Source organism: Lithobates pipiens, unplaced genomic scaffold (assembly GCF_037356315.1).
Source record: "Lithobates pipiens isolate NorthernLeopardFrog02 unplaced genomic scaffold, aLitPip1_a1.2 Scaffold_8, whole genome shotgun sequence".
NCBI classification, from domain to species: Eukaryota; Metazoa; Chordata; class Amphibia; order Anura; family Ranidae; genus Lithobates; species Lithobates pipiens.
Genome location: NW_027507903.1, coordinates 603,738,741 through 603,882,919, shown reverse-complemented (window position 1 = coordinate 603,882,919; position 144,179 = coordinate 603,738,741). Strand labels below are relative to the sequence as shown.

The 144,179-nt window shown below is 44.0% G+C and overlaps 1 protein-coding gene across 2 annotated transcripts; it reads left to right on the top strand.

The window, feature by feature from the left end:
- Positions 1–60,545: 60,545 nt before the first annotated feature.
- Positions 60,546–136,642, top strand: LOC143961317 (galactose-3-O-sulfotransferase 4-like). Of its 2 annotated transcripts, none has more exons than XM_077470574.1 (4): positions 60,546–61,175; positions 107,736–107,846; positions 123,010–123,304; positions 131,828–136,642. In XM_077470574.1, the coding sequence occupies exons 2-4, from the start codon at positions 107,740–107,742 to the stop codon at positions 132,653–132,655; spliced, it is 1,230 nt and encodes a 409-aa protein (XP_077326700.1). In that variant the 5' UTR covers positions 60,546–61,175; positions 107,736–107,739; the 3' UTR covers positions 132,656–136,642. The 2 variants fall into 2 exon arrangements, with proteins under 2 accessions (XP_077326700.1, XP_077326701.1); XM_077470575.1 differs by lacking the exon at positions 60,546–61,175 and adding an exon at positions 98,203–98,544.
- Positions 136,643–144,179: the final 7,537 nt, after the last annotated feature.

Sequence of the window (144,179 nt, the reverse complement as noted above, 5' to 3'; positions counted from 1 at the left end):
GTTACTATTAGGTCCACAAAGGTTCTTTTCAGGACTGGTATGGTAATAGGCTTGTACACGTATAATATTCTTTCTTCCAAATATAGAAATAATATTATACTTGACTGCTGCCCTTCTGCTGCAGTAGTCCTTTATCAGTATAGGGACTGAGGTACAGTCTGCTAATCATTCACAACCTACTTATTCCACAAAGGTCCTTATAAGGACTGGTAAGGTATAGGGTACTACAGTACATAGGGTTGAGTGAGGTACAGTCTGCTATTCCTTAAGGACTGGTATAGGTCCACAATACATAGGGTTGAGGTGCACTACTGCTGACTGCTGCCCTATACTGCAGCAGTCCTCTATCAGCAGAGGGACTGAGGTACAGTCTGCTAATCATTCACAACCTACTTGTTCCACAAAGGTCCTTATAAGGACTGGTAAGGTATAGAGTACTACAGTACATAGGGTTGAGTGAGGTACAGTCTGCTATTCCTTAAGGACTGGTATAGGTCCACAATACATAGGGTTGAGGTGCACTACTGCTGACTGCTGCCCTATACTGCAGCAGTCCTTTATCAGTATAGGGACTGAGAGTTTTGTCACAGGGTCATTTAAAAAATGACAGGCAGAGGAAGAGGCAGGCCCTTCCGCAGGGGTGGTAGGGGTAGGGCAGGAGCAACAGGCTTGAGCTAAAGTGGGAAGTTGCAGAAGGTGCGTTCAATTACTTTAAAGGACACACCAGACTTGGGTGAGTGGCTCACTCAGCCTTACTCTTCTGCACCCTCCTCATCCTCTCGATCTGCACCCTCTTCTTCACTCTCTGCTATGTGCACCCCCAAAGACACTACCACCAACAACACCACCACCACCACATACCTTCCGCTTGAGTCACAGGAATTATTTTCCGATCCATATCAAGACATTTCTGATGCGCAGCCACTCTTGGCATTGGATCAGGAAGAGGAGGTAGCAACAACCGCCACTCAGCAGTCTGACGACAGTACCCAGATCAGCCCAAGGAGGAGGTTGGTCCCCGGTGTTGCTGCCTACTCCGAGATCTCTACTTATAGCGGTGGGGAAGGTGATGTCGATGATGACGTGTCTAGTGATGTCACGTGGGTGCCCACAAGAGAGGAAGAGGAGGGGAGTTCAGAGGGAGATATGGACCAGCAGATAGGGAGGAGAAGCAGGAATAACTTACATTGCACAGGAGGGACAAAGTAGACTGCAAGTGTATCAGGAGCGAGTCATCGACCATGTACGGTCACATCTGGCGCTCCCAGGACACCGACACATGGCTCCGCAGTGTGGGCTTTTTTTAACGTGTCCGCTGCTGACAATAGCGTTGCCATCTGCAATCTTTGCAGTCAACGCATTAGTCGCGGTAAGCCCAACACTCACCTAGGGACGACCGCCTTAAGAAGGCACATGAGCAGCCATCACGGAGCCCAGTGGGAGCAACGGAACACACAAAGCCACACTCCAGGCTCTCACCGTCCAGCCTAGTCTTCTACTTCTCCTTATCCTCTCTCCTCTCAATTGTCCTCCACTCCACCTTCCATCACACCAAGCTCACATTTTTCTGCAAAAAGGCAGGCTTCCGTGGGCCTAATGTTCGAGCGTAAAAAAATGATGACGCCGGATAACCCTCTTGCCCAACGGTTGACGGCTGGCTTGTCAGAACTGATAGCCCGCCAACTACTGCCATATAAACTGGTGGACTCGCAGGCCTTTCGAAAATTTGTGGCCATTGGAACACCACAATGGAAGGTCCCAGGAAGGAAGTATTTCTCAGAGAAGGGCATCCCAGAGCTATATGGCCATGTTCAACGGCAAGTGAATGTATCTCTGGCACACAGTGTCGGTGCCAAGATACATCTGACCACAGACACGTGGTCTAGCAAACACGGGCAGGGAAGGTATATCACTTTTACTGCCCACTGGGTGAACCTTCTGACGACCGTCAAGCATGTAACCCGTGGCACCCGTGTAGATTTGGTTTTACCGCCACGGATTGCATGCAGGCCTGGCTCTTCTTCTCCTCCTCCTCCTCCTACTCCATCCTCCTCCCTCTCCTCCTCGGCTGACTCCTCCTTTTCCGCTGCTAGCGTCTCTTCCGCTGCGCCGCCCAAGCTCCCCAGAACCTATTCGACATGCCAGGTGAGACGTTGCCATGCCGTGCTGCGTCTGTTGTGCCTGGAAGCCAAGAACCACACTGGCCCGGCACTCCTTTCAGCTTTGCGTTCACAGGCAGATCAGTGGCTAACACCGCTCAATTTGACAGTGTGTAAAGTGGTGTGTGACAACGGTGCCAATCTGCTTAGCGCATTGAAACAGGGCAAAATTACGCATGTGCCATGCATGGCACACGTCTTAAACTTGGTTGTGCAGCGAATCATTGTCAAATACCCTGGGGTCCAGGACATCTTGCGGCAGGCAAGGAAAACCTCGGCCCATTTCAGAAGATCTTACACGGCCATGGCTCGCCTTGCTGACATGCAGCGGCGACACAATCTGCCGGTCAGACGTCTTATTTGCGATTGCCCGACGTGATGGAACTCAACATTCTATATGCTTGATAGGCTGCTCCAGCAGAAACGTGCAGTTAACGTCTACCTGTATGAACTCTGCGGCAGAACAGGTTCTGGGGAGCTGGGTTTTTTTTCACCGCGCCAGTGGCTGCTCATGCGCGACGCATGCAGACTTCTGCGAACATTTGAGGAGATGACCAAAGTGGTCAGTCGCAGCCATGGCGCCATTAGTGACATGGTACCTTATGCCTTCTTTATGGAGCATGCATTTCATCGTGTCATTGATCAAGCTGTGGAGGAGCAGGAGTGGGAAGATGAGAAAGTCGAAATGCTGGATGAATTCCCAGGGGGGGCTACTCTATCTGAGACAAGTGAACAACAGGAGTCTGAAGAGGAGTCAGAGGAGGATGGTGCCGGGGCGGATGAGGAGGAGCAAGAAGAGCATGCTTTAAACCTTTCTGGGATCCCTGTTGTGCATGGATGGGGAGAGGAGAATGAAGAGGACGACATTATCCTGGATGATGAGCAGGAGCCAGGCCACCACACCGCTTCCAGTTTAGTGCAAATGGGGGCCTTCATGCTCCAGTGTTTTAATAGGGACCCCCATATAAAAAGCATAAGGGTCAAGGACCAGTACTGGGTGGCAACGTACTTAGACCTCCGGTACAAACACAAAATGGCGGAAATGTTACCGCCGTCACAGAGGGCTGTCAGAATGGAGAACTCCCAGGCCTTGCTTCGAGAAATGCGGCATTCTGCTTTTGCGTGCGCTGGCAGAGGAGCAATTCCCACTCCCAAGAAGCACCTGCAAGAAGATGTGTTGGTGACTTTGGATATGAGGTCATTCTTTCAGCCGACCCATCGACAAGTGTCATCCGGACCCAGCATCAGGGAATGCCTAGACCGTCAGGTGTCCGACTACATCGGGTTAACGGCCGATGTGGACGCTCTGAGGAGTGATGAACCCCTGGACTACTGGGTGGGCAGGCTTGACCTCTGGCCAGAGCTTGCCCAATTTGCAATCGAACTGTTGGCTTGCTCCTCGTCCAGTGTCCTGTCCGAAAGGACGTTCAGCGCAGCAGGGGGGATCGCGACCGATAAGCGTACTCGCCTAGCTCAAGACAGTGTTAACTACCTCACATTTCTAAAAATGAATGAGGCATGGATCTCGGAGGAATTCAACACATGTGACCAGTAGACCATGTATATGTCTATAAACTATTTTTTTAATCGAGCACACAGACCTTCTTTCTTCATTTAGCTCACTTCCTTGTCCAAAAAAAGAACACCGTACTATATGCCCGTACCCTCCTGTTTGAAGAGGTTGAGCGGTGTCATATTTCTACTGGGGCTGCTTATTATGAGGGGCTCCCACCATCCCTGTGCTGTGCTGACTTCCTCCTGGGGCTGCTTATTATGAGGGGCTCCCACCATCCCTTTGCTGTGCTGACTTCCTCCTGAGGCTGTACCTCTGCTGTGCATATTATGAGGGGCTCCCCCCATCCCTGTGCTATGCTCATTATGAGGGGCTCCCACCATCCCTGTGCTGTGCTGACTTCCTCCTGGGGCTGCTTACGGTGCAGGTGTCAGTGCTGTATATCACGATGCTGGTGTCAGTGCTGTATATCACGCTGCTGGTGTGAGTGCTTTATGTCACGGTGCTGGTGTCAGTGCTGTATATCACGGTGCTGGTGTCAGGGCTTTATGTCACGCTGCTGATGTCAGTGCTCTCTATCACGGTGCTGGTGTCAGATCACTCTATCACGGTGCAGGTGTCATTGCTGTATGTCAGGCTGCTGATGTCAGTGCTCTCTATCACGGTGCTGGTGTTAGTGCTTTATGTCACGCTGCTGATGTCACTGCTCTCTATCACGGTGCTGGTGTCAGATCACTCTATCATGGTGCAGGTGTCATTGCTGTATGTCAGGCTGCTGATGTCAGTGCTCTCTATCACGGTGCTGGTGTCAGATCACTCTATCACGGTGCAGGTGTCATTGCTGTATGTCACGCTGCTGGTGATCATCTCCTGCACCCTCTTCTTTGCCTACCCTGACCTTCCCTCTCCTCCTTTGCCTTCATGCGCTCCACAGTCCTGAATTGTCACAACAATTTCACATATAAAAAAAGAATGCTTGTAGTTGTCGATCCCAGATTCACCTCATACATGTGTTATGTCATTGGCCATGTGGTGGGACTATGTTTGCACAGCTAGTAATTATTTTGTGGCTGCAAATTTGACCTGTAGGTTTGCAAAGTTCGCCTCCCATTGAAGTCAATGGGGCCCGCCGCGAACGTTACGGTTCGCAAACTTTTGGCCGTGTTCGCAAAACGTCCCGTAGGAAGTTCGTCCATCACTAGTCTCCATTGCTCATCCATCCAGCGTAGAGACACCCTCAGAAAGAAAGTGTGTTACTTGGCAGATTACCAGGTGAAAAGAAAAGAAAACAAGACCAAAAAAAAAGAAAACAAATGCAGCCACCATAAGTATTAGTAAGCTGCAATATATTAAACTTGTTGGCTTTAATACTGCTTTAAGTGGATACATTTGAGAAGAAAGAGATTTGTCATTCCCTGGCAGAGTGTATTGTGTGTAACCCTATAGCTTGACCACAGCGCGCTCGCATGGAAAATAAATCTGCCTAACCAGAGACGGCTGGCGAGACTGTCTGCGGCTTCAAGTTTTCAGCCACAGTGCTGACTGCGCCGGCTGCCTGCACACTCCTGTTGGTTTAGGTTCTGTATACCAGCAGTCTCTGCGTCCCGCTTTTTATATCATGTTACTGTTCTGGAGGACTTGGCTACAATTTATATGCAGCCTTTTGTTATAAAACATTCAACTGTTAAAATCACTAAATACAACCTTGCATAGATAGAGAACCAACACAATGGATTATTGCGGTACTAGAGAAGGATTTTATACACAAATGAATTAACCACTTCAATACAGGGCACTTATACACCTTCCTGCCCAGACCAATTTTGAGCTTTCAGCGCTGTCGCACTTTGAATGACAATTGCGCAGTCATGCTACACTGTACCCAAACTAAATTTTTATCATTTTGTTCCCACAAATAGAGCTTTCTTTTGGTGGTATTTGATCGCCTCTGGAATTTTTATTTTCTGCTAAACAAATAAAAAAAGACCGAAAATCTTGAAAAAAAAACATGTTTTTTTTTTGTTTCAGTTACAAAACTTTGTAAATAAGTACGTTTTCTCCTTCACTGATGGGCACTGACAGGGCTGCAGTGACGGCACTGATAAGGCGGCACTGATAGGCACCGATGAGGTGGCACCAATGAAGTGGCACTGATAGGCGGCACTGATATGCGACACAGATAGACACTGATAGGTGGCATGGATTGTCATGGATAGGTGGCACAGATTGGCATGGATGGGCGGCATGGATAGGTGGCCCAAATGGGCATGGATAGGCGGCACGCATGGGGATCGATAGGCGGCACGGATGGGCATGGATAGGTGGCACGGATGGGCACTGATAGGCGGCTAGGATGGGCACTGATAGGCAGCATGGATGGGCACTGATAGGCGGCATTGTAATTTAAAGTTTTTTAGGGATGGATGCCAATCAGTGCCAAACAATAATACATGCCAATCAGTGGCTGGCATCCCTGGTGGTCTAGGAGGCATACCTGGTGCTGGGCATCTCCTGGTGGTCTGATGGCATCCCTGGTGGTCCAGTGTGGGCATCCTTGGGGAGGCTGTGCTGATAATCAATCAGCACAGACCCCCCCATCAGAGGAGCAGCCGTTCGGCTCTCCTCTACTCATGTCTTACAGACGCGAGTGAGGAAAAGCCGATCACCGGCTCTTCCTATTTACACTGTGATGAGCCGTGATTGGACACGGCTGATCACATGGTAAAGAGTCTCCGTCGGAGACTCTTTACCGAGATCGTAGTTGCAGGGCGTCAGACTGACATCCTGCAACAACGATCGCCGCGATGCGTGCCACCGGGGGCACGCAGCGGCTTAATATCCTGATCACGTCATATGACGTCCGGTCAGGATATTACAACCACTTTGCCACCGTCATTTTCCTATATGGCGGGCGGCAAGTAGCTAAGAATAAAATTATTGTAATAAAATTTACACATAGAAAACACACATGATAAAAACATCCAATTCATTGTAAGGTTCATTATAATAGTTACAAAAGATATCACAGAGATGGTTGACTCGTTTCACTAAATACAACTTTTATAGTACATCTAGAGCCAAAACTTATTTCCAGTTTTGGGTAGAGTAGGGAATGATGAAACCCCCCGGTCCAATATATTTATGATTTCTAGGCCATAAATGAAGTATTGTTCAGTAAATAATGTCTGGCACCCCCATACAGAGTACAATCTATCAGTTTAAAGCCTACGTTTAGTTCAATTAAGTGTCACTAAACCCACATCATAAAAAAAACTATTAATAAATGGTGTATTACAAGCTGTTCATAGTCACTCAGTCACTTTGAGATTTGTTTTTATGTATTCTGCAAAAAAACTGGTTGATCCTGCTGCTCTCTATCTCCCCCTTCTGTCCATGTCCCCAATTCAGCTAGGGATTTTGCAGAGCAGTGGTGGCAACTCTGCACATGCTCAGTTTAGAGCGAGTTTCTATGCTGAGCATTTCCTCCCTATCACATCTGAGCAGCCCATGTGACTATAGAGTCACACATGGAGGCGTATACACAGTGGTAAATGACAGCCCACTCCCTCCCTCCCTCCTCCTCCATGCCAATTAACCAGCTAAACACAATGGGGTGCAGGATATTACATGTAGATTGATGGGGGCTTCACCTCCCTGTTATTCTGAGATACAGGCTGGAGGAACGTGACACAGCCTGTGACTGGCAGAAATCCGCCCACACCATGTTATTGCCAAGAAATATTAAAGATTTGATTTGAAATACATATTTGTATGACATACTAAAACTTTTTTTTTTTTTAATGTGACCAGCAGCCATGGGCGTCCGCAAGTAGGGGCAAGGGGGGTCAAGTGCCTCCCCCTGGAATCAGGGATCAGCTCTTAAATTCAGCATAGTTTCGTCACTATTGGGGTGCGGGCACCCCACACCTGGGTGCCACCCGCTAGTGGGGTGACACCATCAAGGTGCTGTCAAGCACCTCATCAGTGTAATGTGACATTGGGCTCTTTTCCCTGCTCAGTCCAGCAGAGAACTCGGTGGTGCTGTGACAGGAGAAAGGCGAGCTGCGGGCTATCAGAGGTTTCCCCTGCTCGCCCCGCCTCCTTTCTCCTGTCAGGGAGAAGAGACGGTGGCTTTCACCCGGTTCCCTGCCCGCTCTGTTCCTTCCCTATTGGGCATAACTTAGGGCCAATCAAAGGAGACTAGGCGAGGAGAGCATCATGGGACATGTAGTCCCAAAGATTGGCAGCCACATTTTCCACAGGGAGGAGGCTACAGCTCGATCAAGAGAGAGACTGAGAGACTGCAGCCTGGAAAAAAGCTGAGGGAGAGAGAGCGCTACAGGACAAAAAATGGTGAGTGTGCTGGGCAGAAGCCAGAGAGAGAGCCACCCTGCCCAGCGCCACCAGAGAGAGCCACACTGCCCAGTACCATCAGAGAGAGAAAGACTGAGCCACTACCAGGGTGAGACATGCTACACTACTGACCAGAGTCACCCCCAGGGAACCCAGACTGAGCGATCATCCAGCCAGAGGGATCACTGCTGTTGTTTCGCTGGGTCTGGTAAGAGGGCCTGTTGGCCATTATTCATTACCTATCCTAGGGACTGTACTACGTCTGCAGTCTCTGACCATGATAATGTGATAATGACATTGTCGAAAAGGGGATGGTCAATGATGCCCCCCCGACAAAAGTTCTGCGGATGCCCATGCCAGTAGCAAATAACTAGAACCTCCTATTGCTTATGTTTACCTGCAGACAGGCTGGGACAGAGCTGAGTCATGTGCAAGATATTGATTAAGAAAAAAGTTTATAAAATCTCATTCTTGGACGAAATTCCAATCTGATATTAATAAATTCATTTGGTCAGACTCTCGCCCGCGCCTATCAAAATTAATTCTATATAGATCCCAAAAACAGGGAGGACTGGGTCTCCCTGATTTCTGGTTATATTACCTGTCAGCCAGATTAACCTAAATTGCACAATGGCACATTCCGAATCCAAAAGTTCCATGGGTTGTATTCGAAAAGAATTCCATTTTACCATTCGCCATTTCAAGTTTACTTTGGGGAAATAAAATTCCCAACCTAGATATTGACTCTTTGAATCAAATTGTTTCTCAGTCGTACCAATTGTGGAAATTATATAACCAAAAATGTAATCTTATCTCCAAAACTCCTCCACACGCCTCCTTTATAGGAGATCCAAAACTCCACCACTACATTCAAGAACCTGCAGATATTACATGGTGGATCAGTAATAACCTTGCGTCTCTTTTTTGTTTCATTAAAGGCTCAAATTTCATTTCTTTCTCTTCCCTCAAGGCAAAACACCAAGTCCCAGAAACAGAATACAACAAATATCTCAAGATTAACCACTTGCTTACTGGGCACTTAAAACACCCTTCCTGCCCAGACCAATTTTCAGCTTTCGGTGCTCTCACACTTTGAATGACAATTACTCAGTCATGCAACACTGTACCCAAATGATTTTTTTTGTTCTTTTTTTCCCCACAAATAGAGCTTTCTTTTGGTGGTATTTGATCACCTCTGGGGTTTTTATTTTTTGCGCTATAAATGAAAAAAGACCGAAAATTTTGGAAAAAAAACGCATATTTCTTTGTTTCTGTGACAAAATTATGCAAATTATTAATTTTTCTTCATAAATTTTGGCCACAATTTATACTGCTACATATCTTTGGTAAAAATAACCCAAATTAGTGGATATTATTTGGTCTTTGTGAAAGTTAGAGAGTCTACAAACTGTGGTGCAAATCGCACAAAATTGATCACATCTGATGTACTGGTGGCCTATCTCGCTTCTTGTGACTCGAACAAGTCAGGAAAGTACAAAAAAAAACCAAATGACCCCTTTTTGGAAAGGAGACATTCCAAGGTATTTAGTAAGAGGCATAGTGAGCTTTTTTATGTTGTCATTTTTTCCCACAATTCTTTGGAAAATTAAGATTTTTCATTTTTTTTTTCCCACAAAGTTGTCATTGTAATAGGTTATTTCTCTCACGTGGCATGTGTATACCACAAATGACACCCCCAAAAAAATTCTGCTACTCCTCCTGAGTATTACAATACCACATGTGTGGGACTTTTTAACAGCCTGGCCACATAGAGAGGCCCAACATGCAGGGAGCGCCATCAGGTGTTCTAGGAGCATAAATTACACATCTAACTTGTTGACTACCTATTACACTTTTGAAGGCCCTGGAGCACCAGGACAATGACACGTGACACTGATGACAGATGGCACTGATACGTGGCAATGATGACACATGGCACTGATGACAGATGGCACTAATATGTGGCACTGATGACAGATGGCACTTATACGTGGCACTGATCACACGTGGCACTTATACGTGGCACTGATGACACGTGGCACTAATACATGGCACTGATGACAGATGGCACTAATACGTGGCACTGATGACAGATGGCACTAATACATGGCACTAATACGTGGCACTAATACGTGGCACCGATGACAGCTGGCACTAATACCTGGCACCGATGACGTGTGACACTGATAAGTGCCATTGATGACACGTGACACTGACAGGTGGCACTGATGGCAAATGGCACTGATACGTGGCACTGATGACAGATGGCACTAATATGTGGCACTGATGACAGATGGCACTATGTGGCACTGATGACACGTGGCACTGATGACAGATGGCACTTATACGTGGCACTGATGACAGATGGCACTGGGGACAAATGGCACTGACTACAGGTGGCACTGGGGACAGATAGCACTAACAGGTGGCACTGGGGACAGATAGCACTAACAGGTGGCACTGGGAGCAGGTAGCACTGGGGTGGATGGCACTGGGGCAGGATGGCACTAATGTGGATGGCACTGGGGCAGGAAGGCACTGGGGGAGCATGGCACTGGGGTGGGTGGCACTTTTTTTTTTCCTACTTACGACCGCTGCAACCATTCATCTCTCCCCTTTCACACGCTGTCTGTGTGAGGAGGGAGAGCGGCGCTGAGAGATGATCTCATATGTTTACATATGAGATCATCTCACATTGGACACGCCGATCGCGCTGTAAACGGACGCTGTGATTGGCCGTTTACAGCGATCTGTGTTTGCCTGTCTCCGGGGGACACGGCAAACACAGAACTTCCCCGATGCGCGCCTGCGGCGGCGCGTATTGCGGAAGTATACACCAGGACGTCCAGGGACGGCCTCCCGGATGTAGGCTATAGGGCGGGCGGGAAGAGGTTAAATAATTTTTTATTAAACATTATCAAACCACGAATACTCAAGCTCCATCCTTCTATGAAAACCTTTGCCTTAAATCACCTAGGAAACGTGGCTTTGTCTCGGAAGTATACTTTAACCTATCCAACACTACAGGCATAAACAAGATCCCATACATGATTAAGTGGGAACAAGAGACAGATTTCTCGTACACTACAGTTAATTGGGATGTCTGTATAAACAATTTACATAAATGTACTAAATCTATTGCCATTAAAGAAACGGCCTTAAAATTATTTACTACTACTATGTACTACACCCCAATTAAACTCCACACCATCTTCCCTACCTCCTCCCCTATATGCTTTAGAGAATGCCACTCCGTAGGATCTTTTTCACATATCTTCTGGACCTGTGATAAGATCACACATATATGGAAGCAATTAGAAAAGTTTGCTTCCAAAATCTCAAATAAAAACATAAGTTTTATCATTACACAACTGCCTCCTCTTCTCTGCCATTACAGATCTCCCCACTCATAATATGAGATTAATCCATACTATATGCGTAGCAGTCCACTGGTTAATTGCATATCACTGGAAATTATCTACAGTTCCACTAAGCCCTTGTACACACGGTCGGAGAATCCGTCGGAATGTGTCCTATCGGACTGTGTTATCGGATAATCCGACTGTGTGTGGTATGCATAGGACTATTTCGGTCGGAATATCCGTCGGACCCAATTTTCCAACTTGTTGGAAATATTTTCCGACAAACTGGTCCGATCGGACATACTCCGATCATGTGTAGAGAATTTTGATGCCACGCATGCTCAGATCAAATTCCTACATCAAAGCTATTGGCTACTAGCCTGAACGTAGTCCCATCGTAACAAAATTACCTCATCATGTTCTGAACGATCGAATTTTTCGACAACTTTGTCCGACCGTGTGTATACAACAGTTTCGGACAAGATCCGACGGACAAAATCCGACGGATTTGGTTGTCGAAATGTCCGACTGTGTGTACAAGGGCTAAGACACCTCAAGACGAGGATTCTGAACATTAACTTAAAGAGGAAGTAAACCCCTTCAAACCACTTTGACCTACAGGTAAGCCTAGATTAAGGCTTACCTGTAGGTCCAAGCAATATCTCCTAAACCTATATGGTTTAGGAGATATTTGCCCGAAAATGGGCACCGCTGTCTACGGCGCATGCGTCGTAGACAGCGGTGCGCAGGCGCACTAAATGCGGCAAGTCCAAGAATGGATTTGCCTAATTTGTCGACTCCCGTGCGCATGCGCGGGAGTGACGTCATCGCGGCTTCACCGAATGGCAGCGGCGGAGCTGCGAGACGCGACTCCCGTGCGCATGCGCGGGAGTGACGTCATCGCGGCTTCGCCGCTGTCATTGGTCGGAGCTGCGAGACGCCACCAGCAAGATGGATGCGGCGGACTACAGGGATCAGCGGCGACTTCGCTGGCTCCTGTGTCAGGTAAGTGACACATAATGAGCTACTATGCGATGCATAGTAGTCCATTACAGTGGTGTGAAAAAGTGTTTGCCCCCTTCCGCATTTCCTGTTCCTTTGCATGTTTGTAACACTTAAGTGTTTCGGAACATCAAACCAATTTAAACAATAGTCAAGGACAACACAAGTAAACACAAAATGCAATTTGTAAATGAAGGTGTTTATTATTAAAGGTGAAAAAAAATCCAAACCATCATGGCCCTGTGTGAAAAAGTGATTGCCCCCTAAACCTAATAACTGGTTGGGCCACCCTTAGCAGCAACAACTGTAACCAAGCATTTGCGATAACGTGCAATGAGGCTTTTACAGCGTCCTGGAGGAATTTTGGCCCACTCATCTTTGCAGAATTGTCCTAATTCAGTTACATTAGAGGGTTTTGGAGCATGAACGGCCTTTTTAAGGTCATACCACAACATCTCAATAGGATTCAGGTCAGGACTTTGGCTAGGCCACTCCAAAGTCTTCATTTTGTTTTTCTTCAGCCATTCGGTGGTGGACTTGCTGGTGTGTTTAGGATCATTGTCCTGCTGCAGAACCCAAGTTCGTTTCAGCTTGAGTACACGAACAGATGGTCGGATATTCTCCTTCAGGATCTCTTGGTAGACAGCAGAATTCATAGTTCCTTTTATCACGGAAAGTCTTCCAGGTCCTGAAGCAGCAAAACAGCCCCAGACAATCACACTACCACCACCATATTTTACTGTTGGTATAATGTTCTTTTTCTGAAATGCAGTGTTCCTTCTACGCCAGATATACTTGGACACACACCTTCCAAAGAGTTCCACTTTTGTCTCATCGGTCCACAGAATGTTGTCCCAAAAGTCTTGGGGATCATCAAGATGTGTTGTGGAGAAATTGAGACGAGCTTTGATGTTCTTTTTGCTCAGCAGTGGTTTTCTCCTTGGAACTCTGCCATGCAGGCCATTTTTGCCCAGTCTTTTCCTGATGGTGGAGGCATGAACGCTGACCTTAACTGAGGCAAGTGAGGCCTGCAGTTCCTTGGACGTTGTTGTGGGGTCTTTTGTGACCTCTTGGATGAGTCGTTGCTGCGCTCTTGGGGTAATTTTGGGCGGCCGGCCACTCCTGGGAAGGTTCACCACTGTTCCATGTCTTCGCCATTTGTGGATAATGGCTCTCACTGTGGTTCGCTGGATTCCCAAAGCTTTGGAAATGGCTTTATAACCCTTTCCAGACTGATAGATCTCAATTACTTTCTTTCTCAATTGTTCCTGAATTTCTTTGGGTCTCGGCATGATGTGTAGCTTTTAAGGATCTTCTGGTGGACCTTACTGTGTCAAGCAGCTCCTATTTAAGTGATGCCTTGATTGTGAACAGGTGTGGCAATAATCAGGCCTGGGTGTGGCTAGAGAAATTGAACTCAGGTGTGGACAACCACAGTTATAGTATGTTTTAACAAGGGGGGCAATCACTTTTTCACACAGGGCCATGATGGTTTTGATTTTTTTTCACCTTTAATAATAAACACCTTCATTTACAAATTGCATTTTGTGTTTACTTGTGTTTTCCTTGACTATTGTTTAAATTGGTTTGATGTTCCGAAACACTTAAGTGTGACAAACATGCAAAGGAACAGGAAATGAGGAAGGGGGCAAACACTTTTTCACACCACTGTATGCTTTACCTTTGCAGGGAAAAAAAGAGGAAGTAAACCCATCAGGGTTTACTTCCTCTTTAATGGAGAAAATATTTCATTCTGTTCAAAACACTACTCATATATACAATAAAAAATAGGATCCCTGGTTTGAATATAGCAACGAGTTTTTCAACCCTGAATAATGCTCACATATACAACTAGTCTTTCAAATTTTAGCAGCTTACCTCTATAAAGTAAGTGTTACCCCCAAAATAATTAAAAACATAAATAAATACATAAAAGAATAAAAGAACTCACCCTTTTTTTATTGTCAATGAAAGTTATTTATACCACATATGTATGTTATATGCTCAAGTGTATAATGGACTTTCTGTGATTTGATTTATACTACTGTACTATATATTTTGTACCACCTTTTGTACCAAATAAAAAAGTTTGTAAACGAAAAAAAAAAAAAATAAGGTTTTTATTAACCACTTTCAGACCGGACCATTTTGCTGGTCAATGACCAGAGTTTTTTTTTACAATTTGGCACTGCGCTGCTTTAACTGGTAATTGCGCGGTCATGCAATGTTGTACCCAAACAAAATTTGCGTCCTTTTCTTCCCACAAATAGAGCTTTCTTTTGATGGTATTTGATTGCCTCTGCGATTTTTATTTTTTGCGATATAAACGTAAAAAGACCGCAAATTTTGAAAAAAAATGATATTTTCTACTTTTTGTTATTAGAAAAATCCAATAAACTCAATTTTAGTCATACATTTAGGCCAAAATGTATTCAGCCACATGTCTTTGGTAAAAAAAAAGTCAATAACTGTATATTTATTGGTTTGCGCAAAAGTTGTCACATCTACAAACTAAGGTACGTTTTCTGGAATTTACGCAGCTTTTAGTTTACGACTGCCTATCTCATTTCTTGAGGTGCTAAAATGGCAGGGCAGTACAAAACCCCCCCAAATGACCCCATTTTGGAAAGTAGACCCCCTAAGGAAATTGATAAGTGGCATGTTGAGCCCATTGAATATTTTATTTTTTTGCCTCAAGCGATTGAATAATGACAAAAAATTTTTTTTTTTTTTTTTTTTACACAAAGTTGTCACTAAATGATATATTGCTCACACATGCTATGGGCATATGTGAAATGACACCCCAAAATAAATTCTGCTGCTTCTCCTGAGTACGGAGATACCACATATGTGGGACTTTTTGGGAGCCTAGCCGCGTACGGGGCCCCGAAAACCAAGCACCGCCTTCAGGCTTTCTAAGGGCGTAAATTTTTGATTTCACTTCTCACTACCTATTACAGTTTTGAAGGCCATAAAATGCCAAGATGGCACAAAACCCCCACAAATGACCCCATTTTAGAAAGTAGACACCCCAAGCTATTTGCTGAGAGGCATGTTGAGTCCATGGAATATTTTATATTTTGCCACAAGTTGCGGGAAAATTACAAACTTTTTTATTTTATTTTTTGTTTTACACAAAGTTGTCACTAAATGATATATTGCTCACACATGCTATGGGCATATGTGAAATGACACCCCAAAATAAATTCTGCTGCTTCTCCTGAGTACGGGGATACCACATATGTGGGACTTTTTGGGAGCCTAGCCGCGTACGGGGCCCCCAAATCCAAGCACCGCCATCAGGCTTTCTAAGGGCGTAAATTTTTTATTTCACTTCTCACTACCTATTACAGTTTTGAAGGCCATAAAATGCCAAGATGGCACAAAACCCCCACAAATGACCCCATTTTAGAAAGTAGACACCCCAAGCTATTTGCTGAGAGGCATGTTGAGTCCATGGAATATTTTATATTTTGCCACAAGTTGCGGGAAAATTACAAACTTTTATTTTTTATTTTTTCACAAAGTTGTCACTAAATGATATATTGCTCACGCATGCCATGGGCATATGTGAAATGACACCCCAAAATAAATTCTGCTGCTTCTCCTGAGTACGGGGATACCACATATGTGGGACTTTTTGGGAGCCTAGCCGCGTACGGGGCCCCGAAAACCAAGCACCGCCTTCAGGCTTTCTAAGGGCGTTACAGTTTTGAAGGCCATAAAATGCCAAGATGTCACAAACCCCCCCCCCAAATGTCCCCATTTTGGAAAGTAGACACCCCTAAATTGAGACTAGGTAATAAATGGCGGGTGCCCTGAAACTATAAAAAAATAACTAACCAACCAGTGTCACCTGTAACAGTTATATGGTGATCACTGGTGAAAGGGTTAACTAGGGGGCAATCCGGGGGCTTTATGCGGTAGTATATGGGGGTCCCTGGTGCTATAAAAAGCTGCGGCGAACCTAAATACCTACCTGCCTAACTAGCGTCACCTGTGACACTAATACAGCGATCAGAAAAACGATCGCTTATTAGGCTGGGTTCACACTGGAGCGATGCGGGAACGCCACGAATCCGCGGCGGGTTCCCGCATCGCATGCCTCCCGGCGGCAGTTCACACTGCCCTATGCAAACTGCTGGGAGTGTCAGTGAAATGTTAATGACACCCCCAGATCAGTTCGCATATCGCAGTGCGATCTGCAAACTCGGATCGCATGGTGTGAACACCCATGCGATCCGATTCTGCTGCGGACCAAAAAAAGGGTCCCGTGCGAATTTGCGGCGGGTGCGACGCAAATTCAGCCATACTATCTGTATGGCTGAACTCGAATCGCACAGAGATCGGATGTGATTTGCACTGCAGTGCGGTGCGAATCACATCCGTTCTCATAAACCGCTGCAATGTGAACCCAGCCTTAGTGACACTGGCGACGGGGGGTGATCACGGGGTTAAACCTTTATTGGGGGGGTTAGGGGGGTACCTTAGAACTAAAGGGGGCTAACCCTAACTGCCCTAACAGTTATTACAGTCACAAATGACACCCGCCGGGTGATCAGGGGGTTAAACCTTTATTAGGTAATAAATGGCGGGTGCCCTGAAACTATAAAAAAATAACTAACCAACCAGCGTCACCTGTAACAGTTATATGGTGATCACTGGTGAAAGGGTTAACTAGGGGGCAATCAGGGGGCTTTATGCGGTAGTATATGGGGGTCCCTGGCGCTATAAAAAGCTGCGGCGAACCTAAATACCTACCTGCCTAACTAGCGTCACCTGTGACACTAATACAGCGATCAGAAAAATGATCGCTTATTAGGCTGGGTTCACACTGGAGCGATGCAGGAACGCCACAAATCCGCGGCGGGTTCCCGCATCGCATGCCTCCCGGCGGCAGTTCACACTGCCCTATGCGAACTGCTGGGAGTGTCAGTGAAATGTTAATGACACCCCCAGATCAGTTCACATATCCCAGTGCGATCTGCAAACTCGGATCGCATGGTGTGAACACCCATGCGATCCGATTCTGCTGCGGACCAAAAAAAGGGTCCTGTGCGAATTTGCGGCGGGTGCGGCGAATGGCTGAACTCGAATCGCACAGAGATCGGATGTGATTACAGTTATTACAGTCACAAATGACACCAATGCAAAAAAAAAAAAAATGCAATTGGTGTCACTGTGACTGGGGGGGCAGGGGTAATTGGGGGGTGATCGGGGGGTAAAGGGGGGGTGTGAGTGCCTGGCATGTTCTACTGTGAAGTGTCGTGTTGGTGCAACTCACCGATCCTCTCTCCTCGGTGCCAGAACGAAAAATACCGTCACGGAGGAGAGATTACATCACTTCCTCTCCTGTGTTTACATTACAGGAGAGGAAGTGATGCAATGCTTCACTCCCATTCGTCAGGAGCGATCGCGAGGGGGTGGCCATGAATGAATGGCCGCCTCCTCATCCCGGATCGCTCCTGCACGGATACCGACCGCCGCTGGCACCGGGGGGGGGCCCGATCGGGCCCCCCACCCGCGGGAAGGCAGGGACGTACAGGTACGCCCATATGCCTGCCCGTGCCATTCTGTCGACGTACATCGTCGTGCGGCGGTCGGCAAGTGGTTAAATAATTACAGTGCCATTATCCGTATACAGAAATAGAAGGGCCATTGTAAATGAAACAGTGTGTTTAGTATCACTTTAAGAAAAAAATGAGCAATAAGGAGCATAGTCACATTCAATAAGAAGTGTCTGTTGGGCTGGTGGTTGCTTTCCTAATTGAAACCTGAAGTCCTCTGCACCCCACAGCAGTAATCCTCCAGTGCTGCGGGGGCTAATACAGCCATTAAACCTTTCATAGTCTTAAAGAGTGTCACACATGCCCACCCTTTATGCCCCCTCCTCTATTCATAGATGCTGTACTATCGCTTCCAGCTATGAAAAGCGTTCTATGAATGGAGAACAGGTGGATGCATGAAAGGCCCACCGCCTCCACTTATAGAGCCCTTTTCATTCATGGAAGATATAGTACATGTAGCACCCTCCGACATAGCGCTATGTGCCCTATGTGCTAGGATTAGGTACATTTAGATCTGGCTCACTGTATTCAGTGGTGCTGCTGTTTTGTTGTTAGGTAAATTTGGTTGCTCTAACTGTAACCAGTGCAGCTCAATTTAATTAGTTAGATCTGCTTAGTGTTTCAGATGCTGCAGGTTTGATTGCTTCTTCTGTTTTCTGGAGAACCGTGGATCTCTCTATAACAGGAGTCTCTAAACTTTCTAAAACAAAGGGCCATTTACTGTCTTTTAGACTCTAGGGGGGCCAGTGTGAGTAGAAAATGCCCTGGCATCCAGTAGGAGTAAACTATGCCCTGTCTTTGGTGTCAGTGGAAGGACTAGTGCCCCTATAGTTGGCGTCAGTGGAAGCAATAGTACCCCAGTGTTGGTATCAGTTGGAGGAATAGTGCTCCATCGTTGGTGTCAATTTAAGGAATGCTGCCTCATCACTAGTGTCAGTGGGAGGAATTCTGCCCTTTCATTGGTATCGGTGTAATGTATAGTGCCCCAAGGGCCAGATAAAGGCAAGACAAGGGCCACATCTGGCTTCCGGGCCACAGTTTGGAGACTGCTGCTCTAGAACATAGGTGGGGAGCAAGGCAAATAAGCAGCATGAATATTTATACAGTCCTGGCCAATCCCAGGGAGGGTGGCACTGAAGGCTGCTGGGAGTCTGTATAAATACTCAGACACAGAGCAGTTTTTTCTTGTCCTGGAGAGGAGAAGTCCAGCCTGGAGGGCTTGCTGCCCTCATGGTAGCCCTGCCAAGGGCTTGCTGTTCGTAAGGCCTCAGCTGGGCTAGCTGAGGGGTCTGGATGCTGAAGTTACAGGGAGCTGACTGAGGATCTGTCGTCTGAAGATCTAGTCTGGTACAGGCATGTACTGGCCAACGGGACTACCGGGAGTTTCCCGGTGGGCCGATGGCTCAGTGGGCCTGTTTCAGTGACAGCCTGCCAAATTAATGGCTGCGCTACTCACACAGCCATTAATTTGAGCACCGCTGTAATGCCCATGGCTAGGTATTGAGCTTCCGAGCACAACACGGTGCACTTTGGCTCTTTCCGCCCCCACTTGGTGCTTGCCTGCCCCCCGCCATGTGATGTCCTGAGAGCAGTCGACAGGTAGAGAGGGAGGCCGGAGCATAACGGTGCTGCAGGAACCCGTCCAGGTAACCAGCCAGCCCGGCACAGCCACTGAATACTGCATATAGCAAAGGATGTGGCGCTTAATAAAATAACATCAAAAATCTGGTGAAAATAATGATTCAAATAATATGCAAAATCAAACATAGCTAATGCCCTGTACACACGGTCAGATTCTCAGATGGAAAAGGTCAGAACGGATTATGTTGTAGGAAAATCCGATTGTGTGTGGGCTCTATCGGAAATCCCGGCTGAAAAAGTTCTAAAATATTCCGACAACAAAATCCGATTGGCCTTTTTCCGATCGTTTGTAGAGAATTCCGATGGGCAAAGTGCCACGCATGCTCAGATTAAATTACGAGACCAAAGCTATTGCCTACTAGCCTCTATGTAGCCACATCGTTCGCAATGAACGTCACCTCATTCTGAACAATCGGATTTTCCGACAACTTTGTCCAACCGTGTGTATGCAAGACAAGTTTGGCACAAAATCCGTCTGAAAAAATCCAATGGATTTTGTTGTTAGAATGTCCGACCGTGTGTACAGGGCATAAAAGTTCATCAAAAGTGTCAATATTGAAATGTACATAAAAATATTTTCAGCACAAAATTAATCTATAAAGCATGCTTATAATTAAAACCCTTTCTTTTTTGCACTCTTTTTGCACTTTAAGACCCCTTTTCACACTGGGGCGCTTCTTTGGATGAACTTTTAGCTATGTTGGATTTTGCATATTATTTGAATCATTATTTGCACCGAATGGATTTTTGATGTTATTTTAGTTAGTGCCGCATCCTTTGCTATATATTCAATTTATCTGTGGGTTTGTGGTAACCTGGTTAATGTTGGCAGCTGCTCACTACTGCGGTTGATCGAAAATAGGTGTGCTCATTAGTTGTTTATTTTAATATATATATATATATATATATATATATATATATATATATATTGGGTGGCACAGTGGTGTAGTGGTTAGCACTCTCACCTAGCAGCAAGAAGGGTCACTGGCTCGAATCCCAACCACAACACTACCTGCCTGGAGTTTGCATGTTCTCCCTGTGCCTGCGTGGGGTTTCCTCCGGGTGCTCTGGTTTCCTCCCACAATCCAAAGACATGCAGGTAGGTTAATTGGCTTCTGTCCAAAATTGGCCCTAGTATATGAATGGGGACCTTGGATTGTGGGCTTCTTGAGGGTAGGGATCAGAAGGATCCTATAGAATGAAGGGGGTTGTATGGCATGTAGGGGGCCTAGAAGAAGGACCCTATAGAACGAAAGGGGCCCCCGATGGGAAGAAATGGTGTTATGGATTCTGCATTAGTCTTGATGACATCAGAAGACCTTGGAGCATGGGGGAGAAGACTCTGAGGACCAGTCTAGTAGGATGGAGGATCAAGTAAGCAAATCTTCCTTTTTCATGCTGCCTGGACCTAAACAAGCTCTTGCAGTGTGGGGACGATTTTATTGTTACATGACAAACTTACCTTTGAAGCTAAGGCGTGCTGTCACTGCTGCTGGGGGCTTCCTGTTCTTGCTTCTGGGTTTGCATGCCCCTGCTATGTGGATAGCCAGGCCACAATGACGTCACTCTCGTGAAAGTGCGCAGCATACTGTTTTTGTGCGTGTTTGCAAAATTAGAGTGGGCCGGTCTGGATGAAGTCCTGGGCCAAATTTTTGCCCCAGTCCAGCATCACAGGAGAAAGGTGTTGCATGGATTTTGGAGATCTTCAAGACTTTGGGGCTGCTGACACCCCTCTGGTGCTAGAGAGTCAGCTGTGCGTGTCTGTAAAGGGGGCATCGGCTGGTATCCTCTCTGTTCTGATTCCTCTAAAGAAAGAGCTTTTGTGCTTTTACCTACTTTTTCTACAAAGCCAAGTCCAAAGTTTACTTTTGCAAGGACTTCTGCTTCAGTCCTACAGAAGGAAGTTTACTGTTCTCACCTTGCACTTAGTTCTTTTTGGAGTATCCAACTCAATTGCCCCCACCCTATCCAAGTTATCCCAAAAATAAAAATACAAAAAGAACAATTCTGGACTTGTCATTGATCCAAACAATAGTGACTGTGAATGTGTGCCTGGCTGCACAGCAATTACTCTGAAAAATAATCTGGGCAATTTCCAATGCTCCTATGGAGGTAGCACTACATATAGTTTCTGTGAATGGAGGATGGGCACATGACCAAAAGATCCACCTCCTCTAGTCATAGAACGTGTTTCATTGCTGGAAGTGATAGTACAGCCCCATTCATGGAGCTCTTTTCATTCATTCATGAAAGCTATAGTACAGTTTTTATGAATGTAAGTCGGGCAGATGAATAAAAAGTCCACCTCTTGCATTCAAAAAGCATGTTTCAATGCAGGAATTGATAGTACAGCTTTTATGAATGGAGAAGGGGCAGATGGGAGCTATAGTGCAGCTTCTATGAATGGAGGAGGGATATCCAGCTGTATCGACCATAGGCTAAGGCTGGCCATAGACTGTGGGCTGAAAGAAAATAATGTAACAGCTATACAGCATGGATGGCCAGATCTCCCATCATGCCTTTTACCTTCAGGCAGCTGACTGTGCTGAGTGTCACAATTCCTGGACAGCGGCTGCATCTGACTGAATGAGGTTGCTGTTTCCATCCAGCTTCTTTGATTTTTCAAGTGAAGGATGTCAGGTGGGAGAAGTCAACAGGGCCACCCATGTAGCAAATTTCACCCGGTTCATCGTGAAACTGGCCAAAATTCACGAAGTGTATGACCAGTTTAAGTCAGAGTCATAACATGGGAAGATCGTATGTTAGGAAACAGTGGGGATAAAAAGTTGGCTCTCCATAGGGGAAAAATACCATCTCCCAGTTATTGTAAACAGATCTGCCTGCACTACTCACTTTAATCTCTGCCACAGTACCTGTTCTTGGACACAAGATGTCCCCAGTCTTCTGGGATGAATAACCCCCAGTGTCAATAAACCTGGAAGACTGAGAACTCTATTGTAAATGCAAAGCATCTTGGTCCCACCCCCTAAATGTGGCATCACTTCGAAATGAATATATTTTGGATTGGATATTGGAAATTTAAGTTTCAGCTGAGACTGTATTTTTGCTTTAAAGAGGTTGTAATTCTCAGAGAAAAAACCCCCCAAAAAACAAACCCTGCAAGGGCATAATGAGCCAGTATGCATCGCATACTAGCTCATTACGAAACACTTACTTTGGAACGATGCCCTGGATCGGCGTTGGCCCTCCAAGTACAGCACAGACATCTTCCATCAGAGTTACTTCCGAGTTCACTCTTGCGCATGCGCACGGAAGCTGACGGGTTATGGCACAGCTACTGAAGAAACAGCACCAGCGGCCTGTTTCTTCAGTGCACATGCACCAATGATGTTGGCTGCAGAGCATATACTGAATATCTCCTAAACTGTGCAAGTTTAGGAGATATTCAAAGTACCCACAGGTAAGCCTTGTTATAGGTTCACCTGTAGGTAAGAGTGGTGTAACAGGGTTTACAACCACTTTAAAGGGTTAGTTCACATTTGATATTTTGAAAGAATATCCACAGAGATTAAACCTTCAATGAACACAAATCAAAACATTACCTATTCCTCTGTTCTGGCATACTGCATTTGAACCCCTACTCCAAATGATGCCCGGAGCTGTTTATTCAGGTGTAGACATATGATCAGGCACTATCATTAACACCCGAGTGAAACTACAAAGAGCAGGATGTAAATTACCCCCCGTGACCTCAGCGCTGCTATGACGAGGATGGATGTCATGTGACTTGTTTATGTAATTTTTTTAGTTCCTCAACATTCTAGCCATCCTTTTAGGTAAGGGCAGGCTGCAGTACTTCCCCCAACCTGAATGTGGCACTGGGAAATTTGTTCAGGATGGCAGGATTCCAATGGAGAGGAAATGTCTCTGATCTTGAGCACCAGGTGGCCATCTTGGGGAGGACGGGGATCCTATTGGATACCAAAGTCCCACAAAATCTAAGTGGTCATCTTGACAAAGGAAATTTAAATATAGGGGCCAGTATCATTTAGCAACAGTGAGGCAGTAAGGTATGGAGAAAGCTCTACTAGGTAGGAAAAGCATAGGTGCAGGAGTAGGGAGACGTTCCGGTAAATGGATTTTGTACCACTTCTAAGTGAATCTACTTTACTACCATTATTCTGCAGATAATGAAACGATGTACTTTACAGCGCATGTGGTGCCAATGTTATATTGAATTGTTGTGCCTTGCTGATTGTCTATTGAGTTATGTGGATCACTACAACATAAAAAAATAGTGCGAAGCCACTCTGCCTCGTGGTTCTTCCAGAAATTCAAGTACATCTCCTTGGTCCTACCTTCACTGTGGACTATATCAGGACAGTTTCATTTGGACTGACTAGAAGTTTTATGGCCAAGCATTGCCTCAACCACAGGTAGCCTAAAGGAAGAATTTCTTCTCACTGCTGTCACACCTTGGGAACTTGAGATGAGGAAGGCATGAGCACCGGTGGATAAAGATATCACTGATGACCCTTGAACTGGTGAGCGCTGTTGTTGTGTGCCTGAAGGTGATATAGGTCACCAGTGAAAAGGGTCTAAGAGCAAGCCAAGGTCAGCAACAATCAGTCAAGACAGTACCAATACAGCATGATGGAGTCAAGGACAGGCTGGCTCAGCAACATAGGGACACAAAGTGTCAGTAAAAAAGGCCATAACCTGAGTTTTTTTATGACTTTAGGAGGATGATAACTCACGGTTTTGATCTACCTTTTTGCATGATTAAAATCAAGATTCTTGTATGTTATTTTTTCTTTCATTTTGGATTCTGTCGTTGATAATTTGTGACTACCTTTTTTTTTGTACTGTTCTTCGAGTATATTATTAAGAACATGAAAACCTGACGTTTCTTGCATTTCCGAGTCTGGATGACCATCTGATATGAGTTCTTAAATATGAACCCACATTTTTTTACATCTTGAGGTGAGGGGGGCGATATGGGACCAGTGTTTTTGACATTTTGACATGAGATCTGATATGGGACCAACATTTTTGATATTTTGAGATGAGGTCTGATATGGGACCAATGTTTTTGACATTTTGACATGAGATCTGATATGAGACCAACATTTTTGTCATTTTGTGGTGATATCCAATATGATTGTTTTTGACGCAATATCTGATATGGGACCATCATTTTTGACATTTTGAGATGGGATCTGATATGGGACCAATGTTGTTGACATTTTAACATGAGCTCTGATATGGAACTAACATTTTTGACATTTTGAGATGAGGTCTGATATGGCACCAATGTTTTTGACATTTTGACATGAGATCTGATATGAGACCAACATTTTTGAAATTTTGAGATGAGGTCTGATATGGCACCAATGTTTTTGACATGAGATCAGATAAGAAACCAACATTTTTGACATTTTGAGATGAGATCCGATATGATTGTTTTTGACACAAGATCTGATATGGGACCAACATTTTTGACATTTTGAGATGGTATCTGATATGGGACCAATTTTTTTTTGACATTTTAACATGAGCTCTGATATGAAACTAAAATTTTTGACATTTTGAGATGGCATCTGATATGGGACCAATGTTTTTGACACTTTGACATGAGATCTGATGTGGAGCGAATATTTTTTACATTTTGATACAAGATCCCATATTAAACCAACATTTTTGAACAATTTCCATGACACTCGAAATCTAGTACCAACATTTCTTATTCAAGAACTAATGATCTGTATTCACCCCTAGCAATTACACCCTGGTTTACAGATATTCAAAGGTAAAAAGTACAGTTGTGTAATATGGGCACAAAGGCGGTATTGAATTTTCAATGGGTACAGGTTACAATGACCACTATGAAGGAGTCCCAGTATATAAGGCCTGGCATCTGTGTAAGTGCATCTCTCCAATTACAGCCTATTCAGTCTCCTAGTCATTGGGTAGCTGGTGGTGTGGGGAGCAGAGGGTTCTCTTTGTATCGGGTGGCTGCTAATGTTGGGACAGCGGGTCACAATGACATAATGAGCATGGCATTTGGAAGAATAGAGATTGGGGATTCAAAAGAAAGATACACCGTTGGCAAAAGATAGAAGGCAGTTAAGAAAAGCAGAAGGAAAAGTGAGATCGGTAAAGGATAAATGAGATGGAATTATAGAGCAAGAAAGCACAGAGACAATCATGCTTAGGGCTCATGTAGACGGCCTTCTATTGGGCCATCCAAGCTACACTGGCATCCAACTATTGTCTTTTGCTGAGTGTAGTATTATTAATCTGAAGTGGACAAGTTCAAGTGATGTAGATTAATGTGAACAGATGTGGATGGGTGAAGCAATAGAAAGGCAAACACACAGTCATGTAGACAGAATGTAAAATAAACTCTTTAAAAGGGAAATGTGATGCTTCAACTAGTAAATGTTTCACCACACTGGTAATAATGGCACTCGTTATTCCCTGGTCCATTACTGTGTCTCTATGTCCAAGCTTGAGAAATGTGTATTGAGTAAAGGAAAATAATGAACTTACATTACAATTGATATTTAAAAAGAATTAATAACCCATGAAAGACAAACTGCTACATGATAAATAATCTTTCTAATAGAGTATTGCATAGATAATAGAAGATTTACAGTATATTAGATTATTTATAGATCAAGAAAGAGATTGATAAATGGTTAGATCTATACGTAGAATTATATGATAGAAAATACATAGCTAGGATTGTCCATAGAATAATAGATAGATAGATAGATAGATAGATTGCCTTAGGTTGGGTTCAAGCATTGCTTTGCAAACTTCAAAAGGACTTTAAGTATTAAAATGAATCTTTAAAATGAAAAATGCCTATTTTCTGGGCTAATAGGTAAAGGGTTGTCCAAAAAAGGCTAAGAAGTGGGCACTGCCCTGGGGAATATGGTTGGTGCGGAAAACATTTTTTTAAATTCCATTTGGCTGGAGCAGTGATTTTTTTAATAATTTTTCTCATTTTTTGTAAATGTCACATTTGTTAAAACACATCCTACAGCAAGAATGAAAAAAAATAACCAGTCACTCCCAAATTGCATACCAGATCCTTTGAGTCTTGTATGAATTTTAATGGAGTACATCATGCAAAAAAATAAATAAATAAAATGTGTGAGGTCACCCCCCCCCCCCCCAGGAAATCCTTTGGGTTTGAATATTTATGTCTTCCTGGCCATCCATTAGGCGGTTTATTGCCAATGGTGAATGCTGGGGAAGGAAAGAAATATTTGTGGTGACCTTCTGGAAGTTCTTTTTCGAACTAGGCAAGGTTGTGTGTTTGAGGCCTGCTGTCTGTGCCTTTGCCAGAGGAGAGGCCTGGGTTGCAGGCCCAGGAATTGGACTACCAGAATTTGAAGCATTAGGGGTGAAAACGTCACTGCTAAAGAGTGTCCTAGAGAGCTGGGTAGAAGCTATTGCTGGTGGACATTAAAGGAAATTTTGGTGCCTCATCCAGAGGAGACATGAGCTTTCTAAAAGCTGCTCTATGGTCTAAAGAGTGCAGGGTGCAGGTTTTGGTTTAAAGGTCCTTTCTACTAAAATGACGGTAAGTAGATTTAGGAGTGTGTATTATTGGACACTTTTTGGGTGTCCAGTGCCCTAACCCCTCTCTGTCTGAGTTTATCATGCTTAATAAATTCTGTTAAACTTCCTAAGGTCACTGGCGTCCAATTTCTTCCCCCCTACAAAGATTTAAGAATGAGGTGAAATACTATCCCACCAAGCCACCTAGGTGTCCTTCACCATTATCCGGGGGCAAGGGTGTGCCATACAGTGTTATCGAAAACCGTTTAACCTTGATCAGTTATACATTGTGGACTACAGAACACCTCTCCCCTGTGTTAAGGAGATGAGGAAAGGGGAATATTCTCAACACATTTGCCATAATTCTCCATGGACACAGTACAGTGTGAGCGTTTCACCCCAAAATAGGAAGTTTGTTAGTTGTATGATCACCAGGTAAAAAAGGAAAAATGGACACAAATGTAGTTATCACGCCTAAGGATTTACACAGTGCAATATATTACAACTTTGTTCTTTGATTTAGATACCCTTTAACTTAACCCCTAAATCAGTATGAAACAATACAGATATCTCACTGTGTTACTTCACCTACTGTATTTGTAATTTTTGTATGTTGTATTGAACTACATCAGGTTAACTACTTTCAGACCGGACCATTTTGCTGGCTTAAAGGGATTGTAAAGTAACATTTTTTATTTTTTTTAAATAACAAACATGTTATACTTACCTCCACTGTGCAGCTCGTTTTGCACGAGCTATGACCATCGTTATGACCATTGTCATTTATACAGCAATCAGTGCTATACAAATGCACTAATTCCTGTTTAAAAGACACTGGCAGTGAAGGGGTTAACCAGGGGGTGACAGTGTAGGGGTTAAGTGTGTCCTAGGGGCATGTTACTAGTTGTGGGGGGCGTGGCTTTGTGGTAGTGAACACTGATCTCTGCTCCAATCACAGGGAGCAGAGATCATTGTCACTTGTTGCTAGGCAGAATGGGGAGATGCTGTTTACTTCCGCATCTCCCCGTTCAGCCTCTACGTGAGACAATTGCGGGCATTACTGTGGCAATTGAGTCTACGGGACCCGCAACCGCACTCATTTTTTAGGAAACTGTCTGTAAACCCCATACTTGAAAAGGTACAGGAGCCCTGATTAGAATACACACAAGTTAAAGCAAGACTTCACCCAAAAGGGTAAGTTCCACTTGTTTACATCTTTCCCCGCCCCGTGCCACACCTGGCACTTTTTAATTGGGAGGGGGGAGTGGGTACCTGGTTTTGACATGTACCCCTTCTACACCAGGTCAGATTGCAGCAGAGGTTTCTCCCCTTCCTTCCCCAGCACACTTCAGGGCCATTGACAAAGTGCAGTGTGGCTCACGCATGTGCAGTGGGAAATCGGCTGTGAAGCCACAAGGCTTCACTGGTGGTTTACCATAGTCAAGATGCTGGCGCCTGCACCCAAAGCTGATTAAAAGATCAGCTCTGGTGAGGACAATGCTGGATCTTTGGACAGGTAAGTGACCTTATATAAAAATTAAGCAGCTACAGTATTTTTATCTGCTGACTTTCAATTCTTTTTGGGGAGACTGGCGCTCCTCTTTATGAAAGAGATTTTGCTATATGCTTGGATACCACAGTCATCAGTCGGCATCAGTTTAGCCAAATTGTTTTCTCATGTCTCTGTCTTCCTGACTATCAGACAAACAGGGAGTCACATGGAAGTTTCTCTACTGTGCCAGAAATATGAACACAGCCTGAAGCAAACAGCTGTGTATAATACAAGGCTTCGTAAAGTTAAGGAAGCAAGTAAATACATTGAAAGCCTTAAAAGAAAAAGCCATACTGCGTCATTCTTGACAGTGGCCAGCCAGAAACCGAACAGCTGAAAAATTCAGTTTGGCCCCAATAGCTGGGCCTAATTATAACCCTAGGTGGACCAAGGTCCAAGTGAAAATGTCTCTTCCACCAAAACTGAAAGGTCCACTCAATCGTAATACTTTGTTATAAGTGAACTTGCACTTTGTCTATGAAAGGAAAATGAACAGGTTCAATTCAGTGCCGTCTCCAGCAGAACATACTTCCTACAGCCAAACATTCGGGCATACCAGACCATCTCACCTATCTAACATCCTATTTCAAATCCATAGGCATTCCTTTGGAGCTTTCCCTCCCACACACATACTTTTGCAGCTAACAGCCTCCACTGTTCTGGGAAGGATTCCAACAATTTTTTCGAGTGTGTCTGTGGGAATTTGTGCCCATTCAGCTAAAAGAGCATTTGCAAGGTCAGGGACTGATGTTGCTTAAGAAGACCTTGTAGGCAGGTGCAGTCTACTTTCTCTGCAGGTGGCATTGCGGCGGGAGAGGTATTGGAGAGGAACATGCTTCCTCTATGGTTTCCTGGGTCATTGGAGAAGCTAGCCGATTGCATGCTGCTGCCCCAGGTGACTCTAGCAGCCATTTTATGTGAGGCAGATAATTAATAATCAACCACGCTTGTCATATCTAGCATGTGATCAACAAATACTCATGACAATATAAACAAATTCATATCAATAACATATCAAAATTCCACAAACAGATTCTCCGGTGTGCAGGTGCTCTTTAAAATGTAAAATTGGTGCTTGAGTCCACTTGTGCATATAGTGCCCTACATGGATTTGCACTCACTGAATGTAGATGACCAACTATCACTAGTTTGGTCAAATATGCTTGTGGGGTATGTCCCTTTTAAATCCAGTAGCTCTTGTGTTAGCTCAGCTTGATATTGGAAGCTAGGTTGAAGTAACGATGATGGGGGTATAGCTTCAACGTGTTTCCACCTAATTGGTCGTCATCAGGAAGCTTCCAATATCAAGCTCAGTATTTGATCACACTGGGGTTCATTTACTATAGAGCTAAAAAAATGATCCTGCAGTCCCGTAAAATAGCACCCAATTAAGACCAATTAAGACCAATTAAGACTTCAACTCTCAGAAACTGGGCGCTGATGCAAATGGAATGCAACATTATTGCCGGATAACATGCCTGTCAGATCACATATTGCTTATATGCAAGCCATAAAAAGTGTATGGGGACCTGGGTCTTGTCCCAGGGGACATGTATCAATTGGAAAAAATGTTTTTAAAACGGCCGTTTTTTCAGGAGCAGTGATTTTAATAATGCTTAAAGTTATTCCTCCAGCTGCTTCTTCCTCCAGTCTTCTCCATCTTCCTCCTGCTTCTTCTTCCCCCGCTTCATCCTCCTGTCTTTCTCCACCGCCGCCCCCGCTGAACATTCAAAAAATGAACCTCCTCTGATGCTGCAATGGGGCAGATGAGGTCACTCCGAGCCCCCGCATCTTGTGACTTCACCGCCAGGGGCATGATGGGTCAGTGGTGTCACAAGGGGGCGGAGTCTTCTGCTGATGTCATTCGGTGGCCATGCCCCATACTTATATATGATATGTGCACTATGGAAGTGGACAGATTGGCTGGTCGCAGCGTGGGAGGAGGTTTGTTGGTTTCATGTTCAACAGGTCACTGGAGCGGCGGAGGAGAAAAGTGGCGGAGGAGGAAGACCAGAGGACGAAGCAGGGGGAAGAAGAAGGCAGAGGAAGACGGAGAAGACCGGAGTAAGAAGCAGAAGATGGAGGAAGAAGCGGGGAAAGAATAAGCTGGAAGAAAAAGGAGAAAACCAAAGGAAGACTAAAAGGAAGATGGAGGAAGAAGCAGGGGAAAGAAGAAGACATTTTTAATAAAGGAATTGTCAAAAACGGGCTATTGTCTTTTGTCAAATTTCACATTTTTTTTTGGTGAATGGGTAGGGGTACAATGTACCCTTTTTGGGCCCCGGGCATCTGAATTACAGTGGCAGGTTTTTTTTTTAAGCACCTGATTAGAGCCATATTAGGCTCTAATAGGCATCAAAAAAGGTAAACAGCGAGCGCCATGCTTGGCGCTCGTAGTTCACCCAGCTGTGTTAGGAAAGCGAATATTCATTCATTTTTCGAACACTGAACCGCCTTTCTGGCAATCAGTTGCTTGGGTCTGTTACCTGTCACCTGATTGACTGAAACGACAGGTGCTGGATTGGACATCTATCCGGTGTCCAATCATAGGAGAGGATGGGAGGAGAGGATGTTAAAAGAAGACATCAAGGACATGGAGGAGCGGAGGAGCATGGAGGACACCGCCCGTCACCGTCACCCCCTGCCCCACTGAGACAGAGTAAGAGCCAGGCAGATGGTGGGTGGGGGGCACAGAGGCAGCATTCGATGGGCACAGTGGGAGAATTTGATGGCACAGTAAGAGCATTTAATGGGGCACAGTGGGAGCATTTGATGGGCACAGTCGCAGGGTTTGATGGACACAGTGGCAGCATTTGATGGGCACATTGGCTGCATTTTATGGGCACAGTGGTGGAATTTGATGGGCACAGTGGCAGAGTTTTATGGGCACAGTGGCAGCATTTGATGGGCACAGTGGCTGCATTTGATGGACACACTAGCAGGGTTTGATGGATCAACTGTTGCGTTTGATGGGTGCAGTGGCAGGGGTTTGATGGGCACAGTGGCAGCATTTGATGGGCACAGTGGCTGCGTTCAATGGGCACAGTGGATGCGTTCGATGGGCACAGTGGATGCGTTCGATGGGCACAGTGAGGCTACAATTGATGAGGGGGGTTTTCAGAATTTTTCAGTTTGTTTGCGCCCTCACAAAAACTTTGAGCACCAACTGCCACTGAATGTTACCCTCATTTTTTTGGGAATGACATTTTGATTTATGATGTTGGTACACATATCACATTTTTTGGGCTCAAATTATGATTATTTGAAAATAATAAAAAGCACAAAAAATTTGGACTCCTTTTAAATTTGCATCAGCAATGATATTGTTTGTGGTTTGTAAAGAAACCTGTGCGAGTTTGGGTAAAGTTTGTTGTGAGATGGAGAGTAAATGAAAGTGACAGAAAAAAATATATTTTACCAAAACATTCCACATTCTAGTTCTAGTTCTTAAAAACAAAATAGTTGAAGTCGAAGCAACAATGTTGCCAGCAAAATGGTCCGTGGCTTAAGTGGTTAACACAGCGCTCATTCTGGTATTTACTATAGCGCCTTGTAAAAAAGACATTGGAGCTAAAATGGGAGCTATTTGCAGGTCTGAGCATGCTCAGTTGTGTTGGCACCTAGTTGTACAAAAACAGGGAATTTATCTCTTCTCAGACTTTTAAAGATATTTCAGTGTAGAAATCAATTTTTTACACAGTTTAAAAGCAGGTTATTTTTAAATAATATACCGCATATTTCAGTACCATTTAGGCAATTATATCATGCTCTAAACATTATTTCCATGTGCAAGTCTCCAGGTTTTAGCAGAGTAATGCCCTCTACACACGGTCAGAAATTCCGACAGAAACATCGGATTATGATCGGATCGGATTATGTTGTCAGAAAATCCGATCGTGTGTAGGGGCTCTATCAGACTTTTTCTGTCGCAAATTCAGACGGAAAAAGTTTGAGAGCTGGATTTAAAATTTTCTGACAACAAAATCCAATCGGACAAAGTGCCACGCATGCTCAGAATAAATTAAAAGATGAAAGCTATTGGCTACTGGCCTCTACGTAATCCCGTCATATGCAACGAACGTCACCACGTTCAGAATGATTGGATTTTCCAACAACTTTGTCCGACTGTGTGTATGCAACACAAGTTTCGGCCGAAAACCGTCAGAAAAAATCCGACAGATTTTGTGGTCGGAATGTCCGACCACGTGTACAAGGCATAAGGGTTTAGGCGATATTTGGTTTAAGGAAACTATAGTAAGTTAGATTTTGGGAGTTTTCTTTACCAGCGCTATAGTGTCCATCGTTTTAGGGCTAATTAGCAAATGACCCCCACTGTTTATGAGACTTTGATATATTATTGATATGATTTTTTTATATTTTTATATTGTCATGAGTAATTGTTGATCACATTGTGTGCTATATGAGACGCGGTTGATTATTATTGGCCAAGGTGCTTTGATGAAGGCTTCATAGCCAAACCTTGTCAGCATATAGCCTGTACCTGTGTACCCATGTAACAAATAAAGTACTTTTATTTAAGAGCATCCGAGTTGCCAGCCTTCCTGCTTGAAGAATTTTACCTATGGGAACTGAATGCCCTGGCTAGAGCACCAGATCACAGTCCATTGTCTTTCACATCAGCAGTGGAGCCGAGGTAACAATTTGTTTTTTCATTAACTAAGTTGTGTTAGGAATTTTGCACATTGTAATACCAGCTGTTACCTTTAAGATTAATACTTTTGTATGAGCACTATTCATTTATATCCTAGGGGCTGAACCAATTTTGTCTTTTTTTGGGTCAGACAGAGCCTATTTAAGGTGCTGGCTCAAAGGCTTGAGACACTGTCGGCACATGATCTGAGACCTGCTCTGCTACACATTGCTGTTTGCCGTGAGTGTTCCCAGGCGTGTCCCTTACTGTTGAGTTTGTGAATTACTGGATTCTGGATTAATAATTAGTTCTCTACAACCAGAGACTGGTTAATTACTGCTGCCACACCAAGCTGCACCTCCCCATAACTTGGCCAGCCTTTGGCGTTCCAATTCATCCAAAGGTGTTTAATAGGGTTGAGGTCAGAGCTCCGAGAAGGCCACTCAAGTTCCTTCCCATCAAACTGGTCAAACAATGTCTTTATGGAGCTGGCTTTGTACACAAAGGCACAGTCATGGTGGAACAGAAAAGGGTCTTCCCTAAACGGTTACCGTAAGGTTGGAAGAATACAATTGTCTATGAATATCTTTGTATTCTGTAGCATTTATAGTACCTATTACTGGGAATTAACCTAAACTCAATAATGGGGATGAGTGGCCACATCATTTGGCCATAATGTGTACTTACCTTCTTTCATTTTTGCTCCAGCTCTATCCAACCTCCAGCAACAAGGAGAGGAAGCCTTGTTTAAATTCCAAGTTGTGCCTAAACATGGTCCTTTAACACCCAAGGAGAAAAATCTCCAGGAGCAGACTAGGTTGCAGATCCTGCCCTTTTTGTGCCTCTCTCCTGCTTAAGCGCCCTAGGCAGCCACCTATTCTGCCTACCCCCCAGCCTGGCCCTAGCACCAATCACGACAAGGACAGAGTAATGGGAAATCTTTCCAACAAAGACACAGATAAAAACACATTTTTACAGAGTGAGGAAGGGTTAGAATATCTGACAATTTATTTTTTATTTTTTTGCCTGTCTGTGATCTCCTGTATTGGTGACAACTACACCTCCAACTTCTTGTATGCAAGTCAAAAGAGACAGGAAATTCTTGTTCTGATGAGACCCCTGGTGTCAGGAAAATTCCTACATGCTGTGCTTTTATGCAGTAGGACACTCAGCAGTTTTCTGCATCAAGGTTAGCTGCCAGGGGCATGGGTGGCCACCATGAGGCCAACTGTGAGAAGGGTAGCTGATCATTGCCATTTCCTCTAGTGTGCACCTTGTTTTTATCACTGCTCCTCAGCCTCTCCTGGTGGGTCCAGCACTCCAGACTATCCTTGTGTGTACACATATGGGCTTCTACCTTAAAGGTCTTGGGTGACCACACTTGTGTGCAAGCAGGAGTCGCAATTGGTTTGGTCCCATTTTTATCAGCTTTGTGCCCCTGGTAGATTTAGATTGATTGTAGGTGCAACCTTTCTGCTTTTTTTTGGAATTAGGTTTGTTGCTCACTTGGTTTCACCTTGATGAAACTCCATCTGGTTTTTACACTTATCTCTAACTAGCTCTTGTAATGACTTTTGGCTGTACTTCCTGGCTACCATTCTTAGCATTCCAGTCTAAACAGGGCAAAGCAACAGGTTAAATTTAATGTTACTCCCAGAGCAGATCATAGCTATATTCCCTTTGCACCCTTGCCATGTTGCTTGGCGCTTGAGTGCAAAGAAAAATCCAGTAAATTCAGCTATGTAGGACAAGACTTGCTCCGCTTTTGAATGGTAATTGACCACTGAAGCACATATCCCTCTGACATGGGGATGGTGAGAGCCTCAGGCCTGTGAAAGCTCTAGGGCAGTGATGGCGAACCTTGGCACTCCAGATGTTTTGAAACTACATTTCCCATGATGCTCCTCTACACTGCAGAGTGCATGAGCATCATGGGAAATGTAGTTCCAAAACATCAGGGGTGCCAAGGTTCGCCATCACTGCTCTAGGGTTACTTACAGTGAAGTAAAGCAGCAAGCTTCACAAGATAAATGCTAAAATGAATATTATAGCTACCTAGGCTCTTGGTTAATTTAAATAAATAAAAATCTTTTTTCACTGGCGTGTTCTTTTAATTGTGGGCGCTGGGTCTTTCAAACCCGTATCTCCTCCAGCAATCCTAATGATCCTAAAGATGAAGTTGTTTTGCTATAAATGAGTCACCATGAGCCAGAAAATGTGGGAAGGAAAATTAGAATGTACACAGTACAATGCGGAACCTTGGCAGCCAAGCTATCCATAGTTTTGTTAGTTTGATTGTGTGCCAAGAAGACATTTGGCTGTCGTGTCTGCACCATTTTATTATTATTTTACACGTGTGCTAAGGATTCACACACAAGATGTGATCAGACCTTACTAAAAATTAGTAGTCAGCGGAAAAAGCATTTATTTTTGCTTTTATCAAGTTTTTTTTAATCAAATTTCAGATCATTCAGTGAAATTTTTCCTATAAACAATATGCATTTAGATCAATTATGTGGGTTGAAAGAGGTTGTAGATGTATTTTAAGAGCTCTAAATGATGAAAAACGTAATAATTACTTATGTTGGTTCTGACCTTTCAGGTCATGTATAACTATGCAAGATTGTACATTATGTGATGCTATTTGTCCTGACCTTAAATATTAATAAAAGAGTTTGGATTTTTTTTTTTAAAGAGCTTTAAATGATTTGAGTATATATATGCTTTTTCTTTTCTAAGTACTGCTTCACTTTTTAGGTGCACTTTGATATATTTTAAGTTTTTTAGACAAAAAAGAGAAACAGAACCCAAATAGCAACTTAAAAAAACATCAAAACATGATTATTATATAATGTGATAAAAATCTAACAAAAATAAATACCCCAAAAAATTGATAAAAATGTTAACAATTTTTGTCCATTTCCTTCTTATGTTTTTGCATATCTTTTTACATAATTTTGGATCTTATTGGTGATTTAGAAAAAAAAAAAAAAAAAAAGCAACAACAATCAAGTTTGCTGAAATTTCAAGTGAATTTCTAAAAAAAATGTAAAAAAAATTCTCCACTATGAAGCCCAACCCTTGCAATGGGAGGCAAGACATTGCTGATATATCAAGGAGATGCTCTATTGCCCAATTTTCCCATAGTAATTGTGGTCCATTACAAACACTGGTGGACTATACTGTTCTTGACAAACAATATTGACTCTGATTGTACTACTATTGTATGAGATCCTCACCTCCAGGCTTCTATTGGCCAAAAGGAACCCTGTGCTAAAATAAATGTAGCACTAACAGGGGCGGACTGACAACTCATGGGCCCCCCGGGCCATAGGAGATTATGGGGCCCCCAGGCAATCAGAGATTATGGGGCCACACAGTATACACAAACATACACACACAGTATACAATCACACGGTATACACAGACATGTTTCTATTGCCTGAGAAGGTACTGGAGAGGTGGGGCAGCTATAATCTCGAGATTTGTAGACCAAAAAGATGTCGGTAAGGGACATTTCAAAGAAAGATGTAAAAAAAAATTACATACTGTTCCTGGTTTTACTGAGGCTGGCAACCCTGATGGGGCCCCCTAGTGGCCCGGGGCCCTCAGGCAGTGCCCGAGTGGCCGAATGGTCAGTCCGCCCCTGAGCACTAACCCCCGAAGGAGCTGCTGGTTTTATTCGGGCTTACCGTTACCTCTTCTGGTCGCCTCTTCATCCTAGGGGGGTCCCGTGGAAAGTAGCCCAAATGGAGATATATCAGACACGTGGTCCTTTTTGAAGATTTATTTAGGGGTAACACCAAAGAAAGACACAGTCCTTCAATAGAGGGTTAGAGGATAAGGGGAGTTCAGTCACCTGGTAATTGTGGGTTAGAGGTATCAGTCAGATCCAGAGGACAAACAGCTCCACATACTGGATCCAGCAGTCACCGGATAGGCCCCTCTTACTTGACCTAGCAGCCGATGATATGCTAACAAAGTCTCTGCCACAGACTTGTTAATGAAACTTAGTGGTTCTTGAGAGTAGATGCACAACAAAGTCTCTGCCACAGACTTGCTAATGAAACTTAGAGATTCTTGAGAGTTTTTACCTACCATACAGTACCAAACTCTTTCAGCGACCCGGCGATACTGTAAGGATATTGACCTAGGATGCGTCCTCAAACTGAGTTTTCAGGCTTCTCCAGAGACACCAGCCTTGCGCTCTGTCCTCCACTGGAAAAGTCCTCCCCTGTATCTTTCAGCTATCCTTGGCTTCTCCCTGCAGGCAAGACAGCACAGGACCACCCCTGGATCAGTAGGCCCCAAGACATTCCTGGACCTACACTCTCAGTTGCAGAGCCTCGGCCAGCAGGCCCCAAGGTGCAAGACCATGCGACACAGACCCCAGGCCAGGAGGGTCCTGGGGTCGGGATCACGGACCCTGGAAAACAAACAAACCCAGAAAAATGGCGTCACCATTATTTAAGTACCTTAAATACCCTCTCCCAGAATGCACAGCAGGGAAATCACACCCACCTGAACCATTTCTGAGCAAGAAGCAGTATTCAATATATCCAGCCTGCTGCTGTTCCACACCCACTGACGGTGACAACGACACCTGCGGTCAGGTGGGAATCAGTGCAACCCAACTGGACTGGTACAGAAACCAGAACTTTAGAGAAATTAGTCTGAGCTAAACTACAGCTTCAGATAATTAAATAAAAAAAAAAACATAGCGTCTGCTCATCAGGAGCAGGGCGCTACATAAATATATAGTCCATCATCTCCTATTGTAAATGCTGGTTTATTGGGTATTTTCTGTGCCAATGGATGCAATATTCACTGACCTGGATCAAAGTTACTAAAGTCAGAAGGAAGTCAGAATTATAGACTAGACTCAGCCCCTCTATCCCACCAGATTGAGTGTACAAACATACAATATCACAGGAAATCACTGAAGGTAAAAGGTAGTACTCAGTAGTAGCACTATATCAAAGAAAACAGGCACCATACCAGGTAGTAAATGCAAACATAATATTTTGTCACCTAATATGGTTGGTAACTAGGCAAACGTAAAATGGATTAACAATGCTAATAACACAATTTAGTGTATAAAATGGTTAACAGTAAGGCTCCATTCACACCTAGGTGATTTAAATTGCGGGGGAATCCTCACGATTCTACCCATGATTCCAAATCGCGGCAAAACTTGGGAATGCGATTTTGGAATTGTGGGCAGAATCGCAGCGATTCAAATTGCATAAGTGTGAATGGAGCCTAAGTGCTAGGCATACAATGACATTTGCTATCCAGATCAGTAAAAACAGTAGGAAAGTCACCTCAGGTGCATCAGTGAGCAGTAGTAAAGTTTAATCTACTGAATGCTGGAAATATACTGCCAGTGCCAGAGAACATTTATGGTGATGATGCTATTCTAGACCAACTGGATATGTACTGTTCAAAAGAAAAGGAGGATGGTAGCAGAGGGGCTGGGAAGCAAAGGAGGCTTCCTTTGAAATGTTTTTTTCAGCTGGCTATCATTGGGGCCCTTTAAGAGCATCAGTGCACCAAATAGCAGTCTCAGTTACCCTGTAGGCAGTATAGGTACAGTATAGTCTCAACACAAATGCAAAGTATATGAGGTTCAGATGTGCTAAAGGTTCAGTATAATGTGATATAGAGTTGTTCTAGATGCAGTCCTGCTGTCAGTGGGTCAGTCCCTGCTAGTAGTATCAGCAATGGGCGTATAGCCTTTTCACCAGTCCTTGAGATGCTGCAGTGACCTCTCTTTGTAGAAGTGGGATTCCCTCAGTCTCTCCCCGAGGTTCTGGTGAACAGGGATGAGAAGCAGAGGGTGTTTGAATGCTCCAGTTTCCCTGCAGCAGCAGTGTAGGGCTGTGATGCGGGCAACGTTCCGCTGCTCCAGGTGTCCTCACTCACAGTCTCAGGGTTGAATGTCTCTGATATGGACTCCAGCTGGCAGCTATGTGCTCGCACTAACTCCCTCGGTGCCAAGAGGAAGAACATTCAGGGGCAATGTAATAAAAATCATCTGTCCACTCCTCCTATTGCACAGTGCTTGTTGGTATCTGTAGTGAAACCATTATAGTGTAGTCATTATATGGCTGCCGTCTCAAACTACAACTCTCAGGATTCTCAGTGATCTGCATATAATAATATGGGCTTGCTTGGCTTTAGCTCTCCCCCTGCTGGCTGGAGGATAATGATGCAGCATAACATCAGTATCTCAATAAAAGGAGAGAAGAATAGAGGGAAGGGTCTCAATCTCCATATTGCTATAGCCCCACCTGGCTACACTAGCATACTGGTTTTGAGTAATTGGTTCAAGGGTGTTAAAGGGCCTTGTCTTTCCCGTCTCTGGCAGTGGTGGTCAGTTCTTATTGCAGAACAGAACTTCGCTCATATAACAGGGGATGTCCTATTCTTTAGTACTGTTAGCCTTGACCAGCATGATGATGAATCCCAAGAGGGAAGGGTCCATGACAACCTGGGCTCACAGGAAATGAAGAGGATTTACAGCAGGGGACAGTGCTGAATTGAATGCAAGTTATACAGTCAAAGCTGTTTTTTTTTTTGTACTGGGCTTTTTTTATTTTTTACTTGAGGTCTGCTTTGATCTTATGTCACTGGCTGACATACCTGAGGCTCCGTATTCTCTTTTTAAGATGTTGCATAAAGGAACTCCTAGGCTACTCCTTGACCCTGCATATTGCACAACCGAGGGGAGCATGGGAGGGCTTCCCTGGGAACTATGCCATGGTGTATCTAAGGCCTGTACCCGCAGTCTGCTGGTGAGAAGGAAGGCAGGTGTGCTTGGGAGGGGAGACAATTGTGGGAGGGGGGCGGGGAATGTTTGTGCTGGGGGGGGGGATATTTATTGGTTAGGACTTGGGTGGAATCTTTCAATTTCTGAGGGAATGGTTGGAAAGGAGGATGTTAATTGCAGGGTGAGGGGATGTTTGTATCAGGAGGAATTTTAAGGGGGGGGGGGGGGTATGTTATGCTGGGGGAACATCTTGCTTGGGAGTGGGGATTTTTGACTGGGGGGGGGATTTCTTCTTGTGGGGGGGTGCTTAGTGGTGGGGGATTTTTATTTGGAAGGGGGAATTTTTTGTTTGAGAGGGAGTGAGATTAGTAGTGAGATTAGTAATCAGAGGCATCAGTGCACATATACAGCTTTAAAGTGGTTGTAAAGCCAGCAATCCCATTTCCTGCCAGCCCCTCTGTAATAATAAGATATAACACACAGTGTTTGTGTTTTTGAAAATTTGGCAGGTAGCTACCTTTTGTCACATCGCCGATGTGCGGTCACATGACCGCCCACTGCTCTCCTTCCCCAATGTAAGGATTACAGTTTAATTTTCAAAAACACACACACTGTGTAGTATATAGTATATCCTATTATTACAGATGGGCTGACGGCAGGCATGTACTGGCCAGTGGGACTACAGGGAGTTTCCCGGTGGGCCGATGGCTCAGTGGGCCAGTCAGGTGCAGTCCAGGAGCCGCTCCTCTCTGACAGTGAGTGATTGCGATTTCACTCCTGTTAGGAGGAGCAGCTGCCGTCACTTGCTGGAGAGAGCATTAGGCTTTCTGCTCCATCCAGCCTGCAGAGGGAGATAGACAGCTGGCAGACGTTCCATCCTCTCTCCCCTTATCACTTGTCACTTATCACATGACTGGAGAGAGGAAGGAGAAGCTGCCTTCAAAACTGTGAGTACAAGTGGGAGGGGGAGGAGAGGGAGGACACTCTGATGTAAGGGGAAGTGCTGATGGAGACACTCAAAATTAAAGTGGGCCGGCCATGATGAAGTCCAGGGCCAAATTTTTGTCCCAGTCCATCCATGGGCTGGCGGTAATTGAGAATGTCTAGGAACAGGAATCTTTTTTCTTAAGCAATACCAAGCAAAAAGTCAATTTTTTCAGGATACTGCTTAGGCATCCCTAGATGTCTCTGGACAATAGATCTTCATGTTTTGTCCCCTTTGAATTGGAGGACAACCCTCCCACTCTGCAGTCCGTAAGAGACTCAAGAATTGGCATGTCACGTGACTGTGCATTCAGGTAAGTATTTGTTTGTTTTTCTCTTTGCTCTACTAGGGTTCTAAAAAACTAGCTTCTAAAAGCTTCTAAAAAACGAAATGTCCTTTGGTTAGGGTTTATACCTTCTTTAATTTAGAAGGGTGATTATCATATTTGGGCTTTGGTATTACTATAAAAGCATAGCCACATTTTCAGGTCGCTATAAAAGGGAGATTTTGGTTTGAAGGAAACTCTTCAACCAAAGAAGCTTTCACTGAACCCAGAAATTCCTAGAATAACCTCTCCATAGCGTTCTACCCCTTAGTGTTTCTTAGTAGCATTCCTAATGAGAAATTCCTACATATATTTTACAGGCTGCCTGGAAGGAATACTTGGGCACAGGGAATGACTGCGAGCTTGCATCTGGAGCCCATCACAGAGGGACAGTTTCCAGATCGTATTAGAAACTTTATAGCACATAATATGATGCCTATGCATCAAACCTTAAAGTGTATCTAAACCAGAGAGCAAATATTTAATATATTTTAGGTTTTCAACCCTAAGGCTCAGTTAACTCTGCCGCGCCCTGAAAGTTGCGAAACTTACAGTGCAATTTTGCCAGGCGACTCCCTGGTGACTTGAGTACTGCTTGATGCAACTTTAAAAAGACTTTGAAGTGACGTTAGGGAAATGCCTGGGTAATCTATTTATAATGGCACATCCAAATCAATATAGATGAGAAACTGACTTGGAGGTGACTTCCATTAAAGTCTATTGGGCACAAGTCAGATAGAAGTCACATTGAAGTAGAACAGCAACCTTTTCTAAAGTCAGAGTGCCTTTCCGTAGTGCTAATTAGGGTCTCATTGACTAACTTTGGATTTCACATGTCACGTGACTTGGGTTCTCACAAGTCGGATCCCAAGTCATGGCAGTGTGAACCGGGTCTAAGGGGCGGTGGCAGCATTGTTTTCTTTTTTTCCAGAGTAAGAATCTTTTTCTGTAGGTACAGAAAAATGGCTCTTGGTTCTTTATGAAATTGTGTGTCCTTGCAGCTTCCTGTGAAATTACCATAACTCAAATCTCAAGCAAGGTTATCAGTCACTCAGCCAGTGGTGGCGGGTCGGGTCAGTAATTTGGTTGGTGCCCTTGCCTCAACCACGGGCATCACGAATGGGTACCTCCTTCCCCTGCTCGGCGGCTTCTGTCTCCTCCCTCCCCTTCGGCAGCCAATCAGAGCATAATTCATGCACCCGGCATCCTGAAAGTGAGGTGGAAAGGGGAGGAGACTGCGCCCTTAATGGACGGGCCACCCCTGCAGCTAACCTCTGGGAACTACAAAGCAAACTGATCTATGTAATGGAGATGAAGTCCAAATCAGGAGAGCAACCTAGGGCGACAATGCTGCTCCTCCGTTGATACAGTCCAATGGATGAGTGTTGTCACGCAATGCAGGAAGTGTGTTACTGACAGTATCACCATGTAAGAGGGTGTTATATCTTAAGGTTAGGCCCTGCCCATTTGGTACCAGGCAACAGACCTGGTTGTCATTTACGCGGAGTTACTTGAGTATTTACATTTAAGTGGGAGGAGATAGAAGGAGAGAAGGGGGTTGTGAGGAGTTTTTCCCAGAGTGGACCTTCCCTGTAAGTTGGGCATTATGACCTACTGCACCACTGTATGTTGGAGCCTATTATGGGTAAAAGACCTAATAGAAAAGTAGGAGACAGCTAGAGCAGTGACCAGGAATCTTTTGAACAGGAACTTGTCAGAAAACCAATGCAATGGGGAGCACCACAAAGACATTTTGCTGGTAAGAGGGAATTAATATGTCTGATAAAAGGGTTCACAAAAGAGGAACTGCAGTATGCTCACATAATTTGTAATAAAAACATTTTTGCCATTCTGAAGCTTCCCTCCAACCACTTTGCATATTATTTTATATATACTGTAATTCTGTACTTGCCAAATATGCTGCAGAAATCTCCCTCCACTGAGTCTGACTGTAACCATTTTAACTGTGGGCAGCTGAAGCTGCTGCCTGTTCACTTCCTGGATTTACACAGACAAACAAAGGCACACCTCCTGCCCTGCAGCTCTCATTGGCCCTATTATGACCCCCCCCCCCCCCTCCCTGGCAAACTCTCATGAGAATGAGAGAGAGAGAGAGAGAGAGAGAGAGAGAGAGTGCTGTGTATGATGTCATAAGGAATCCAGAAAATCAACAAGGAAAACAGAGATCCACCGCTCTAGGTCAGTCCACCGACAAACTGCTTACTCTCCAGGCAAGTAGGGGTTCCAGGTGTGGACTGATTGCATAAACCAAATTAATGGAAAATGAACAAACTCTGGCCAGCCGCACTCAGGTTTGAATGAAAAGTAAAACGTGCCTTTTTCTTCAAAATGAAAAACCTTAGAGCTATGAGTAAGCGCTGGTTTTAGCGTGAAACGCGTCAGTATTTGGTTCTATATTTTTCCCTTTGCTGTGGTGATTCGTGTGATGTGAGGTTTTTCATTTTGAAGAAATAAAGGCACGTTTTACTATTCATTCGATCGGGAGTGCGGGTGTCCAGAGTTTGTTCATTTTCCATTCGTTATGATGTCATAAGCCTAGGCTTTTTACCAGACAAGAAACATGAAGTGGGCTGTATAAGGTATTTACTGGCAGGAAAAAAATAATGTTTAACTATTTAAAGTTAAAACAACAAGAGCTGAAGATTTAATAGATGGTAAGCTGAAAAAATTACTGAAGTTCCGCTTTAAGTAAAGTTGACGGAATACAACTGACTGTACACTTTAGGTAGGTGATGATACAGGTCAAGTCACATCCACATGAATGGCTGGACTGAAGGTTTCCCAGCAGAACATTTCCAAATGCATCACACTTTCCTTTCTATACTGCATTCTGGTGCCATCTGTTTCCCAGGTAAGCAATGCACACACACCCGGTCATCCACACGATGTACAACAGAACGTCGTTCATGTGACCAGGCCACCTTCTTCCATTGCACTATGGTCCAGTTCTGATGCTCACATGCCCTTTGTAGGCACATTTGACTGTGGACATGCATGGGCATGGGCACCCTAACCAGTCTGCAGCTATACAGCCCCATACACAACAAACTGTGATTGCCATTTTTTGTGCTTTCAACACATCAGCTTCAGGATTTACATATTTACTTGCTGCCTAAAATATCCCATCCACTTTAAGATACCATTATAATGAGATAATCAAGGTTATTCACTTAACCTGTAAGCCCTTGTACACACGGTCGGAGAATCTGTCGGAATGAGTCTTATCGGACAGTGTCAGATAATCGGACTGTGTGTGGTATGCATCGGACTGATTCCGTCCGAATCTCCGTCCGACCCAATTTTCCAACATGTTGGAAATATTTCCCGACCAACTGGGCCGGACGGACCTAATCCGATGATGTGTAGAGCATTTTCAACCGACCAAGTGCCACGCATGCTCAGATCAAATTCCTACATCAAAGCTATTGGCTACTAGCCTGAATGTAGTCCCATCGTAACGAAATTACGTCATCACGTTCTGAAAGATCGGATTTTTCGTCAACTTGGCCCGACCGCGTGTATGCAACAGTTTTGGACAAGATCCGACGGACAAAATCCGACGGGCAAAATCCGACGGATTTGGTTGGCAAAATCTCCGACCGTGTGTACGTGGGCTAAGTGGTCATAAAGTTATGGCGGATGAAGATAGAGTGATTGACTGAAGGAGTCCATCTGTGCTGTGAGGGTTGTAATAATCAGTGCCTGTCCCATGACCCAGAAATCTTGAGTGTCGATTGTTCTACTCCTGGCCTGGCCTCTTGGCAGTGTAAGGGACTTTACTTCGGAAACCCCCCATTGGAAGAGCCACTAAGTCTCAGTATTTGTGTATGGAAGAACTGAAAGAAAACCAAATGGACTGTAATGGTTGTCTCAGGAGCAAGCTCAATCCCAAGGCTGGTACCTGTATTGCATGTAAGAAAAAACTATGGACTGAGCTGTAGGTCATCTACATCTGAGCAGATCTTTGTGACCACATCAGTGGCACGATCATCCCAGCCACTTGGGGCCACTTTCCTTCCATCTGGTTTATAACCAGGTAAAGAGAAAGAAAAAAAAGTATTGAAAAAAGGAAACAAACGCAGCCAAAACAATGGGTAAGCTGCTTTTTTTTTATTTTTGAGATTCAGATATACAGTCAAGTGTATATTTTAAAATCTCATCTAAAGCTTCAGCATGTTAAAGCTGAACTCTGGGCACACAAACTTTTATCGAAATATATCTCTCAATAGCCACAAGGACCTGTGAGCACCAAATGTCTTTGCAAACCCAGTTATTACCTTGTACAAGTAGCAGTGACATCATGACTGTTGTATACATTGCCTGTGCATAGAGCAGAGCTGTGGGAGGAACCCGGCAGGCCCCACCCACTACATGATGCCTGCAGAAAACGATAGGAGGGGACGAAGACAAGACCAGTCACCCTGCACAAGAAGAGAGAGCAGCAGTGTGCGGTCTTTATTATAAGAAGCTCCTGCACAGAGGTAAATTTTCACACTGGATCATTGCACAGATCTGGAAGAAATACACAGAGCACACTTATGCCGCGTACACACAATCGGACTTTGACAGCAAAGGTCCAACGGAACAAATCCATCGGACAATTTGATCGTGTGTGGGCTCCATCTGACCTTTGCTGCCCAAAAATATGATGGACTTTAGAAATAGAACATGTTTCAAATTTTTCGGCCGGAACTCCTCCGGATCCAGTTCCTATCGAGAAATCCATTAGTGTATGCTAGTCCAACCGACAAAAAAACAACGCTAGGGCAGCTATTGGCTACTGGCTATGAACTTCCTTATTTTAGTCCAGTCGTACGTCATCACGTTCAAATCCATTGGACTTTGGTGTGATTGTGTGTGGCCAAGTCCGTTCATTCGGAAAGCCAGTCGGAACTCCGCCGAAAGTCTGTCGGGAAGACCGTCAGACCCAGTCTGTCGAAAAAAGTCCAGTCGTGTGTACGTGGCATAAGGTTCAACTCTTGGCTCTCGTTTTTAGACAATATTTTCTTGTCCTGGAATTCAGCATTAAAGTGACTCACAAAAATAAAACCTCAAAAAAAAGCTTTCCTTGCAAATACTTAACTCTCCTGCCGTCCAAGCTGCTGATCTGTGGTGCACTGAAAAGAAACGACCATCTGAAGATGCTTCTGAATTCAGCACATTCTGGAAGGGATTGGTGAAGAAGCAATATGCAAAGTATTGATTTCCAATGGGAGATCATGAAAACAATGGAAGATCAACTTTTACAAGTTACAGAAAAAACATGGATCTATCAGATTGAACTTCAGAACCCAACAGACTACAAGGCCCTGATGGCAGAATGATGGGCTAGAATTTTAGTCAACCAATCACACAGCCGTACGGAGTCTGGGACCACCTGCCACCTGACATGTTGTTACCAACCCTCATATTAGCTACTTAATTCCCTTAACACTTCCTACTACAATCATCTTTATTTTCGTTTTCCTTTTTTCTTCCCCAGGTACCACCTACAGCCATGGCCAATAATATTGGCACCCCTGCATTTCTGTCAGATATTGCAACAATTTTCTGGGCAAAGTGGTGTATTAACAAATGTTTAGGCATTCTCATGTTTTTTTTTCTTTTGTTTAAATTGGTATGACACAAAAACGTGGAGAAACAAAAAGGCCAAATTATTATTATTCAGGATTTATATTATTATTCAGGATTTATATAGCGCCAACAGTTTGCGCAGCGCTTTACAATATGAGGGCAGACAGTACACTTACAATACAAATCAATACAGGAGGGATGAGAGGGCCCTGCTCGTTAGAGCTTACAAATTGATAAATTCCACGCAAAACTCTAAAAATGGACTGGACAAAATTATTGGCACCTTTTCAAAATTGGAATAGAATTCTTTCTTACAAGTTTGTGATGTTTGTATTTGGACTCGTTCCAGAGTGAGGGGAGGAGTCAGCCTGCAGTGGAGTCGGACGGATTGTATTCAGCCTAGCAGAGGAGGATTTGAGCTGCACACTTCTGTGAACATCCTCCCTGCTACTACAGTATAAGTGTATATGCATTATATGGCCCCCTTGTGGCCTGTTGTGGAGAATATCGCTGCATAGTCTGCTACAGTGGAGGACCCCCCTGGTGGCTTGAGATGAGGAGTGGAGTTGGCCAGTTCTTTCTGATGTGCCCGTTTTTTTCTTTTAGGAGGTGAGAGTTCTGAGAGCCTTTAGTCCGTGGATTTATATTACTGCTTTCATCTGCAATTTTTCACCACTGGTGCCTGTGAATCACAGTTTATAGACTTTTTATGTGTTGCATAATTTTTTTCTATACGTTTCATATATTTATATGTTTTTTTTATACTTCATCAGCACTTAGCACTTTAAAAGGACTTTTTTTGATTGATTTGCGCAGGACTTTTTGTTCACTTTCATTTTTGCTGGGTAGTTTGTGTATACTATCAGGTTCAGCTGCATTTCTTGCAGCTTATATTTGCACGTGCACCTTTGTTGTTAAATATTTTTATATATATATTTTTTCAAATTTTCCATTTTATACACTGTTTTTTTGAAAAGGTATTTTTACCCTGTTTATTGTTTGTATTTTTGAGTAGTAGCGCAAAGGCCTGTTTTCCCTATTTTAATCTCAAGGATACAAGTCCATCTCCAAAGATCTTAACGTTCCTGTGTCCACTGTGCACAACATTGTCAAGAAGTTTATAGCCCATGGCACTGTAGCTAATCTCCCTGGATGTTGGCAAAAGAGGAAAATTGATCAAAGATTGCAACGTCTGGTATAGAACTGGGGGGCCTCAAGCCATTTTTTTGTTCCCTCAAAAGATATACCAGACCTAAAAGGGTCTGGTAAGTATAATGTGGGAGACCCCACAACTTTTCTTTTTTTTGCACTACCCCCTGCCATTTGTTTACATAAATAGGCCGGGTGGAGATGAGTAATGGTTGGTAGGATACCGGAGGTTGCTGGTGTCCCAACAACCAGGATCTGTCAGCAGAAAGCCATCACATTTAGAAGCAGTAGCAATACTGTCACTTCCAGCTGCCAAACGAGGTTTGACTCGGTCGAACACTGATTAGTTTTGCCCTTCGAAAAATAAATGCTGTCCACAATGTAGGTTCAGACCAAACCGTGAGCTCATCCCTAGTATTATGCTAACAACTCTGCCTGACTGTCATGCTTACCCCTAACACAGGTGATCAGACACTATAGCGGGCTTCTGTGTTTTTCACCTATAGTAGCCCCCTTTCCCATATGGCAAGCAGGCCTAACGATACTCGGTTGCCCCCCAGTCTTATACATAATGCTATAGTGCCTGGCCACCATGCTGGGGCAGTCGTGAACTGAGCAAAGCAACAGGTACTTGCGGTGGTTCAGTGACAGTCCAGGTACAGGGCAGGCAAGGTTCAGAATATTTGGGGATAATCTGTAGTCAAAAAGACAGGCAGAGTTCAGGGAACAGTCGGTATCCAAGATGAGGTCATAAATAGGGGAATCCAAACAGTAAAGCAGGACAGACAAATAGGCAGCTTGAGCGCATGTAACCAGTGCTACGCAAGCATGAGACTGCAGCCTTGGCTGGCTTAAATCAGGTTTGGTCTCCACCCAGAGACTGACCACATCAATCACCTTGTAGATGGACAGACAGACAGGGATGCATCACAGCCAAAACCCGGATGCTGGAATGAGACCAGCAGCTGTTGAAGAACAGGGGTGTTTACGCAATCCTGACACTGATGTCATGCCTGCCCTCTTTATGTTTAGGAGATGAAAATAGAGAGAAGTGTTCTGTAGTTTGACAGAGAAGAAATGGGCAAGGCTTACAACACTGCTTGGAATTTCCATGCAGCAGAGGCAGTATTGTCTGCCCAAACATGAGGTTAGGAGCTTACTAGATTTCTGCAAATTAACTGGTATTTTTTGTACTTGCAGCATTTTAGAAATACAAAACATTAGGAAATGTACAAGTATTGTAGAGATGTGATTTTTTTTTGGGGGGGGGGGGGATTTTTTTTTGGGGAGTTTGAGCAGACACACATTCTAATACAGTTGTATTATTTGCTAAATAGCATAAGATGCTGAATTGAAACTGATTTCCTGGAATCTATTATAAAGGCATGGTTACTTGTTGCCGCAAGCAGCATTGTTTGGGAGATACTGACAGACTTTCCAAGGTGTTCCTGCATTCTTTAGATAGATTAAATGGCACAAAATTTACTTTGTGGTGTCATGTCAATTTGTCACAAGACCGTTACGTCCGCATCCCTATTACCTGATCACATAAATCGCCTCCTAAGCCCATCAGCGCTTGGTTGCTCTGGCCTGTTAGGCACAGATGGTCTGGTCAAGCAAAATCAGATAATCTACTTTTAAAGCAAAAGCTCTTAAACCAGACATGAAGCAAGACATTGAGGAGTTAAAGGTATGAGAGTTTATTTAGCAAAATGTTGTTATAGCACAACTAAACATCTTATCTTAAAGCATATTTATTAAGTTTTTTTTCCAAAGCTCAGATAAATAAAATACACTGTATGGCCAAAAGTCGGTGGCCACCTGACCATTATATCTACTACTATATGGCTATAGATATGTGGGCAGCCCTCCAAATGAATGAGTTTAGGTGTTAACAATGAAAGATCCCATTAATACGAGGGTCTTTCAGGTCAAACCGGGACTTTTGGGTCTATATAATAAAAGAACAAATTTCAAGGAGTGGAAACTGCATTAAATTTTTTTTTCGACATACTCCTCTGCTACATTTATACGCTTATCCCAGCATTTAACTAATGCCTGGAAAGCTTCTGCATAGAAAGATTTGTCCGTATGCTTGAACCATCCTAGGAGAGCCTCCTTCGCTTTGCCATCAGTGCTAATAAGCTGACCATTATTTCCACAGTATCACTCAGAACACAACATTAATATTTACTGTTGACAGTGGCACTACAGGGTAGAAAATCCACGTGAATAATGCCACGTTTGTGCCAGAAAACACTTGCAATTACTTTACCTGCAGACGCAATAGCTCAAAATGTTCTGGCAGTGGTGAATCCGCATGCTTCCACTGCTTTGATGCTCGTTTTGATTCCGGAGTGAAACGCGCCCAGGTTTCGGAACAGAAAATGCTGACTTTCCCTGTCAAAACGCTCCTTCAACACAGTGCAGATTTCAGCTCGTCCCATCACCGTACTGTGCTTGAAGTCTTCTGTAGATATATGCGACTTTTACATCCTTCATTCACAAGAAACTTCATCACCACAGACTATTCCACGAACGCACGAACACTGTTGGCTGCCATCCTGATTAATTGTCCCTGGACTTGCCCGTGACATCAACAAGAGGACACATGTGCAACTTACTACTGCACGTAGTACAGCCACGCTGACTTGAATGCCCCTCGTACTATGGCCTACCAAGAAAATGTAGACAATTGTGCATGTCCAACCAGTTTGGGGAAGGCCATTTTCTGTTCCAGAATGACCAGTGGCGTAACAAAAGCCATGGCTGCCCATACAGCTGCTGTAAGGCCTGGGGTAAGGAAAGGGGTCTCATTAGGGATGCCATTAATGTAAAATTAAAAAGTGAAGTTTCCAGTATAGAAGGGCTGAAGACCAAACTCAGGTTCTTCCCTAATCACAGATCCCACTCTGTGAAGTAAGAAGCATTTTCTTAACTGCCTTAGCATTGCAGATGTATTGCCCTCTAAGCTTTTGATACAGACTGAAATAAACTCTGTATGCCTAATGCCACGTACACACGACTGGACTTTTCGACAGACTAGGTCCGACGGTCTTCCCAATGGACTTTTGGCAGAGGTCCAATGGACTTTTTGAATAAAACGGACTTGGCCACACACGACCGGACTAAGTCAGTTCGAAAGTCTGTTAGTTTTGGACATGATGACGTAAACGGGACTAAACAAGGTTCAATAGCCAGTAGCCAATAGCTGCCCTTGCATCGTATTTGGTCCGTCGGACTAGCACACAGACAAATGGTTTTCCCAATTTTTAGTCGGTCGGACTTGAGCCCGTCGGATAGATTTGAAACGGGTTTTATTTCTAGGTCCATCGGACTTTTGGGGAAAAAAAAGTCAGCTGGAGCCCACACACAATCGAATTGTCTGACTGATTCCGGTCCGCCGGTCCAAGTCTGCCGGAAAGTCAGATCGTGTGTAAGTGGCATAATGCAGTCAAACATCTAAGAGCTTCTAAGCTAAAACCTCATTGGATATCTGAAGTTTGAAGTTTAAAAAATAAGTTTGTATTGGACTTCCATAGTAATTGCATACAAGAGCATTAAAATGTCATATTATAAAATACATATCTGTGGTCCCTTGGACCATTTTGATAGTTCACTAAGTGAACTTATTTGTACAAACCAAGGATTGGCTGGTTCTTCCAAAGGCATGCTTGGAGTTCTGACTCGCACAAACCAAAATTCTAACCTTTACTCTCTTCCTATGCTGCTGCTCACCTGAACCACTTAAGCTGGTCATACACAGATTTTCCTTCAAAATCATTCATCAAAACATTCCCTCTCACCATCACTGAGACAACTAATTTTGTCTGAAAGCCCTTGAAATTTTGCCCAGACCTACTTTTTCAGGGGTGTCATACTCAATTTCCTTGCGGCCGCATCAGCCATATTGTTGCCCTCAAAGGGCCAGTTTTACCTGTAAGACTTGATGTCCAGAGCACACCATCCCCCCTTACATCAGGTGTCATGAGCCCCCCCCCCCCCCCCCACCACCACCACCTGAGGTCAAGAGTCCACCATCCTCCCTTACATCATAGTTTACTACCCTTGCCTTTTTCTGCTGCCGGAAAGAAGCTGGGGGGCAGAGCTAGGAAGCAAAAAAAATGCATGGTCTGGAGGAGGACCAGAGGAGGGCTGGATTCAGCATGTTGCTCAATGCTGAGATCGGGGGAGGTGGCGAATAGGAAGTGCTGAGCCTGCACAGAGAGGCTCAGGATCTGTAAGAGTAGTTCTGTCCTCTCTGCTACAGACTGCTGAGAAAAGGTGGGGGCGAAGATAAGGGGGTTGCCGCAGCTGCATGAGAGGTGCGAGGGCCATATGAAATGGCTTTGTGGGCCAGATTCAGTCTGCGGTCCTTGAATTTGACAAATGTGTTTTATTTGGATGGAATCTAAGGTGCATTCAGGTTTCATTACACACGAGTGGAATTTCCGACAAAAAAAGTCAGATGGGAGTTTTTTTAACGTATATTCCGTTCGTGTATATGCCCCATCAGACTTTTTATGTCGAAAATTCTGACAGACCTAGAAAGAGTACATGTTCCAAATTTTTCCGACGGAACCAATTCCTATTGGGAAAACCGCTCGTCTGTATGCTCTTCTGACGTACCAAAAAGGACGTATGCTCTGAAGTAAGTACGAGACAGAAGCTATTGGCTACTGGCTATTAAACTTCATTTTTCTAGTCCCGCAGGGCCATCTTTAATATTGATTGGAGAGAAAGAAAATTTTGCCCCCCCCATGCAGTTTCTCTCTCCACCTGCTTTGAGACATATAATAAAAAGTAGCAAGACTCAAAATCAGTTTACTGAATCAGATTAGACAGCGAATGTGTTTGGTTGCCAGAGGTTACAGTGTATAATTACCACTCACTGATTGGTTGCTAGAGGTTACAGCACATAATTTCTGCTTGTTGATTGGTTGCTAGAGATTACTGTACATCAATACTGCTCATTGATTGGTTGCTATAGGTTACTGCACATCATTGCTGCTTACTGATTGGTAGCTAGAGGTTACAGCACATCATCTCCTCACCCATTAATAGACATTAAACTCCCAGGGATCCTAGGACTCTCTGGCTCAGTGGCAGTGCAGTGCAGACTTTCAAGCATGACCCTTCACCCCCCCCCCCCCCAGTGGGCAGCATTCAGTATTGGTTGATATGACCTCAGGGGGGCATGATCTACATATGAATACTGCCTCTATTTACATATGAATCCTGCCAGTCTGCCTCTATTTACATATTAATGTCATCACTATTTACATGTGAATGTCGGTATTTACATGTAAACACAGGGTCTGCAGGTGAGTCATCTGTACACAACAATAGGGCAGAGCTGGGCAGTAATAGTAGCAGCACTTCACACTGAGATAGTGGGACACAGCACAGGACTAAAACCTCAAGGAACAATGGAATTTAAACTGGGATAGTTGGCAAGTATGAGGCAGCTGCTTTGGGCCCCACAACAATGACAGGACCCAGGGCAGCTGCCGCTTTTGCCCTACCTTAAAAATGGCCCTGTAGTCCCGTCGTACGTGTTGTACGTCACCCTGTTCTTGACGGTCGGAATTTGGTGTGCTCGTGTGTACGCAAGACAGCTTCAGCGGTATTCCAATCGGAAAAACCTTCAGAGTTTATTCCGATGGGAAAACCGGTCGTGTGTAATTTTATTTGTTCGAGAAAAATTTTCTATCCTTCAAATTTTTTCTTCACTATGGTCCAAACAAAACTATTTGACCCCACTAACCGTTAGAAAATAGAAAACACATTCTACTAGTGTATAACAAGCTTTAGCCTTGGAGTCCCTTGAAAAAGTGTCACATATGTGATTATGGAGGGTCTTTAAACCTATACCTTCATTACTTAATATCCCTGCAAATGCTAGCCCACAGATGAAAAGTATTTGTAGCTCCCACTTAAGTCCACAGAATTTAAAAGGTTATATATTACTTATTTAAGCATGAGAAAAATACATCTATTCCTGGTTTCAATTCATCAAAGCAATTTGTAGAGAGAGAGGTTTGCAGGCTGGTATTGCTGACCTGCTTATGTGAATGCTAGCTACCTGGTTCTCTCTGGCTTTCATTCGGAGTCACTGACCTGGAACAAACATGCAAATCAGGGAACTCCGAATGAAGTCAGAACTCCTGATCTGCATACAGAACTAACATTTTCAGCGATAGCTTTATATATCCTTTACACAATCTTTATTTTTGGGTTTTTGCAGTTTGTGCATTGTTGATGCTCTTTACCTTGCTTTACTAGACAAGCCTGAACAGCTTAAAAACCTTATGCAAGGTAATACATTTAAATGCATGAGCAAGTACTTAATAATTAAAATATGATTGTTTGTGGCAGGTCATGATTTGTGCAAATCAGGGCATGTTGTTTGAGGTTTCAGGCAGGGAGGGGTCAAAATCTGGACATCTAAAGGTCTGCAGGTCCCTGGCAAGAGAGGGGTTAACAGCACAGAGTCTATAGGTACCAGGCAGGATAGTGGTTAGGAGCTGCATGTCTAGAGGACTCAAGCAGGAGAAGGGTTAAGAGCTGCCTCTTGTGCAATAGGTGTTAAGAAGTAGATCTCTACATGTCTCAGGTAGGAAAGGAGCTGGATATCTAAAGATCTTAGCCCTTGTACACACGGTCGGACATTCCGACAACAAAATACGTCGGATTTTGTCCGAAACTGGTGTTGCATACACACGGTCGGACAAAGTTGTCGGAAAATCCGATAGTTCGTAACGTGATGACGTTATTTCGTTACGACGGGACTACGTTCAGGCTAGTAGCCAATAGCTTTGGTCTAGGAATTTGATCTGAGCATGCGTGGCACTTTGTCCAAACAGAATTCTCTACAAACGATCGGACAAATTCCGATCGGATCATGTTGTCTGAAAATTTTATAGCCCAGCTCTAAAACTTTGTCGGTCGGATATTCTGACGGAAACAGTCCGATGGAGCCCACACACGGTCGGATTATCCGACAACGCGGTCCGATTGGACATTTTCCGTCGGAATGTACGACCGTGTGTACAAGGGCTTAGGCAAATGAGGGGTTAGGAACTGGATGTCTAGGTCTCAGGGAGTTGAAAAATTGGGAGCTGGATGTCTACATCTTAGGCAGAAGAGCAGTTAGAAGTCCCAGACGATCCGTGGGGATGTTTGTTCCATGGGATCAGAATGCCAATTAAACAGTATAAGCCCTTGTACACACAGTAGGAGATTCCGACAACCAAATCCGTCGGAGTAATTCCGACGGATTAATTCCAGAAGAGGTCCGGAAGTGATGTTGCATACACATGGTCGGACTAAGTTGTCGGAAAATCTGATTGTACATAACGTGATGACGTTATTTTGTTACGACGGGACTACGTTCAGGCTAGTAGCCAATAGCTACTAGGAATTTGATCTGAGCATGTGTAGCACTTTGTCCGTCGGAGTAGGCTACACATGATCGGAGTATGTCTGATCGGAGCATTTTGTCGGAAAACTTGGTCCGTCGGATATTCCGACAGAAACAGTCCGATGCAGACCACACACAGTCGGAATATCCAACAAAAAGGTCCGATAGGAAACATTCCGTCTGAATCTCCGACCGTGTCTACAAGGGATAAGAGAACTTTGCTCCCGCAGCTCTTAGATGCCTCCAAAAGCCAAATACCTAGACACTGGCAAGAACTGGAAAGGCCCACATTGAAGAACTGGTGTGATAACATTTATGGAACTTATAAACTTAGAATATTTGAGGTTCAGTGGTGAGATGGGAATGGAGGAGTTTGAAGAGAAGTGGAGGAAATGGGTAGAATATAAGTACTCCTTAAGATTTGCAGAACGGATGGATGCATAAATGTAAAAAATGAATAATAATAGAAAATAAAAAAAACTCATAGAAATGGAGGGAGAGGAGAAGAAAAGTCTAAAGATAAATTTGGTGTCTCTGGGAGGTGGGGTGGGGTGTGGTAGAAAAAGGGAGGGGTGGGGGTTAAGAGATGTATTCGGAATTTTATTTGTGATGTGATGATTTTATATGTGATGTAGAGATGAGATGATATTCTCATCCAGTGTAATGTTTCTTTTATATTTTGGATATTGAGAAAATCAATAAAGAAATTGAAATAAAAAAAAAGAAGAAGAAGAAGAAGAATGGCCCAGTCAAAGTCCAAAGTCCAGAGCTAAAAAAAAAAAAAAAAAAAAAAAAAAAAAAAGCTATATGCCTACAGGTCTTAGGTAGGAATGGGGTTAGGAGCTCAATGTCTATAGGTCTCAGGCAGGAGAGGGAATAGGAGCTAGATGTCTACTTGTCTCGGTTTGGAAAGGGATTAGACCTTGGGTAAGAAGGGGTTTCGGAACGACTGTATCTCACAAAGGTTAGTCTATGTCTATCTCCATAGGCCTCAGTTAGGAAAGGGGTTAGGAGCTGAATGCCTACAGATCTCAGGAAAGGGAGGGGTCAGGAACTGGATGTCTACAGGTCTCATGGAGGTGACTAATTAGGAGCTGGTTGTCTACAAATCTCAAGCAGAAGAGCAGTTAGGAGCTAGATGTCTATAGGTCTCAGGCAGGAAGGGGGCTCGGCTTTCATTGTCTACAGGTCCCAGTCTGGACAGTGGATAGGAGCTGATAACTACAGACCTCAGGCAAGAGAGGTGTAAGGAACTGAATGTCTAAAGTTTTCGGGCAGGATTGGGATAGGATATAAATGTCCACAGGTCTCAGGCATTAGGAGCTGGATGTCTACAGATCTTAGACAGGAGAAGGGGTAAGAGCAGAAAGTCTACCACTCTCAGGCAGGAGAGTATTTTGTAGCAAGATGTCTACAGGTATTAGGCAGGTCAGGGATTAGGACCTGGACGTCTACAGAATGATATTAGGCAAGAGAGAGGTTAGGAGATGGATGTCTACAGGTCTCAGGCTCGAGAACAAGTAGAAGCTGGATATCCACAAATCTCAGGCTGGGGAAGGGTAAGGTTCTGGATACTCACAGGTCCCCAAGCTAAAAGGGGTTAGGCGCTGAATGTCTACAGGTCTTTAGCAGGAGAGCGGTTAGGCGCTAAATGTCTACATGTCCCAGCCAGGAGAAGTGGTAGGAGCCCAATGTCTACAGGTCTCAGGCAGGAAAGAGGTTAGGAGCTAGAAGTCTACAGGTCTCGGGCAGGAAAGAGGTTAGGAGCTAGAAGTCTACAGGTTTCGGGCAGGAAAGAGGTTAGGAGCTAGAAGTCTACAGGTTTCGGGCAGGAAAGAGGCTAGGAGCTAGAAGTCTACAGGTTTCGGGCAGGAAAGAGGTTAGGAGCTAGAAGTCTACAGGTTTCGGGCAGGAAAGAGGTTAGGAGATAAAAGTCTACAGGTTTCAGGCAGGAAAGAGGTTAGGAGCTAGAAGTCTACAGGTTTCGGGCAGGAAAGAGGCTAGGAGCTAGAAGTCTACAGGTTTCGGGCAGGAAAGAGGTTAGGAGCTAGAAGTCTACAGGTTTCGGGCAGGAAAGAGGTTAGGAGCTAGAAGTCTACAGGTTTCGGGCAGGAAAGAGGTTAGGAGCTAGAAGTCTACAGGTTTCGGGCAGGAAAGAGGTTAGGAGCTAGAAGTCTACAGGTTTCGGGCAGGAAAGAGGTTAGGAGCTAGAAGTCTACAGGATTCGGGCAGGAAAGAGGTTAGGAGCTAGAAGTCTACAGGTTTCGGGCAGGAAAGAGGTTAGGAGCTAGAAGTCTACAGGTTTCGGGCAGGAAAGAGGTTAGGAGCTAGAAGTCTACAGGTTTCGGGCAGGAAAGAGGTTAGGAGCTAGAAGTCTACAGGTTTCGGGCAGGAAAGAGGTTAGGAGATAAAAGTCTACAGGTTTCGGGCAGGAAAGAGGTTAGGAGCTAGAAGTCTACAGGTTTCGGGCAGGAAAGAGGTTAGGAGCTAGAAGTCTACAGGTTTCGGGCAGGAAAGAGGTTAGGAGCTAGAAGTCTACAGGTTTCGGGCAGGAAAGAGGTTAGGAGATAAAAGTCTACAGGTTTCGGGCAGGAAAGAGGTTAGGAGCTAGAAGTCTACAGGTTTCGGGCAGGAAAGAGGTTAGGAGATAAAAGTCTACAGGTTTCGGGCAGGAAAGAGGTTAGGAGCTAGAAGTCTACAGGTTTCGGGCAGGAAAGAGGTTAGGAGATAAAAGTCTACAGGTTTCGGGCAGGAAAGAGGTTAGGAGCTAGAAGTCTACAGGTTTCGGGCAGGAAAGAGGTTAGGAGCTAGAAGTCTACAGGTTTCGGGCAGGAAAGAGGTTAGGAGCTAGAAGTCTACAGGTTTCGGGCAGGAAAGAGGTTAGGAGCTAGAAGTCTACAGGTTTCGGGCAGGAAAGAGGTTAGGAGCTAGAAGTCTACAGGATTCGGGCAGGAAAGAGGTTAGGAGCTAGAAGTCTACAGGTTTCGGGCAGGAAAGAGGTTAGGAGCTAGAAGTCTACAGGTTTCGGGCAGGAAAGAGGTTAGGAGCTAGAAGTCTACAGGTTTCGGGCAGGAAAGAGGTTAGGAGCTAGAAGTCTACAGGTTTCGGGCAGGAAAGAGGTTAGGAGCTAGAAGTCTACAGGTTTCGGGCAGGAAAGAGGTTAGGAGATAAAAGTCTACAGGTTTCGGGCAGGAAAGAGGTTAGGAGCTAGAAGTCTACAGGTTTCGGGCAGGAAAGAGGTTAGGAGCTAGAAGTCTACAGGTTTCGGGCAGGAAAGAGGTTAGGAGCTAGAAGTCTACAGGTTTCGGGCAGGAAAGAGGTTAGGAGCTAGAAGTCTACAGGTTTCGGGCAGGAAAGAGGTTAGGAGATAAAAGTCTACAGGTTTCGGGCAGGAAAGAGGTTAGGAGCTAGAAGTCTACAGGTTTCGGGCAGGAAAGAGGTTAGGAGATAAAAGTCTACAGGTTTCGGGCAGGAAAGAGGTTAGGAGCTAGAAGTCTACAGGTTTCGGGCAGGAAAGAGGCTAGGAGCTAGAAGTCTACAGGTTTCGGGCAGGAAAGAGGCTAGGAGCTAGAAGTCTACAGGTTTCGGGCAGGAAAGAGGTTAGGAGCTAGAAGTCTACAGGTTTCGGGCAGGAAAGAGGTTAGGAGCTAGAAGTCTACAGGTTTCGGGCAGGAAAGAGGTTAGGAGATAAAAGTCTACAGGTTTCGGGCAGGAAAGAGGTTAGGAGCTAGAAGTCTACAGGTTTCGGGCAGGAAAGAGGTTAGGAGATAAAAGTCTACAGGTTTCGGGCAGGAAAGAGGTTAGGAGATAAAAGTCTACAGGTTTCGGGCAGGAAAGAGGTTAGGAGCTAGAAGTCTACAGGTTTCGGGCAGGAAAGAGGTTAGGAGATAAAAGTCTACAGGTTTCGGGCAGGAAAGAGGTTAGGAGCTAGAAGTCTACAGGTTTCGGGCAGGAAAGAGGTTAGGAGATAAAAGTCTACAGGTTTCGGGCAGGAAAGAGGTTAGGAGATAAAAGTCTACAGGTTTCGGGCAGGAAAGAGGTTAGGAGATAAAAGTCTACAGGTTTCGGGCAGGAAAGAGGTTAGGAGCTAGAAGTCTACAGGTTTCGGGCAGGAAAGAGGCTAGGAGCTAGAAGTCTACAGGTTTCGGGCAGGAAAGAGGTTAGGAGCTAGAAGTCTACAGGTTTCGGGCAGGAAAGAGGTTAGGAGCTAGAAGTCTACAGGTTTCGGGCAGGAAAGAGGTTAGGAGCTAGAAGTCTACAGGTTTCGGGCAGGAAAGAGGTTAGGAGCTAGAAGTCTACAGGTTTCGGGCAGGTGAGGGTTTGTGAGTTGAATGTCTACAGGTCTCAAGCAGAGGGGGGATAGGAGGGCTCTCTCCTTCTCATTCTCTCTTGTGCTCTCTCTCTTTCTCTCTTTTTCTCTCTCACTTTCTGGTTCCCTCTTTCTCACACACACTCTTGCACTCCCTCTTTCGCTCTCTCTCTCTCTTGCTTTCCCTTTTTCGCTCTCTCTCTCTCTCTTTATTTTTCTCTTTTGCCCTCTCTCTTTCTCTCACTCTGATTCCCTGTCTCTTTCTCATTCTCTTTCTTATACTCTCACTCTCTCTCTCTCTCTCTCTCTCTCTCTCTTTAGCTCTCTATTTCTTTCTCTCTCTCTTTTTATTTTTCACTTTTGCCCTCTCTCTTTCTCTCACTCTCAGATTCCCTGTCTCTTTTTCGTTCTCTTTCTTATTCTCTCTCTCTCTATATCTCTCGTTATCTCTCTTTAGCTCTCTATATTCTATTCTCTCTATTTCTTTCTCTCTCTTGCTTTGTCTCTCTCTCTCTCTCTCTCTCTCTCTCTCTCTTTTTCTCTCTCTCTTTTTATTTCTCTCTTTTGCTCTGTCTCATGCTCTCTCTTTTTCTTTCTCTCAGGTTGAATTAGAAGTCATGAAGTTTCCTATGTCTAGGGGATGAGATTCTCCATCCAGGCTCACTTCTCCCTCCTCCCCCCTCTCATGGTGAATAACAGCGGGATCACTAAATAGCACTTTTGTTAGGAAAGAATTCTGAGGACAGATGGAGAAGTAAGAAGAGAGGGAGAAAGAGTCATAAAGGAGGGGTGGCAGAGAAGGGGGGCTCCAGGGAGAAGAGAGGACTGAGAAATGAGGTCTGAGGGAAGAAGCAGAGAGATAGAGCAGGCATAGACAGACCAGGAGGAGTAAGAAGAAGAGATAGAGAGAGTCAGAGACGGGGTGGAGAAGGGATAGAGACAGAGGGGGGGAGGGAGGGAGAGAGAACAGAAAACTAGGGAAAGAAGAGGACTGGCGGAGGAAATGGGACACAGATGAGGAGAACAAAGACCATCAGAGGAGCACGGAGAACAGGCAGAAACTCAGAAACTTCTGAGTCAATGAATGGACGGACACACAGCCAGATAGACACACATCTATGACATGGCCTGCCTTCTCTACAAAGGGGCTGCATGACAAGGGACAGACAAAGGCCAAACAATGAGGGACATCCCATGAAGAGGACCGACAGAGGACAGGAGGTGCCAAACTTCCCGAATAAAGTGACAACCATCCTCAGACACCCCACAACTCCATCCAGACACGTGAGTACCACCAGACTACAGAGAGAGGTGGATAGATCGATAGATAGATAGATTGATATGATTGATTAAATATAAATGATAGATAGATAGATAGATAGAATGATAGATAGAATGATAGATGGACATGATTGATGAAGTATAGCTAGATGGATAGAACTGATGAAAGATAGATGGATCGATCTGCTGAAAGAGATAGACAAATCGGCACATACACTAGTATACAAAAGTATTGGGACCCAAGCCTTTACACACACATGAACTTTAATGGCATCCCAGACTTAGTCCGTAGGGTTCAATATTGAGTTGGCCCACCCTTTTGCAGCAATAACACCTTCAACTCTTCTGGGAAGGCTGTCCACAAGGTTTAGGAGTGTGTCTATGGGAATGCTTGACCATTCTTCCAGCAGAGCATTTGTGAGGCACTGATGTTGGACGAGAAGGCCTGAATCTCAGTCTCTGCTCCTATTCATTCCAAAAGGTGTTCTATCGGATTGAGGTCAGGACTCTGTGCAGGCCAGTCAAGTTCCTCCACCCCAAATTCGCTCATCCATGTCTTTATGGAAATACTTTTGGTAATATAGCGTACGTATAAAGCAAGAAGAGCAAGTAAAAAAAAGAATGTTAGATACGGATTGACAGATCAAAAATAGATAGATAGACAACCAGTAGGTTGGATGAAGAGTTTCTCTGGTGACACAAGCTCAGTACATCTCACCTGGATGGTAACAAGGTCTATATCAGGTCACTATGTAAAAGTTTACAATGACAGATGCAGGAACTGAGATCCGGAGAATTTTATTGCTCTGCGCACAGACAGATCACTCCTTCCCCATCCCCGTGTGTTACATCATAGCCAAATGTAATATTATCCATCAATATCTCCATAGCACAGCACAGACACATACTACACAGGGAGGACATGTTATACATTCTATAAGGTCACAGGTAGGACATGAAAATACAGAAATATCTATCCATCTCCTATATATACCATCTTACTTTCTATCTATCTATCCATTCTACAGAGCCTTGAAGAAGTATTCAAACGCCTTAAAATTTTCCACGTTTTTTCATGTTACAACCAAAAACATAAATGTATTTTATATGATAGACCAACACAAAGTGGCACATAATTGTGAAGTGAAAGGAAAATGATAAATAGTTAAAAATTTTTTTTTTTTTTTACAAATAAATATGTGAAAAGTGTGGTGTGCATTTGTATAGCGCCCCCTTGAGTCAATACTTTGTAGAACCGCCTTTCACTGTAATTACAGCTGCAAGTCTTTTTGGGGATGTCTCTACCAGCTTTGCACATCTAGAGACTAGAGAGCAGTGCCAGGACAAGGTCATCTAGAGCCCAGGGCGGACATACCAAACTGTGCCCCCCCCGCCCACCAAGATGTATGAGCATTATATGTCAGCAAACCCCCCCCCCCCCCCCCAAATTTTTTTTAGCACTAATCTGCATGCTTACCCCCTAAGCATAACCCCCCTCCTCCCAATACAAATTGATTGCTGAAATCCCACCTTTCATCCCTCAAATCCCCCCAGCACAAATCCTCTACCCCTCAAATTTCCCCTCTGAGTACACATCCTTTTACCCACTTTCACACCAAATCCCCCTCCCACTACAAATTCCCCCCCAATACCCACAATTTTTCCCTCCTACCAAAAATACCCCCCAATCATCCCTACTATCACGACCCCCCCCCTCCCCCACCTACCATATCACCTCATCTAGCACAAACTCTTCAATCCCCCCTTCTAACACAAATCCTCTTCCTCCATCCACTCGTCCTACACAGATCCCCTAAATAACCACCCCCCCAAAAAATGTCTCCTCCATAACAATTCTTATCTCCTGTTGCTCCCCAAATTCTCCCTCCCAACACAAATTCCCCCCCCCCCAATCTCTTTGCTATGCCCCCCCCCCCCACCTAACATGAAACCACAGTGCCCAGGGCAGCCGTCCCTCCTGCCCACCCCTTGTCCCGGCCCTGCTAGAGAGTGACATTTTTGCCCATTCTTCTTTGCAAAATATCTCAAGCTCTGTCAGATTGTATGGAGAGCGTCTATACAGCAATTTTCAGATCTTGCCACAGATTCTCAATTGGATTTAGGTCTGGACTTTGACTGGGCCATTCTAACACATGAATATGCTTTGATCTAAACCATTCCATTGTATCTCTGGCTGTATGTTTAGGGTCGTTGTCCTGTTGGAAGGTGAACCTCCGCCCCAGTCTCAAGTCTTTTGCAGTCTCTAATGGCCTGTACACACGGTCGGATTTTCCGACGGAAAATGTTCGATGGGAGCTTTTTGTCGGAAATTCCGATCGTATGTAGGCTCCATCGGACATTTTCCATCGGAATTTCCGTCGCACAAAATTTGAGATCCGGTTCTCAAATTTTCCGACAACAAAATCCATTGTCGGAAATTCCAATTGTGTGTACACAATTCCGACACACAAAGTTCCACGCATGCTCGTAAACATGGAGAAGAGCCGTACTGGCTATTGAACTTCATTTTTCTCGCCTCATCGTACGTGTTGTACGTCACCGCGTTCTTGACATTCGCAATTTCCGACCAACTTTGTGTGACAGTTTGTATGCAAGACAAGTTTGAGCCAACATCCGTCGGAAAAAATCCATGGACTTTGTTGCCGGAATATCCGATCAATGTCTGATCGTGTGTACGCGGCATTACATGTTTTCTTCTAAAGCTCCGTACACACGATCGGACTTTCTGACAACAAAAACCGTGGAATTTTGTCCGAAGGGTGTTGGCGCAAACTTGTCTTGCCTACACATGGTCACACAAATGTTGCCCAACAATTCAGAGCGTAGTGATGTACTAGAGGTTACTGCGTTTTTTTTAGCTCTTTAGCGCCACCCTTTGGGCTCCTTCTGCTAATTTCGTGTTAGTGGAAGTTTGATAAGTGTTTGCTTTGGCTTTTCATTTAGCACTTTTCAGTTGGCGCTTTTCATTTCGTGCTTTTCAGTTTGTTTCTGAACGGTCGTTCATCAACCAGACATGTTGCGGAATCGGAAGAGATAATGTGTTATTTATTATTGGCCTTGGAGTTATTGCTTTGACATTTTTCTTTTGGTTGAATAATGATTTGATTTGATATATTTTCTATATTTTAGGATGCATAGAATGCACTTTTTGGTTAATTTCGTTTGGCAGATAGCATGTATATATATATATATATATATATATATATATATATATATATATATATATATATATATATATATATATATATTTTTATTTATTTTTTTTATTTTTTTTTTATTTTATTGCACAAAAAAAAAGTATAGAATAATGCATAGAATGTAGAAGTGTAGAAGGATGCAAAGAATGCACTTTTTGGTTAATTTCTTTTGGTAGATAGCATATATATATATATATATATATATATATATATATATATATTTTTTTTTTTTTTTTTTTTTTTTTTTTTATTGCACGAAAAAAAAAAAAGTGTAGAATAATACTTGGCTATGTGTTTTACTTCAAATGACAGTTTGTAATTTTTAAAATGTAACTGCAGGGAGGATTCACGCTGCACTAAAGATAAATTGTTGTCATTAAATATGATGAAAGAAGCAGCTGGCACTAGAGTTAGGATACAACAACTCAAATTACTAAAGTGCAAAGAGAGTGCAGCGCTAATAAATACCAAACTATATCAAATATCAATAAAAAAATAAATTAAATAAATGAATAAATAAATAAAATTATTGATATACTTATTTAAATAAATAATCTCACTAAAGTGACATACAATAAATAAAAAGAGCCTTCAAGGTGACATGAAATAAAAATCTTAGATAAATAAATGAAAACAATATCCAAGTAATAGTGAAAAATCCCTGAAAAATTAAAACTAAAACAGACACCCACCAAAATTCATAAGTGAAAAAATTAGAGCAGTGGGTTTGCAGTTGTGCCATACTCTTTCCATTTTTGGATGATGGATTAAACAGTTTGAGATATTTTTTTAGAATCCAACCCTGCTTTAAACTTCTCTACAACTTTATCCCTGACCTGGCTGGTGTGTTCCTTGGCCTTCATGATGCTGTTTGTTCACTAAGGTTCTCTAACAAACCTCTGAGGGCTTCACAGAACATTTGTATTTATACTGGGATTAAAATACACACAGGTGGACTTTATTTACTAATTAGGTCACTTCTGAAAGATATTGGTTCCACTAGATTTTAGTTAGGGGTATCAGAGGAAAGGGGGCTGAATACCATTGCACTCCACACTTTTCAGATATTTGTAAAAAAAATTTGAAAACCATTTATCATTATTTTTCCACTTCATAATTATGTGCCACTTTGCGTTGGCCTTTCACATACAATCCAAGTAAAATACATTCACGTTTTTAGTTGCAATATGACAAAATGTGAAAACCTTTTCAAGGCACTGTATCTATCTCTCTATCTCTCTATCTTTCTATCTCTCTATCTTTCTATCTCTCTATCTTTCTATCTCTCTATCTTTCTATCTCTCTATCTTTCTATCTCTCTATCTCTCTATCTATCTTTAATTTCAGCACCAGAATCTTAGCAGGTTACATTTTAGGTTTGGGATAAGGGTTATGTTCCATGCTAAGTGAAAAGCTCAACTGGACCAAACTACTAGAAAGCAGAGGGAAAAAGACTAGCCACCAGAATTATCTGTGTTCTCCCTGCAGCTGACCTTTGACTGACTGACCATGCCTTGGTCTGCATTGTGTCTCTGTTTAGAGGTAGCCATCTTGGCAGAGGCAGGGCTTTCCTTCCTTATGGCAAATCCTCAGGCAAAGAGAACAGTGAAAACAGTCAGCTTCCTCAATCCCATGTATCTCAATGGTGGGCATTCACATATGACCATTCACATGTCTGTAGGAGGATGCCTGACACTCCAAAGGCTACATGAACCTCATGTTGACTTAGATTAGGGAGTTTTTGATCCATGGCCTAGGAACACCTGAAAACACAATTATTTTCAATCTTTTTTTAGCCAGTAAGAACTTCTTAAGGCCTGGCTCAGAGTCTATGCTCAAATTTATCCCAAAAGGTGTTCTATCGAGTTGAGGTCAGGACTCTGTGCAGGCCAGTCAAGTTCCTCAACCCCAAACTCGCTCAGCCATGTCTTTATAGACCTTGCTTTGTGCACTGGTCCAAATCATTTGGTGGAGGGGGGATTATGGTGTGGGAATGTTTTTCAGGGGTTGGGCTTGGCCCCTTAGTTCCAGTGAAGGGATAACAAGCTATACCAAGACATATTGGACAATTTCATGCTCCCAACTTTGTGGGAACAGTTTGGGGATGGCCCCTTCCTGTTCCAACATGACCAGTGCACAAATAAGGTCCATAAAGACATGGATGAGCGAGTTTGGGGTGGAGGAACTTGATTGACCTGCGTCCTGACCTCAACCCGATAGAACACCTTTGGGATGAATTAGAGCGGAGACTGTGAGCCAGGCCTTCTCATCCAATATCATTGCCTGACCTCACAAATGCTCTTCTGGAAGAAGAGTCAAACATTCCCATAGACACACTCCTAAACCTTGTGGACAGTCTTCCCAGAAGAGTTGAAGCTGTTATAGCTGCAAAGGGTGGGCCAACTCAATACTGAACCCTATGTACTAACATTGGGATGTCATTAAACATTATGTGCGTGTAAAAAGGCAGTCTTCCAAATACTGTTGGTAATAATGTGTAGATAGATAGATAGATAGATAGATAGATAGATAGATAGAGAGATAGAGAGATAGAGATATAGAGATATAGAGAGATAGATAGAGATATAGATAGAGAGATATATAGAGAGATATATAGAGATATAGATAGATAGATAGATAGATAGATAGATAGATAGATAGATAGATAGATAGATAGATAGATAGATAGATAGATAGATAGATAGATAGATAGATAGATAGATAGATAGATAGATAGATAGAGATATAGAGAGATAGATAGATATATAGAGAGATAGATAGATAGATAGATAGATAGATAGATAGATAGATAGATAGATAGATAGATAGATAGATAGATAGATAGCCAATAGGCTGTATGGAGATTTTCTCTGACAATATTTGCATTAGAAAATGATTCTCTAATGTTTAACTATCTATCTATTCACAGCCACATCTGGAGTAAGGCTGGCCATATATTATACAATTTTCTTGTACAACTTTCCTTTGGATTTACCAAAACCATATAATATGAGGTCAGACTTGCACTACATAGTTGAAGGTAAATCTAAAGGAAATTGAATAAGAAAATTGTATAATGTATGGCCAGCTTCAGCCTGATTTATGTAATTAGGGGAAATGGAGGCAGAGGTTATAAGCAGGATAGATAGATAGATAGATAGATATTTTCACCAAAATGTTTCAACTGGATGGTAGTATTACCATTATATCATGCCACTGTGATAGGACCGGCACAGCTTATTAGGTTAGGGTAAATACTTTTATCTATCTATCTCTCTATCTATCTCTCTATCTCATGTGTTCTCCCCGCAGTCACATCTGGAGTCAGTCTGATTGATGTCAGGGGGAGATGTAGGTAAGATGAAAGGATGGTAATAATGAAGATCAGCAAGGATTGTAGGGTGGCGATAACCTGTATTTAGACAAAGCTCACATTAGGGCTCGCTTGGACTCGCACACACTTGATAACAATGGTGCAGCCAGACCCTTCATTTCCAATTTGGAGATCCCTTAAAGCCGAGGTCCACTCAAAAAAAAAAAAAAAAAAAAAAAATACATAAAACAGGCTCTTTAAATTTTTTTAAAAACATTTGAAAATTTTTTTTTTCTACTTAAGCGAAACGCCTGTTGCTAGGCAGTCTTCCTAATCTGCCGTTTCCTTCTCCGCGGAGCTGTTCCTTCTCTTCATCCCTCGCACGGTGTTCTGGGAAATTGGGCGTGCTGTCTTCTGGGACCTGTGTGCATCCCAGAAGACAGCTACCCATTCACAAAGCGCTGCACGACTCGCGACAGTAGGAAACGAAAAGGCTCCACTGCCTGTTTCCCTTAGATAAAATGGCGGCGCCGGCACCCGATCTGATGGACTGATCGGCCTCTGGGGGGCCGACGTTGTTGTCTCCCTGGACAGGTAAGTGTCCTCATTAAAAGTCAACAGCTGCAGTGTTTGTAGCTGCTGATTTAAAAAAAAAAAAATTTTTTTTCAGCTGGAACACCGCTTTAAAACTTCTCCCAAAGTAATTCTTATTTGGTGTGATGTCCTGGTGGAAATCAAGGTGGATGTCTACCAAATGGTAGCACTGATTTTAGGGGAGCCAATGTTTGGCCTGTATTTTCTTCAATAAAGAAGCCAACGTACTCCATGTGTTCCCGCACTGCCAGATATGATTGCAGTCATCAGATCACTGGGGGCAGGGCCGTTTTTAAGGAAGGGCAAAAGGGGCAGCTGCCCTGGGCCCTGTCATTGTTGTGGGGCCCAAAGCAGCTGCCTCATACTTGCCAACTATCCTGGTTTAAATTCCCTCATCCCTTGAGTTTTTAGTCCTGCGTTGTGTCCCAATATCTCAGTGTGAAGGGCTGCTACTAATGCTGCCCAGCTCTGCCCTATTGTTGTGTGCAGATGACTTACCTGCAGACCCTGTGTTGACATGTAAATTACTGGCATTCATATGTAAATAGCAGTGGTATTCATATGTAAATAGTGGTGGCTGTCGGCATTGATATGTATATCATGCCCTCCGAAGTTATATCCACAGTAATCTCTAGCAACCACTCAACAAGCAGAAATCATGTGCTGTGACCTAATCAGTGAGCCGTAATGTGTGCTGTAACTTCTAGCAACCATTCAGTGAGCGGTAATGATACACTGTAACCTCTGGCAACCAATCGCAATAGCTGCCTGATCTGATTCGGTAAACTGATTTTGAGTCTAGCTGCTATTTATTGTATGTCTCAGAGCAGGTGGAGCGCAAAACTTCATGGGGTGGGGGGGGCCCAAGAAAGGTTTTGCCCAGGGTCCGATCAATATTAAAGACAGCCCTGACTGGTGGGTCTAGGAGATCACCGCCATAAGACATTTATTCCACCCACATATATAAAAGGAAAGGACACAGAGTGGCTGGCCTCAACCATGTGTGGACCTTCCCATGTTATCCTGGCATTATACAGTAGTTACCGTAAGATATTTGAATGAATGCTTCATGCTGCCAATATCTTGCTTGAATAACTTTTAGGAACTTTATTATTTGCCAAATGATTCATAATTGTGTTTAGTAAATCTTGTGATGGAGGGTTAAAGGTTTGGTTGTAACTTTATTTTTAAAATAACTTAGATACGCCAGTTGATGAGTTGGCAATGACTTTAGCCATTCATGAAGTTCTGGATGGTTGGCTCTGGGACACTAATTCAGACTGAATTTTATAAAGAACATATATTTTCCGCCGCCCTACCCCATCTTTATTCCCCTCTCTGCCTTTGAAAATCCGCCCTGCTCGTTAAATTAAAAATTTTATGGCTGATGGCCAATTTTTTTTATTAAAAACTTTTTCACTTGCAAGTTTATAAACCTTTGTGTTTTGCTGTTTTTAAATTGTGTAGAATTTTTGGATCACAACTAGACATTTGATGCTGGATTTGTCAATTATGCATTTACACAGCATAAGTTCACCTTGGCCTGCATGCTTGTTGGCAGCCTGTGTAAAACTGACAAAGCTAAATGGCCCCATCTCATCTCTGAATAATTCCAGGTATAATGCAATATATATATATATATATATATTTGTATTTTATTTTTTATTTTTTTGTGACACATTGGTGTTTCATAGCTCAATGGTAGTGCCAAAACAGTGAGTTTACTCCATACCAGATATAGTTTTCAGGGCTTTCCTTCCCACTTTTATTTAACCACTTGCTTACTGGGCACTTAAACCCCCCTCCTATCCAGACCAATTCTCAGCTTTCAGCGCTGTCGCAATTTGAATGACAATTGCACGGTCATACAACACTGTACTCAAATGACATTTTTATAATTTTTTTCCCCCCCAAATAGAGCGTTCTTTTGGTGGTATTTGATCACCTGTGCGATTTTTTATTTTATTTTTTTAAATGTAAATTTTTTTTTTTTTTTTTGGTTCTAACATTTTATAACGGGTCATTTTGTCTGTCATTGATGTATACTGATGAGGTGGCACTGATGGGCACTGATGGGTGGCAGTGATGGGCACTGATCGGTTACACCGATAGGCAGAACTTCTAGGTGGCACTGATTGGCACCACTGGTGGGCATTGATAGCCCCTTCCTTTTCGGGACCAATGTCCCTTTAAGATAAGCAGGTGATCGGCTTTTTTTTTTTTCTCCTCTGCTGTCAACATGAGGAGAAAAAAAAAATAACCGATCACCAAGCTTTTGTTTTGATCATGTGATCAGCTGTCATTGGCTGACAGCCGATCACATAGTAAGGGGCCGGGACTGGCCCCTTTTCGGATTGGTGATCACCCAAGGCTCATTGACTCGGTGATCACAGTGCGCACAGGGAGCGTGCACAGGGGAGGCCAACATATGACGGCCTCCCGGGATTTCACATCCGCGCTGTGGCCGCCATTCGGCCATAGAGAGGATGTCAGGTGGTTAAAAGAAAATCTAATTTTCACACAGGTATGTCTTCTGACTCAGGGGGTTCTCACCATCACTATGAATCAAAGAAAACCTTCAGCCTTACTGCTTCAAGTACCTCTTCAGGATCCTCCTGATGGTTAGTAACTTTTTTGGTCCTCCTAACCATGAAACACGCCCCGGTGTTTATGCACAGACACTGCACCCCAGCTCTGCGTCTTCCTTACAGCTTCCTAGCTGCTCCGTCCCACATGAACTCTCTATCCGTCTCAGGCCTTGCTCTGTCCCGGCCTGGACACCATAGTGCACATTAGCACCTCTCACGGCTCACTTCACACATTGACAGGGGTGGTGTCATTAATCTGCAGTAGTATTTCCATGCCCTGTCTGTCTGATTACTTCTGGTCTGTTTATCAGCCTTAGGGCCTGCACTCTCACACCTGTATGGTTAAGTAATCTTCCCTCAGCGTGGCTCCACCCTAGCCTCTACAGGATACACTAACACCGTGCTCTCCAAGCCTGCCTTGCCCGATCAATAGTGTGTGTTTGGCTTCCTGTGTGCTTCTTGCTGTGTGCTCTATGCCTGATTCTGTTTACTGACCTTGGGTTGTTCAAGACTAACCCTGTCTACTTCATACCCTGACCTTTGGCGTGTTCTTTGACTATCCCTGTCTGCTCGTTGCCCTGATCTTTTGGCTCATCTCCCGACTATCCCTTGTTGTCTCGATATGCTGATAACTCTCTATCCTCCAGTAGCCTACCATGAGCATGAGCTGGGAGACCCCAGGGGCCATGACTTGGAGCCAGTTGCAGCGAAGTCCATCCCCACCATTAGGGGCCCTGGTGAACACCTGTTGGCTCTTAGGCTCCGCTGGGCAATCTCATGTTCTAGCTCCCAGTGTGATCCGTGTTGGTGCTCCAAAGGACCTGCATTCCTGAACCACCTGGAGCTTAATCCGCAGCAGTCAGCCATAGGTTTCACTACCTTAGCGGCGCACTCCTGACCGCAACGGCGCGCGGTCACTGGGCCTCAGGTGACCTGACAGATGGACCAACCATTCTGGCATATTGGGCACTGCCCGAGGACCCGGGCCAGTAGGGGGGCCCGCCCGTGACTGTGTTGCCAACATCCAAGGCAGACACATGGTGTGAGAGCTTTGCTGTCTACCGGCCGATCTGCAGGTTTTCTGGACAGCTCTGACTCTGCTCTCCCTCCCACACTCCTTTGGGCATAATAAGTAAAAGAGCCGTGAGTATACACTCAGCTCTCACAGACTCACACCGATCCAGCCTGTATCTGTCTGTTGTAGCTCTGCAGCCACACCACAGATGCCTCTGTGATCCTTGCAGCGACCCCTCCTCCTCTCCTTATACTTGACGATGGAGGTGAAGTACACTTCAGCCAACTACTTTCTCTGCTGGTCTTCCAGCCACTCCAGGGACAGTGAATCTCTGATCCTTCCTGTGCTCCCCCCTTCCTTTGCTCGGGCTTGATAACGAAGGTTAAGCACTGTCACTGTACCCTCTCCTTCTCAGCATTCCAGCCAGCACACCTCCTGCATTCTCTGCATACCTGGTGCTGTAAATCTTCCTGAGCTCCCTTAAACACCACCAAAGGAGAGGGGGCACATTAAGAGAGCCTATCTTGCTCAGCAGTAGCCTGGCCTGTCATCACGGATTTTGGCCCTGCTACCTGCACTCTGCTGCAGCTGCGATTTCTGCGGGCAAACAAAGGGGAAGCAAGTGGCGAGTACATCGGATTCCCTTGCCAGCTTTGCCGCCCACAACTCACAAGTGGCTGGTGGTAAGATACTTTAGAAAAAAAAAAAAAAACCTTCTCGGTGAATCTGAACTGTGCACTCTAAAGGATGTAAAGAGGCACTCTGGAGGTAAGTTAGTACCTTCAGAGTGCCCCCTTACATCCTACTGTAGAGTACCGCTTAGTGCCCTCTTATGTCCTGTTCCTCCAGAGTGGCCTTATTTAAATATGTCCAGCAGTTCTCTAATTGGCTGGCTCCAGACTGCGCATGCACAGTTCAGAATCACAGACAAGTTTTTTTTTTCTAAAGTGTTTTAGAAGTCATGAGTTGTGACCAGGCCATGACATATTTAAATAGGGCCACTCTGGAGGAGCAGGACATAAGAGGGCACTAAGTGGTACTCTACAGTAGGATGTAAGGGGGCACTCTGAAGGTACTAACTTACCTCCAGAGTGCCTTTTAGTGCTTCTAGAGTGCCTCTTTACATCCTCCAGAGTGCCCCCTTATTTCCTCCTGACCACCCCCTTAGTACAGTATTACTAAGGGGACACTCTGGAGGATGTAAGGGGGATTCTGGAGTACCTCAAGAGTGCCCCCTCCTTGCCTTACCCTCCGGCAACAGATGCAGGTACATTTTTGTTTACTAAGCTTCAGTTCATGAATGAGCAGGAGCCTCTGTCTGACATACACACATGACAAAATGTGTTTGATTTTTTTCCGACGGATTTTGGCCCAAACTTGTCTTGCATACACACGGTCGCACAAAGTTGGCGGAAAATCCGATCATTCTGAACAAGGTGACATAGAACGCGTATGACAGGACTATAAAGAGGCCAGTAGCCAATAGCTTTAGTCTCGTAATTTATTCTGAGCATGGGTGGCACTTTGTCTGTTGGAATTGTCTACACACGATCGGAATTTAAACGATCTGATTTTTTGGTCGGAAAATTTTAAAAACAGTTCTCAAACTTTGTGTGACAGAAATTCCGACTGAAAAAGTCGACGGATTTTCGGCCAACGCGATCTGATCGCACATTTTCCTTTGGAAAGTCCGACCGTGTGTACAGGGCATTAGGCTACAGAGAAAGGGACTGGGGATGTCTCCTCTGTCCCTTTCTCTGCCTCAAAATTTAGGGGCTAATTTAAACCCTTGACATTTCATCAACCCCCCCCCCCCCCCCCCAACAGCGTTGTGAAAAGAATGTAAAAAAATATGATATTTAAACGAATTTTTGTGATACGGCACAGCGTTACTTTAACTGACAATTGCATGGTCATGTGACGCGGTACCCAAATAATATTGATGTCCTTTTTTTATACTATAGGGAGTTTCCCTGTGGGCCGATGGCTCAGTGGGCCGGTTTCAGTGACATCGCTGGGGGGGGGACTTTTGGGGCTATAGCCCCGAATCTGGGGCCCATAGCCCCGAGTCAGTACAGGAGTCCCCAACCACAGGGTCCCGGCCCATTACCTGCCCTCTTTCTGGTGATCCTGATGTAAAGGGGAGCTCTCTGTGGACCCGGATGTAAGGGGTTGGCTCTCTAGGGACCCTGATGTAAGGCGGATGATCTCTGGGGACTCTGATGTAAGAGGGGCTCTCTGGGGACCCTGATGTAAGGGGAAGGCTATATGGGAACCCTGATGTAAGTGGAGGGCTCTCTGGGGACCCTGATGTAAGTGGGGAGCTCTCTGGGGACCCTGATGTAAGTGGGGGGAGCTCTCTGGGGACCCAGATGTAAGAAGGGGCTCTCTTGGGACCCTGATGTAAGGGGGGCTCTCTAGGGGCTTTTTTGCGCAGTTGCGTACAGTTTATATACTGTTTTTTGCGTGTTTGCAAAATTAAAGTGGGCCGGTCTGGATGAAGTCCAGGGCCAAATTTTTGTCCCAGTTCTGCCCTGCTGATATTTGATCACCTCTGTGGTTTTTATTTTTTGTTCTATAGAACAAAATAAGACAGTCAATTTTGAACATATTTTTTTAATTTCTGCTATTAACAAATACAATAAAAAAAAAAATGTAAAAAATATTATTTATTCATCAATTTAGGCCAATATGAATTCTGCTACATATTTTTGGTAAACAAAATCCCCCCAAAAAAAGGAATATTGATTGTGTAGCAAGGTCTTCGGCCTCCTTCAGTCTAATGAGAACCTCCAGGGCCAGAGATAGCTGATACCATTCTTTATATGGTGGGTTGTAAGACAAGGTGGATAAAGTTATTGGGCGGCAGACACTTCTTAAATGCAAAAGATATTTATTTCTTTTACAAACTTTTATGGGGGAGAGAAGATTAGGACTAGGACACTCTTAAATAGTTGCAAATTCAGTTAGCAGACTCTGAAACTTCAATAGGAGGACAGCCATGCATGGAAAGGCCTCCAGCAAGACGCCACATCTGCGCATACAGGAATGCTGTCTCCTATGGCAACAGTTTTTAACAGTTCCTAACACAAAGAGTAACAGTCCTTTCACTTTCACTACAATTTCTCCTGGTAGTTCTTCAGCACACTGAGCTTCTGGTCTCTCACTAGACCCGCCGATTCACTGCCACTGAATCCCTTGAGCTCCTCCAATCTTCACATGGTATCTTCCCCAAGCGTCACCCCTGCCTCTCTGCTGGGTCCCTAGCTTGGCACTACCAATACTTCTCAAGCTTCACCCCGCTGGCCTGCTTGGTGACTGACGGGACACACAAGGCTGCTCTTCAAGCGTCTCCTCTGCTGGTTGGATCCCTGACTTGATCACCGCCTGAAGTTTCCAGATTCTCCACTGCGCCCGTTGGATGAGAATACTGCTCCAGTACTTGCTTCAGTTACTCACTGTGGTCCCTGGTAATAAGGTGGATGGTCCCTTAGTGGAGACAGCTTCCCCTCTACCTCTGATCATGACAGGTTCTCCAGGCAGCAGAACCGTCAACTCTGGTTGTACTGCAAGCCACAATCCCAACTCTGTGCTGCTCTCTTGCTTCTGGATAGACCCTCAGGCAGTCTAGCAGTCAGATGCCTCCGGGATAGGCTTCATCTCCAGCCTAGCAGCCTGGGGCAAATACAACACACGTCCACCCAGACAGCCATCCAGGAGGAACAGAACATAGATCACCTGACCCCACCCAAACATACAGGCCGAAGGATTAAAGAAAACCCCTGCCCATTGGCTGAGATACCCCATATACCCATAACCTGACTTTGGGATGCCCTTCCCTTGGGTTGCCCCACTCATATCTAGTACCACCAAGTACCCAGCCACCTAGTGGTAGAAGAGAAAAGTGCAACAAAGCCAAACTTAGGGAGAGCTCAATAGATCTTTAACAATTAACCAGCATAACTACTCCTGGCAAGTAAATTTGTGAGGAGCAATCCTGCCTAAACTCCAAGGTGCTACAATTGGTTTGCGCAAAAGTTATAGCATCTGCAAACTATGGGATATTTTTATGGAATTCTTTTTTTTTTACTGTAAATGGCTGCAATCAGTGACTTCTAGGGGGGCTGCGACATTGCGGCGGACAAATTGAACACTAAGTGACACTTTCACACTTCTTTGGGGGACCAGTGACACCGATAGAGTGATCAGCGCTAAATAAAATGAATTGTAACTGTACTAATGACACTGGCAGGGGAGAGGTTAACAGTTTATTTATTTATTTATAGTTACTTATATACAGTAGCGGCATCAATTTACGCAGCGCTTTACATATACATTGTACATTCACATCAGTCCCTACCCTCAAAGAGCTTACAATCTAAGATCCCTAACTCACATTCATACATACTAGGGACAATTTAGACAGAATCCAATTAACCTACCGGCATATCTTTGGAGTGTGAGAGGATCAGGAGCAATCAAAAGGTTAAATGTGTCCCTAGGGAGAGCTTTCTAACTGGGGTTATTGTTTTGTAAAAAGACAGAGATCCGTGTTCCTACTTAGCAGAAAAACAAGATCTCTGTCTTCTCCTGCCACAGAATGGCAAACTGCCTTGTTTACAAAGGCAGAGCGCCGTTCTCTCTGCATCAGTTAAACCTGGGTGCCCCATGGTCTCTTATTGCCCGGAGGCCCCATCAGTTGTCAGTCCGCCCCTGCTCACTGACCTCTTCGGGAGGGTGGGGCTTTGAGCTCTATCTTTGGGATAGGCCCTAGTCAGGGAGGTGAACAAGAACCCGATGGTCATTCTGACAGAGCTGCAGCATTTTTCTGTGGAGAGAGGAGAATGTTCCAGAAGAACAACCATCTCTCCACCAATCAGCCCTGTATGGTAGAGTGGCCAGATGAAAGCCACTCCTCAGTAAAATGCACGACAGCCCAGTTGGAGTTTGCCAAAAGGCACCTGAAGGACTCTCAGACCATAAGAAACAAAATTCTCTGGTCTGATCAAAGATTGAACTCTTTTGCCTGAATGGCAAGCGTCATGTCTGGAGGAAACCAGGCACTGCTCATCACCTGGCCAATACTATCCTTACAGGGAAGCATGGTGGTGGCAGCACCATGCTGCGGGGATGTTTTTCAGTGGCAGGAACTGGGAGACCAGTCATGATCGAGGGAAAGATGAATACAGCAATGTACAAAGACATCCTTGATGAAAACCTTCTCCAGGGCGCTCTGGACCTCAGACTGGGGTGAGCATTCATCTTCCAACAGGACAGCGCCCCTAAGCACACAGCCAAGATAACAAAGACGTTGCTACAGGACTAGTCTGTGAATGTCCTTGAGTGGCCCCGCAAGAGCCCAGACTTGAACCTGATTGGACATCTCTGGAGAGATGTGAAAATGGCTGTGTACCGACGCTCCCCATCCAACCTGATGGAGCTTGAGAGGTCCTGCCAAGCTTGTAGCATCATACTCAAAAAGACTTGAGGCTGTAATTGGTGCCAAAGTGGGACTTCAACAAAGTATTGAGGAAAGGCTGTGAATACTTTTGTACATGGGATTTTTTTTTTTTATATATATAAATTTGCAAAGAACTTCTTTCACATTGTCATTATGGGGTATTGTTTGTAGAATTTTGAGGAAAATAATGAATTTAATGCTTTTTGGAATAAGGCTGTAACATAACAAAATGTGGAGTGCTTTGAATACTTTCTGGATGCACTGTAAGTAATTCAGCGCACGGCAGCTGCCCTGTCGCTGTATATGTGCATGGGGCAGTCCACATAGGGCTGCCACCTAATTCCTTTCAGCCCGAACACATATTAATTACACAAGTTCTGTGGCTGATTAAGGTGGTAATTAAACTCACCTGGTGCCTTATCTGCATTTAATTAGCCTCAGAAACTGTGTAATAATTCAAAGGTGTTCTGGTTTAAAGGGATGAGGTGGCAACTCTAAGCCCTTGTACACACGGTCGGAGATTCCGACAACCAAATCCGTCTGAGTAATTCCGACGTATTAATTCCGGAAGCGATACGGAAGTGATGTTGCATACACACGGTCGGACTAAGTTGTCGGAAAATCCGATTGTACATAACGTGATGACATTATTTTGTTACGACGGGACTACGTTCAGGCTAGTAGCCAATAGCTTTGGTCTAGGAATTTGATCTGAGCATGCGTGGCACCTTGTCCGTCGGAGTAGGCTACACATGATCAGAGTATGTCCGATCGGAGCATTTTGTCTGAAAATATTTCCGGCAAGTTGGAAAAGTTGGTCTGACGGATATTCTGACGGAAACAGTCCGATGCAGACCACACACAGTCGGAATATCCGACAAAACGCTCCGATAGGAAACATTCCGACGGAATCTCTGACCGTGTGTACAAGGGCTAAGTCCACAAGTGGTTAAATTAGCATCTGTCAAACAACCTCTGAAAAAGAGATGCACAGAAAATTGCTTTCAGAGGTTTGGCAAGGGCTGCTGTAGATGTGAACGAGCCCTAATTGTGATATTTTTTACAAATTGTAGATTTGTGAATGTTGAGTTGATCTGCCTTTGTTGAGCCATCGGAGAGTTGCTGTCTGGTCCCAGCGGGTCATTTATGGTCTCACGTTGAGCTCCACATGAAGCCGAATTCTCTTTGTTTTATGTTATAGCCGGCACTCATCTTCTTCCTCTCCTCCCCGCTGGTTTTCCAATATTTTTTCCTTCATGTTTTCTCTCATGGAGTTTGGCTGCTCACTTCCAGCTTTTATCTATTTGTATCACAATCTATCCTCTCGCCGTTCCCTTGTCCATGATGGCACAGCCCCTTCCATTCCCAGGCACCATCCACTCGTTATGGAGAAATGGTGGGCACAGCTGCAGTGTTCTTGGTTAGCAATGGGTGAAAATAAGGATTCCAGCTACGGCAATTTTTACATAATTATGTCCTCCGAGCTTGGACCAATGAAAGGACAAATAAATTGTTCACTTGTCTAGATTCACTTTTTTAGCTTAGTATGGCTGCTTCCGTCAGAGGCTTCGCAGACAAGTGTTTGCATAGTGAAACATTCCCTTGAAAGTTTTTTGGGCTTTACGGTAAAATTTCTAGGAGGGGAGCTCTAAAAGTGGAACAATAGTGTACAGTATATTCAAAGCCGATCCGAATTGCCTTTGATGGCACTTATATTAATGAATGCAAAACAAATACAATACCGCCATACAGGGCTTGACAAATTTCCTTTGAATGTAGGAGTCAGCGAAAAAAAGTTAGGAGACCGATTTTTCTTTTTCTTTTTTAACCAACAAAGCTTTATTTTCAATGACAAAACCCCTTCTCTTATGTAGCCCTCTGGTTTATCTTTACAGATACACGACAGAGGTTTACATACAGAGAATGAACGGAGGTGCTGATATGTGAAGAAGAATTTTTTTTTTTCTTTTTAGCTCTACTTCAGGTTAGCAGCAGAACTAACGTTTTTTTTGGTTTTTAGATGTTAACTACTTGCCTACTCGCACTTTCACCCCTTTTTCACCCTAGGTCAATTTTCAGCCTTCAGCGCTGTCACACATTGAATGACAATTGCGTGCTCATGCAACACTGTACACATATGAAATAGTTTGTCTTTGTTCTTTTTTCGAGACAGCACTTTCTTTTGGTGGTACTTAATCACCACTAGATTTTTTATTTTTTGTTAATAACTCTGATTATGTATATTTCCTGCACAAAATCATGTACAGGCTTGTGATTCCGCTCTTCCGGGTCTGGGGTGCATGTGTGCGTTCCACCGGCGACCCACTTCAGATGTGATTGAACACAGCAGGGGCCAATCAGCAGGTCTGGCGGACCCGATTGTCCGCCTCCACATGGCGATCGTTCCCGAGAGAGGTAGAACGGTGGTCTGCCTAGGTAAACAAGGCAGATCCTTGCTCTGCTAGTAGGGAAGATCTTGTGTTTCTGCTAAGTGGCACTGTAAATGTGCCTGTCAGAATTGCCATATACCGGGTCTAATTTCCTCATGTTGTGACAGCACATGAGGAAAGTACTGCCTATAACCAGCAAGCCTGTTTAGAATGTGATCAACAGTGATTGGGCACAGCTGATCACATAGTAAAAGGCTGCTGTGATTGGCCTTTTACCTCGATCTGTGATCAGCTGTGTCCGAAGGACGCGCGGGGGGCCAGGCTTCTGGGAGGACATCAATAGATGCCCTTAGTAGGCAACCAGCTGCATTAGGAGTTGCTCATGCCTGGGAATGGGCTAACAAAAGCCCAGGCGCCAGGATGCAATTTCTAGTCGCCAGGGCTGGGAAAGCCCTGCTGCCATATTTGAGAAAATATTTTATTTCATAAGATGCACAAAATTACCCAGGCACATATTGCAGGTTGGTAACATGAATACCCATGACTATTTACTGGCATGCAAATCTGAAAATCTGAAATATAACATACACTAAATTTAATAACTACCTATTTCTGGCCAGAGGGTCACGTTGTTGGCTCATTTTCTCATACTTTCCAGGCTAATCTTAACTTCTCAGCTACAACTGCCTGCTTATAGAGTTCAATAGCACAAGCTCAGATTGCACACACAGCTTAGGCTCAGAGTCAGCAAACACCTTACAGCAGTGGCAGTTGGGATTTTGTCTGAATTTAGACCTGAAATGGAGCCGAAGATGCACAGGACCCTTTTCCAGTGCTGAACGTGGCCCCCCTGGAGAGGTGTGAACCGGCTCCATTGAGAGCCAGTCACAGTCTCCTGTCATGAAAATCGGATGCGGAGAAACCCGCATCCAATTTGCATCGGTGTGAACCCAACCTTAAGGCCACTTTCACACTGAGGCGATTCTAACAGCCAGTAAAACACTGAGCAATTTTGAAGAGCTTTTCAGGCACTTTTGAAGAGCTTTCCATTCATTTCAATGGAGAGGGGTGTTTTTTTTCACCGCCCTGCCAGTGCGTATCTCCAGTGTGAAACCATTTTAATGGAAATAGGTTTGCGTGAGCTTTTCAGATGCTTTTTTTAGCCTGAAAGCACCTGAAAAGCACCTCAGTGTGAAAGGGGTCTTAGGCTCCTTTCACACGGAGGCAGTTTTCAGGTGTTTTAGTGCTAGAAATAGCGTCTGTAAAGCACCTGGAAACTGCCTCCCATGCCAGCCGAATGTGAAAGCCCGAGGGCTTTCACACTGGGACAATGCGCTTGCGGGACATTAGAAAAAGTTCTGCAAGCAGCATCTTTGGGGCATTTTGGGAGCAGTGTATACACCGTTCCCAAACTGCCCTGCCCATTGAAATTAATGGGCAGCGCTTTCGAAGCGCCTGAAAAGCGATTGGGAAGCGCCGCAACATGGACGCTTTTAACCCCTTCTTTGGCTGCTAGCAGGGGTTAAAAGCGCCCTGCTAGTGGCTGAAAAGTGCAGTTTAAACAGAGCTAAAGCTCGGGTAGCCCCAGTGTGAAAGTAGTCTTAGTTGGCCATCCCATAATTCTTAAACCCAATCAAGTTTTCATCCCCTAATGAAGAACAAAAAAAAATTGTCAAGAGACTGTTTTCTGCATCTGGATGCAAGAAGGAAATGCTGTGTGACTGGATGTGCAGCAGTGGGGAACCCTACAGGGCTAGTGCTACATGTATATACTAGACATGTGCATTCGTTTTCGTCCGAATGCATTTTCGTCCAAATTTCGGGTATTTTCGTTATCGTTTTAACAAACATTAACGAACGTGCAGAATCCAAAAACTGAAAGATTCGACATAAACAAATGCTTTATTTTCATTTTCATTGCAACAATAGTTCGATATCGGTAGGAGATTCGACATGACACGGACAATAGCGATCTGTGTCCATCGAACCTGTGGTCGAATGTACCTAACTTAACTCTATTAGTCCAAGAATTTTCTACATAGAGAGAAAAGATTCAATATTATAGAGACAATAGCAAAAAAGGTCAAATATGACTAAACTAACTATTAATCCAAGATTATTGAACATAGAAAGATAAGATTTGACATGAAGATTCGACGAAGCAGTCGCTGCGAGCGGACATTTATGGTCAAATGCTCCACCCATAGGCTATAGAAGATTTCTAATATTGGTTGACTAATAATAATAATTAATAAATATAATTATTACTAGGTGTCATACAACATTAGAATTCTACTATAGCTTGTAGGCAGAACATTTGACCAAAAATGTACGATTGCGGCATCGTACAGTTTAGCTGCTCCGTCGAATCTTCTTAGAACATTCGACAGACACCATGAGCCTTCAATGACAGATTCAACCTTAATTATTTTGGATTTTCGGACAAATGCATTTTTTAACTAACAAAATAACAAAATAAATAAAAATGAATTTCGGGAGTAACTAAATAATTGTATTTTTCGGATGAAAACGAAATTCCGAAACAAAATATTTTAGTGTGCACATATCTAGTATATACCATGGTTTAAAGACACTAAGACTTTCAGGTCCGAATTTAGCCAAAAATTCAGGCTGAAATCGGACCAAGAACGGTGAATGGAGATGCACCGGATGCCCTGCTGTGAGCCACTGCGATCTCTAGTGTGAGCCAACCAAGCCGTCGGATTTTGTCCGTCATATTTAGTCTGACGGATTGTGTCCGAAACTGTTGCATACACACGGTCTGACAAAGTTGTGGAAAAATCCGATCTTTCAGAACGTGATGGCGTAATTTCGTTACGATGGGACAAGATTCAGGCTAGTAGCCAATAGCTTTGATGTAGGAATTTGATCTGAGCATGCGTGGCACTTGGTCCGATCAAAATTCTCTACACATGATCGGATTAGGTCCGACCGGCCCAGTTGGTCGGGAAATATTTCCAACATGTTGGAAAATTGGATCGGACGGAGATTCGGACGGAATCAGTCCGATGCATACCACACACAGTCGGATTATCTGACGACACGGTCCGATAAGACTCATTCCGACGGATTCTCCGACCGTGTGTACGTGGCTTTACACAGACTAAATAATATACACAGATTATTTGTTTGAAAATTTTTATAACAGCAACAGAGAAAACCGTGTTTTTTTTTTTTTTTTTTGGTGTGTGTGTGTGTGTGTGTGTGTGTGTGTGTGTGTGTGTGTATATATATAAGTAGTGGTGATTAAATATGACCAAAAGAAAGCTCTATTTGTTTAAAAAAATGCTATAAATTTTAATTTGGGTACAGTGTTGCATCACCGCGCAATTACCAGTTAATGGTCATGAAGGGGGGTGGTAAAACCTTTCTGGAGGTTAAGTGCGTTAAACTTGTGCAAAAAACCCCCCCACAAAAACAGCTCTCGGAAGGAAAGGGTTAAAACTTAAATATCTCCATACTGCCATAGCGGCGTGTTTCTGGAGTCTCAAGTGTAGTCGTGGAAAATTAGTTTTATTGTAACATGCTGCTCTCTTGAAACGTGACATTTGATGGGGGTCAGGGGTCACCTTAAGAGGCTCTTGTTCAGTCACATCTATGACGGTAAAAACAGACATGGTAAATGGATTATTATAAAATACTGTTGCAATACGCATGTTGCTCTGCAGTTAAAGTTGTCAATGAGTAACTTGCTCCATCTTTAGTCACCTCATTAAGTGAAGTGGCAGACGGTCCCTCCCTTAACTGCTTGTCTCCCACGTAATGACCCCTTGCTTCTACATTTTTCTTTACTAATGTCAGGATGAATGACATATTTAATTTAAATGAATGCTCCACTTTTTTTAGGGAAAAATTGTCATGTCATTGCAAAAAAATAAAAAAATAAAAATAAAAAAAAGGAAGAAGAAACATATTTTGATTGCGGTGCTCTGAGTTGAAAAGAAAAAAGATGCATGTCTATTGTTCTATTGTTTTGTCCCCTTTACATTTTTGAATGGGCTGCTTTAATGCAACATGCGTTTGCATCAAAAACGTGCGGGGGTAGGGAAACAGAGTGCCATAGGGTAAAGAATGTCTTAAAAACATATCAGCTATGGCTACACTAATCCTGATTAGAGATGGACCAAGCACCCTCCCCCCTCCCTGCAGAGCTTCCAAACAGGGGAAAAGTTCTGCCCCAATCAGTGAACCCCATTAAAGTCTATGGAAGCCAAACAGGAGAAATCAAAAGTGCCCATTTTGAAGGCTTATATGCAGGTAATTTGCAAATAAAGGGATATGGTGGTCTGGGTACTGCCCTGTGGGGACATGAGTTAGTGCAAAATTTTTTTTGCAGGAGCAGTTATTTTAATGATACTTAAAGTGCAACAAGAAAAATGAAACATTTCTGTAAATATGGTGCCTGGGGGGGGGGGGGGGGTCCCCTTAGTCTGCCTGCAAAGTGGTACATCTGTAACATGCATAGAACCTACTGCAGCAAAAATGATATTTCTAAAGAAAAAACAAACAAACAATTAACTGCTTAACAACCGGCCCATAGCCAAATGAAGGCTACAGGGCGGTTGCTAAACTCTGGGAGGACGTACTATGACGTCCTCCCAGAATTCCGCTCTCGCGCGCACTCCAGAACATCCGTGACCACGCATCGTGGCCGTTTACCATGTGATCACTCCGTCAAATGATGGAGCGATCACTTGTAAACAAACCGGTGTCATGTCATGACACTGGTTCCTCCCTCCCCTCTCTGTACCGATCGGTACAGTGTGAGAGGGGGGAGAGATCGTTGGCAGCAGCGTTGTGGGCTGGATCTGTAGTGCCCACAGCGCTGCTCACTGACAATTAACACTGCAATTCCCTGCCAATACTCTTCAATACCCAGCAATGCCCTGCCAATACCCAGCAATACCCAACAATGCCCTGCCAATACTCTGCAATACCCAGCAATGCCCTGCCAATACTCTGCAATACCCTGCAATGCCCTGCCAATGCCCTGCCAATACCCAGCCATACTCAATCATACTCAGTGATACCCAGCCATGCTCGGCTGTACTCGGCCTCTGTGTGTGGCCAGGCTGTTAAGGTCTCACACATGTGGTATCACCGTACTCAGGAGGAATAGGAGAATCTATTTTGGGGTTTCATTTTTGTACATTCTATGTGTTAGAAATATTGTATAAATGGACAACTTTGTGTTAAAAAAAAAATGCATTTTAACCACTTCCCGCCCGCCGGCTGTCATATGATGTCCTTAACTGTGTGCGGGGATATCTGAATGATGTCTGCAGCTGGCGATTCCCTACGCCATAAGAGTGATCATAGCAGATGTTCCGCTGCTTGATCGTTCTTAAGGGAGGCGAGAGGGGACAACCCCCCTCCCGCCACCCTCCGGTGCTTCTACTGACTCACTGCTACGATCGCAGCGAGAATCGTTTTTTTTTTTATTATTTCAGGATTCCCAGTCTAGAGGTGAGCTGTGGGGTCTTATTGACACCATATCTCACTGTAAAGAGGACCTGTTATGCCATATTCCTATTACAAGGGATGTTTACATTCCTTATAATAGGAATAAAAGTGATCAAAAAAACTATTTTTGGGGAAAAAAAAAGTATCAAACTAAAATAAAGTAAAATGAACAATACATTTTTTTTTAAAGTGCCCCTGTCCCCATGTGCTCGCATGCAGAAGCGAACGCATACATAAGTCCCGCCCTCATATGAAAATGGTGTTCAAAGCACACACGTGACTTATCACTGTGAACATTGGAGCAAGAGCAATCATTTTGGCCCTAGACCTCCTCTGTAACTCAAAACATGTAACCAGTAAAAAAAATTTAAAGCGTCGCCTATGGGGATTTTTAAGTAGCGAAGTTTGGCGCCATTCCACGAGTGTGTGCAATTTTGAAGGGTGACATGTTAGGTATCTATTTACTCAGCGTAACTTCATCTTTCATATTATGCAAAAACATTGGGGTAACTTTACTGTTTTTATGTTTTTTTAAAGCACAAAACAGTTTTTTTTTCAAAAAAAAAAAACGCATTAAAAAAATTGCTGCACAAATACCATGCAAGATAAAAAGTTGCAATGACCACTATTGTATTCTCTAGGGTCTTTGCTAAAAAAAAAAAAACATACATGTTTTGGGGTTCTATGTAATTTTCTAGCAAATAAATGATGATTTTTACATGTAGGAGAGAAATGTCAGAATTGTCCTGGGTGCTCCAGAACGCCTGATGGCGCTCCCTGCATGTTGGGCCTCTGTATGTGGCCACACTGTGTAAAAGTCTCACACATGTGGTATCGCCATACTCGGGAGTAATAGCAGAATGCGTTTTGGGGTGTAATTTGTGATATGCATATGCCGTGTGAAAGAAATAACCTGATAATATGACAATTTTGTGAGTAAAAAAAAAATAAAAAAAAAGGAAAAAAATTAAAATCTTGATTTTACAAAGAATTGCGGGAAAAAATGACAACTGCAAAAGCTCACCATGCCTCTTACTAAATACATTGGAATGTCTTCTTTCCAAAAAGGGGTCATTTGGGGGGTATTTGTACTTTTCTGGCATGTTATGCCCCGTACACACGTTCCGATTATCGGACCACAAAAGTCGCTTTCGGACAGATTGTTCGATAATCTGATCATTAGTACGCAGCTTTCGACAGCCGATCACGACAGTCCGTCCAACTAAATCCGAAGGAACAAACAGGAAAACTTTGGTCGGATGACAGCCCATCGTACGACAGTCGTGTAGTCAGTACAGTATGCGTCCGATAAAAGTCATTAGACAAACACCACGCATGATCGGAAACATGAAAATAAACCAGAAGGACACACAGGTCACACGTTTTTGACATCATTTAAAATACGTAGCTACGCACGACGGAAGATTTTTCCAGAATCGTACGACAAAAGTCTTACACACATTTTGCACTGTTGTATTCAATCTTAGTTGTATACAACAAAATGTGAACGATCGGTCTTACGATTATCGGAACATGTGTACGGGGCATTAGGGTCTCAAGAAATGAGGCCGTCAGTACTTCAGGTGTGATCAATTTTCAGATATTGGCACCATAGCTTGTGGACTCTATAACTTTCACACAGACCAAATAATATACACCATTTTGTCCTTATTTTTACCAAAGATATGTAGTAGTATAAATTTTGGCCAAAATTTATGAAATAAAATTACTAATTTGCTAAATTTTATAACAGAAAGTAAGAAAAATTTATTAATTTTTTTACAGAATTTTCGGTCTTTTTTCTTTTATAGCACAAAAATTAAAAAACCCAGCAGCGATTAAATACCACCAAAATAAATCTCTATCTGTGTGAAAAAAAAGGACAAAAATTTAATTATAGGTACAGTGTTGAACGACTGAGTAATTGTCATTCAAAATGTGAGCGCACCGAAAGCTGAAAATTATGGTTATAGAGGGGGTTTAATTGTCCAGTGGTCAAGTGGTTAAATTGACAGAGTGCCAGCACCCGGCTATTGAAAAAAAATAAACAAACTGTGTTTTAAGGGAAACTCCATGCCAAAATGTAAAAAACAAAAAAACAAAAAAAAAAAAACCACTGTGGGTTCCCACCCCAAAATCCATACCATACCCTTGTCTGAGCACACAGCCTGGCAGGTCAGGAGGGGGGGGGGGGGGGGGGTGGGACAAGCGAGCACCCTCGGCTTTTTGGAATCTAGAAGCCCCCTTTAACAAAGGGCCCCCCAGATCCCACCCCCCCCATGAGAATGAGTATGGGATACAGAGTATTCATACCCATTCACCGAAAAAATTTCAAAAAGTAATGAAAACACAGACAGTTTTGACATTTTTTTTTTTTTTTTTTCAATAAAGGAAAAGTATCCCCCGATGTAAATCCATTGTCAATCACGATGCCCGACAGACAGCCAGACCCCAAAAAAAAAAATAGGGAAAAAAAGGCTCCAACCATCCTGGCTTGTTGTTTGACAGTTCTTATTCAGGTAAGGGTGGGGCCACCTACTGACGTCATCAACTGGTGCATGCTGGGTTGCTGACAAGATTAGCTAAAACGTGCTTTGTTGTGGAGTGGGGCAGAGCCCCCCCCCCCCTGCCCCAACAAGAATGTTATTTTACTGAAGTAAATGTGACACTTGACCATCTTCCATACACATTTCTGTACAAAGTCCTCTAAGTGCGCATTTGTGTCCCTGATGCCCCCTGCACCCCATGAGGTGGTCATACCTTAACTAGGTGAGAAATTCCATTAGTGCATACAGCAGCATAGTCTATATGCCTTGGAACCCCAACTGGGTTTATGCCTTGGAACCCCAACAGAAAGGTTTAAAGCATGCTCTTCTTACTCCTCCTCATCTGCCCCAGCACCATCCTCCTCTGACTCCTCTTCAGACTCCTGTTGTTGTTAGAGTAGTACCCCCTGGGAATTCATCCAGCATTGCGACTTCCTCATCTTCCTGCTCCTCCACGGCCTGATCAATGACACGACGCAATGCACGCTCCATAAAGAAGGCATAAGGTACCCTGTGACAAAAGTCTCTAGAGAAATGCAGTATATGTGGAAGAAGGTATATAACACCCCGCTTCAATCTGTTTTGGGGAGCCACTGGTCTATCACACCAGTTATAATACTTTTTTCTAATTGCGTTTGTCACTCTTTGTAGTATCGCTGCAGAACCACTCAGCAGTCACAATTCTGCAGAGTGGAAATGCACTATACTATGCTTTCTATATTTGAAAGTATTTTATACGTGTATTACACCCCTATATACTGCACACCAAATAGTACACTTATACCAGTCCTTAAAAGGACCTTTGCGGACCTAATAGTAGCTAGCTAGTAGCTAGTGAATTACAGACTGTCCCTGCTCCAAACACCAAACTGTCCCTGCACTGAGAAATGACAGCTGCAGAATCGGTCAGCAGCACTGCATACAGTGCACTATAATATGCTTTCTATATTTGAAAGTATATTATACGTGTATTACAACCCTATATACTGTACACCTATACCAGTCCTTAAAAGAACCTTTGTGGACCTAGTAGCTAGTGAATTGCAGACTGTCCCTGCTCCAAAAACCAAACTGTCCCTGCACTGAGAAACGACCGCTTCAGAATCGGTCAGCAGCACTGCATACAGTGCACTATAATATGCTTTCTATATTGGAAAGAAAGTATATTATACATGTATTACAACCCTATATACTGTACACATATACCAATCCTTAAAAGGACCTTTGTGGACCTAATAGTAGCTAGCTAGTAGCTAGTGAATTGCAGACTGTCCCTGCTCCAAACACCAAACTGTCCCTCCCTACACTGAGAAAAGACAGTTGCAGAATCGGTCAGCACTCAGCAGCACTGCAGTGCACTATAATATGCTTTCTATATTTGAAATAAAGTATATTATAAGTGTATTACAACCCTATATACTGTACACCTATACCAGTCTTTAAAAGGACTTTTGTGGACCTAATAGAAATAGCTAGTGATTAGACTGACTGTCCCTGCTCCACACAGCGTCCTTTCCCTACACTGACAAAAGACAGAAAGTAAAATGGCTGCCAGATCAGGTCTATTTAGGTAGGGGGTATGTCCACATGCTGAAATGTCTCAATTGGCTGTCCTGTACCCCATGATGGATGTGTCATGGGTCAAAGTTCTTCACAATGTAAACGAATATGTCTGCTGCGAACAGCGCCAGAAGTCCGCCGGTTTGGTGAATCGCGAACGAGCAAAGTTCGCCGTGAACCGACCGCCGGGCAAACCGCAAGGCCATCTCTACCCACTAACCTGGAGGGATGGCATGGTGCCACCTTCAGGTTGGAAGTAGTACTGCAGTCTGCGCCTGCCTACAGTGGGGAAAATAATAATTTGATCCCATGTAGATTTTTTTAAGTTTGCACACTTACAAAGAAATTAAGGGTCTATCATTTTTATCATATGTGTATATTAACCACTTTAAGACCGGACCATTTTGCTGGTAAATGACCAGAGGTCTTTTTACACTTTGGCACTGCGCTGCTTTAACTGGTAATTGCGCGGTCATGCAATGTTGTACCCAAACAAAATTTGCGTCCTTTTCTTCCCACAAATAGAGCTTTCTTTTTATGGTATTTGATTGCCTCTGCGATTTTTATTTTTTGCGATATAAACGTAAAAAGACCGCAAATTTTGAAAAAAAATGATATTTTCTACTTTTTGTTATTAGAAAAATCCAATAAACTCAATTTTAGTCATACATTTAGGCCAAAATGTATTCAGCCACATGTCTTTGGTAAAAAAAAAGTCAATAATTGTATATTTATTGGTTTGCGCAAAAGTTGTCACATCTACAAACTAAGGTACGTTTTCTGGAATTTACGCAGCTTTTAGTTTACGACTGCCTATCTCATTTCTTGAGGTGCTAAAATGGCAGGGCAGTACAAAACCCCCCCAAATGACCCCATTTTGGAAAGTAGACCCCCTAAGGAAATTGATAAGAGGCATGTTGAGCCCATTGAATATTTTATTTTTTTGCCTCAAGCGATTGAATAATGACAAAAAAAAAATTTTTTTTTTTTTTTTACACAAAGTTGTCACTAAATGATATATTGCTCACACATGCTATGGGCGTATGTGAAATGACACCCCAAAATAAATTCTGCTGCTTCTCCTGAGTACGGGGATACCACATATGTGGGACTTTTTGGGAGCCTAGCCGCGTACGGGGCCCCGAAAACCAAGCACCGCCTTCAGGCTTTCTAAGGGCGTAAATTTTTGAGTTCACTTCTCACTACCTATTACAGTTTTGAAGGCCATAAAATGCCAAGATGGCACAAAACCCCCACAAATGACCCCATTTTAGAAAGTAGACACCCCAAGCTATTTGCTGAGAGGCATGTTGAGTTCATGGAATATTTTATATTTTGCCACAAGTTGCGGGAAAATTACAAACTTTTTTTTTTTTTTTTTTTTTTTCACAAAGTTGTCACTAAATGATATATTGCTCACACATGCCATGGGCATATGTGAAATGACACCCCAAAATAAATTCTGCTGCTTCTCCTGAGTACGGGGATACCACATATGTGGGACTTTTTGGGAGCCTAGCCGCGTACGGGGCCCCGAAAACCAAGCACCGCCTTCAGGCTTTCTAAGGGCGTAAATATTTGACTTCACTCCTCACTACCTATTACAGTTTTGAAGGCCATAAAATGCCAAGATGGCACAAAACCCCCACAAATGACCCCATTTTAGAAAGTAGACACCCCAAGCTATTTGCTGAGAGGCATGTTGAGTCCATGGAATATTTTATATTTTGCCACAAGTTGCGGGAAAATTACAAACTTTTTTTTTTTTTTTTTTTTTTTCACAAAGTTGTCACTAAATGATATATTGCTCACGCATGCCATGGGCATATGTGAAATGACACCCCAAAATAAATTCTGCTGCTTCTCCTGAGTACGGGGATACCACATATGTGGGACTTTTTGGGAGCCTAGCCGCGTACGGGGCCCCGAAAACCAAGCACCGCCTTCAGGCTTTCTAAGGGCGTTACAGTTTTGAAGGCCATAAAATGCCAAGATGGCACAAACCCCCCCCAAATGACCCCATTTTGGAAAGTAGACACCCCTAAATTTAGGGGTACACTAGTGAGACTAGGTAATAAATGGCGGGTGCCCTGAAACTATAAAAAAATAACTAACCAACCAGCGTCACCTGTAACAGTTATATGGTGATCACTGGTGAAAGGGTTAACTAGGGGGCAATCAGGGGGCTTTATGCGGTAGTATATGGGGGTCCCTGGCGCTATAAAAAGCTGCGGCGAACCTAAATACCTACTTGCCTAACTAGCGTCACCTGTGACACTAATACAGCGATCAGAAAAACGATCGCTTATTAGGCTGGGTTCACACTGGAGCGATGCGGGAACGCCACGAATGCGCGGCGGGTTCCCGCATCGCATGCCTCCCGGCGGCAGTTCACACTGCCCTATGCGAACTGCTGGGAGTGTCAGTGAAATGTTACTGACACCCCCAGATCAGTTCGCATATCGCAGTGCGATCTGAAAACTCGGATCGCATGGTGTGAACACCCATGCGATCCGATTCTGCTGCGGGCCAAAAAAAGGGTCCCGTGCGAATTTGCGGCGGGTGCGGCGGGTGTGGCGGGTGCGGCGAATGGCTGAACTCGAATCGCACAGAGATCGGATGTGATTTGCACTGCAGTGCGGTGCGAATCACATCCGTTCTCAAACCGCTGCAATCTGAACCCAGCCTTAGTGACACTGGCGACGGGGGGTGATCACGGGGTTAAACCTTTATTGGGGGGGTTAGGGGGGTACCTTAGAACTAAAGGGGGCTAACCCTAACTGCCCTAACAGTTATTAGTCACAAATGACACCCGCCGGGTGATCAGGGGGTTAAACCTTTATTAGGTAATAAATGGCGGGTGCCCTGAAACTATAAAAAAATAACTAACCAACCAGCGTCACCTGTAACAGTTATATGGTGATCACTGGTGAAAGGGTTAACTAGGGGGCAATCAGGGGGCTTTATGCGGTAGTATATGGGGGTCCCTGGCGCTATAAAAAGCTGCGGCGAACCTAAATACCTACCTGCCTAACTAGCGTCACCTGTGACACTAATACGGCGATCAGAAAAATGATCGCTTATTAGGCTGGGTTCACACTGGAGCGATGCGGAAACGCCGCGAATCCGCGGCGGGTTCCCGCATCGCATGCCTCCCGGCGGCAGTTCACACTGCCCTATGCGAACTGCTGGGAGTGTCAGTGAAATGTTACTGACACCCCCAGATCAGTTCGCATATCGCAGTGCGATCTGCAAACTCGGATCGCATGGTGTGAACACCCATGCGATCCGATTCTGCTGCGGGCCAAAAAAAGGGTCCCGTGCGAATTTGCGGCGGGTGCGGCGGGTGTGGCGGGTGCGGCGGGTGCGGCGAATGGCTGAACTCGAATCGCACAGAGATCGGATGTGATTTGCACTGCAGTGCGGTGCGAATCACATTCGTTCTCATAAACCGCTGCAATGTGAACCCAGCCTTAGTGACACTGGCGACGGGGGGTGATCACGGGGTTAAACCTTTATTGGGGGGGTTAGGGGGGTACATTAGAACTAAAGGGGGCTAACTCTAACTGCCCTAACAGTTATTACAGTCACAAATGACACCAATGCAAAAAAAAAAAAAAAAAAAAAAAAAAATGACATTGGTGTCACTGTGACTGGGGGGCAGGGGTAATTGGGGGGGTGATCGGGGGGTAAAGGGGGGGTGTGAGTGTGCCTGGCATGTTCTACTGTGTGTGTAGAGTGTTGGTGCAACTCACCGATCCGCTCTCCTCCGTGTCGGAACGGAAAATACCGACACGGAGGAGAGAATACATCACTTCCTCTCCTGTGTTTACATTACAGGAGAGGAAGTGATGTCACGGGGGATTTCCATTCGTCGAGAGCGATCGCGAGGGGGTGGCCATGAATGAATGGCCGTCCCCTCATCCCTGATCTCTCCCGAACGAATGCCGACCGCCGCAGGCACCGGGGGGGGGCCCGATCGGCCCCCCCACCCGCGGGCAGGCATGGACTTATATATACGCCAATATGCCTGCCCGTGCCATTCTGCCGACGTATATCGTCGTGCGGCGGTCGGCAAGTGGTTAAAATGATAGAGACAGAATATCAACCAAACATGCAGAATATTATTATTAATACAGCGTTTTTATTATTATTGTTATTTATTATTATTAATTCCTTCTATTCATTTAGATGCCATTCGTTATTTTGGATAATTCCTAACTTTGGATAAATTAGTATCCTTCATGTTCACTAACAACCAAATTTAAATGGAAATTCCAATACCTATAATGTAATAGTTAAGTTATTATTAGTCAGTAATTATTTCAGATTTTCGAATTTCAAATTTCCAAATTTCAGAATTTTCGAATACTTGAATTTACGATTATTCGGAAAAATGTGTTAAATGCATTTTCATTCATTTGGATATTTCTAAATTAATTTAACAAATTCAGAACAAAATGAATTTCACATGTCTATTAAAATCACCAATACATGCTTTTGACCAGTTTACACCATAGGGAACTGAGTGCTTCCATCAGTAATACCGCTTCCTCCAGTCTGACCATCAGAGAGATATATTACTCCCCCCCTTCCCACTAGCAACAACTTAAAAGACAATTATATAATTAGCATGTTAATTAACACAGCACTTAAGGCAGCCTAGGTGACCAGACAGTCCATCTCCGGAGGTCAATGTGATCAGCTCTTTCAATGATCACGTACTGTTTCGAATTAACAACCAAGAATAGTAGAATAGTCTTTGGGAAAATCCAAGAAAACCTTCTCACAATAGCAGACAACAGACAGGTGGCTGGAGTTGATGACACCAGCATCTTCTATGAGCCCCAACATTATGAATCAGTCACTATTCATAATATGGCCGATACAGGGTCTCCAGAGTCTTTGTGTCTTGGGGGACATGGACCTCAATCTAAAGTAACACCACCTCAAGGGTCCCCAGGCATACAGCTCACAAAGAGCACCGTTCCCCTAAATGCCAGGGCCCATAATCGGTAGGCAGCATTCAGTCTCCTCCAAAAGCCTCTGTTTTCCGGGTGAGTCTGTCACAGGAACCATTTGTTTTACCACTCAGGGATGGATTACTGCCTTTCTGCTATTAATTTCAAGCAGTTTTGCAAGAATGACTAAACTACCTAAAAATGGCCATGCAATTTAGGCTTTTAATCCCCAAGCAAAACAGCAGCCGTGATCCAATAGCAGAGAGTACAAATAAGGTATTGTGCCAAAATAAACTCATACAAAAGCGTTACAATGACAAAAAAATGTTGGCACGGACAATACAATAAGAATTCGCTGCCAAAATTACTGATTGATCCAACAAAGGGAAACAGATGTAGAGCAGGACAGCGAGGAGAAGCCTTTTCCCGCTCAATAGCATATGTAGCTGACTAAAAAAAAAAAAAAAATAGAGAGCTTTAGGCACACTGACACAATTTAATGCAATTTAATGAGCTTTAGGCACAATGACACAATTTAATGCAGCTCTGTAGTTATTGGTACATTATTAAATGTAAGCATGGTGATAGGAGGAGACAGCAGAGTGACAGAGGGATGAGCTCATCGCTTTCCGGGTTCTCCTTTTACTGTCCAGTCACAGGCTGGGGGAGGGTCCAGGATGACCTGGGCTCAGAGGAAATTGGTTGAATGAGACCATCAAAGTGAGAATATCTAGAGACAGAGAAAAAAAAAAAAAGTACTGCAGCAGAAGTCTCTAGATTCAGCAAATGCCAGTTTTGATTTAACCCTTTCACTGCGAGAGACATTTTACTGTTTTTTTGCACACTTTAAATGCATATTTTAGGCCTGAAAAGTAGTCAAAATCCACAAATTTTGTATATTATATGAAAGAAGAGACCGTGGAGAATAACATGGTTAATTTTTGTTATTTCACACAATCTTAGTGCAACATTCTACCAAATGCAAATTTTTCATGTTACAACCAAAAATGTAAATGTATTTTATTGGGATTTTTTGTGATTGACCAACACAAAATGAAAATGATAAATGATTTTCAATTTTTTTTTTACAAATAAATATGTGAAAAGTGTGGCATGCATTTGTATTCAGCCCACCTTTATTCTGATGCCTTCAGAAGTCATCTAATTAGTAAATAGAGTCCACCTGTATGTAATTTAATCTCAGTATAAATACAGTTGTTCTTTGAAGCCCCCAAAGGTTTGTTAGAGAACTTTACTGAACAAACAGCATCATGAAGGCCAAAGAACACACCAGAGAGGTCAGGGATAAAGTTGTGGAGAAGTTTAAAGCAGGGTTAGGCTATAAAAGAATATCTCAAGCTTGGAACATCTCACAGAGCACTGTTCAATCCATCATCCGAAAATGGAAAGAGTATGGCACAACTGCAGACCTACCAAGACATGGCCGTCCACCTAAACTGACAGGCCGGGCAAGGAAAGCCTTATCCAGAGAAGAGGCCCATGATAACTCTGAAGGAGCTGCAGAGATCCACAGCTCCCATTTGCAGTTTGTGAGAAGCCATGTGGGGGACACAGCAAACATGTGGAAGAAGGTGCTCTGGTCAGATGAGACTAAAATTGAACTTTTTGGTCTAAAAGCAAAACACTATGTGTGGCAGAAAACTAATGCCGCGTACACACAACCGGACTTTTTCGACGGACTAGGTCCGACGGTCTTCCCAACGGACTTTCGGCGGAGTTCCGATTACTTTTTCAACGGACTTGACCACACACACACAATCACACCAAGGTCCGACGAATAGACAATAGCTGCCCTAACGTCGGTTTTTGTCCGACGGACTAGCATACACAAGAACGGATTTCTCGCGCGTCGGAATTTGTACAGGCGATTGGAAATTTTTACGACCGAAAAATAGAGAACCTGCTCTCAATCTTTTGCTGGCTGAAATTCTGCCAGCAAAAGTCTGATGGAGCATACACACAGACGGAATTTTTGACTAAAAGCTCACATCCGACTTTTGCTGGCAGAATTTCTGATCGTGTGTATGGGGCTTTAGAAGAAAGCCTGTGATGCCCCATACACACTATCAGATTTTCTGCTGATTTTTTCCTTCAGGTTTAACAAAACCACATAGTGGAAGGGCCTGCCTGATTTCATACACATTGAAACTCCTAAGGTTTGACCTCAATTATATGGTTTTGGTAAATCTGAAGGAAAAACTGATAGTGTGTATGGGGCTTTAGAGTGTGCAAAAGACTTGGGGCGGAGGTTCACCTTCCAGCAGGACAACGACCCTAAGCATACAGCCAGAGCTACAATGGAATGAGTTAGAATTAGATCAAATCATATTCATGTGTTAAAAGTCCAGACCTAAATCCAATTGAGAATCTGTGGCAAGACTTGAAAATTGCTGTTCACAGACGCTCCCTGTCCAATCTGACAGAACTTGTTCTATTTTGCAAAGAATGATGAGCAAAAATGTTACTTTCTGGGTAGAGACATCCTCAGAAAGACTTGCAGCTTTAATTGCAGTGAAAGGGGGTTCTACAAAGTATTGTCTCAGGGGGGCGCCATACAAATGTACCCCACACTTTTCACATATTTATTTGTGAAAAAATATTGAAAACCATTTATAATTTTCCTTCCACTTCACAATTATGTGTCCCTTTGTGTTGGTCTATACATTTACGTTTTTGATTATAGCATGTGGAAAATGTCAGGGGGTATGAATACCTTTTCAAGGCACTGAAGCATAGTAAACTGTGCTTATTTGTGGGGGGGGGGGGGGCGCTGTCAGGTTGTCTTTATGTCTTTATGGGGCCTTGTGGTTTCTAACAGCAGCCCTGAGTGTAAGCACCCGAGTTTCACCTGGCATCAGCCTCTTGCAGTTCCTATACCACAGACCTGGTTTATGAGAGGAAGAAAAAGAACCAGATGTTCATGTGCCGACAAGATGCATGCTGATAGGATGCGAGGGCAGAGTGACACCGAGATGAGCTCATCATTGTGCTGCTTCTCCTTTCACAAGCTGGTAAAACTGCAGCTCAACCACCTGTGTTTACCATTTGGCCACCCATGTGACGAAGAGGCCTAACATCTCAGCTGCTTATCCTTACCATTCCTTCACTCACCCGCCACTCCATGCTGCTGAACGAACACCGTGTAAGCTATGAATCTGATGTGGAGCTTACACAAGAGAATCTCTAATGACCGGACTTTGATGGACTAGGCCCGACGGAATGAATCCGTCAGATATTATGATCGTGTATGGGCTCCAGTGGACTTTTTTTCCCCCAAAAGTCAGACGGACCTAGAAATAAAACAGGTTTCAAATCTTTCCGACAGACTCAAGTTCGGTCAAAAAATCCGTTCATCTGTATGCTAGTCCAATGGACGAAAACCGACGCTAGGGCAGCTATTGGCTACTGGCTATGAACTTCCTTATTCTAGTGCGGTCGTACGTCATCGCAGTCGAATCCGTCAGACTTTGGTGTGCTTGTGTGTGGCCAAGTCCGCCCGTTTGGAAAGTCCATCGGGAAGACTGTTGTACCCAGTCCGTCGAAAAGTCCGGTCACGTGTATGCGGCATTACTGACCTTGTGTGACAGCCCTGGGTGAGTAAGCAGCCAATCACCTAGAACCAGGGTTGTCCCATTGTGGACTGAACCTGGTGACTGAACAGAGCCAAACAGGACAGAGGAAAGTTGAGAAATAAAGGTGAGTATGTGCAGCTAGGAAGGGCGATCATTGAGTTCCTTTTCTCAGCATCGGTTAGGCACGCGTTCTCTTCCACTATTCTGCATATAAATATTTTTGCTCAGCTTCTACAGATGTCGGCATTAACCTCCACCCTCCTAATGAAGTCATTCTGGCAGTATGGTGTAAACCGTCTTAGCCTGCAGCTGGTTATTCTCCAAAGCCTTAATATAGAACCCATCAAGCTTTGGGGTTTGGATGGAGTTATGGAGCCCCAGGATGGAGTGATCGGGAGGGGGCACAGGAGGAAGGATGAGATGAGGGCGATGATAGATTTATAAAATGGGAAAGGCAGACGGTGGAGGTCTGATACGGGAGCAAGTTGCCTAAAATAGACGGGGGGAAAGCTGAGACTTGTTCCCGTCTCCATCCAAACTACTTTCCCAGGAGCGCACGTCTGAAATAACTCAACATTAACCCGCATGGAACCAGATTACTGGCTAAAGTCCCAAATTCCATCAAGCATCTCGAAACCAGATTCCAGAGGTATGTCCCTGTTCTCTTACCACCATATTATAGCAAAAAAACATGTGCGGTATTTGCCTTTCTTAGGAATGAAAATTGATATTTCAATTCAGAAAAAGGATTTGGGCCTCATTCACACTGCCACTGTCGAAGCTGTGGCCTGCTTGCATTCTGGGCATTTGCCCATGGGCATATACTGCCCTAAATATTACTACTGCTTAGTGCCCAACAATCCCATCCATCCATGACAGTTTTCAGCCTGTCACAGGGCTTTGCAGGCTTCAGGTCACCTGCATGAGTCACTTCTGAAATATTTTCCTGACACCAAGAGATAAAAAGGTGACGGGAGGGAGCTCAAGAACACAGCTTGTGATTGGCAGCCTGTGTGCTGTGTGAAGGGGGTGTGTCCCTTCCCTCCGAGCAGCTCTCAGAGCTCTCCTCACTGAGCTCTGAAGTTTGTAATGTTAGCTCTCTGCCCTGTTTTCTGACAGCTCAAACAAGCTTTAAAAATTATGGACTTTGAACAGCTATAGAGGATAGAATATTTTGGATAAACAGGTACAACTTATGTAAGAGGCTTTGTTTAATTTTTGTTTATTACTTGAGGCCAGTCCCTTCACTGGCTATATGTAAGGGTTTAAAACCACTTTAGGCTACATTCAGACCTTTCCTTCCCCTCCCTTTCCTGTCCCCCTTTCTCTTCCCTTCCCCTCCCCCCCCGCTTTGTGGGGATCCGTTGAGGGGCTTTGCCTTCTTTGTCCCTCTTGGCAGTGGTATATGGTGGTCCATGGGGACAGCAGTGGCAGCCTTTCCTGACATGGGGTTTGCACGAAGAGCACCAAATGTTAAGAGTAGTGAGTTCCAATATGACATATAACATGGATAAGATGTAATTTTCTGTACGGTACTGTACAAATAGGCCTATAAATTATATATACTGTTTTTCTCTTTATATCGCATAGAAGCTCCTGAGGAAGCGGTTTTGTAATCGCGAAACATGTCGAGCAGAGCATATAGTGCTTTTTTTTTTTTTTTTTAATTCTTTTTATTGAGTTTGCAATTAAAACATAGAACAACTTACAGCCTATTGGGCATACCCAGGCTGATTACTACTACAACCCCCTGAGTCAACAATAACAAACAACCCCCCCCCCCCCCAATAACCGCCACCGGCGTATACAACCAAAGAAAGAGAAAAAAAAAAAAAAAAAAAAAAAAAACAAACCCCCCCCCCCCCCCCCACTGTACACTCTAGCACCACTGCTCACTTGCTCAGGACAATCTTCTAGTTCACTCATACTCTACTGCAGGCCATAGGCCATCCCAGGAGGAAACATGCAAACCCCCACCCCCCCAACCAACCCCTCACCGCCCCTGTACGGAGGACCCAGGGCTACAGACATGTTAATACCCTAGAACGCCACCACTAAGTCCTAATGAAACCTTGTCAGTCGGCACTCGAGTCAGCATTGGTGTCTCTTGACTCCGTCCAGATATCCCATACTTTATGAAATTTAGCTCCGCAGCCACGTGAAAGATAGGTGGCCTTGTACAGTGGAAGAGCCGTGTTCACTAAACTCTTCCAAAAATTTATAGAGGGGGCCAATGGAGCCTTCCACTTAAGAACAATAGATTTACGGGCATAGTATAACAATAATCCCAGGAGTGTCCTGAGCGCTCGGCGTGGGGCCAGCGATCCGACCAAACCCAAAAGACATATTTCAACAGACAGAGGTACCGTTACGGTGGTAACCGACCGAATAAAGTTAGTCACCTCCACCCAAAAATTAGCTATTTGAGGACAGCCCCAGAATACATGTATAAAATCCGCTGAGAGTGAGTTGCATCTCCAACAGGAGGCAGGGACAGACGGGTAGATTCTATGGAGACGTTGCGGAGTATAATATATCCTATGCACTATTTTAAATTGCACTAATCTATCCCTGGCTGACACTAACTGCAAGAAAGGGTACTCCCAGACGTCCTCCCAGTCCTCTGTGTCCAAAGAGGAGGAATCCGCCTCCCACTTTGCCCTCAGGATTTCGAGACCGGTGTGAACATTCGGGAGCAAAACCTTGTATATGGCCGACAGAGGTTTAGAGAGATCATCATCCCTGAGTAGTGTTTCTAGCCTCGAAGTGTAGAACGCCACTGGGGCATTTCCAAACTGTGTTCGAAAGGCATGGTTAAGTTGCAGGAATCTGAATAAATGTGAGTTAGGCAAAGCGTACTGTTGCTTCAGCCTGTCAAAGGTCTGTATTTTACCCTCAAAACAAAGTTGCTCGAGATATTTGATACCCCTGTTGGCCCACACACCCGGATCAGGAACAGAACCAAATTCCGGTAAGTTTGGGTTAAACCAAAGAGGACTATGCGGGGAGATGTGCCCCAAAGGTACGGGGCGCATCGAGCTAGCTACGTTCCATGCCCTCACAACCGCTCGCATTGCGGCAGTAAGAGGGAATGGGGCCCGAAGACCACGATACATCAAGTTTCTCAGTGCTTCATACGACCCCAACCACGCCGCCTCCAGAACCACCGCTGCATTGGACTCATCCGAAACCAGCCAATTGTGGGCATGGGACAGAAGGGCCGCCATATAATAGGAGTGTAGGTCCGGGCACGCCAAACCACCCTCCCCCCAAGGCCTCTGCAACACCGCCAGTCGAAACCTCGGCTGACCCGCGCCCCAGAGAAACGACACCAGGAGAGAATTGATCATGCTGAATATTTTTTTGGGAATCCAGATCGGAGCATGTCTGAGAACATAGAGGAAGGCAGGTAAAAGCTTCATCTTAAATAAATTAATCCTCCCAATCAAGGTGAGAGGGAGATGTGACCATGCCTTCAGTCTAGTCCTCATCTTCTGCACCAATGGATCCAAATTAAGGGCACAAAAATCAGAGGTAGAGGAGGAGATATAAATCCCCAAGTATTTGATTGTGTCCGTCCACACCAATGGTAGGTCGGGATCCGCTGCCGCCTTAGCCTCCCTGTCTATGGGCATGATTTGAGACTTATCCCAATTTACCTTCAACCCTGAACACTCAGTGAAGTGGGAAAGAATGAGTAGTGTCTCCCGGAGAGACTGGGCAGGGTCACTTAAAAAAAGTATGAGATCGTCTGCATATAAAGCTACCTTTTCGTGTATGGAACCCACCCGTATCCCACGAACCCCCTCCGCCCTCCTGAGGGCCGACGCAAGCGGCTCCATCGCCAGGGCAAAAAGAGCCGGTGACAATGGGCAACCCTGCCTCGTTCCCCTCCGAACCGCGAAAGGTGCCGACAAGGCGCCGCCTATCTTAATCTGTGCCAAGGGCTCCCTATATAAAACGTGAATCCATTTACGAAATTCCTCTCCAAAACCCATAACCTCCAGCACCAGGGACATAAACTGCCATGCCACAGAATCGAAAGCTTTTTCGATATCCAATGACACTATTACCCTCGTGGAAGACTCAGTGGTTGGCAACTGCAAATGAGTAAAAACTCTTCGCAAATTTATATCTGTGGACTTCCCTGGCATAAATCCGGTCTGGTCTATATCAATCAGGGAGGGCAGGACCGTTCGTAACCTGGTGGCCAGCATTTTTGTCAAAATCTTCAGGTCAAAATTTAGCAGGGAAATCGGTCTATAGGAGGCACAAAGGGAGACATCCTTGCCAGGCTTGGGGATAAGCACTATGTGTGCTTGATACATGGACGGAGGGAGTGCCATCTGAGTTTTGCTGTCAGAGAACACTTTCAACAATTTGGGAGCGACCAGCGGGGCGTACAACCTGTACCACTCGCCAGGTAGGCCATCGGGTCCAGGTGTCTTCCCGCCAGGGAACGAGCAAATTGCCTCTTCTATTTCCTCCAAGGTAAAATCCTGGTCTAGAAATGCACAATCCTCTTGTGATAGAGTGGGCAAATCCAGAGAGGAAAGAAACTCCCTCTGCTCCTCCACCGATCCCCCTGGGACTGCTGCATACAGTTTTTCATAAAAGGTTTTAAATTCAGTAAGTATCTGATCAGGTGCGGACACTAACTGACCATCCGACCCTCGGAGCTCCGAAACCACTGTCTGAAATTTAGAATCAGCCACTAAATTCGCAAGAAGCTTACTGTTTTTGTCCCCGGATTCAAAGATTTTCCCCGCCAGGGACTTCAAATCTAAGTGAGTAGCCTCAGCAAGGTGAAGGGACAAGGCCCGCCGTGAGTCAGCCAATCGAGTAAAGCGCTCCAAGGTCGGCGAGTCGGAAAACGCCTCAGCCGCCTCAGCCTCGCCCCCCTCGAGCGTCCGCAACTGGGACGACAGCTCAGAGCGGACCGCCTTGATAGCTGAAATATATTCTCCTCTGGTGTTGGCCTTAAAGGCGTCCCAAACCATCTGTGCCGAGGTAGAACCTTCGTTCAACTCCCAGTATTGTTTCAGTTTAGGGGTGACCTCCTCCTCCACCCGCAAATCCTGCAGCCATTTGGGCGCCAGGCGCCAACAAGCATTACCTCTGACGTTCGACAACTGTAAGGTAACCTCCAAAGGTGCATGATCAGAGAGACCTGCAGGCAAATACAGTGCCCCCCTCACCGATGTCAGGGCCCCAGAGTTGCCGAAGGCCATGTCTATCCTGGAGCCCGATTTATGTGTGAGAGAGTGGAAAGAGTAAGCCCTAGCACCCGCATGCTTCCATCTCCAGATCTCAGTATAGTTAAAAGTTTGAGCCCATTGCAGTAGCTCTGGCGAAAATGCCCTATTTGGGTTGGACGAATCCAGAGATGGATCCAAGATGGAATTAAAATCCCCTGCTATATACAACCTGGAGAATTGGAGGGGAGCCAGCAGTTCACTAATCCTATACAAGATCTGCGGATGGAAGGGGGGGGGCAGGTATACATTAACAAAGGCATAAACCACCTGTTCAATCTCTAATAACAGGATAAGGAATCTGCCCCCTTGATCAGTGTGCAGGTGAACAACTTTATAAGCCAAAGACTTACTTAGCAAGATGGCCACACCCCTCGCATAGCTAGAATACGTAGCATGGAACGCTTGTCTCACCCAGGGCCTGCGTAATGCTAGTATTTTGTTCCCCAGAAGGTGAGTCTCCTGGAGAAAAAGGACATGGGGTCTATGACTATTCAGGTATTTAAACATCAGGGCCCTTTTAACCTTATCATTAAGACCCCGAACATTCCAAGACACCAATCTCAAATCCATTGAAACAGCTGGGAACATGTTATAACATAGCAATACCTACACCATAACCCCGTAACCCGCCAGTGAGCATGACACATGGAAGTAAAGCATACAGAACAGATGCGATAAACAGTGGATTCAGAGTGCACATTGAAAAAAAAGAGAAGAAAACAAGGGAAATTAAAATAACAAAAGAGAGGAAAAAAGGAAAACCCACAACTCCCTACCGGCCAAGAGTGCCCCAATTGGGGAAAAACAAAAAACAATTGGGCACTAAAAAACATGGCCAGTTTGATACCCAAAACCTAACCAAAACTTAAACCTCCAGACTTTAAAACAAAAAAAGTTCCGAAGCAGCGGCCACTCTAAGCCGCTTACACCTGTCCAGGTCAAAAAACCCTGTAATGAGGGGAAGAACTGATAAGTCCTCAAGTGTCCCGCGCCCGGGGAGCTCCGAGCTAAAAGGAAGTAGCCAAAAAGACAAGACCTGTAACTAAAAAAACAAAAAAACAAAAAACAAAAAACAAAGCGGAGTCAGGATGGATCAGCTCGAGCATTGGCAAAGCACCGCAGGCGCCCTAGGAGAGGCGGAGGTCAGTACGCCATCCGCTGGCAGGAAGGATGAAAAAAACGCCCACCCATCCAGTGGGTAAGTAATATCCCGTGAGTTCCGCAGCAGCAGTATCAACAACCCGCCAGCAAAAACAAAAAACAAAAAGAAAAAGGCCGGGAGCCCATGACAGGATAATAATCCAGACAATTAGTACCCCCCATCAACGTAGGGATAGCTGTAGAAAATCAACGTAGAGTGATCAGCCAGTCATTGGCTTCCTCAGGCGTGTCAAAGAATTTCACCGATCCATTATAAGGCACCCGAAGGCGACTGGGGTATAACATACTGTATTTAATATCCTTTTCCCGTAGGCGCCTGCGGACATCATTAAAGGATCTCCTCTTGCGCTGCAAGTCAGCCGAGAAATCCGGGAACAGTAGGATGGAGGAGTTTCCATATGGTAGAGAAGGGAGCTTACGAGCTGCGGAAAGGATTCTATCCCGGTCCCTAAAGTTCAAAAAGCGGACCAGGAAGGGTCGGGGATTTGCCCCTGGGATGTAACGTCCTGTAGGAACCCGATGAGCACGCTCGACAACATATGTCGGGGAGACTTCCGGGAGGCTCAACAGCTTCTTGAAAAAGTCCTCAGCAAACTCCGCTGGTCGGTCACCCTCCTCCCCCTCCGGCAGACCTAAGACACGGATATTGTTGCGTCGTGCTCTGTTCTCCGCATCATCAGCCTTAGCGACGAGCAGTTGCACCGTGCGTTGCAAGTCCGCTATATTGGTGGTGTGGGTAGCCGTAAGGTCCTCAGCGGCAGAGATACGTGATTCTGATTCAGTCAGCCTGCCCCTGATCTTGTCCAGGTCATTCCTAATAAGATTACATTCTTCTGCAAGGTGGTCCATTCTTACCAGCATAGAGGTTTTACTCTGTTCAATAGCAGCTAGTATCACCGCAGTACCGTCCTGGGATGAAGGGACAGGCAAAGCCACCCCGGAGGAAGAACCAGACTCCATGGCCAATTCCGCAAGCAGCGACTGCACCCTCCCAATAAGAGAGGGATCTGGTTGAGCGGGTGGATCAGGAGCAGGACAGCTCAGTGCAGAAGAGCTCTTAGGCCGGTGTTTAGGGCCCATGAAGGGATGTGGGCTGCAGGCGTCCGTGGGCCTCCGCTCCTCACAGTTGCAAGCCCACGGCAGCAAGGCTCAGTCAGTGACACTATATGACAGGGCCCAGGGAGCTGGATGGATGGATGCAATGCTTGTCAGAGAAGGGTGATTGCTGGGACTCTCAGACTGTGCACCAGAACAGCCCCCCTAAAAGGGGTAGCAGTGTCCAGGAAGAGAGCAAGGGAGCCGGTTAGAAAATTGCAGGGATCAGGCCGACCACAGCACTCCACCTCCAGCCACAGGGTAAGGGCTAAAATGGACTCCCAGGCTGCGTTAGGCCAGGCTAGGCCGGGGCAATTATGATGTCTCCACAGCCCCCCCCAGGATGATCATGCAGGTGAGGGTCCCCCACCAGCCAACAGCCCCCTCCGCCGCTCCGCTGGCCGATCGCGGCGCTCCCCCGCCGGCCGGCCGTCCAGGAAAGTCCGGTCCGCGGCAGGCTTCACTAGGCCGCGCTAGGCCGCAGGCCCAAAACTCAGCGCCGGCCTTCCCCGGAAAAACAGGAAAGTCCAGGGACACAAGGGGGCAATGGATGGATGGAGAGGAGCTGCCTACCTCTCCCACAGGCCTCGGATCAGCCCCGATTGTCCCGCACAGGCCGGGAAGATGGCGTCCGGCACGAGGAGGATGAGCGGCCGAATCCTGGGCTCCACGGTCCCCTCACTCCACAATTTCCCCGCAGGGTAAAGCACAGTAGGGCAGTAGTTCCTCTGGCCAGAAAATCTTTCAGTTTGGGCCGACAGCTGAGCAGGATGGCATAGGATGATGAATCGGACGGCCGGAGCTCCCCAGACACACGTCCGCTCTCTCTTACATCCGGACACGCCCCTCCGCATATAGTGCTTTTTAATCAATGGGACAAGTGGATACCCCATTCCTTGTGACAGCAATAAAAGTAATCAGATTTTTATTTATTTTTTTAAAAAGGGACAAAAATAAAATAAAAAATAAATAAAAGAAAATTTAAAGCGCCCCTTCAAGCAAAGAAAACGCATACGTAAGTCACCCGCGTAAATGTAAACAGTATTCAAATCACACATGTGAGGTATCACCGTGATCGTTAGAGAGAGAGAGAGAAATAATTCTAGAAAAATAGCTCTAACCTGGTAACTGTTAAATTTTTTTTTACCGCGTAGCCTATGGAGGTTTCTAAGTACCGTAGTTTTTTGGCATTCCACGAGTGTGCACAGTTTCAAAGCGTGACATGTTAGGTATCTATTTACTCGGCGTAACATCTTTCACATTATTTAAATAAATCAGGCTGACTTTACTGTTTTTATTAGTATTTTTTTAATTCATGAAATTTTTTATTTTTTTTTTTCATGCAAATACCGTGTGTCATAAAAAAATTTGAAACAATCGCCATTTTTTTCCCTCTAGGGTCTATATATATATATATATATATATATATATAAAAAAAATGTATGGGGGTAATTTTCTAACAAAAAATATTAATTTTAACTTGCAAGCAACAAATGTCAGAAATAGACTTAGGCGTGAAAGGGTTAAGCACTTGTCTGCAGCGCAGTTTTGCAGGCTTTCTGGGTTTAAAACAGGCATCCAAGAGGCAACATATTACCATCTGACAGAAACTTCTGAAAAGCGATCCACTGTGGATTGTTTTTTGGAGGGGGGTGGTAGAACACAAGTGTAAAATGAGCCCTAAAAGACCAGAGCCCGCATATGTTTGGAGAAAATCTGTGTGTTCTCTTGTACAGTTGAGATTATGGTTACCAGCGAAACCCTTTAAAATCGAACACATATTAAATCACACAGGTTCTGCGGTTCAGTGGTAATTCGGTGGTTCGGTGGTAATTAAACTCACTTGGTGCCTTATCTGCATTAAATTAGCCTCAGAACTTGTGTAATTCATATGTGTTCGGGTTTAAAGGGATGAGATGGCAACCCTAGTTGAGATACGGGCACAGGATGTTCTCACCCTTTAAGAAAATACAGCTGGAGGGTCAGCTTGTAAAGATGTCTATAGGGAGCCCTATATAAATCAGGTCTATGAAGCATGGCCATCACAGCAGAGCAAGCAATTAAAAATGTGCAAGGCACAACATTCATTTTCAGGACAATTTGACAATAAGAATCCAACAATTTCTGTTTAAGCAGCTGTATGGGGTGATTAATATCCCTGTCCCCTCTGGGGGAAGATCCTGCGCTTTCTGAGGCCACATCTGCCTTAGTCTCTAATCACTCAATCACTGGAACAGCCTGTAATTAGGCCTCCACCTTAGCTGGAATTTGAAACATGTGCAGCCTCTCTGCCTTTAAACCTCACATGTGCTCATTTTCTTGGCAGGAGAATGAGGTTGGGTCAAGTTTGCCGGATACAAGTGATGGGGTTTGGCCTTGTCGTGCTGATGGCCATTGGACTTACCATACAGCTACTGGGCATCCATTTCCCGAAAAGGTGAGTGCCTCATTTTGTCTATGGCTTTTATTCTTGGTATGGTCAGCCCCTTCATGCCACCTTCTGCAGCCCTTTAAATGTGATTGGCTTCCACAGTGTTCACATGGTTAGGAGCACATCCTACTGGCTCCCAATCAGAAGCTATGCTGAAGAGATAGCCATGACTGCTCGGACAGTGTGCTCCCAGCACAAAACCTCCACACTGGGCAGATAGGTATTAAGGTCCACTCTAGCTGCCTCTGCATAAATGCTTTGCATGGTTTGGAAAAGGTTAACATCCAATGCCAATCTCCACACAATCCAAAATGTAAAAAAGTCAGGACTGTCTCTTTTTGATGTCCTCTTTACTTCTCACACACCTCCCCAGGATACCAAACCAGTAGTGGCGTAAAGGCAACAGAAGGACTCATGTCGCTCAGTTGAGGTCAGGTATCTGACATTCCCGGAAATGTCTCCCTCTGCTGATCTATAGCACTGCAACAGAGTAAAACCTGCCCCTGACCTCTCCTTAACCACTTCAGTCCTGGAAGGTTTTGCCCCCTTAAAGACCAGGCCATTTCTGCCAATAACACTACGTTAGATTAACAATTGCGTGGCTGTGTGATGCTGTACCCAAATAAAATTGTCCCCCAGCCCCACCCCCCCCCCCCCACCCACAAATAGAGCTTTCTTTTAGTGATCGTTGATCACCTCTGTGTTTTTTTTTTTTTTTTTTTTTTTGTGCTATAAACAAAAAAAAAAGACAGACAATTTTTGGGGGGGGATTATTTTTTTACTTTTATGCTGTAAAACACATCCAATATAAAGAAAAAAAAAAAAAAGTTGGAGTAAATCAAATGTATTCATCAATGTAGGCCAAAAATGTATTCAGCTACATATTTATATAGAATTTTTTTTTTTTTTTTTTTTTACTGTGACATTGTGCCTGACAAATAGGACACCTGACACTTTTTTTTTTATTTATTTTTTTGGAGACCATTGACACTAATACAGTGATCAGTGCTAAAAATATGCACTGTTACCAGGGCTATCTTTAACACAGGGCAAAAGGGGCAGCTGCCCTGGGCCCGGTCATTGTTGTGGGGCCCAAAGCAGCTGCCCCTTGAATCCGCGCTGGCTGTAAATAGTTACGTGGATTTGGGTGAGCCCAAGAAAATGTGTGCCCAGGGTCCAGTCAAGATTAAAGTCGGCCCTGATTGTTACTGTACTAATGACACTGGCAGGGAAGGGGTTAACATTAGGAGCGATCAAAGGGTTAACTGTGTGCCTAGCTGATGCTTGCTAAGTGTGTGTGTGTGTGTGTGTGTGTGTGTGTGTGTGTGTGTGGGTGGGGGGTTGCTCTGGCTGGGTGAAGTCCCATCTCCAGTAAAAAGTAAGTCTCAGACTTGCCTGAACTGTCGCAGTTGACTACTTACAGGTGCAGGGGTCTCAAATAAATATAAAATCTGTTGCATATCAGGCAGCCTGATTTATATCTAGACCCCTTTCACACCAAGGGTGTTTTGCAGGTGCTGTAGCATTAAAAATGGCGCCTGCAATCCGCCCTCAAACAGCTGCTCCATTGTCTACAGTGTGAAAGCCCCGAGGGCCTTCACACTGGAGCGGTGCGCTGGCAGGACGTCAGAGAAAAGTTCTGCCAGCAGCTTCTTTGGAGCGGTGTGTTTACCGCTCCTCCACCGCTGCTCCCCATTGAAATCAATGGGGCAGCATGGCTATACCGCCGGCAAAACGCTGCTATTGCGGTGCATTGCGGGCGTTTTTAACTCTTTCTCAGCCACTAGCAGCGTTTTACCGCCAACTATATGGCTCGGTGTGGAAGGGGTCTAAATGTGTTACCAATTGCAGTGTGTGTGTGTGTGTGTGTGTGTATATACTTTCCAGGCACCCTTGGAATCCAGACACCCCCATCAAACCTCCAGAGTTACCTACAGGCTACACTGCAGTTAGGCATTACAACCTGGTCTGGCACCTATTCCAGCCCATGATTGGACACTGAAGTGGTGGGGGCAGCAAGATGAGATGCCAACTTGTGCTCCCCCATCTTTATAACTATGTTTAAAATATTCCCTTCTTTTTCATTAACCACTTCAGCACCCGAAGGATTAACCCCGCTTTAACTGAAAATTGCGTGGTCGTGCGACAATGTACACAAAATTGATGAAACAAAATAGATTTTTTTTCCCCACAAATACAGCTTTCTTTTGGTGGTATTTGATCACCTCTATGGTTTTAATTTTTTATGCTGCAATGAAAAATAGAGCAACGCTTTTGAAAAAAAAAAAAAAGGAAATATTTTATTTTCTGCTATAAAACATGCCCAAAAAATGTAAAGGGGGGGAAAAAAAACAAATGTATTCATCAATATACATATTTTTGGTAAAAAAAAATCCCAAGCATATATTGATTGGTTTGCGCAAAAGGTACCACGTCTACAAAATAGGGGATAGATTTGCGGTATGTTTTCTTTTTTACTAGTAATTGTGGCGATCAGTGATATTTTTATTTTAGCAGGACTGCGACATTGCGACAGACAGATCGGACACGCACATTTTCTACACCTTTTTTATTTATTTTTTTTGAAAACCAGTGACATTACAGTGATCGGTGCTCAAAATATGCACGGTTATTGTACTAATGACACTGGCAGGGAAGGGGTTAACATCAAGGGCGATCAGTTACCTGTGTTCCCTCACTGTGTGTTCTAACTGTATGGGGGAAGGGCTCACTGGGACAGCACACAGACCATAGCATGATGGCTTTATGCATAGCAGAAAGACAGGATCTGTGTGAACTACCCCCCCCCCCCCCCCCCCCCCCCGTCAGAATAGAGATCTACCTTGTTGACACAGGCACATCCCCGTTCTGTCACTGCAGGTGGGCGGCGGATATCGAGTCTGCTCATTGGCTCCTCCGCTGGCCAATGGGAGCATGCGCACCCCCCACAAATCGCCGTGTATGAGCCCGACGTACACCTATGGCAATTTGCGCAGCCGAGCCAACCTGCCACAGTATAACTGCAGCGGCTGGTCTGCAAGTGGTTAAACAATATTTATTCCCCCCCCCCCCTTTCAAATTTTGTGTTTGGGGAGGGGATTTTCTTTTTGCCTTGACTTGCATTTTAAATCAATTGTCATTACTAAAAGCGGAGTTCCACCGAAAAGTGATTCCACCCCCTCTCCGGTGCCATAATTGGCCCCTTTCAGGGGGGAGGGGGTGCAGATACCTGTATTATACACTTCCGGGAATAGACTCACCCCGAAGTTTATAGACGTACCCCCGTCGTCTCCTGGGAAACACACAGGTCCCAGGAGATAACAGGGACCACTTACGACATGCAGTGCGACTCGCGCATGTGCACTAGGGAGCCAGGCAGTAAAGCCGCAACAATTCACTTCCTGATTACCTCAATGGGACTGGCGTGTGTTTTGTAGCTGCTGACTTTTTTTTTTTTCCCCTTCAGCTGGTCCTCCTCTTTAACAGAAAGGGGTTGATTTACTAAAACTGGAGAGTGCAAAATCTGGTGAAGCTGTGCATGGGAGCCAATCGGCTTCTAACTTCAGATTGTTCTATTACGCTTTGACAATAATACCTGGGGGAAAAAAATAAGTGTGGCCTCTGTAATAAATTGCTAAAGGTAAAGATAATTCAACGTGTACCATCATCCAGGAATCTAGAGATAAAGGGATTGGGAGCCTAGTCCCCAACCAGGCTGCCACAAGGACATGGGGGCAATTGGACTATCGTGGTACAGTAAGGAAATAAAATGTGAATATATAAAAAAAAATACAAAAGATTTTATTGGTGCAGAAAAAGTATCAATTACAGATTAAAACATGGTAGCAGTAAGTGTTTGTAGATATAGATAGATCTATATCTCTCTCTATCTCACCAAAATAATTTAACCCCGGAAGGGGAGAATCACAGCGGGACAATTGATAACAGGTGGCATCTCTCTCAACTAGTTTCGTGGACAGTAGCCACTTCGTCAGGAGGGTATCTATCATTTAATTAGCAGATTGATCAGAGAAAAATATAGTTGCCCAAAGGCATAAACGATAAAATAACTTTTTTATGCAGCATAACAATTGGACAAAATTTATTGGGGGGGAACTACCAATCATGATGAACTGGAATCTGGGTAAATAAAGTAGGGCAAAAATAGGTATATACCTATTTTTATATCTAGGTTTGTGTATTTATGCGTCCTATATCAGCGGTCCTTATTTTCTACACGCTCCTATAAACCTAATTTTTCACTCCCCACTGTTACAATTTTTTCTACTACTATTATTATTACTTTTTTTTTAATTCTTTTTTTATATTTCTTTATTATTTTTTATTTATTTTTTACATATTCTTTATATGTATTATTCCATCCTCCCATTTTTTTAAATCTAGCCTCATACCATTTGATTACGTACACACATTTGTATGTTCCTTGCCCTTTTCTCTGATGTCCATTCAGTTTCAGCCATTGCGCATGTAGCCTATTCCTTCTGATGCTGATTCATAGTATGCCACCACGCAAAATCTGTCTCCACGGCCACCGTCTCTCATTATGCACATTTTTTTTTTCTGCTTATGACGTATCTCTTACCTCGTATACGGCCCGGTGTCTTGTCATATAAGGTCCCCTATCCGATAGTGTCCGCTGTGTACTGCGCATGCGCAGTACACAGATTCCGAAAATTGCCGAGGATGAACGGCGCCTGCGCGTAAGTCCAGGTTCCATCCCCACTATCCAAGTGGACATAGAGTAGGAATATAAAAGAGCCGAGCGCAGCGAGGCCAAGCCCGAAGCGTGGCGAGCGAAGCTCGCCCGCGAGGGGCCCTCTAATATTCACAACCCTATGTCCGCTTGGATGGTGGGGCCACCACCTCCACTCACGGCGCAGGCGCCGTTCAACTCCGGAGATTTTCCGAAGCTTCGTCCGCCCCGTACTGCGCATGCGGAAGACACAGAATCTGTAGAGTATCAAGCAAAGGGCACTACACTGACCTGCACCGCTCCGACCATTCCGAAATCGCCATGAAACGGACAGGGTCATCCATTACTGGCTAAAGGACAGATGCCGAGATCTGTGCACTACAGCCCTCATGATCTGTGTCTCAAAGGGATATACGGAAGAAACCCTGTATGTCTGATGTGCCTTTACACCACTGTTTTAATGTGAGTGTTTTTAACCCATTTTAATAAATTTAAGCTTATTTATCACTGCACTTGGGGGGCGCCGTCTCTCTCTCTCTCTCTCTCTTTGTGGACTTGCGAAACCACAAAATGGTGGACCAGTGAAAAATTGTGAATGGAGGGGGATATAGGACTTGGAACTGAAGTGAAAATGATATAGAAAGGGTGATTGAATTATGGTGAAAAAGTAGGCAATGTGAAAATGTATAGAAAGGTGTGAATTAAAAATCATCAAGTGATGAATAAGTGAATGAATTCATCATTTGATAATACCTGGAAGCTGATTGGTTTCTGCACACAGCTGCACCAGATTTTGCACTCTCTAGTTTTAGTAAATCCCACTGTGTCTGAACAAGGGTTCTAATGGCAGAATTAACAGCGTTTTATTTATTTATTTTAATAAAGGCTGCATAGCTTGAAAATCGCAATGCCATGTTGACGCTTATATGAGAACTCAGTGATTTGGGATTAGATCGACTTTTAGGTTGATCTTTTAAATGTACATCTGAAAACATGAATTAGGCAGTCGTTCCACCGTAGTGGTTCTGCAGTGACACAGCTGGCCAAATACCTTGCTAGATTCCCTGACATCCTCTCCATGATGATGGATGGTGAAGAGAACATTGCCTCGGGGCGAATGTATTTCTGAAAACATTGCCAGTCTCCACATTTTTCCCAAACCTTCGGGCGCTCTGTCCAGATGTGGATGTGAAAGAACATTCCCTAGATTCAGAATACATCGGGGGGTCAGGCAGGTCACATTGCTGTGGGAATAGCAGAAGATTTCATATACTTTATTTTTATGCAGTTAAAAACAAAGGCCTTAAAGTGGACCTCCAGCCTTGACTTGGCCTTCATCCTTGCACAGTTGTACAGGTTTCACTCCTGTACTGAAATAGCTTACTCTGATTTTTACTGCATACTGCAAGCTCCTCACAATGTGCACCATAAGTCAAATGGAGCCCTAGTCCTTTCCTGGCTGGAGAACATCCACTTCACTCTAGCCAGCCTGTTTCTGGCTCTCCTCTTTCTTTCTTTCATTTAATTTTAGTTATTTTAATCATGGAGGAGGTGCAGCATCACATGTGAGTATTCACTAGGGTGGACTGAATACAAATACAGCCTACCTAAGAAAAGCCACTGCTCCAGACTGATGCCCACCAATCGTACTATTTTTATATATTTGTATAACTCCTCCTAAGAGCCAGCGGGCTGTTTGCATTAGGACTCTTGAGAGGAGTACTAGAGTGCTGTGGTGTTTCCATGAAGCTATATCCTCAATTCTGTGAGGAGAGAGAGCTGGGAACCACAATCTCGCATCTACTGCAATCAGTCCCATCCCCCACAGTTAGAACACACACATGGGGAACAGGGTTAACCCCTTGATCGTCCCCTAGTGTGAACCCCTTCCCTGCCAGTGACACTAATCGGTGCATTTTTATAGCTCTGATATATAATTGTCAATCAACCCAAAAATGTGTCCGATGTAATGTCACAGTCTCGATAAAAAATCGCTGCCATTACTAGTGAAAAAAAAAAAAAATCGTAAAAATACTATGAATCTATCCCCTATTTTGTAGACAAACTTTTGCGCAAACCAATAAATATACGTTTTTTTTATTACAGCAAAAAAAAGTACAAAATATTGTGTTTGTTTTTTTTTCAAGATTGTCGCTCCTTTTTTTTTGTTTTTTGTTTAAAGCACAACAAATAAAAACCGCAGAGATGATCAAATGGCACCAAACAAACTCTATTTGTGGGGCGAAAAGGATGTACATTTTTGTTTGGGTACAGCGTCGCATTGAGTAGGCCTGGTCATTGAGCAGCCAATTATTCCGGGGCAGAGGTGGTTAATAATGCTTAGCGTGAAACAATAAAAATGAAATCTTCCTTTAAATATCATGCCTGGTGGGTGTCCGTATGCCTATACAATAGCGCCCCCCCCCCCCCCGAAAATCTATACTCTGCATTCACAGTCACTTTTGTTGGGTGCATAAACTGGCCCTGCTGTCTAATATATCAAAAATGGTAATTGCATTCCCCTGTGGTGGCGGTGCCCTAAACCAAAAATATTGTTGGAAGCTAGCATCATCAAAATTGAGGAGGAATAGGATAGTCAGCATAGGCAGTCTTCAAGGGATCCCACATCCATAGCAAATGCAATCAGTTACATTAGCATCAGGTGCTTCATAGCTGCTGATCTAAGACCTGATTTCATTTTGTGAGCCTATCAACGGAGTCTGTGGACAGGCGCACTCTTTGATCCGTTAAAAACCCTCCAGCAGCACTGAACGTGCATTCAGAAAGCATGCAAAACAGGCCAGTAGCTTAACCGCATATTTAGCAAGTTCAGGCCAATGGGCCATCCTTAAGACCCATTAACCCAATGGATGCTCTGTTGGAAAGGTCTCCAAGCCTGCTCCTGCCCCTAGATATTCCTGCACCATATAATGCAGACGTTGGTGATGGTTGCTTGAACTGATCAGACCTTGGCGCTGAGGACTGAAACATTTTTAAAGACATGGTTCAGATGGCCACCTTCTCCGCCGCTCTTCCTCTGACTTAACAAAGCTTCAGCAACACGTTGCCCAGCACCAGGAAATGGTAACCTCCCAGGGTCTGGAAATGCATTGCATAAACCCTTCTTCAAGTCCTCCTGAAGATGTTTTATGCTCTGCGAAGGCATGATGAGTTCTGCAACCTAATCCTTGTAACATGAAGGGTTGCCAGCCAGTAATGATCCCTCTCCGTGATACCACAAATCCTAGGGTCCTTTCGTAGGCCATGCAGTGTAAGTTTGCAGAGGGATTTGATTCTGGGTCACTAAGGATCACGTGATCTGTAACTACCTCCTCCCAGCCATGTACAACTCCTTGGGTCTCTGGGGACTGAAAACCATCCCTTGAAGACTGCTGCTGAGTGTTATCCTCTACATCCATGCTGACCCAATCCTCATCCTCTTCTTGCTGTGTGTTTGGCGGACCCACATGAATGCTATGTGTATAAAGGGGGCCTTGAGAGGAAAGGAAGTCCCCCTCTCCTTCCCGCTTTTCTGCCTCAAGTGCCTTGTCCATGATTCCATGAAGCATGTGCTCCAGCAGGAAGACTAGAGGGAGTATCACTGATGCATGCATTGTCGCTGCTCACCTTTCTCGTGGCTTCCTCAGATGGTGACAGGACAGCGCATGCATCCTTGATCAGTAGCCACTGGCATTGCGAAAATAAGTTATGCTCCTCTGACCCTATCCTGGTGCCATACTTGCACAGAGATGGCCCTCTGCTGTGTGTGCAACTGCTGCAGCATTGCCAACTTTGAGGACCACCTGATGGGCATGTCACAAATGAGGCGGTTGATGAGCACATTGCATTCCCTTTGCATGTCAGCCAGCCGAGCATTGGCATTGTATGACCGGTGGCAATGACCACAGAATTTTCTGGCCTGCTTCAGGAGATCCTGTAAGCATGGGTAGCTGCTCAAGAACCGCTTCACCACCAACTTTAGGACATGTGCCAAACGTGGAACATGGGTCAAGTGTCCCTGTCAGATGGCAGAGAGAAGGTTGTGCCATTGACACATACAACCATTCATGGCTCAAGTTGCCTTTTGCGTCAATCACCTCTGAGCCTGCCATTGCAGAGCTGACAGAATCTCTGCCCCAGTGTGGCTCCTGTCCCCTAGGCAGATCAACTCAAGCACTGCATGGCATCTTTTAGCCTGACTGCTTGCGTAGCCCCTTGAACACTTACATAGCACCGCTGGTTCAGAGGAGAAATCTACAGAGGAAGAAGAGGAGGAGGAGGTTTGGAGGAGAGACCTGTGGCAGAATCACCACTAGCATTTGGGAGGCGTAATGGCTGAACAAGCTCCAGCACTAAACCCTGTCCTGCATCCTTCCCAGCTCCCAGCAGTGTTAACCAGTGTGCTGTGAAGGAAAGGTAACGTCCTTGCTGGACCAAGAGTCAGCGGTAATATGAACTTTACTGCTGACCGCCCTGTCCATCGATGCCAAAACATTGCCTTCCACATCTCGGTAGAGAGCCAGAATGGCCTTCCATGAAAAGAAATTGTGTTTTGGAACCTGCCACTGAGGTACAGCACATTCTACAAATTCACAAAAGAGAGCAGAGTCTACCAGCTGAAAAGGAAGCAGTTGCAGTGCTAGCAATTTGGCCAAGCTAGCATTTAGATACTGAGCATGTGGACAGCTGATGCCAAATTTCTTTTTATGGTTCAGCAACTGGGGTAGGGAAATTTGCCTTCTAAAATCAATTGATGGTGTACTGCTAGCAGATTGGCTGCTAGTACTTGGGACACCTATTGCTATACCTTCAATCCTCTCGGTGCAGATTTTTGAGGACTGGAGGTATAGTAGGGTTGGAGATACCAGATGAGGAGCAAGGAGAAATCTGCCTTTTTCTTTGTGGGTCTTTCAAGTGCTGTTGCCAATGGACTTCATGGCAGGTTGTCATATGTCTGGTCAAACATGTGGTGCTCCAGGTGGCTGCTGTTCTGGCCACGCTTGATCCGCTTCAGACATAGGTTGCAGACAGCAATGGTGCGATCTTCTGCACACGTGTTGAAAGGCCCACACCAAGGAACTTTTAAAAGTCAGCTGTACCCTAGAGGACATCATGCCTCGGAGTTGTGCCTTTTCCTCCTTTTTCTCATCTCTTCTCTCAGGCACCCAAGTACAGTCGGTGACCTCATCATCCCCTCCCTCCCTCATCACTGGAGCAAACTTGGCAGTATGCTGCACCTAGGGGAACATGACTGCCAGTTTCCTGTCTTTCTGTGGCTCTCTAGGCTCACGTTACTCTCTTCCTCAACCTGGGAACCAACATCGGAAACGATTGACTTTGAGGATCATGGCCTGGCGACCTGGGGTCACATAGAGCCCAACTTTAGGGGTAGGTAGCTGAAGGAATACCCCGCTACTGGTCAACATTTGGGGCTCCTATCATCCATGGTCCTGGAGATAAAGGGATCCTTGAGCAGCCTGTCAGAAGCTACATACAGAGCGGCCAGTTTAAATACAAGCTAGCACACTTTGCAGCAAACGGATGAAGATGATCTCACAGTACCCTGCCTCTCTTCTTGTCAGAGGCACTGAGCTCAATGGATAGCTTGGAGCCTGCAGAGATTGAAAGGCAGCACCGCCTGTCAAACTCGCTCGCAGTAGCAGCATAGTCCAACAATGTAAAACTGCCATTCAGCAATGTTAAAAAAAAAAAAAGGCAGTAGCACCTCATGAACGCCTGTCAGCTGCTGCTATACCACTTGTAGAAAAGCAATACAACCACCGATCACTTTTCAGAGGGCAGTAAGTATTACTGCAAATGTGAAAAACTTGAAATGCATCATCCATTTCACACAAGCCACCAACCAGGTCACTCTCCAGCCACTTTCCATGTTATCCACCTTTTTTCAACTTATATCGCAGGTGACCATTTCCCAACCTGCATATGACAGACCCTACTCCAAAAAATATCACTCCCAGTTACCCCCCAATGACAGACATCTCTTCCCAGCCTGTGCCAACACACCCTCTCACCTACTTACCTGTGGGTGGGGGAATCCCTCCCGCAGTGTTATTGTTATGCCAGTGGGGAGCCTTCCCTACCCACAGACTACAATGATCAGTGTTGCTAACCATAGCTGGCAGCACTGACTGTTTTGGGAAAAACCTGACTGGCTGGTTGTACTCAAGTCAATTAATTGACTCTTGTGTACAACCAGCTATCCAGGGGCGGACTGACCATTGGAGCACTCGGGCACTGCCCGAGGGCCCCATGCCACTAGGGGGCCCCATCAGGGTTGCTAGCCTCAATAAAACCAGGGATAGTATGTGTGTGTGTGTATACTGTGTTTGTGTGTATACTGTGTGGCCCCATAATCTTCTATTTCCCGGGGTCTCCATAATCTTCTATTGTCTGGGGGCCCCATAATCTCCTATTGCCTGGGGGGCCCCATGAGTTGTCAGTCCGCCCCTGCAGCTATCCCATATATAGATCGACTATGGCTGCTCTCTGCTTAATTGGCTTAATTTCAATTCATATATTAACCACTATGCAGTCCCTAAACATCCTTCCACAAACCTTTTACATTTTCCTTCCCAGATTCCTACATCCTCCTCACCTGTACATGGTGCCCACTGTAATACCCTCCACACTCCTCTCCTCCTATACATAGTGAGCAGTGTATGACAGTGGGTACTCCTCTCCTGTACATACCACCCTCATAATACCTTCCACACGCCTCTCCTGTACATACTGCCCACTGGCATACACTCCATTCCTGTACATAGTGCCCACTATTATACCCTCCACATTCCTCTCCCTCACATCTCACTTTTATACCATCCATACTCCTCCCCATATGCCTCTTGCACACAAAAACAGTTCTTTAAAATGATATTGAAAATATCCTCAATGTTACCAGCTCTAGAATGGTCACTTTTTCTTACTTTTTTTCTTCTTCTTCCTTTTTTTTTTCTTCCTCCACTTTCCTTGGCCAGCCCCCCCTTCTCCTCCTCTTCCCCCCCCCCCCCTTTTTTTTTTTTTTTTTTTTTTTTAAAGCCCCACTATAATCCTCAGCACATTTTAACACATATGGTCTTAAAGGGTAAAATAAAACCCACAGTGTAGTCATTGTGGTTTTATTTACTAAACTAGAGAGTGCCAAATCTGCAGAAACCAATCAGCTTCTAACTTCAGCTTATTCAAGTTAAGCTTTAAGGAAAAACCTGGAAGCTGATTAGACCAAAATGAGGGTCAAATGAGGTGGAAAGAGGGACTTTGTTCAAAATCAGGGACAGTTGGGGGGGGGGGGGCTATGGTTTCTATGCGGAACTGCAACAAATGTAGTACTTTCCAGTTTTAGTAAATCAACTCCATTGTCTGCATATATCTAGGTTTTCTTTTATTTATTTTTTATTTTATTTTTTTTGTTCTTTAGTAATCAGTTACTGTGCGAAACTCTGCTGGATATTTCTGGTCAACAGTTTATATAAATCTTTATGACTGTTTACCACAAGAGAAATGTCCCATGCTCCCTTGGCCATCAATCAATCTAAAACGTTAATTTGCAAATAGTCATGCTCAGTTGTAGCCTATAATGTTACCATTGGCCATCAGTATGGTTCCAGAACTTATGTACAGTGACTTGAAAAAGTATTAATACCTCTTGAAATTGTCCACATTTTGTCATGTTACAACCAAAAACGTAAATTGATTTTATGTGATAGACCAACACAAAGTGGGACACATAATTGTGAAGTAGAAGGAAAATGATAAATGGTTTTAAATGATATAGATAGATATATATATATATATATATATATATATATATATATATATATATATATATATATATATATATATATATATTATAAAAAGATTTTTTTTTCAGTCACTGTATGCATGAGGCCTAAGACTATATTCACAGGGGAGTTTAGCCACAGATAATTTGCTTTAACCACTTTCAGACCGGACCATTTTGCTGGTCAATGACCAGAGGTCTTTTTACAATTTGGCACTGCGCTGCTTTAACTGGTAATTGCGCGGTAATGAAATGTTGTACCCTAACAAAATTTGCGTCCTTTTTTTCCCACAAATAGAGCTTTCTTTTAAAGGTATTTGACTGACTCTGCGATTTTTATTTTTTGTGATATAAACGTAAAAAGACCGCAAATTTTGAAAAAAAAATGATATTTTCTACTTTTTGTTATTAGAAAAATCCAATAAACTCAATTTTAGTCATACATTTAGGCCAAAATGTATTCAGCCACATGTCTTTGGTAAAAAAAAAGTCAATAACTGTATATTTATTGGTTTGCGCAAAAGTTGTCACATCTACAAACTAAGGTACGTTTTCTGGAATTTACGCAGCTTTTAGTTTACGACTGCCTATCTCATTTCTTGAGGTGCTAAAATGGCAGGGCAGTACAAAACCCCCCCAAATGACCCCATTTTGGAAAGTAGATATTGATAAGAAATTGATTGATAAGAGGCATGTTGAGCCCATTGAATATTTTATTTTTTTGCCTCAAGCGATTGAATAATGACAAAAAAAAAAAAATGTATTTATTTTTTTTTACACAAAGTTGTCACTAAATGATATATTGCTCACACATGCTATGGGCATATGTGAAATGACACCCCAAAATAAATTCTGCTGCTTCTCCTGAGTACGGGGATACCACATATGTGGGACTTTTTGGGAGCCTAGCCACGTACGGGGCCCCGAAAACCAAGCACCGCCTTCAGGCTTTCTAAGGGCGTTACAGTTTTGAAGGCCATAAATTTAGGGGTACACTAGTGAGACTAGGTAATAAATGGCGGGTGCCCTGAAACTATAAAAAAAATAACTAACCAACCAGCGTCACCTGTAACAGTTATATGGTGATCACTGGTGAAAGGGTTAACTAGGGGGCAATCAGGGGGCTTTATGCGGTAGTATATGGGGGTCCCTGGCGCTATAAAAAGCTGCGGCGAACCTAAATACCTACCTGCCTAACTAGCGTCACCTGTGACACTAATACAGCGATCAGAAAAACGATCGCTTATTAGGCTGGGTTCACACTGGAGCGATGCGGGAACGCCACGAATCCGCGGCAGGTTCCCGCATCGCATGCCTCCCGGCGGCAGTTCACACTGCCCTATGCGAACTGCTGGGAGTGTCAGTGAAATGTTAATGACACCCCCAGATCAGTTCGCATATCGCAGTGCGATCTGCAAACTCGGATCGCATGGTGTGAACACCCATGCGATCCGATTCTGCTGCGGACCAAAAAAAGGGTCCCGTGCGAATTTGCGGCGGGTGCGGCGCGAATTCAGCCATACTATCTGTATGGCTGAACTCGAATCGCACAGAGATCGGATGCGATTTGCACTGCAGTGCGGTGCGAATCACATCCGTTCTCATAAACCGCTGCAATGTGAACCCAGCCTTAGTGACACTGGCGACGGGGGGTGATCACGGGGTTAAACCTTTATTGGGGGGGTTAGGGGGGTACATTAGAACTAAAGGGGGCTAACCCTAACTGCCCTAACAGTTATTACAGTCACAAATGACACCAATGCAAAAAAAATAAATAAAATGCAATTGGTGTCACTGTGACTGGGGGGAGAGGTAATTGGGGGGGGTGATCGGGGGGTGAAGGGGGGGTGTGAGTGTGCCTGGCATGTTCTACTGTGTAGTGTCGTGTTGGTGCAACTCACCGATCCTCTCTCCTCGGTGCCGGAACGAAAAATACCGACACGGAGGAGAGATTACATCACTTCCTCTGCCTGTGTTTACATTACAGGAGAGGAAGTGAAGTCACGGAGCATTTCCATTCGTCGGGAGCGATCGCGAGGGGGTGGCCATGAATGAATGGCCGCCCCCTCATCCCGGATCGCTCCCGAACGAATACCGACCGCCGCAGGCACCGGGGGGGCCCGATCGGGCCCCCCACCCGCGGGAAGGCAGGGACGTACAGGTACGCCCATATGCCTGCCCGTGCCATTCTGTCGACGTATATCGTCGTGCGGCGGTCGGCAAGTGGTTAAAAAAAAAAAAAGCCATATAAGACAGCCAATGCAAAACAGCCACACAGCTGCAGCCAGTTTGTGTGGCCAAAACTCTGCAGAAATGCCAACCCTAGTAACACACCAGCATTGTCCGGGGTTAGTTGGAGGTACCATTAATATATTACTGCTCTGACAGGGATTTTAACAATTCCCTAGGCTATGGATGGTGAACCTTGGCTCCCCAGATGTTTTGGAACTACATTTTCCATGATGCTCAACTACACTGCAGAGTGAATGAGCATCATGGGAAATGTAGTTCCAAAACATCTGGGGTGCCAAGGTTCGCAATCACTGCGGCTATTTAAAATAAAAATAAATAAAAACCTATTTGGTTTCGATATAGTTTATTGTTACATTTCCTAATTAAGAGTTGAATAGTATTGACCATCCTTTCTTTATTGTCAGAACCTCTCAGAGCTCCACCCTACGTGTCTTATCTTCTCTGCCTCCATCTCTTCCACGGACTTGCCAGCCTAAGAGGCACATTGTGTTCCTGAAGACTCACAAGACAGCTGGAAGCACCATACTGAACCTCCTGCACCGATATGGGGACAAGAATGGCTTATTCTTTGCTTTGCCACAAAAGTATCAGTTCAACTACCCAAATCTCTTCCACTCTCGCCGGGTGAAAGGCATCAACTCCCCAAACAGGCCTCAGTACGACATCCTCTGTCACCATATGCGCTTCAACCTCCCAGAGGTAAAGGTCTACTCTGTAGTTTGAAAAGTGATGCAGCTCTTAACACAAATCAGAATTCATTGCACAGATAGAAAGGGCTGCAAAGGCCGGGACAATGATAATAATGGGGGATTTTAACTACCCAGAAATTGACTGTAGTAATGGCACCGCTGGGACAATTAAAGGGCAAAAAATTAGGGCTGTTACTGATTAAAATTTTTGTGTTCGATTAATCGATTAATTATATCGCACATACAGATCCAACTTTTAGCTGATCTCCTTGCATTGCAGCTCTGCATTAGTCAGTGGTAAATGTGGTATACACTATATACAATCACTCGACACTAGTTAGTTTCCACAATCCATGACTTAACTTCACAGTTCACACAAACGTTTTAAATTCAAACTGTAGCACTGACGTAAATCATTTTTTTTTTTTTTTTACACAGTAGCGTGACAATCCCTCCACCTCCGGTCTAACTCATCACTCTCACCTTATGGCATGGACCCCTGTGCAAACAGGAGGTCATGCATGCGGATATCAAAAGGGTTAACACGGACCATAAACTTCTCTCACAATCTCAGGTCATGGGTAGAAAGAAAAGATCTAAGTGCTCACCGCTTAAGTATACGATTTAATTTTTGTGTTCAAACACAAACTACTCACATAAAGATGATAAAAACGCAGCATGTAAAGCCGACAATCGTGTTAGTTCCATAGGGCAGCAGCGGGTGGCGTCATGCGTGGCTCCTCCCCCGTACACGTTACATTCAATCAGAAATATCAACGTCACCGGACTCCTCCCCCCTTCCCTTTATTAGCAGACGGAGGCACTTGGCACATCACCGGATCTTCGGCGGAACTCCCTGAAGACCCGGGAAGTCGGCGGAGAGGTGAGTACCGGTCAAAAGAATTTTGATTGATCAAAAAAATTAACGATTAATCGAGGAATTAATCTTTAATTTTCACAGCCCTACAAAAAATGTATAAACCTATTACAGGACAATTTTATGGTCCAGTTTATTGAGGCCCCAACTAGGAATGATGCTCTCTTGGACCTGGTAATCTCAAACCATGCAGAGCGTATTACTAATGTTCAGATAAAGGAACACGTTAGCAGTGACCATAACATGATTTTCATTTGATGTTAGCTGTAAGCAAAAATCACATATGAGAAAGATAAAAACACTTCATTTTCCAAGGATGGGGCTGCTCTCCAGGACTTGGACTGGGAGAGAATATTGGCAATGGGCACAGAACAGAAATGGGAATTCTTCAAACAGACTGTTTGTGATCTCACTGCAAAGTATATTCCCATGGGCAATAAGTTTAAAAGGCTAAAAATAAAACCTATGTGGCTCATGGCCAAAGTTGAAAAAGCTATAAACTATAAGAGCTTTTAAAAAATATTTAAATGAAGGAACACTAGTGTCATTTAAATTTTAAAACGAATATAACAGAATATGTAAAAAGGAAATCAAGAATGCAAAAATTCAAAACGAAAGACAGATTGCAAAAGATAGTAGGACAAACCCCAAAAAATTCTTCAAATATATTAATAGTAAAAAGGTCAAGTCTGAGCATGTAGGCCCTTTACTAAATAATCTGGAGTGGGTGACTGGGGATAAAGAGAAGGCTAATTTATTAAATATTTTCTTCAGCTCTGTGTATACAAAGGAGCATGGGGGAGCTCATGTCCGTAATGGGGGTGGTAGTGTTACATCACCAAATCCACAATGGCTCAAAAGTGATATGGTCCAGAAATATTTGGTTAAGAATAAAGGTGGATAAAGCACCTGGACCTGATGGCATCCACCCAGGGATCCTAAAAGAATTGAGCTCTGTAATTTCAAAGCCATTATATCTAATTTTTAGGGACTCATTAATGACAGGAATAGTACCACTGGATTGGCGTAGGGCCAATGTGGTGCCTTTATTTGAAAAGGGAACAAAGTATTTACCAAGTAACTACAGACCTGTTAGTTTAACTTCTAGACATGTGCATTCGTTTTCGTCCGAATGCATTTTCGTCTGAATTTCAGCTATTTTCGTTTTCGTTTTGACAAACGATAACAAAAGCACAAAATCCGAAAAACGAAAGATCCGACATAAATAAATGCTTTATTTTCGTTTTCATTGTTACAACAGTTCGATATAGAATAGGAGATTCGACATGACTCTGACAATAACAATCTGTCTATAGAACCTGTGGTCGAATGTGACTAACCTTACCTCTATTAGTCCAAGATTATATAGAGAAAATATCCGACAGAGAAAAAAGATTTGACAGAGAGAAAAGATTCTGCAAGTTACTGTCCTAAAAAGTGTTTGGGGACCCGGGTCCTGCCCCAGGGGACATGTATCAATGCAAAAAAAAGTTTTAAAAACGGCCGTTTTTTCGGGAGCAGTTATTTTAATAATGATTGAAGTGAAACAATAAAAGTGTAATATTCCTTTAAATTTCGTAGGGGGGGGGGGGTTGTCTATAGTATGCCTGTGAAGGGGCGCATGTTTCCCGTGCTTAGAACTGTCCCTGCACAAAGTGTCATTTATGCAGGAAAAAAAGTCCTTTAAAATCACTCGCAGCTATTATGAATTGTCGGCTCCCGTAATACAGAGAACACTCATTGAAAGTCATTGATAAAAAATAAAAATAAATAAATAAATAAAAAAAGCGTGGGGGTCCCCCAAATTCAATTACCAGGCCCTTCAGGTCTGGTATGAATATTAAGGGGAACCCTGCCTCAAATTTAAGAAAAAATTTGACGTGGGGTTCCCCCTAAATATCCATAACCAGACCCTTCAGGTCTGGTATGGATATTAAGGGGAACCCCGCGTCAAATTAAAAAAAAAATTGACGTGGGGTTCCCCCTAAAAAATCCATACCAGACCCTTTATCCGAGCACGCAACCTGGCAGGCCGCAGGAAAAGAGGGGGGGGACGAGAGAGCGGCCCCCCTCCCTCCTGAACCGTACCAGGCCACATGCCCTCAACATTGGGAGGATGCTTTGGGGGTCTGTGACCCCTCAAAGCACCTTGTCCCCATGTTGATGAGGACAAGGGCCTCATCCCCACAACCCTGGCCGGTGGTTGTGGAGGTCTGCGGGCGGGGGGCTTATCAGAATCTGGAAGCCCCCTTTAACAAGGGGACCCCCAGATCCCGCCCCCCCCCCCCCCTGTTTGAAATGGTAAGGGGGTACAAAAGTACCCCTACCATTTCACAAAGAAAGTGTAAAAAATGGTTAAATAAAACAAACACACTTTTGAAAAATTCCTTTATTAAAAATAAAAAAATAAAAAGATTCCAGCGGCGGTAATCCACTCTTGCTATCCAGCGACGGACGGTCATCTCTCCAGCGCAGCGAATACATCCTTCTTCTGTCTCCGTGCAGGAGACACTGCAGGCATTCCGGCGGCTGACGTTTCTTATATACGGAGGGCGGGGCCACCCGTCACCTGACCCCGCCCCCCTCTGACGCAAGGGGAAACCTGGGGTTCCCCGTGACGTATGGGTGACCCCGTCCCCCTCTGATGTAACGGAAACCTGCCTGTGTTACATCAGAGGGGTGCGGGGTCACCCAGACGTCACAGGGAACCCCGGGTTTCCCCTTGCGTCAGAGGGGGGCGGGGTCAGGTGACGGGTGGCCCCGCCCTCCGTATATAAGAAACGTCAGCCGCCGGAATGCCTGCAGTGTCTCCTCCACGGAGACAGAAGAAGGATGGATCGCTGCGCTGGATGAGATGAGACATCGCTGGAGAGATGACCGTCCGTCGCTGGATAGCAAGAGTGGATTACCGCCGCTGGAATCTTTTTTTTTTTTATTTTTTTATTTTTAATAAAGGAATTTTTCAAAAGTGTGTTTGTTTTATTTAACCATTTTTTACACTTTCTTTGTGAAATGGTAGGGGTACTTTTGTACCCCCTTACCATTTCAAACAGGGGGGGGGGCCGGGATCTGGGGGTCCCCTTGTTAAAGGGGGCTTCCAGATTCTGATAAGCCCCCCCGCCCGCAGACCTCCACAACCACCGGCCAGGGTTGTGGGGATGAGGCCCTTGTCCTCATCAACATGGGGACAAGGTGCTTTGAGGGGTCACAGACCCCCAAAGCATCCTCCCAATGTTGAGGGCATGTGGCCTGGTACGGTTCAGGAGGGAGGGGGGCTGCTCTCTCGTCCCCCCCTCTTTTCCTGCGGCCTGCCAGGTTGCGTGCTCGGATAAAGGGTCTGGTATGGATTTTTAGGGGGAACCCCACGTCAATTTTTTTTTTTATTTGACGCGGGGTTCCCCTTAATATCCATACCAGACCTGAAGGGTCTGGTTATGGATATTTAGGGGGAACCCCACGTCAAATTTTTTCTTAAATTTGAGGCAGGGTTCCCCTTAATATCCATACCAGACCTGAAGGGCCTGGTAATTGAATTTTGGGGACCCCCACGCTTTTTTTTTAATTTATTTATTTATTTTTTTATCAATGACTTTCAATGAGTGTTCTCTGTATTACGGGAGCCGACAATTCATAATAGCTGCGAGTGATTTTAAAGGACTTTTTTTCCTGCATAAATGACACTTTGTGCAGGGACAGTTCTAAGCACGGGAAACATGCGCCCCTTCACAGGCATACTATAGACAACCCCCCCCCCCCCCCTACGAAATTTAAAGGAATATTACACTTTTATTGTTTCACTTTAATCATTATTAAAATAACTGCTCCCGAAAAAACGGCCGTTTTTAAAACTTTTTTTTGCATTGATACATGTCCCCTGGGGCAGGACCCGGGTCCCCAAACACTTTTTAGGACAGTAACTTGCAAATTAGCCTTTAAAATTAGCACTTTAGATTTTGAACGTTGGAGTCCCATAGACTTTAATAGGGTTCTAAAGTATGCTATATACTAGCTCCGTCGAATCTTCTTTATACATTCGACAGACACCATAAGCCTTCAAAGACAGATTCGACCGTAATTCATGTGGATTTTCGGACGAATGCAATTTTTGAACGAAAAACGAAATAAATGAAAACGAATTTCGGGAGTAACTAAATAAATTAAGTTTTCGGACGAAAACGAAATTCCGAAACAAAATATTTTACTCTGCACATGTCTATTAACTTCTATAGTTGGGGAGATACTGGAGAGATTAATAAAAGACCACATAGACGAGTTCTTGCAGGAAAAAAATTTAACAGCATGGATTCAAGAAAGACAAACCTGATTTCTTTTCGAGGAGGCAAGTAAAGCCTTGGACAGAGGGGTGGCGAAGGACATGGTATACTTGGATTTTGCAAAAGCGTTCGATACAGTTCTCCACACACATGGCTCATGTGTAAGGTAAAGTCTACAGGTTTGGAAATATCAGTTTGTAAATGGATAGAAAACTGGCTAAAAGACAGAATTCAGAGAGTAGTGATTAATGATTCTTACTCTGGTCTATAGTTATGAGTGGTGTACCCCAAGGTTCAGTGCTGGGACCCTTACTTTTTAAAATCTTTATAAATGATATCTGGTCTGGGATCAAAAGCAACATTTCCATCTTTGCAGATGACACCAAGCTATGCAGTGGAATAACGTCCTTACAGGATGTCTCCAATTTACAAGCTGACCTCATTGCTCTGTCTAATTGGGCGACTAAGTGGCAGATGAGGTTTAATGTTGAGAAATGTAAAGTTATGCACTTGGGGGCTAAGAATATGCACACATCATACATTATAGGGGGAGGACAACTGGGGGAATCCGTAGTGGAGAAGGATCTGGGGGTTTTGGTAGATCATAAGCTCGATAATAGCATGCACTGCCAAGCTGCGGTTTCCAAAGCGAAGTCCTTTCCTGTATTAAGAGAGGTATGGACTCCAGAGAGAGAGATATAATTTTGCCCCTGTTCAAATCATTAGTGAGACCTCATCTGGAATATGCAGTTCAGGTTTGGGCACCAGTTTTTAAAAAGGATATTGGGGAACTGGAGAAAGTGCAGAGAAGGGCAACCAAACTGATACGAGGCATGGAGGAGCTCAGCTATGAGGAAAGATTAGAGGAACTGAATTTATTCACTCTTGATAAGGGGAGATTAAGGGGGGATATGATCAACATGTACAAATATATAAGGGGTCCATATAGCGAACTTGATGTTGAGTTATTCACTTTACAGTCAACAAAGAGGACAAGGGGGCACTCTTTACGTCTAGAGGAAAAGAGATTTCATCTCCAAATATGGAAAGGTTTCTTCACAGTAAGAGCTGTGAAAATGTGGAACAGACTCCCTGGAGAGATGGTTATGGCCAGCTCAGTAGTTTGCTTTAAGAAAGGCCTGGATTATTTCGTAAGTGTACATAATACAACTGGGTACTAACATTTATAGGTAAAGTTGATCCGGGGAAAATCCGATTGCCTCTCGGGGGATCAGTAAGGAATTTTTTTTCCCCTGCTTTAGAAAATTGGATCATGCTCTGCTGTGGTTTTTTGCCTTCCTGTGGGATCAACTGTGGGTATAGAATTGGGTATATGGGATTGTATATTAAAAAAAAAATATATATATATATATATATATTTTTTTTTTTTGTGGTTGAACTGGATGGACTTGTCTTTTTTCAACCTGACTAACTATATTACTAATATAAGTATATCTAAAGCCATACACTTCCCCTTTTTTTTTTTTTTTTTTTTTTATTTAGTTTTGGATAAAGTAGGGAATCATTAATGGTTATCGTTAGTAAAAAGGATTAGCCTGTCAGTCTTTCAGAAAGCAAAGGAAAATCTCTCCAAAAGTGAGGTAAATCCTCCCTCTCTAGAGTTGTCAACCCAACAAGTCTTCCCAACTCAGCTGCATGACCTTCAAAATTCTACAAACAATACCCCATAATGACAACGTGAAAGAAGTTTGTTTTAAATCTTTGCAAGTTTATTACAAATAAAAAAAGGAAAAAATGCCATGTACATTATTATTCACAGCCTTTGTCATGACACTCAAAATTGAGCTCAGGTGCACCCTGATTCCACTGATCAGGCCATGAAGTCCAAGGAATTGTCTTTAGACATCCAAGACAGGATTGTATAGAGGCACAGATTTGGGGAAGGGTACAGAAAAAATTCTGCAGCTTTGAAGGTCCCAATGAACACAGTGGCCACCATCATCATAAATAGAGAAAGTTTAGAGTGAGCCACCAGGCCAAACTGAGCGATCAGGGTCTTTAGTCAGGGAGGTGAACAAGATCCTGATGGTCACTCTGACAGAGTTCCAGCGTTTCTCTGTTGAGAGAGAACCTTCCTGAAGAACAACCTTCTCTGCAGCACTCCACCAATCAGGCCTGTATGGTAGAGTGGCCAGACGGAAACCACCCCTCCATTAAAAGGCACATGACAGCCCACCTGGAGTTTGCGAAAAGGCACCTGAAGGACTCTCAGACCATGAGAAACAAAATTCTCTGGACTGATGAAACAAAGATTGAACTCTTTGGCCTGAATAGCAAGCGTCCTGTCTGGAGAAAACCAGGCACCGCTCATCACCTGGCCAGCATCATGCTGTGGGGATGTTTTTCGGCAGCAGAAACTGGGAGACTAGTCAGGATCAAGAAAAAGATGAATGCAGCAATGTACAGAGACATCCTTTATGAAAACCTACTTCACTGTGCTCTGGACCTCAGAGTGGGGGGAAGGTTCATCTTCCAACAGTGACCCTAAGCACACCGCCATGATAACAAATGGGTAGCTATGGGACAACTCTGTAAATGTCCTTGAGTAGCCCAGACTTGAACCCGATTGAACATCTCTGGAGAGATCTGAAAATTATTGTGCACCTACGCATTCCCATCCAACCTGATGGAACTTGAGAGGTCCTGCAAAAAAATAAAAAGTGAGAAACTGCCCAAAAATAGGTATTCCAAGCTTGTAGCATCATACTCCAAAAAGACTTGAGGCTGTAATTGGTGCCAAAGCTGCATCAACAAAGTATTGAGCTAAGGCTGTGAATACTTATGTACATGGGATTTTTTTTTTTTTTTCCATTTTTACAAAATTTGCAAAGATTTTAAACAAACTTCTTTCGATTTGTCATTATGGGGTACTGTTTGTAGAATGTTGAGTAAATTGAATGAATTTAATCCATTTTGGAATAAGGCGTAACATAACAAAATGTGAAAAAAGTGAAGCGCTGTGAATACTTTCTGGATGCACTGTATTAATGTATGTTTCTTGCTAAAGAACAATATTTTTTATCAAGTTGTTTTGGTTAAAGTTATGCTTTAAGTATAGTGGTATTAATTGCTTGATAACAAGTTTGTTAACTAAAACTGATCTTCAACAATTCTAAGACAAGTTTTAGCTAGTAGTAGATTGTCACATTCAGCTGAACTTGTTCTGTAATTTTGCAGGCATTTCACAGCTTATCCGGGCAGCTTCTTCACTTCTGGAGACACTGCTTGAATAAGTCGTAAAGCATCTTTAATATTAACAGAACAAGTCTGGTTCAATGTGAATAACTATTAGCTTTACCATGACCTGAATGAATGAGAACCTTCGCAGACATAAAAAAAAAAAGTTTTCTTTATTTTGCAGGTTCGGAAGGTTATGCCTACAGACTCCTTCTACTTCACGATCCTCCGAGATCCAGCAACCATGGCCGAGTCTTCTTTCTCCTACTATCGCTCTGTATCTTCAGCCTTCAAGAAGGCACCTAATTTCAAAGCTTTTATTTCCCATCCATCACATTACTATCGAGAAGGAGAGCGATCCAACCACTATGCTCGCAACCTCTTATGGTTTGACTTGGGGTTCAATCCTAATGCTCCCTTTACAGTGACTCTGGCAAGAGCTGGAGCACGGGCCGTGGAGGGGATGTTCAACTTGGTTCTATTGGCAGAATATTTTGATGAATCAATGGTTCTTCTGAAAGAGGAGCTGTGTTGGGCTCTAGATGATGTGGTCACCTTTAAACTCAACATTCGTGGGTCTTCCAGACCACTGGAGCCAGAGGAAGTAAAAAAGCTTCGGGCATGGAATGCTCTAGATTGGTACCTCTATGAGTATTTTAACCAAACCTTCTGGGACAAGGTGGAACGATTTGGCAAAGAAAGGATGGATAACGAGGTTATGAGATTGAGAGAAAGGAGGCAACAGTTAGGTAAACTCTGTCTTGAGGATTTGCAGCCAGTAAGGGCAGAGGACATTAAGGAAGATGTCATTAAGCCGTTTCAATTTGGGCAAGAGAAAATCCTAGGCTGGGCCATAAGGAAAGACCTTGAGCCTTACATTCGTAGTCGTTGTGTTCAAATGGTTATTCCTGAGCTGCAATATAAAGACTTATTGGATGCACGCCAGTTTCCAGTAGGCTCACAAAATGGGACTCAAACAATAGTGACACCTGCAAGGGTAGCAGTTCGGTGAGAAAACCACAGATGGACAGGAAAGAAGATCTGGTTGCTGAAAAGTTGATATGATGTCAAAAAACAATCATTTTCTGCATCATTGACAAAAGACTAGGTCTGATTTGATTAGGTAAAGGTTTGTCACTTTGATTGGGAAATGGTTTCTTGAGTACTAACTATGCACATGAGCCTCTTTGCTGAATTTGTTCAGCGATCACTGTAGGTGCAGCCTTCTCAACTTGACAATCACATGCGTGCCTTCCTTTAAAACATTACTAGAAGGCCCTAAAAACATTGACAGAAATGAGCCTATATGCTACAGATAACACACTACTAATCACAATAACCTGGAACTGGCATGCTTCAGTGCAGCACTACTGTCATCGTGGTCCTTCGGTTATTGATTTATACATTATGTGGTTAAGGAGGTTATGTGTATATTGGGTTGTGTGATAGGAGAAGGTCCTTCCAAGTACCGAAACCATGTAAGTGCACTTATAGAGTGTAACGTAATCTGGGGTTGATTTACTAAAACTTGAGAGTGCAAAACCAGTGCAGCTGTGCATGGTAGCCAATCAGCATATAACTTCAGCCTGTTCAAATAAGCTTTGACAGAAAAAAAAACTGAAAGCTAATTGATTTCTATGCAAAGCTGCAGCAGATTTTGTATTGCCAGTTTTAGTAAATTTCCCCCACTGGCTTTACACCATTGAAGTCCCTGAGAATGCAGTGTAAATACAAATTTTGTGTTTCAATAGGGATAGCCATGCTTTTAAAATTGCAGTACACCATCCTAGCGTTCGATCAAAATTGTGGAATGGGCTAGGCAGCGTCGACTTCCTCCATCGTAATAGGTTTTTTTAATTTTTCTAAGCGCTCCACTGGCACATTGAGGAAGCCTCCAAGCACCATGAACTTAACTTTCTGGGTAGAATAAATAAGAATTTGACAGAGGTTCTGACGTTACATGCAATTATTGTTCATACTGAAGATATTTCTTGTACTTCCTGTGCCAGAGCTGCAAATGAATGGGAAAACTCCCAAAGGGTAAATTCCATGTTTCGATCGCTGTCCCACCTGAACAGGTATTCTCACTGACAAATATCTACTCTGCTTCTGTTTTGGTGACCTCCTAAAATGTTGGAAATCCCTTTTTTTTCTTTTCAAGTTAAAGTCACCACGACACATAGTGATGATGGCTCTCACTAGTGGAGACTTGAACATCAATGAAATATGAGGAACGTTCTAAGCCTTCTCCATTGTATCAATAACCAGAAACAGTTGCTTGGGTTCTGTAATGAGATTTGGCACTACTGAGTACCTGCTTTACAAGTGCAATGTTAGCTGTGCTTGTTGAAGATTTCCTCTAAAATGTCTTAAGAACTGTTTGTGCTGCTGACAGCTATCGGTGATTTCATTAACAAAAACACCCCCCCATTAAGAAATGTAACATGTAGAGGGCCCCCTATTACCATCTATGATGTTGTAAATTTAGCCTCTCAACTTTACGTTAAGCTTTCTTTAAACATGACTACAGCTGGTCTCCTGTAGTAATAAAGGCAGAGGATGGGCAAAGGTATGTGGACACCCATCCAGAGTTCAGGTGTTTTAGTGAAGACTATTAAAGTTACATCATACCAAGATAGTTTAGGAAATTGTAAATTACCAACATGTGATAGCGGTTTGGGAAAGAGCCTTTACTGCTCCAGCATGACTGTGCCCCCGTGCACAAAGCTAGCTCCATAAAGACATGGTTTGCTGAATCTGGCTTAGAGGAAATTGAGTGGCCTGCATAAAGCCCTGACTTCAACCCTAATGAACGCCTTTGGGATGAATTGCAATGTGCATAGTGAGCCAAGTCTTCCTGTCAAATAGCAGTAACTAACCTCTTTGGGAATTTGTGCCCATTCAACCAAAAGACATGGCATGAAGATGGGATGTTCAACAAACTCAAAAAAGGTTTGACAGTAAGGTGTCACCAATGTTTAGCCATGTAGTCTAGTACAATTTCCACAAATAGGGTGTTACTGACATTACCCTAGGCCATCTATTGCTACCTCTGTACGCCAGTGCTGAAATAATTAGAGCTGAGCCCTAACTTTTTTTTTAAGCTTTTCAGACCTCTTTGTTTCTAAATAATGAATGCTTGTAATGCATAAGTGTCTAGCTTTGCAGCACTTAAAGGGGTTGATAACCTTCAAGGTTTTTCACCTAATGCATTCTATGCATTTAAAGCAAAAAATCTTCTATAGTGCAGCAGCCCCCCAGAGCACCCCTTTTACTTATCTGAACCGGATTGTTCCAGCGACGGGGACGAACACAGCAGCTCCCACTGCTGTCAATCAAATCCAGGGGGTGGGGCTGAATCCTGTTGTCTGTGTCAATGGAATGTGGCTCTACATGGGGGCACTTGAGAAGAGGAGGAGCCAGGAGTGCCGCTAGACAGAACAAAAATATTACAGCGCACACATGCAAAACTAACATTTACCTCCAGCAAGGCTTTTTAAAAACACCTAGACATTTTCAAAAAACATTATCAAAAAATATGGTGATTTGGTCACATCATATTGCTATACGGTGCTTAAGCCCACTTACTGCGACAAAGTACCCCATAATTAGTGGGTCCTACACTATCCATAGACTAGGAGATCCTGCTTCTCTGAACTATGGGAGCTATACTCCTCTATATGGGAGAACATGAGGTCTCCACCATGACACAGGTGGTCACTAATGAGAGGTACATACTGAGGGAGTGGGGTGCTCCACCCAACAGGATTTGGTCAGAATCCATACAATAGACAAACAAGATATTTGGGAGGCACACCCTAAAAAAAAATCCATAAAGATGGTGCTGCCATTAGACCATATAACAGAATAAAAATATTACAGCGCACACATGCAAAATTAACATTTACCTCCAGCAAGGCTTTTTAAAAACACCTAGACCTAGACTCCTCTTCTGGGACCCCAGAAGAGGAGGATTGGGCCGCTCTATGCAAAACCCTTGCACAGAGCAGGTATGACATGTTGTTTTTTTATTTAAAAAGAAAAAAAACCCTTTACAACCACTTCTAACAAAAATACGTTTTTTGAAGCATACTTCAATTTTTAGGAGTTGTTTCGAGAGAGCAGTGAAGGTAAAAATGTCTACTTCTACTCTCCCGTAGGAATTAATGGTAAAAATCTCCAATGGAGACACAGACAAAAAAAATATTTTTCATAGATGGGGGAAGAGTTAGAACTGCTGATAATTGTTTTTATTGATGGCTGTGGTTCCCTTTCCCATGGACAACCTCCCATTTGTCATTCTGAAATCAAGGCTTTACGGCATAATGTGCATTAGTTCAAACCTGCACATATCTAAGATCCAGGCACATTTTGATTCTGCTTTTGTGGTTCTGCATTGGCCATTTCTTCAGGTTGGGTGTAATCAACACTTGAAGGCAACAAAGACGAGCGCAGATCTGAGAATACAAGCCTAATGCCTAGCATACACAAGAGAAAATCAGGCGAAAGATAACGCTTTAAGAGCAATCGTCCGATAATCTGATTGTTAGTACACAGCTTTCGAGAGGCGATAGTTCTTGCAAAAATATCCAAAGGGAAAATCGCAAAAATGTTTCTCGTAGAATAATAATAACGAATTAAATTTGTGTAATTAATTAGTATTTGTACAGAAAAATGTGCGTGACCAAGACCATGCATGATCAGAAACGAAAGAACACATCACAATATAATACAACACATTATATCACTTCCAAAGTTGGATTCTGTCATAGGAGAATTTTTGTAACCTATTGATTTTCGATATGAGACTGGCATGCAAAAAAAAATGTCTGTTTATCCAATATTCTTATCATGTGTACCAGGCATTAGAGACAAACCCACCTCACCTTTTAAAGTGTTGTATTGAACTACGCTGAAGAAGTGGCCAGTACAGTGCTACAAAACATTGATGGTGTCTTTTGAATGTTTCTATGACCAGTAAATACCTACCTTCTGAAGATATAGTTCTCAAGCATCATCTTTCTTACATGCACTATTTCCAACGCACACGTTCCTGTAGAGATGGCTGTGTAAGTAAGTGGGTGCTGAAGAGACCACCGGCTGGAACCGTGAATAGTCAAAGAGATAGAGATGTCACCAGCACACAGAGATGTCCAAAGCTTTATTCAGAGATCACATCATTTTTTTTTGTGATCCGATGATGCCACCATTTGATTTTCGAAATTCGGCCGACCAAGCCTTCAATTTCACCTCATGTTGCTACAGTCTCTCCGTAAATTTTCTTTTATCTCCGTACATTTTCTTTTATCTCCGTACATTTTTTTTTTCTTATTACGTTTCTCGCACGATTCTCCCATCATTGATTAGAAAATCGTTAGTTTTTCTAAAAATTTCCAACATGTCTGATTCCTCAAATTCTATTTCCGCACAAAAATCGGCTGTTGCTGCAGCCCACTAATGGTGCGAAATTCATACGAAAATTCTTAGATACGATTTTGGAAAGAAAATTCTTTCGAAATTCGAACCGTGTATGGCCGGCATAACCACTTACCATATGCTACACTGGGATCCAAATCCTTGCACAGTATACATTTTTCTAGACCGCCTCAATGAGCACTGACTAGGGATGAGCCGAACACCCCCCGGTTCGGTTCGCACCAGAACTTGCGAACGACCCCCGCGTTCGGTACGAACGTTAGAACCCCATTGAAGTCTATGGGACTCGAACGTTCGAATTGGAAAGTGCTCATTTTAACGGCTAATATGCAAGATAGTGTCCTAAAAAGGGTTTGGCGACCTGCCTCCTGCCTCAGGGGACATGGGTCACTGCAAAAAAAAGTTTTAAAAACTACCGTTTTGGCGGGAGCACTGATTTTAATGACGATTAAAGTGAAAAAAAAAAAGTGAAATATTCCTTTAAATATGGTGCCTGCGGGGTGTCTGTAGTATGCCTGTGAAGTGCCACGTGTTTCCCGTGTTTAGAACAGTCCCTGCACAAAATTACATTAAACGGAAATAACACCATTTAAAACTGCTTGCGGTTTTAATGTTATATCTGGTTCCTGCAATATGGTTGAAAATCATTGAGAAACATGGCATGGGTAGCCCTCCCTGCCCATTACCAGCCTATTTGGGTCTTGTACGCATATTAAGGGGAACCCCGTACCCATATTAAAAAAAGGAAATGCGTGTGGCCCCCAGGCCCTATATACTCAGAACAGCAGTATACAGGCGGTGCAAACAAGACAGGGACTGTGTAGGTTTGTTGTGTTAAGTTGAATCTGTTTGTCATTTTCAACCGGTACATTTTTAAAGTGTAGCTCCAGTCAAAAAAACTATCTTTAAGCTTTTTGGAAAACATAGGGAAGGGTTATCACCCCTGTATAATTTGTTTTGTCGTCCATCTTTTTTCATCTCACTTGCTGCTGTCTCCTTGCGTTTGCAAGTAGGAGATGTTTGTAAGTTGGATGTTTGAAAGTAGGGGCCTGCCCTATATTATAGCGGTATGTACTGGGTACAGAGCACGCAGACAGCACGCACTCCTAACACTACTGACTGCAAGCTCTATTATTAACCACTTGTTAGCCCAATGTTTGCATAAAGTGAAAGATGAAGTTATGCTGAGTAAATAGATATCAAACATGTCACTCTTCAAAATTGCACATGCCCGTGGAATGGCGCCAAACGTCGCTACTTAAAAAATCCCCATAGGCGACGCTTTAAATATTTTTTTACTGGTTACATGTTTTGAGTTGCAGAGGAGGTCTAGGACTAGAATTATTGCTCTCGCTCTAACATTCTCGGCGATACCTCACATGTGTGGCACATGCGAGCACATGGGGACATGGGCGCTTTAATTTTTATTTTATTTTTTTATTGTTCATTTTACTTTATTTATTTTAGTTTGACATTTTTTTTCCCAAAAATATATTTTTGATCACTTTTATTCCTATTACAAGAAATGTAAACATCCCTTGTAATAGGAATATGGGGTGACAGGTCCTCTTTACAGTGAAATCTGGGGGGTCAATATGACCCCACATCTCACCTCTAGGCTGGGAAGCCTGAAATAAAAAATAAAAAAAAGATTCTGGCTTTGATCGTACTGGCGCGTTGGTAGAAGCACCGGAGGGCGGTGAGGGGTGGGGGGCGTCTATGGCTGGGTATTTCAGGGTATCACCGAGTATGGCTGGGTATGGCAATTTATGGCAGGGTATTACAGAGTATTGGCGGGGTATTGGCGGGGTACTACAGAGTAATAGCAGGGTACTGCACTGCAGAGTAATGGCAGGGTACTGCACTGCAGAGTAATGGCAGGGTACTGCACTGCAGAGTAATGGCGGGGTACTGCACTGCAGAGTAATGGCGGGGTACTGCAGAGTAATGGCGGGGTACTGCACTGCAGAGTAATGGCAGGGTACTGCAGAGTATGCACTGGTATTGCAGAGTATTGGCAGGGAATTGAGGGGTTAAATTCGGTGAGCAGCGATGTGGGCACTGCAGATGCAGCCCACATCGCTGCTGACACCGATCTCTTTCCCCTCCGCTGTACCGATCGGTACAGAAAGGGGAGGTAGGAACAGGCGTCATAACATGACGCCGGTTTGTTTCCAAGTGATCACTCCGTCATTTGACGGAGCAATCACGTGGTAAACGGCCGCTATGAGCGGCCGTTTACCGTGATGCGCCGGGTCCTATGGACCCGGCGGTCACGGATGCTCTCGAGTGCGCACACCTCGGGGCACGCGAGAGCAGAATTCTGGGAGGCCGTTAATTAACGGCCTCTCTGAGTTAAACAACCGCCCTGAAGCCGTTAATCGGCAATGGGCAGTTGTTAAGTGGTTAAAGCTAGATAGCTAGCTATATAGGTGAGGTGAATATAGTGGTGTATACTGCAGTCAGGGCACAGACAACAACCACTACACAGCAGCAAGATAGGAAATCAGCCAAAAACGATTGGTGTGTACTGTGTTGAAGGTACACAGAACACCCACTGCTTCAGATGCAAAGTAACACACTACAGGAGGCCGCCTTAAAGGCGGCCTTATATAGTGTGGGGCGTGCACTACACAGCCTGAGCTATGATTGGCCACAGGCAGGATGCCTGTGGCCAATCATGGCTCTCCTCGCTGCCGGCGCTGCGATTGGCCAAGCATGCGGGGTCACAGTGCATGCTTGGCCAATCATCGGGCAGCAATGCACTGCGCCACTCGAATTTTGACGCGAACGGCCAAAACGTTCGGAATTCGCCGAACGGCCAATGTTCGAGTCGAACGTACGTTCGACTCGAACACGAAGCTCATCCCTGGCACTGACCATAAGCCTCAAATTCAAGTTGTTTGATCCCAAAATGTAAAAATCCCAACATTTTTCAAAAATCTCAACTTTACTTAATTATAAATGTAAAGAAGGCTACAACACATTTATGTTAGATAAACAAAAGATGATAAATGGTCAGTATATCGACATTTTTGCTACTTTATAACTAAACCCTTTACATCCGTATTCATTGAAGAGTACTTATTCTTAGGTGATGATTCTTAAAAGGATCCTGTTGTAAAAAAAAACTAGCAAAATTAAAGTTACTTGTAAAAGAATACTGTAAATACAAATTCTTCCCAGTGCCCATGCTGCTGAACACTGCTCTGTTCATAGGTTCTTCTCTGCTAAAGTCTGTTGAAAAACCGACACTTCCTGGAGAGTCGCTCTTCTATGTCCCTCTGTACCTCTCACTGCTTTACCCTGCTGAGTTCTACAAAGGGATGACTCCCACCATCTGAAAAGGGTTATAAAAGTGGATATTTCCCTTTTAAATATATAAAATGTTTAGAAACTGTTGAAACATTTATCTTTTTGCAAATAACAGCACACTGGTTTCCCTCTGATGATAGTCAGCTGAGATCTGAGTTCAGACCTAGCTGTTGAATGGCCAGTGCTGCCTGAATGCCAGTCCTCTAGGCCAGTGATTCTCAACCACCTAGCTGTGGCCTCCACTCTTTCGGGCCTCCAGCCAGCTGCTAATACCTTAACCTTCCATAGTGCCTCCCAGCCCACAGTGCCCCAGACCCCCTGAGAGTCCCCAACCTCTCACAGTGCCCCTCCACCCTACTGCTGAGCCTCCCGCTCTCCATAGTGCCCTCTACCTCCATGAATATCTCACAGTGCCCGAAGAAAGCATGCTCCACTGCAGATTACTGGGAGACTGGGAACCAGTGCACTGGCCAAAATGCCTTTGAAATGTTGCAATAATCCATTGATACAATGAAGCCAGCTACTCAAAAACATCCATTGGTAAAATTCTTTATTGGTTACATAACAGGATACAGCAGTAACATTCTAATGCCTTTTGACTGCAGCCTTACTCATAGCAAGCTACTCATAGCATACTATCCAACAGTACCCCTCCAAGCTCTCAAACATCCTTCAGAAACCTCATCCCTTACAGATACACCACCACGTTTACTGCACTGCAGAGTCCCATAACCCACTCCACAATCCCTACCTTCCTTTCCCTCATAGTGACACCCATCCTCATCCAGAGCTGTCTAGCATTTCAATACACGTTTTGCATTCCCATACTTTTAGTGTGTGATTAAAGGGGCGCAATGGGATCATGGCATGGGGTATTTAATTCAGAAAACATCTATTTAAGGCTCAGTTCACACTGATATGGTGCAAATTGATTAGATTTTACAGTGTGATTTGTGTTTTTCTGAAGGGACTGGGCATAGCTGGAGATTAAATTTGCACTGCACCCGCACTAAACTTGCACAGGGCCCACTTTTTAACCGGATCAAAATCGGACCGCATCAATGTGAATGGCCTTCGTAGAAAATAATGTATTTGAGAATATATGCCTTTCAGCTCGCATCAGATTCCCATCAGTGTGACATGGGCCCTAATGCCTTTGCTATAGCCCTGTCAGTGCAGTGGTAGATGGTGACACTATGCAAACGGTTTACTAGAAACCTGAGACATTAAATATGATCAAAGCATATCCCTCTATAGTGTGTCCGTGTCTCAATCTAGAGTACTAAGTGTAATTTCTGTCTGCCTCCTCGTTCCTCATCTCCAATCAGCTCTGAGAGCTCCCCTCGCTGAGCTCTGCAGTGTGTAATTTCAGCTCTCTGCCCCCTCTTTTTTTGACAAGCTTTAGGCCCCTTTCACACTGAGGCATTGGGTATATGCATAGAGGGTTTACACAGGCTTCAAACAGCTCATGCTCATAAAAATAGTAGAGAGGCTGCCACTGCTGACCCACCTTCTGAAAATTCTAGGTGCCTGGCTGTCACTTGGAACATCTTACTCAAATGCTTTAAGCTACTATCATAGAACAAATATGCAGGTAAGGGATTACGATGTTTGCTCCTTACCTGATTTGCATTCTTATTCCAAGTTTGTCACTCAAAGTATAGAGCCCTTGTGTGAATGCATTTCATACCTTGTATTAATACTTAAAACCCAATAAAAGTTTTGTGAAACAAAGTATGGTGTCCATGGGTCAGAAAAACAGCCAGCCAAGGAACATTTTCAGAATGAGGTCAGGAGTGACAGTCATTGTTTTTCTCTCCTGACATGATTACTTTAAAGCTTTAACACTTGATTCTATGACACTGGAAATGTATTAGTTGCCAGAGGGACTGCATCGAAGGGAGTATTGACTCTGAACAAGCAACTGGCCAGTTTGGAAAATTTTGGTTTGTCATTGATCCCTCCTTCATACGCCCCAAGTGTGGCAGTTTTCATGTTGCATTTAATGCTGACACTGACACCTGCTGGTGAAATCTAGTACAGCAGCTTGACCAGTCACATTATATTACTTTATGTATGCATCATGCCTAACATCGATGGACTTATAGCAAACCTAGAAGGGACATATGGGCCTGGTCCATGATGTTACTTCAATGCATGGTAAGACACCAAGCATGCTGTAGTGTGTTGAATTACTATTCATTCTGGATGCATTTACAGAGCGCACCTGCGTTAGAGCTCATTGCAGCACCCCTTATCGCATGATGTTCATTGCGGTGCAATACAGTAAAATAAAAATAGATTTGAAGTAACTTCTCCTGCACTGAAGCCCAATCAAAATAAATGCCACTAATGTGAAGGGGATCTCAAGGTATCAGGACAGTGTAGATGTACATTGCGATGAGCCACTTGGCACCCCGTCTGGGTACTTCCACCATACAGTGCCTCCTGCCTACCAAACCCTTCCAGCAGATCGAGAGCTAATACCAGCCCTTTATCTCAAGCATCATATACAGACAAGGTGTTGAGGTAAAATCCAAAGGAATTACTTTTTATTAAAATTCAGACACATACTTTATACCTCCCAGGAAGACAATCTCCTCTTGGGGATATTAGCATGACAATGCAAACTTCCAACAGCAATCCAATTAACAGCTAACAGTGATCTTAAAGAGGGAGTAAACCCTGACGGGTTTTACTTCTTCTTTATTTCCCTGCAAAGGTAAAGCATAATGGGCTACTATGCATCGCATAGTAGCCCATTATGTGTCACCTACCTGACACCGAAGCCTGCAATGTCTCCATTGTTCCCACTAGCAGGGAGAGTCCATATTCTCCCCTCTTCCTTCTGGGGCCATGAACTCTGGCTTTGTGATTGGTCAGAGTCTCACAACATCACTCTTGCGCATGCGCACGGGAGCCGCCAGTCACGGCAATACCCCTATTAGAAACGGCACAATGTAGGCTTACCTGTAGGTAAAAGTGGTTTTACAGGGTATACAGCCACTTTAAGGAGCCCTTAACTAAACAGTAAGTTCATTAACAACTAGTCACCTAGACAATGCTTTGAATAATCAGGGATCCCACCCCAACTCCGGCAACATTCTACAACAGTCTATGAGACAAAACTCAAACAATGTTCCAGCTGTCTGAAAAATGGAAAAATGGAATTCATTTATATTCATAAATTTAGGAGATTGTTGAAAAATATTTCTGTCCCAAGTTGAAAAGCTTCTCCAACCCAGTCTGCAGGATGACCACCATATTTCCTCTGGTCATTAACCTTTCCATCCACTCCAGAAGGGGAGCTTTATTGTCTTTATTCAGAGAATTAATCCAACCGCTCTGAGTTCATCACATTGTTGTCCATCATTAGAGAATGATCTGCTCTCTCCATGGGATCAGAGGCTGAATTGAGCTCTTTACCATGATCTGATCGGGAGAAGCAGACAAAATCCCTAGTCTCCTCCATGTGCCATAATAAGTGGGTAGGAGGCTTGTCCCTAGTCCCCTCCAAAAGCCCCTGTCCCAGGTGGGTCTGGCACATATATACTCTGTAACTGACGGGGGAACAGGTACTTTTGATCTGCATAGCTTTTGCTCACAAAGACAATGGGGGAATACAATTGGAAAAAAAAAATCAACAAGCCAGCTTTGAAAATTTTGAATTGTTTTTGATAAAGGTGAGATGTAATATTTTATGATGTGATATACTACTGCATCTTAACCACTTCCTTCCCAGCGTATTGTCAAATGACATCCGCAGAGGGGATCTCCCATCCTGG

What these genes read in the sequence shown, in the direction of transcription:
- LOC143961317 (XM_077470574.1), top strand. Translation starts at nt 107,740, where the DNA reads ATGAGGTTGGGTCAAGTTTGCCGGATACAAGTGATGGGGTTTGGCCTT. An exon ending in GGCATCCATTTCCCGAAAAG is followed by an intron (nt 107,847 to 123,009) that starts GTGAGTGCCTCA and finishes CTTTATTGTCAG; the next exon opens with AACCTCTCAGAGCTCCACCC. An exon ending in TGCGCTTCAACCTCCCAGAG is followed by an intron (nt 123,305 to 131,827) that starts GTAAAGGTCTAC and finishes TTTATTTTGCAG; the next exon opens with GTTCGGAAGGTTATGCCTAC.